Raw genomic sequence first — 144,179 nt, 5'->3', positions numbered from 1 at the left:
ACATCATTGTTTCAATGTTTATTGTTATTCCTAAAGCAAGTAAGTAAGATAGGAAAGATGGTATTACTGATACCGTATGCTGTTTACATCATTGTCTCAATGTTTATTGTTATTCCTAAAGCAAGTAAGTAAGATAGGAAAGATGGTAGTACTGGTACCGTATGGTGTTTACATCATTGTCTCAATGTTTATTGTTATTCCTAAAGCCAGTAAGTAAGATAGGAAATATGCTAGTACTGATACCGTATGCTGTTTACGTCATTGTCTCAATGTTTATTGTTATTCCTAAAGCAAGTAAGTAAGATAGGAAAGATGGTAGTACTGATACCGTATGGTGTTTACGTCATTGTCTCAATGTTTATTGTTATTCCTAAAGCAAGTAAGTAAGATAGGAAAGATGGTAGTACTGGTACCGTATGGTGTTAACGTCATTGTCTTAATGTTTATTGTTATTCCTAAAGCAAGTAAGTAAGATAGGAAAGATGGTAGTACTGATACCGTATGGTGTTTACATCATTGTTTCAATGTTTATTGTTATTCCTAAAGCAAGTAAGTAAGATAGGAAAGATGGTAGTACTGATACCGTATGCTGTTTACATCATTGTCTCAATGTTTATTGTTATTCCTAAAGCAAGTAAGTAAGATAGGAAAGATGGTAGTACTGGTACCGTATGGTGTTTACATCATTGTCTCAATGTTTATTGTTATTCCTAAAGCCAGTAAGTAAGATAGGAAATATGCTAGTACTGATACCGTATGCTGTTTACGTCATTGTCTCAATGTTTATTGTTATTCCTAAAGCAAGTAAGTAAGATAGGAAAGATGGTAGAACTGATACCGTATGGTGTTTACATCATTGTCTCAATGTTTATTGTTATTTCTAAAGCAAGTAAGTAAGATAGGACAGATGGTAGTACTGATACCGTATGGTGTTTACATCATTGTCTCAATGTTTATTATTATTCCTAAAGCAAGTAAGTAAGATAGGAAAGATGGTAGTACTGATACCGTATGGTGTTAACGTCATTGTCTCAATGTTTATTGTTATTCCTAAAGCAAGTAAGTAAGATAGGAAAGATGGTAGTACTGATACCGTATGCTCTTTACGTCATTGTCTCCATGTTTATTGTTATTCCTAAAGCAAGTTAGTAAGATAGGAAAGATGGTAGTACTGATACCGTATGGTGTTTACGTCATTGTCTCAATGTTTATTGTTATTCCTAAAGCAAGTAAGTGAGATAGGAAAGATGGTAGTACTGATACCGTATGCTGTTTACGTCATTGTCTCAATGTTTATTGTTATTCCTAAAGCAAGTAAGTAAGATAGGAAAGATGGTAGTACTGATACCGTATGGTGTTTACGTCATTGTCTCAATGTTTATTGTTATTCCTAAAGCAAGTAAGTAAGATAGGAAAGATGGTAGTACTGATACCGTATGGTGTTTACGTCATTGTCTCAATGTTTATTGTTATTCCTAAAGCAAGTTAGTAAGATAGGAAAGATGGTAGTACTGATACCGTATGCTGTTTACGTCATTGTCTCAATGTTTATTGTTATTCCTAAAGCAAGTAAGTAAGATAGGAAAGATGGTAGTACTGATACCGTATGCTGTTTACGTCATTGTCTCAATGTTTATTGTTATTCCTACAGCAAGTAAGTAAGATAGGAAAGATGGTAGTACTGATACCGTATGGTGTTTACGTCATTGTCTCAATGTTTATTGTTATTCCTAAAGCAAGTATGTAAGATAGGAAAGATGGTAGTACTGATACCGTATGGTGTTTACGTCATTGTCTCAATGTTTATTGTTATTCCTAAAGCAAGTAAGTAAGATAGGAAAGATGGTAGTACTGATACGGTATGGTATTTACATCATTGTCTCAATGTTTATTGTTATTCCTAAAGCAAGTAAGTAAGATAGGAAAGATGGTAGTACTGGTACCGTATGGTGTTTACGTCATTGTCTTAATGTTTATTGTTATTCCTAAAGCAAGTAAGTAAGATAGGAAAGATGGTAGAACTGATACCGTATGGTGTTTACATCATTGTCTCAATGTTTATTGTTATTCCTAAAGCAAGTAAGTAAGATAGGAAAGATGGTAGTACTGATACCGTATGGTGTTTACATCATTGTCTCAATGTTTATTGTTATTCCTAAAGCAAGTAAGTAAGATAGGAAAGATGGTAGTACTGATACCGTATGGTGTTTACGTCATTGTCTCAATGTTTATTGTTATTCCTAAAGCAAGTAAGTAAGATAGGAAAGATGGTAGTACTGATACCGTATACTCTTTACGTCATTGTCTCCATGTTTATTGTTATTCCTAAAGCAAGTAAGTAAGATAGGAAAGATGGTAGTACTGATACCGTATGGTGTTTACGTCATTGTCTCAATGTTTATTGTTATTCCTAAAGCAAGTAAGTAAGATAGGAAAGATGGTAGTACTGATACCGTATGCTGTTTACATCATTGTCTCAATGTTTATTGTTATTCCTAAAGCAAGTAAGTAAGATAGGAAAGATGGTAGTACTGATACCGTATGGTGTTAACGTCATTGTCTTACTGTTTATTGTTATTCCTAAAGCAAGTAAGTAAGATAGGAAAGATGGTAGTACTGATACCGTATGCTCTTTACGTCATTGTCTCAATGTTTATTGTTATTCCTAAAGCAAGTAAGTAAGATAGGAAAGATGGTAGTACTGATACCGTATGGTGTTAACGTCATTGTCTTACTGTTTATTGTTATTCCTAAAGCAAGTAAGTAAGATAGGAAAGATGGTAGTACTGATACCGTATGCTGTTTACATCCTTGTCTCAATGTTTATTGTTATTCCTAAAGCAAGTAAGTAAGATAGGAAAGATGGTAGTACTGGTACCGTATGGTGTTAACGTCATTGTCTTAATGTTTATTGTTATTCCTAAAGCAAGTAAGTAAGATAGGAAAGATGGTAGTACTGATACCGTATGGTGTTTACATCATTGTCTCAATGTTTATTGTTATTCCTAAAGCAAGTAAGTAAGATAGGAAAGATGGTAGTACTGATACCGTATGCTGTTTACATCATTGTCTCAATGTTTATTGTTATTCCTAAAGCAAGTAAGTAAGATAGGAAAGATGGTAGTACTGGTACCGTATGGTGTTTACATCATTGTCTCAATGTTTATTGTTATTCCTAAAGCCAGTAAGTAAGATAGGAAAGATGCTAGTACTGATACCGTATGCTGTTTACGTCATTGTCTCAATGTTTATTGTTATTCCTAAAGCAAGTAAGTAAGATAGGAAAGATGGTAGAACTGATACCGTATGGTGTTTACATCATTGCCTCAATGTTTATTGTTATTTCTAAAGCAAGTAAGTAAGATAGGAAAGATGGTAGTACTGATACCATATGGTGTTTACATCATTGTCTCAATGTTTATTGTTATTCCTAAAGCAAGTAAGTAAGATAGGAAAGATGGTAGTACTGATACCGTATGGTGTTTACGTCATTGTCTCAATGTTTATTGTTATTCCTAAAGCAAGTAAGTAAGATAGGAAAGATGGTAGTACTGATACCGTATGCTCTTTACGTCATTGTCTCCATGTTTATTGTTATTCCTAAAGCAAGTTAGTAAGATAGGAAAGATGGTAGTACTGATACCGTATGGTGTTTACGTCATTGTCTCAATGTTTATTGTTATTCCTAAAGCAAGTAAGTGAGATAGGAAAGATGGTAGTACTGATACCGTATGGTGTTTACATCATTGTCTCAATGTTTATTGTTATTCCTAAAGCAAGTAAGTGAGATAGGAAAGATGGTAGTACTGATACCGTATGCTGTTTACATCATTGTCTCAATGTTTATTGTTATTCCTAAAGCAAGTAAGTGAGATAGGAAAGATGGTAGTACTGATACCGTATGCTGTTTACGTCATTGTCTCAATGTTTATTGTTATTCCTAAAGCAAGTAAGTAAGATAGGAAAGATGGTAGTACTGATACCGTATGGTGTTTACGTCATTGTCTCAATGTTTATTGTTATTCCTAAAGCAAGTAAGTAAGATAGGAAAGATGGTAGTACTGATACCGTATGGTGTTTACGTCATTGTCTCAATGTTTATTGTTATTCCTAAAGCAAGTTAGTAAGATAGGAAAGATGGTAGTACTGATACCGTATGCTGTTTACGTCATTGTCTCAATGTTTATTGTTATTCCTAAAGCAAGTAAGTAAGATAGGAAAGATGGTAGTACTGATACCGTATGCTGTTTACGTCATTGTCTCAATGTTTATTGTTAATCCTACAGCAAGTAAGTAAGATAGGAAAGATGATAGTACTGATACCGTATGGTGTTTACGTCATTGTCTCAATGTTTATTGTTATTCCTAAAGCAAGTATGTAAGATAGGAAAGATGGTAGTACTGATACCGTATGGTGTTTACGTCATTGTCTCAATGTTTATTGTTATTCCTAAAGCAAGTAAGTAAGATAGGAAAGATGGTAGTACTGATACCGTATGGTATTTACATCATTGTCTCAATGTTTATTGTTATTCCTAAAGCAAGTAAGTAAGATAGGAAAGATGGTAGTACTGGTACCGTATGGTGTTTACGTCATTGTCTTAATGTTTATTGTTATTCCTAAAGCAAGTAAGTAAGATAGGAAAGATGGTAGTACTGATACCGTATGGTGTTTACATCATTGTCTCAATGTTTACTGTTATTCCTAAAGCAAGTAAGTAAGATAGGAAAGATGGTAGTACTGATACCGTATGCTGTTTACATCATTGTCTCAATGTTTATTGTTATTCCTAAAGCAAGTAAGTGAGATAGGAAAGATGGTAGTACTGATACCGTGTGCTGTTTACGTCATTGTCTCAATGTTTATTGTTATTCCTAAAGCAAGTAAGTAAGATAGGAAAGATGGTAGTACTGACATAGTATGCCTTTTACGTCATTGTCTCAATGTTTATTGTTATTCCTAAAGCAAGTAAGTAAGATAGGAAAGATGGCCATTATGATACTGTATGCTGTTTTCGTCATTGTCTCCATGTTTATTGTTATTCCTAAAGCAAGTAAGTAAGATAGGAAAGATGGTAGTACTGATACCGTATTCTGTTTACGTCATTGTCTCAATGTTTATTGTTATTCCTAAAGCAAGTAAGTAAGATAGGAAAGATGGTAGTACTGATACCGTATTCTGTTTACATCATTGTCTCCATGTTTATTGTTATTCCTAAAGCAAGTCTTGAGCTGGCATGTCAGTAACTGCTAGTAGTCCTTTGTTTATTATTGTACCATTGTCATATCGCTTAATTTGTTTGTTACCTATTCTGACATATGTTTCGGACTTCTATTTAACTGAATTTTAATGTACGTATTGCTATGTGTTTCTTTATATACATTGGCTAGAGGTATAGGGGGAGGATTGAGATCTCTCATGTTTAACCTCGCCGCATTTATGCGCCTGTTCCAAGTTAGGAGCCTCTGGCCTTTTCAGTCTTTTATGTGTTTTTAATTTTAGTTCATTTAAATGTTTTGGAGTTAAGTGTGAAGTCCATTTTCACTGAACTAGTACACACTTGTATTTAGGGGCTAGCTAAGGATCACCTCCAGGTTCGGGATTTGCTCGCTGCTTGGACGACCCAGTGGTGGCCTTCGGCTGTTGTCTGCTCTTTGGTCGGGTTATTGTCTCTTTGACACATTGCCCATTCCTATTCTTAATGTTAATTATCATTAGTGAGAGATGTTTAAATAATGGAGTTGTAGATGACAGATTTATAAGGTGTAAAACCACGTATAAGTTTCACAAGTACGCAATATTTCAGAGTAAAGACATGACTTGACTAACAAAAGCTGCGTTTTAAATAGCATAGCTCGTCGATTGGTCTAGTGCGATGGACACGATGCAGGTGGTGTTGCAACGATGCCTCTGATACAGGGGTTTGAATCTTGCTTAGGGAAGAACAACAATCAATGTTAATGGGCTATATTAGACAAGAAGAATTATAAAAAAAAAATCTTTTTTTTATGTTTTATACGAGAATAATCTTTATATTTTAATTAACAAATAAACTCATCATAAATACTTGGAATGAACTAACGAAACAATCTTTTTGTAAGTATAATTTATTTTTGGAATGGCTGGTTTATAAATGGATGTTATACTTTGTGTTAACAATTGAATTTATATTAATATACATGAATATTCATCAAGGTATTCTTCTTATTTAATCACAGAAAATTGGTTTATGCGACATAAATGGCACCAGTGGGCCAGTCTTCTTGATGCCGACCAAGATGGAATAATCAGTTTTGATGACATGAAGAAAACCAACAACACGCTCGAACAGTTACGACTGGCCGTTGGCGATAGGAGGACTGCTTTAAATGCAGATGCGCAGGACAAATGGTGGGATGATCATATTTTCAAAAGAGGAGCTAACAAACACATCTCTGTTGAAGACTATGTCGCTTATCTGGAGGGAATTTATAATCCATGTGATATGGGGAACAAAATGCGCCCAGTTATCACCGGCTTTTTTAATTTCTTCTCTACTCCAGACTTCCGGAAGAAGAATTGCATTCTGGCGGAAGAAGATTTTATCAAGTTTTGGACAATTCTGAAGAATGTGGATAAAGTTCATTGCAGGAATGTATATATTAGACATTTTTTGAATCCTACGACGATGGAAAGTTTCCTTGGAGATTTTGTTGCCTTGGTTTCCAGTAATGATTTCTTTGATGAAAACACTATTAGAGTCCACACGGTATTAAAACCCCCACGATCATCACCGTGTGATACTATTTGTCACCCTTCATGTTGTGGTGTCTGAATAAGAAACAAACAGCATCAGACCATGGAAGTAATATTTAAAAGGAATAACATCGAGTAATTAGCATGTATTAACGGCCTGTAGAGCCCTGTACTAAAGTTATATGATTTTATCCAATTATAGTCTCAGCGGTAAGACCCCTTTGGTTACTTACTATCTGTGATACCGCGGTTGTAAAATGGCATCTGCAATTTCTTATCAGTCACGTGATTTTATCGAGTCCGGAAATTTTAAAGTACCTGTGTGAAATCCGAGGTTTATTAATAAGAAGGTGGCGCTGTATCATATAAAACCTCTGCCTTCAGATGAAGTCGTATGATGTAAAAAAACTTGAAAAACGGGCGAGAATTGTTCAAACTACAGCAGTTTAACATGGAAAATTGTATTTGATTTAGCATATTTTTGCTTTTTACCGTTTGTTTTAAACTGTCCTAAAAGTATTTTCCGGTTAAAAGCGGATCCCGAGTTAAACAGATAAATACCGATGAATCGATCAGGTTTCACATGATGTTTAACAAAATAATGTAGGCAAATGTAGGCATAGATGTTTTTACTGTTGAAATGTGCAAAGTTAATCGAGATTGAATAAAAGAATATTTACTTTCAAGTATTCTAAATTTATGTATATGTCATAAATGTTATTGATTGCATTATTGAAACTGGACAACTAAAATGGGGATAATATTTTCGTAAATATATATTATTGTGGAATGCTTGTATTAATATAATAAGCTATACAGCAAAAATTATAACAACCCGACGAAATGGGCTTGAATCTATCTGTCTTACGTTAAATTCCTTTTTACACAAATAAGTTTATGTATCAAGAACTTAAATTGAAGGATAGAACCGTTTAGAATTGTGAATATTTTATTTGACTATATAAATACACGAAGGATTTAGATTTTTCGTATTTAATAAAGGGGGTCCAAACGTATTTTTTTTACAATCATCTTCTTAACTTACGGAAATGTTTTTTTTAACTGTCTGTAAATATTAAAATTGAAATGACACAATCTTGTTCTCCAATATCGTATGTGATAGCTGTCGGTTTAAACTATTATGATCAAACTAACCAAAAATAGGGAAAAATTGGATTAAATAAAAATTGAACGAATGACTCTTTTCGGCAGCGTACATCAACGGAATGTAACGAATGGACTATTGGGTTACTTCGCACGTATAAACGACAAAACATGTCTGTTCGTAGTTCTCCGTGAACACGAAAATAACCGATAAGTGTCAGTGATTTGATCGATCACATGCGGAGAATCAACTTCCATGCCAGATATTGAACCAATTAACAAGTTATTGAAAGATGGGCGGTAACACAGATGAAACCTTTGAAGTGACGACATGTTATTCCTTTCAATATTACTTCCATGATCAGACTCTATATTGTTATTGTCAGATGTTTTAACAACGTTTGAATGTTTTACCTACTACTAATGGGTTGATGTAAAACAGATCATAAAAATCTGATGACTGTAATAACCATGATAACGTTTATATCAATCGTGTGTAAAAATCAAAATTCTAGTATGCACCAAGTATGTCTCTGTAGCGCAAACAATGCGTCTGAGTGTATTAAACAGTTGTGAAGATATAAATGTACACGCTATGTGAAGAATATCAAAGACCTTTATCTGAGTAAGAACAACTGCAGATCTGTATTTGTACGAGCGGTGTATGCCTATATCAATGTTGTTCTGTTGTAGATTGATTAAATAGAAATTGTGTAGATACATGTAGGTATGAATAGAAGTGATGTACTAGTATATCTGAAATATCTGAACGGAGTACGATAGGTGTCATAGAATCGCTACTAATCAGTTTGATTCACATGATGTTATAACTGATCATAATACATTAATTTTTTTGTTTATTTTAAATTTATATTTGATATAAGATAAAGTATAATGTCAACCTGTGTGAAAAAAAGAAGTAAAATAAAATGTATATTTTTCATTTTTTCGAACATTTAGAACATCAGCATGCATGATAACAATCAACAAACCATTAATTTAGACACATCACAATCACAAATTTGCACTTATTTGAAATCAATAATAGAATATGAGAAGCATTTACACTGAAACAGAAATGTGAACTGGTAAATTCCTGTTCGTATATAAGATTTGCATGTACAAAATTTATGTTGTTCGGGAATTAACTTGACATTTTTTTCTAATGCACAATTTTTTTTAAAAGATTTACTCACAGTCCTACCTCATTGTAATAATTTTAAATCAAACGAATCTATAACTACCTGTTACCTCGATATTGAGAGTATGTGTTTGTGATAAAAACTATAGAAGCATTTTTTAAAGTGTATTTTAGTTTTCTTACATTTTTGCTTTATATTAGATGCATGTATGTATCTTTTTATGTCCTTTATACATTTAATTTTACAATGGTTTGTATACTTTGTTTTAAATATCTATATTTAAACAAAAATCATTTTAACTGATAAAATAACTTGATATTGAATTTTTTTATTTAGGACAGGCAGATATGTGTTAACCTACTGTAACAGTGTGTAATCTGGGAGCTGTCTGCATTTAGACAGAACAGGCAAATGTTGAATTATTATATTATACATTCATATAACTTTCATTGATGGGCCGACAAAGCCACACGGACAGATGTTTTTTGTTTTGTTTTTATTTTGTATCAAAACGTTTTTAAAATAGACCGTGTTTCTAGACATTAGCTTTCTATTTTACATTTAGAGCTAGACTAACGCCCCAAATATGTGACTTTGTAGTACTGTTAGTTAATTGGTTAGATAAAATATGTAATAAAGTATGACACATTCAGTATTATTCAGACAAATCCTAGCAGTATTAAATTCCGTTTCCATTTCCCCTTTAAGTCACCTACAATTACTGTTAACGTTCATGGATATTAAAATTTAATGATAGATAAAGTTTAGCTTTTGTTTCTTTGTAAAAATCAGCATGACATCAATTTATAACCCTAAATCGATTTTTATTTTCATAATAATATATACAAGCCTGTCACATTAAACAAACCCTTCAAACACATCCTTAACGTGTCTCATATATACATAGAAATATTAATTTTTATGATATTCCAATGAAGTTACTAAAATTTTAATATTTTTATAGAATTATTTGTATGTAGCACTTCGTGAAATCGCAATATCTAATCTTGCATTATTGTCCTTTTGCAGTAATAAATGGGTGCACAAATGTCTAAATTTAAGAACTAATAGGGTTTTGTGTCAGGTTTAAACTTTTGCTTTATTTATAACTATTGAATTCCAATAGCAAATAACATACACTTTGAGATTATTATGTTGTTAAGTTTGTGTTGTTATTTGATAAATTACTAAATACAGATGATTTCTACACTGCACTGTTATATTATTAGTCATAATTCACTTTAAACTAAAGGAAATAAAGTGAAATAAGAAAAAGCACGAATTTTTTAAGCAAATGGCAACATCAAAAGCAATGACACCATCAAAAGCTCAAACACATCAAACGAATGGATAACAACTGCCATATTCCTGACTTGGTATACATGCCTTTTTCTTATGTAAACATATTGCAACCAAATTAAAACAAGAAACAAGCAACAAATTTAAATAAAAAAACATGTAATGCAGTTAGGGGCCTATGTGGACGACTGGTGTGAGTAGTCAAACTACTGTATCATCGGTCTGCCAACACAGATGTTGCGAGTATGTTGTTGACTCCAAACCTTATTACTAGAAGACAATACTTTTGAACAACAGAACCCGGATTTGCACTCGAGTGATCTGCAAGGATAGTTTTTCCTCGAAAAGTGGCATCCCTAGTGTTGCTTATGATTTTCTATGACATATATTCCATAACTGTTAAAAAATACTATAAATTAAGGAATGTATCTCCCTCATGCAAAGCTCTGATTCCTTTCACGGATTTGGCTATTCTTTTTTTTGGAACTTTTGAATAATAGCTGTACATCTTTTATATAAGCTTTGGATTTTACATATTTTGGCCACGAGCATCACTAAAGAGACCTTATTTGTCGAAATGCGCATCTGGTGCAGAAAAATTGGTACCGTTAATGTTATTATTTAAACAAAACCATTTTTGTATTCGTAAAACGTTGGAGGAGATGACATACGCTTTACAACTTTATGCAATATATTCTGTTTGAGCAGTAACACTCTGTCAAGAAAATCATGACAGGAAACACAACTTATATATATTGGAATATTAGTAAGTAATTACACATTATTCACAGTCGGCATATAATTAAATATCGACTTTCATATAAAAAGCATGCAGCTTCATGCAAATACAAACTTAATATACAGTTAACTCTCGTTGCCTCGAACTCGGTTGACTCGAAATTTCGGATGAGTCGAAGTTTTCACGTGGTCCCGAACTTTATTCCATACAAAAGTGTGTAATTCGACTCCTGATGAGTCGAAATTGGATGAGTCGAAATTTCGGTTGAGTCGAACTAAATCTACGGTCCCAAGGTTAACAAAAGCATACAAAATTCATTTTTTTATCTCGAACTAATACACATATGTCAAAACATGACCTCCGGGATTTAAATGGATTGAAGAGCTAATCTGACAATACACGTGTAATTAAATTTCCGGTCATTGACCACTGTATTGATTTATGACATGCTATTTCCATGAGTGTTTACCTGAGATTATCTTTTATAGAATTTTGATAAATAATTAGTGATACATTGTTAATGTTCATGAAAAAGTATTTAAAATGTTTACAAAACAATTAATTTGTGATTTACACTAATGAGCTTGGGTGTGTATAAAGTGAGGATTATGGCTTCCGTTGATGATCACCTAAAAACTACTCAAACGGCGTCTTTGATCTTGTTATATTTTCTTTTGAAAAGAAAGAGTGAGATAAAACAAAATGAATAGAAATCAAAATTTTCTTAAATCTTTTGTATCCGAGAATAAACAATTTTGTCAGCTATAACTGACCTGAATAACGAAAGTATCGATTGGAATTTACACTCTTGGAAAAGCCATAGGATTTTTTTTTAATTGAGACAATCGAATAAGTAAAAATAATGTCATTATAATAATAAAAGACTGTGACATACAAATACATCGATCTGATACTAGAATATCGATCCCCTTGCCACATTCACACGGATTTATTTTAGCTTTACCAAGCTAAGCAAGAGTTGTGTCCCTTAGATTGTCGAACTTCCGGTGTTCGTTTGAGTCGAACTACGTGTATCTCGAAATTTTTCTCTGGTCCGGCTGACTTCGACATAACGAGAGTCGACTGTATTTAAAAAACAACATTCAAATATAATGAAAGCATATAAACAACTGGGATATACATGTATGCATATGGATAGACACAGAAATGGTATAAGTGCCAATGAGACAACTCTCCTTCCAAGTCACATTTTATAAAAGTAAAATCATTATAAGCTAAAGTACGGTCTTCAACACGGAGCCTTGGCTCACACTGAACAGCAAGCTATAAAGGGCCCCAAAAATAACGAATGTAAAACAATTCAAACGGAAAAATCTACGGTACAGGTGTAGGAAGTGTGATGCATATACAGTTTAAAAGGAGAAAGTAAATAATTGTGATGTTCACAATACGAAGAAGTGAAATCCATATGGAAGGGATGCTAAAATATTGCTAAAGGGAATATAAAGCCGAAAATAGGAAAGTTAAATCAACACACATCAGGACCAAGGCATACATGTTGTTGTGATTTCCAATGTATGAGGTCCAAAGGTCCTGAATATATAAACTACAGAACCTATGGTATTAGTTCTTCATCATATTCTAACAGTATTGTTTACTATACAAATATATCAAAGAATCAGCACATCACCATTTACTTCAAAGAAAACGGTGTTTGCATAATATTTGAAATAGTGTCGCTGTTCAAATTCACAAAAAAACAGACTTCAAAATAAGTAATGCAATCAACCTTCTGTATCACTTACTCGTATCACAAACCGCTGACTTTGATGTGTACCATTCGGTATTTTTTTTAAGGTCTAGCTTAGCGCCTGACAGTGACATACCTGTAATCTGATTGTCTGATGCTAGTGAAATATCTGCCGCACGTCTTCATAGGCGAATCCGAGGGGGGTGGGTAAGGGGCCCGCCCCCCTTTCGTGGTAAAAATTTGGTTGATTATATAGGAAATCACCGAAGCATGACTGGAGTGGGCCCCCTTTGTAATCAGTCAGCGCCACCCCCTTTAGGAAAAGTTCTGGATCCGCTACTGGTCTTACATCCTGTTGACCATCATTTTACTCTACATGAGTGCATTCTAAGTGTATTCATTACTCTTGTTCAACAGGCGAAATAATATGAACGATCGGTAGTTTCTTCAGCTTCATTGTTCTTCTCGCTGTGTTTCATCAAGTGGCTTTTCATGTATGATTCTATCACTGTTCAAATATCAATCTAAGTTGACAATACAACGGGGTTCAGACTCGTTTTCTGATGTACTATCAGAATCACGAGTTTTTTTCTGGTTTGTTCTGTCTCCTGAATGAGTGTTTAATTTCCTCACTTGACTTTGAAGTGGTTTGTCCTTTCCGTAGATGAATCCAATGGGTAAAAGTAAATTTTGGTGTAACGTTAGTGTTCTTCCTGTTCTATCACCCCGTATATAGTATGAGCTGGTATAAATGTGTCTGGCTATTTGGTGAATATATATGACTTTTCTTCCCATTTGTCACCCAATTCATGCTTCTGGCGCTAATACAAAATATCAATCCTGATATCTATGATGAGTTTATTTATTTGCTATCATATGCAATGATCCAAATTTAAACTTGATCTCCAATACTAATGATACCTCCTCGAACCTTGGTTTTATACAACTTTTTTGCTTGTATATGGTCTTTTTTATTTTTTCCCCGGCAAGTTGGCATACTTGTGATAAGCGCTCCTTCTATTCCTAAATGTAATTTGTTGAAATGTCAATGTCATACTTCTTCAATCCAAAACCAAGTCTCGGACTTCGCCCAAACGTCAATAAATAAGGTGACTGACCAGTGTATTAATGTTTTTTATCCGTTATATGCATATACCAAGGTTTAATGTACGGAAGAGTAATCAGTCTGGTTACGTTTTTGAATTGCTTGTTCATAAATTTTGAAGTGATTAAAAAATGTTTCAATGGCCAAATAAAGTACAAAGTTGAAGAGCATTGAGGACCGCAAATTCCTTAAAGTTTTGCCAAATACAGCAAAGGTAATCTATTCCTGAGTTAGAAAAGCCTTGGTATTTTAAAAATTCAAAGTTTTGTTAACAGTTAATTTATAATTATGAACATATCAATGATAACTCAAGTCAACACAGAAAGGCTGATTATTGGGCTGGTGATACACTTGGGGAAATAAATCTTCACCAGCAGTGGCATCGACCCGAACCATTCGTTATGAATTTTCCTCACATTTCGGCATTTTTTAGATTCGTTTTTTACTTTTTAGAATAGGTTGATTGTCTATTTTGTGTAGATTTTCTTCGTAGAATTTCCCCAAAATGATGATAATGTCGATGCATATGCAACAATTCTTTAATTTCACAACGTTTATATTTCTTCCATAAGTCTTTGCTGCTTAATTTGCTATAAATTCCAAAAGTAAAGACGGTTTTACCAATAATGACTTAAATGTCCTACAGTGAACACAGTTATTTTCTTGTGTCCTTCTTTGGTCGACGAATATATGTTATCAGCGTTTTCATCATTTGGTATATCCTCATAGTGACTGATTGAAGTTCGCAAACTATTGATAGAGGTTGAATGTCTATCGTATTCGGTGTTACATTTGCTTTCTTTATTGGCGACTATGTTGAAAAAAATCTATATCATAGAACTTGAGATAAGCGGATCCAGCAAATAAAATTAAACATGCCTCATATCTTTACTTACATCTAGAAATTGAAAATAATGATCGGTTGACACACAACTTTTCGACTAAAGAAATGATTTCACATGTGATATTTAGGTTAATGTCGTATTCCTGATGTTGCGTAGGTTAATATCGTTCTAGATATAGATAGGCTACACTAGTAGCATGATTTCAGTCTGAAACGGTCATTTTGGACTGATCGTATCTTAATTGACTGGATTTACCGCTAGAGGAAAACGGCAAGATTTGTCAGATCGTTAAGTCTCCATTCGGATCGATAGTCTCATTAGGTAAATTAGTCCGTTAAGGCATGTCAAGATATTTAAGACTGTATCTTCTAGCGAGCTGTTTAGATCCGTTAAGACCGTGTCAGACCAAAACAGACCATGGATACACACTGACGTCAAGATGTTGTCAGACCTTGTCCTGTCGTGTTCAGATTTTAATAATTTGGACACAAAACGAGTGAAACTTTTTCATTATTTATCAGGGGTTGCTCCCCTTTCAAGAATAAAATAAAACTGTGAAAGAAGACGATTTTTGTTAACTGAAAGACTACCACGTCCCCTTAATCATGTTATTTAAATAAAACAAATATTCAATTTGAATTCTAACTTCTTCCTATTTAATTATTTAACATTGTTTTATAATTATATAAATAAAACAAAAGTAGCTCAAAGTCATACTGCTGCACAAATCGCCGCGAATTGACTAACAGAATCAACAGATTGCCGAAATGATGATTGCTGTTGTTGGACAGTTGGCCTGTAGTTACCCTTATATCTTGTGGATTGTCAGTTACCAGTTGCTTTTGGTGGTTGACTACTACCTCGTCTAATTCCTCTATCAATACCTCTATATCTTCTGTTGTATTTAGGTGTCTATTTTGTATTTTGAGGTGTGGTAAGTATCAGATGATCGAATGAAATCATACCGTTGTGGCATACTGTGATTTTCTGTACAATAGCGGATGTAGATGTTCCTTGTTTAATCTTAGTTTTTAGTGTGTGTCGCTCTTTTAAAACTGTTGTTATCGATTTTAAAAAATGCATGCTTTTAAAGGTGAATTTTGAACAGATATATCATGTTAAGGAGGGGTATTTGCGAAAAATAGCAGTAGAGAGAATGTTTAATTTTGCAAACCGTAAGGCGAGGGAAATTCATTCTCAAGACTGGCATTTTTCGAAAATACCCCTCAAGAACATGCTATATCTGTTTAATAACACCGAATGTTAAGTTTTAACAAATCGGATTGATGATCGTCACGTTACTAGCGTCCAGTCGGATCGGATAGAGTATTTTTGGCAAATACTACTGTTATAGAAGGTAAAAAAGGCATATCCTTTTGGCAAATACCCCGGCGGCGTTAAGAAATGAACGAAATTCATTTAATAACAGTAAATTGGTGAAAAATACACTGGCTATCAACCAATCAAAATCCAGGATTCTTACATAAGGTGTCATTAAATCATATAGTTTATCTTGTCTTAACCATATTTGAGAAGCAAACTAGTCAGAAAATTATGTCACAAGACCGTATATTAAAAAAATACCGGCGTAGGTGAATGCCTTATATAATGTTCACGAGTTATATCTGACCTGGAACTAATAATTCCAATTCATACATGTAAGTCCCAGATCTAACTGTATAAAAAAAAACAATTATGTTCGAATATGCCAAATATCAAGCTTTAATAAATCAGTGAAAGAGCGAATCGCATTATCAATTTTTAAATTGTAAAACTATGTCATGTTAGTCATTAATAAAAAAAAAATCAACATTTAGAATTCTGTCAAGGTGGTTAAAATACATCTTTCGACCATACATGTATCGTCAGTTATATATTGATAGCAGTTATATTTAATTCGTAAAAACATAATTATTTGGTTTTAAAATCAGTTAATCACACGCATTATAAAAATACATGGATTAAATTTACGTTAAGATGTGTCAAAAGTATTATACATATGTTTATTAAATATGCGTGTAAGATGCATCCCCCCTTATAATATAAAGATAAGATGTTGTATGATTGCAAAAGAGACAACTATCAACCAAATGACATAGAAAATAACAACTACAGCCTGATTGAATAGTATGAATACATACAACATCATTAATGCATTATCCAATTCACAAAAAGGTAATCCAGACTCATGCGCAGACAAGAGACAGTCAGAATGGCTCTTTAAACCCAGGAACTAAGCAAAAATGTATTATTTAGAATAATTATAGAGAATGATCTTCCGGTAAGTTAATTGATACAACAACAAAAAACACAGTTATTTCCTTATTTATTCTACGGATGATTGAACTTATAATAGATCTGATTTGTAAACATGTAAAAAATTTTAAAAATGTTAAAAAAATGTACCTCCGTATCTCCAATAATAACTATTTCTTCTCAAAGAAGTCCAGATATAATTAAAGATACGGCGTTGCATTCACTATTATCATGTGACATTGTGTAAAACGTTATCGAAGGTACCAGGGTTTTAAAGCTAGCTGATCACCAAAATACGCAAGTTTAAAATTAATTTTCTTTTTTCCTGTAATTTCGTTTATGAAAAGTGGAAATAGTCATATGCAAACGATACTTTTCATATCCTGTACATTTTTAACACTTTGAAGTTTGGCTATTCTCCGACTATTTATATTCGAGCTCCAATGATGAATTTTGTAGCCAGGTATAGATTATATCACAATAAGAGTCTAATATCATTGATGATATATTAAGTGTTACTTTTGTTATGAAGATATATATTACATTTACAATTGATTGTCTGCATTGGTGATTGTTGGCTTGTTTTTTTTTATTTTAAATTTTATGCACGTTCCGAACAAACAAAAATGGTAGGTCCTGTTATAGGGACCAATCGGATTGAGGGCGGTAAATTTGGACGACCACTTAAACTTGGAAAGGGAAAGAAATTCCGCCTTGTAACATGCCACCTAAAGGCCACCCTAAGAGTTGTTGCAAAGGTTTAACGTTCAATGAACGTGGTATTCTCTATTAACAACAGAGAGAACGGATTAACTGTCCCCGTTCTGACTGCATGTGGCTGCTTATTCATACACCCCGCACAATCTGACGGATGCCCCACTTTGACAAGTGTTTTATTGAATTTGGAAGAAGACAAAAAGTGACCATATTAAATATCCCAGTCACCTATCGTTTTTTGTGTGTGTTGTTTTACCTTGATAAATAATTCACGAAATAGTCGGGAAATAAATGCTGATAAAGTTGGAATAAAAATTATGTTTTGCTGAAAGATACCCGCTGTTATGATAAATTTTCGTTAAAAGCGGTTTAGTTTATCGCAAGGGTTACTAATGAACTAACACTTTTTTTCTATCTTACAAACACCAGTTGATGTAATGAATTTGCCCTCACACTTTATTATAAAACTTTACGTGTATGGTGTGTAGTCGAGTCGTATACTCGATTTATTGATTGTTGCTCGCACGCATAACGTCCGATTACTGAAAGGTTAACAAAACAATTGTTTATAGTTCCTCCACAAATGGCTTAGATAAAACAACATTGAAGACACAGTTATAGGGGGCTGGAATTTCTCGATACATTGAAGACCTGTTGGTGACCTTCTGCTGCTGTCTGCTCTATGGTCGGGTTGTTTTCTCTTTGGCACATTCTCCATTTCCATTCTCAATTATATATATATGTATATACAACTCGTCTAAACACCAACCCAACAATGTTAGATCTCTAAATTTGCTTTCGCAAAATTTTGTTCTTCCCTTGCCGGGATTCGAACCCATGCATGCTACTGAGATATCATGACACCAAATCGCCTGCACTGTATCCGGTGCGCTAGACAACACGACCACATTGGCTTCAAAATAAAGTTATCGTTGGCCGGGTGTTACCTTTCCTCGTCAGTTTTAATCTTGCGTCCTAATACAGTATATGATACAGTGCAGGCGATTTGGTGTCACGATATCTCAGTAGCATGGGTTCGAATCCCGGCGAGAGAAGAACAAAAATTTTCGAAAGCAAATTTACAAATCTAACATTGTTGGGTTGATGTTTAGACGAGTTGTATATACATAATGTACATAGCCATGTATCACCATCATTGCTGGTGATCCGATGGATTTATCCATCGTTTGATATATATAGTAGCATGGGTTCGAATCCCGGCGAGGGAAGAACCAAAAATTTGCGAAAGCAAATTTACAGATCTAACATTGTTGGGTTGATGTTTAGACGAGTTGTATATACATTATGTACACAGCCATGTATCACGATCATTGATGGCGATCCGATGGATACATCTGTTGTAGAGTTGTCACTGACTCTGACGTACTTATAAATATAATTATTTTCTGTGACTGCATATTACATTAATTTATAGGATCCTTTACTATAGATAATTTAGCTGATCTGTAACAATAACATCTACATGCCTTATATATCATGTACTGTAGTACGCCGCTAGATTAAAACTGACGAGGAAAGGTAACACACGACCAACGAAAGCTCTTTTTATGAGAGCCCAGGTGGTCGTGTGGTCTAGCGGGACGGCTGCAGTGCAGGCGATTTGGTGTCACGATATCACAGTAGCATGGGTTCGAATCCCGGCGAGGGAAGAACCAAAAATTTGCGAAAGCAAATTTACAGATCTAACATTGTTGGGTTGATGTTTAGACGAGTTGTATATATATATATATATATATACACACGTATAAAAATTGTGGTTTGAACGTAGTTTCCAATTTGGATTTGTATTATATATATATTCATTAAATAAAATAATAAAATAAGTAAAAAGTCAACAGTTCCACTTTATCGATTTCATCCTTCCATTGGGACTCTTCAGGATAACTGATGTAGTGTCGTTATAAGAGAGAAGACGTTATTTAAGTCAAAATATGTTTTATTGGCGAAGTAAGACCATGGCTTCTGTCGGTTACCAACCCACAAACAAAGGGTCTTTGGGCAACCGTAAATTAGATGCAAATAAAATAGATAAATAAAATTCAAAATTAAAATAAAAATTAAAATGAAATGAAATTTTGAAAATAATAGGATGCTGAATTGAGCCCTGGCAACAGATGTCCAAAATCAACATTAGAAACTACGTTTGAGGTGGAAATGAAGATTACATGGGTTAATGTTCTGAATTAAATAATAATACAGTGATAAATCAAGTTCATCGGTACTGGTGCAGCCTATAAAGTCCGACCTAGTAATTAACTCTGCTAAAAGACTGTCATAACATTATTTATCGGTACACTATGACTGTTAATCCGTTATCACTCGTCAGATGGACGTCGTACTGTGGTTAATTGTGTTTATAGACTGGCGAAGAGTTGTAAATCCAGAAGCCGTGACAGAAGTGCTATGTTGAATTTAAAAACAATTAGAAATCTGTAAAATAAGACATAAAACAGCAGTATCGAAAAAAACTAAAAGAGGAGGGATGGGGGGGGGGGGGTTTACATTAATTATGCGTACAATAAACTCAACAATCTGACCTTAGATATATTCAGTTCTTTAGTAAAAAGTTAACAGTTCCACGTGCACTTTATCGATTTCATCCTTCCATTGGGACTCTTCAGGATAACTGATGTAGTGTCGTTATATGCGACGTCGTTAAGGAGGTTTCGTTCCGCCATTGTTCGTTATTAAAAGTTCTCTGGATTTAATTTCGATCGGAACGTTGTTATGAAATAACGTTCCATCTCTTTTCTATATGCTTCATCCCGTCTACATTTAAAAATAGGCATTATTTGAAAATGCTTTTTACCACAAGTGTCAAGATTGGAGAATTTCTGTATTGTGGGTGTTTTATTTGTTCTTTGTGAACTCGCACCCGTTTACAGAGGCTATTCACGGTCTGTCCAATATAATTTTCGTGACAACCAGGACATGTGACACAGTAAATAAGATTTGTTGTCTTACAAGTCATAATGGCGTTCACATGAAATGTTTTGCCATCTTTAAATGATTTCATTTTACCCGTTTCTAAATATTTTGTATCTTGACCGCAAACACCGCATCTTGAATCTCCGCAAGACTTTATTTCAAAGTCACTAACCTTCGGTTCGAACCAAGCTCTGGTTAAGTGTTTCCTTAAGTTTTTAGGTTGTCTTCGGCTGTAGATTAAGTTTCCTTCGGTATCAATTTTTTCATAGTTTCACTTTCGTGTAGAACAAGGAGGTTTGATTTAATTGTATTAAAAACGTTTGGTATATTCGGGTCATGTGTACTAACAAACGGTATTTTCTTTAAGTTTTCATCCATGTCTTTCACTTTCGGGGTTCGTAATTCTTGAAGTGTCAATAGTTTAGATTTTCGAATTCCACTTTCGATTAGACCCTCTGGGTATAACTGTTGTGTCAAATAGCCTTTTAATTCCTTCAAACGTACTTCTCGGATGTTATGGTCAGATACTATAGCACAAATCCGCCTGGCCATACAGTAAGGTATATTTCGTTTTGTATGGAACGGATGACACGAATGAAAATTTAAGTATTGATGGGTGTCTGTGGATTTATAATAAATATCCGTTGTTATATGTCTGCCTGATTTTAAGATGAAGATATCCAAAAATGGTAGTTGTGTGTCACTGGTTTCCATGGTAAATTTAATCGACGGATGTAAGGAGTTGATTAGATCTTTAAATTTATATAAATCTTTTTCTGATCTGCTCCAAAATGTTGTGCAGTCATCTACATATCGTTTCCAAAATTGAATGACATAATCACAGAAATTTTGATCGAATTGGACAGATATTTGTCGATAAATCTGTTGCTCTAAGTATCCCATCACTAAATTTGCGTATGTAGGGGCAACTTTAGTTCCCATGGCTGTACCTTTGATTTGTCTGTATTTGTTTCCGTCGAAATAAAATGTATTTTCTTCCAGAACTATTTTGTTAGCCTCTAGTATGAAGTTTGTTTCAAATCTACTGTCAATTTCAGCCCGTTTTTCTTCGGTCCAGTATTTTACGGCAGTAAGACCTAGATCATGGGGAATATTTGTGTTATAGACTGTAACATCAAAGCTTGTTAATAGTGTTTCTTCCGGAACTATGGCAGGAATGTGATTTAAAAATTCCATATCATCTTTGATATACCTTGAAATTTACGGACATAGATGTTTGATAACAAGGTCGATAAAATGACTTAGTCTTTGAGTTAATGATTCCGGTCCGGCTATAATTGGTCTTAATTTCAAATAAGCGGGACGGAATGTTTCAACGTAAATATTGTTTTGATCGCGAACAGTATTTTGTATTTGTGGACTTTTATGTACTTTTGAAGTCCATAAAAATCTCTCTCTTTCGGGTCAAAGTCACACAAGGTTAGACATTGGTCGTAGTCTTTTATCAGTTTCTTTAATCTCTTTTTAGTTGCTTTATCCGGGTTATTTGTTATTTGTTTGTAGTATTCCTCGTCATTAAGCTGTTCCAAAACTTTTTCTTTATAAAAGTCGGTATCCATAATGATGATGGCTCCTCCTTTATCTGCTTCTTTAATGATAATGGAGTCGTCATCTTTAAGACTTTTTAACGCATCCTGTTCATTTCGGGTTAAATTCTGTTTACATTTACGTGTACGGACGGGAAATTTTGTTATTGTCTCAATGTAAGTATCTAAATAATCATCTTTCCCCGGTCTTGGGGTGTACGATGAATTGTTTCTTACAAGAGATTTATCATGGTCCTTTTTATTTCCGAATTCTTCTTTTAAACGGAGGCGTCTAGAGAAATTGTTGATATCAGCTTCAAATATGGAACATATGAGTATGGAACGGGAGCAAATTTAAAACCTTTTATTAACAAATACATTTCATTTTCGTTTAATGTTCTTTGTGAGAGGTTTATAATTTTTGGGTCTAGCGTCAGTTCGGATGTTGGGTTGCATTTGGAATCGGGTGGGGTGGTTGCAAGTTTTGGACTCTCTCTAAAAAAGGCTGTCGCGCACCTCTTCCTCGACCACTGCTGTTTCCACCATGTTTGGTGATGCCCCCACCTCTACCATCGCGATTAGAGTTATCTATTCTTCCACGACCTCGTCCACGTCTTCCTCCGCGTCCTCTGCCTCTATTATTTACAACTTTCCATTCGTCATTATTTTGTTGAAAATTTTCTGGGGACGGATTGCGGCTTTGCGTGTTCGATCTCTTTGACGATTTATTCCTGAATGCGGTGTTGTCAATTTTCGTAAGAGTTGATTTAGAAGCAACGGCGGCATATGTTCCAGTATTTGTATTCTGTTAAACATTTGGTTGATTAGAGTTGTATTGATATTTACATTATTCATGTGTATATCGTTGTTTCCCTTTGTTCTAGCTGGTCGTTGTGGTTTTAGTTTCATTATTGATTCATTGCCATAATTATTTTCGTAATTATCGAAATGTTCTTGATGTTTCTGCCACACAGCTTTGGATTTCTCTTCTTCACATTTTGTATCCTGTGTCCACATTTCGTAAAGTTTTGCTTCAATATTGCCTTTACATTTTTCGGATATCTCAGCTAATACTGTTGCGTCTATTGACAGATTTTCTTCAAATCGGTGTTTTCTGGTTTGAAGCAGTGATATCACCGTAGCTAGACATTGAAGGGCTAGTTGTCCACGGATTACCGTTTCTTCACAGTGTTCTCCTTAAATTTTTCGTAAAAGAAATTTTTCCGGTAGAATCGGGTTTTCCATTGTTTGTCACTTTAAGTATATTTCTGCGTTTTTATCACACCTCAACGCATTGTAGTACGCAATTTTTCTCTCATTCAAAGATTTTTTCCACATATCATTGATGAGATCTCTTTGCCGTGCTGCTTCAATATTAATTTGAATATCGTTCATTTCTTGTAAAAAAGGAAATGGTTGTTGAAGTTGAGTGATATTTGTTAATGTATTGTTCACAGAATCTCCAGATTTTTCTAGGTAATTTTCAAATGGCTTACCTTGATTCTTCAGTGAGTTTCCCATTTCCATTACTACTCACGTAAGCGTATCGAACTTTGTAAGCATCGATGTTAATTTTCCGGATATTTCCGATAACAGTTTATCTGTATTTTCTGATCCTCCTTTTAGTTATATATATATACAACTCGTCTAAACATCAACCCAACAATGTTAGATCTGTAAATTTGCTTTCGCAAATTTGTTGTTCTTCCCTCGCCGGGAATCGAACCCATGCTACTGAGATATCGTGACACCAAATCGCCTGCACTGTAGCCGTCCCGCTAGACCACATGACCACCTGGGCTTCATTAAAATGAAGCTTTCGTTGGCCGGGATTACATTTCCACGTCAGTTTTAATCTAGCGTCGTGCTACGGTACATGATATGTAATGCATGGAGATGTTATTTATACAGACCAGCTAAATTATCTATAGTAAAGGATCCTACAAATTAATGTAAGTCACAGACACAGAAAATAATTATAATTATAAGTACGTCTGAGCCAGTGACAACTCTACAACAGATTTATCCATCGGATCACCAGCAGTGATGATGATACATGGCTGTGTACATTATGTTTATACAACTCGTCTAAACATCAACCCAACAATGTTAGATCTGTAAATTTGCTTTCGGAAATTGTTTGTTATTCCCTCGCCGGGATCCGAACCCACGCTACTGATATATGTGACACATAATACATATATATATAGTAAATGACTTATGGAGAGGAATATAACTATTGCTATTTATTCATGATCTAATTATTATTATTACGAAAGGGGTTTTTTGCAGAAATGAAATATAGTGATAATCAGTGAACAGTGATCACTTATTTTTAATATATTTTCATGAATGCAGTTATATCTAGCCGGAGTCTGACATATGGAATTAACTGACCCATATATATTGTATTAGATCACTAGCACACTTGCTTCGCTCTCATCCCATATGGAATAAACTGACCCTATATATGTATACATAAACCGTGTAAGGTCCCAATATATACTTAGCACACTATGTAACTAATAAGACTAAAAAGTTGTATTTCTCTTTTTTATTTATTTAACTGTTTATTTCATACGGATGAATTATAATAAACGTTCAATTTCGAAAGACAATACATCTGATAATTTTTACCCATTCCCTGACGAATAGATGCGTTATAACTGCGTAAACAGTATTATTTATTACAACCATTATTTAAAAAAGTGACAGCAGATACGGTACATTGAAGTATATTTATGTAACAAGTACAAAATGATCGCTAAAGCTATTGGCATAAATATGAATAAAACAAAAGTACTTTCACATGGTTTTATATATCCGTTTCTACATTATTAGATTTGCCGGAAGGACAGCGACGTGTGAAAGATAGGTTACAAGGTTATTTTTCAATATATGCATTGCATCTTTCCTTACTTCGGGGGCCACACAAGAAAATAAATACAACTGAACTCGCCATGATATATAATAAACGATGATGACAACGCTAACACATGAATCTTAAATGTATGCACAAAACAGTCTGTTTTAAAGTCCCTATATATGACATAATGTTGAGGTTTGACGTTCGAAACGCAGTTTTTTAGGACAAATAATAGACAACCTCTGAACAAATAAACACAGGTGAAAAAAAGAATACAGGAAATGGCAAGTGAAAGCATATTTTAGCGATATATATGTAAGTTCCTATTATTTCCTAGAAATAGATTCTTTTCTTACATCCATTACCCTCGTTGTCTAACCTGTTATGATCAAATAAGAATGTATTATAAATGTAACTTGTATCAGATAAAAATACATGCACTTATGGGTTCTTTAATTAAAACCTATTTCAATGTTAAATCAAAATACGAACACGTTTAGTATTAAGGAATGTAATGAGTTTGCTCTGACCATCATTTCAGTAACTGCATATATGGAAGAAGACAGACTAGCGTAATGAGTACATTAGTTTCGATGGTTTTGATTTTTCTGCACATAAAAGGTAAATAATTATAAATCACAAATCAACCTTACATTAAAACATATAATATGTGAAGCACTTTTCTGTGAATTTGTTAAAATACGATAGAACAATTCTGTTTTGGCTGGAGAGGAAAGGTAATAAGGGATAAGTTGCACACGTGATCTGTAATGAACGAACTTTTTCGCTCTGTGATTTTCTGCGATTTTTGCTATTTATATGGATTTTTTTGTACTTGGACTAATTGTTTTTCTATAACTGTGAATTACCACAAAACTGTTTCATATTTCTACTTGCATGATTTTGATTTTGTCAATATTTTACAAAACTGGACATAACATAACCCAAACACTATTCATACACTAAGTCCGCATGTAGATAAAATATAAAACCGTTTTCAAAACTGTTTGCAAAAGGTGTGATAAATAATCCAATCAAGCAATCATGAGCTCTGTTTTAACTTACCTCGAGGTCACGATCAAAGGTTACAGATATTGAAAGTGACCTACAGGCAAAGTACTTGGACATTATTAGAACATTCTGTCACTATATTTCAAATGCTCTGAACAACGAAAGACAACGTTTAAAAGCTGAAAGAAAACGTGACATAAACAAAATACCAAATCCGATCACGGAAACGATTCAGTTTGAGCTTTCAGATTCCTTTGACAAGCTTAGATCAACACACCAAAAACACCCACCGCCTGTCATCAGCAGCCAGAAACATCAGCTGACACAAGTATGGAGGAATTACCTGATGATAATATAACAATGCAGAAACAAGTGTTCAATTCAAATAGCGAGCAACACCAGGCTATTAATGATATAGAAATCAATGAAGCGGAAGTTCTGATTCAAGCAAAAACGACAATAACCATCGATAACTCTAAAGCAACAACACAGAAACGAAAAACAGCAAAACACAAGAATGAGATCCATGAAAATATGTGCATATGTCAACAACCGCATGCAGGTGATATGATTCAGTGTAATTGGTGTCAAGAATGATATCACAATAAATGTTTGTCAATAAAGAAAGATGATAATGTTGCTGTCTGGATCTGTGTACAATGCCGCACTTTACAACTATCATCCATTATACTGAACAACACTGATTTAGTTAATGATATATCTTTCAAGACCGATCAAATTCTATCCTTACAAGCAGAAAATAGTCGACTGCGTGATCTTGTCAATAAAGCAAAGTCACCATCAACTAGCCCTTATTGCTCGACCTGTACAAGTGATTCCGACAGTGATGACGATGACAGCGTCTGTGATATAAGCAGAAGATCAAACAACACTATATTTAAGCGTGCATCTGTGCAATCTTCCGAAAAACTGAAACGAAGTGGTACCTTGCTTATGGGAAGTTCAATTATTCGCAGCATTAATCAAGATCGTTTTGTCCTTGACATTGATTCAAAATGTGTTAGAGGTGGAAAGATAAACGACATAACAGCCGAATTGCTGAGATTCTCGAAAGACACCCGACTAGAAAACGTCATTCTACTAGTCGATAGCAATGGCTGTCTTTCAACCCCGATGTATTTTATGAGGATTACATGACACTGGCATTAAAGGCAAATTTGGCAAGCGAGAATGTAGTAGAAATTCGGAAACATTAGTAGAACAAACAGCATTCTACAAAAAATGCCAATGATGAAACTTTACACTATAAAGAAAATGACGATAAATTCCGTCTATCGAATGGCTCTATAAATGATAATATGTATGAGTTTACTTGGACATTACAGGCTCCTATAAGTTGGCCGAAAACCTAAACATAAAATTATTGGAACCAAAGTTTGATCATCGTGCTCTGAAAGAAGTAACCGATGAATTATACTACTTTCAGCGAATGTCTAACAATCGTTTACACTTCAACGGACGACAGGCGGACAGTCATTCTTATGAGAAGTCGTTCAACGCTTGTAATAGTGATATAAAGCGCCCATACCGTAGGAACCCGGGAAGACAACGCAACCGTTACCATATGGACCGAAGGCAAGATAAACAATATCATAGTCTAGACAATCGATCGTTTTCTTTGTATGGTGATTATAATAGGTCTGATGGTCAAACATCAAATAACTATGGAAAAACAAACGACACTCATGATAATATTTTCTGTTGGTATTGTGGCGAATCTAACCATACTACTTCTGTATGTAGGCATGGTTCTCATGATGCTTGTCATAATTGTAATGCATAATAGCAAAATGAAAGACAAGAATACAGAAATTATCATAGAACATTAACACATTGACGAGCTGTTAAAGTACTGAGCCAAGTCACATAGATTCCACCGAAAGAACATACTACACAGTAAAAGTTATATTCGTAAAGACAAAAATAGAAGAATACTTAACACGTTATTAAGATGATAAACAACGTCAGTACCTGGAATCTATACCTTAATACCATCGTGTATTATTTTTGAAGTAAATACAGAATATTTAGCAACATAGCCTTGGTAACTTCCGATGAACTTTGGTTTTAGAAAAATGACGAGCGAGACATACCCCTGGTTCATTAACTGTCTGATCAGACACTGGTAACATTTTACAAAGTATTGAGTACAAAAATGTAGTTGCTGCGTGCTCTTGAATACCGAATAAGTTGGGAAATGTATATCCCATATACAGGGGAAGTTGGTATTGCTACTAAAGTAGATAATTTCAAATTTAAAATCGTCTCGTTTGTCATCTGGTACTGAGATGATCGTGTATTTCAATTTTGAGGTATAGGTCTAAAAATGTGGCGGAGGAAGCCGTGTCTGTTGTGTCTGTTCTTGGAGGATATATTAATGGAATCCAATCAAAAACGTTTGGAATGTTCATGAAAAGAACATCATCAATATATGTGAAATTAAATGCCCTGGTATCTTTTATCTTCTTGGTTTTGACCAGTGTCTGAAGGATCTCAGATTCATAGATCCACAGTTCGTTCCCATGAAAATGTAAAAAAACACTATTCTTCTCTTTGAGTAACTGTCAACAAACATAGTATTTTCACTGTTAAAAATCAAATAGTATGAACAAAGGGTTGACGACTTACTTTTATATATGCTTTCAAGATCATAATCACCGAGGTTTAAATGGTTTAGATATAGGAAGATGTGGTGTGAGTGCCAATGAGACAACTCTCCATCCAAATAACAATTTATAAATGTAAACCATTATAGGTAAATGTACGGCCTTCAACACGGAGCCTTGCCTCACACCGAACAACATGCTATAAAGGACCCAAAAATTCCTAGTGTAAAACCATTCAAACGGGAAAACCAACGGTCCAATGCATGTTTTAACAACACAAATTCACCGACTATTCTATATGAAAGTGATATTCATGGATCACTCTTAACGAGAAGATCAATAGATAACATTACAATTACTTCGAATCTAATCTCCAACCATCAGAAATAATACATTTCAAATTTGAAAAATGCATTTGAGAAGTCAGTGAACGTTATTTAATCTTAAAACATTTATAGGTAATTTTGTAGATTCCATTAATTTTGGGGAATTTTATGCATATAAATACAAATTGAGTTTAAATAACAGAAATAGAGATATCCGGCCAGTTTCCTGGCGCCTATAGTGCAACAAAGTATGTTGAATAGTTAAATAAGTACTACTCAAGTTAATCCTAACAATGACAGTTCACAGGTAATGGAATGTGATTTGAACGGCACGAAGATTTCGTTAAGTAAAGAATGGCTATCTGTTTCATATCCATATTTTGCACTTAATGTAATATTGTATCACATGTACTAGTTTATGATATCTAGAAACGAAACTTTAATGAAATATTCAGTTGAATTGAACAAAAAATTTCGTAAAATATCTTTTTTACTTCTTATTTATTTTATTTCACATTGACAGAAATTGATTTGTGTAATTCCGATATATGCATTACTTGGAATTACTCCCAAAATCATCTAACACTGATATGCACAATTGAAAAAATGCATCTCCGAGTCTTCTTTGACGATCCAAATGGAAATACACAAGCTGACTGTCTACCACCATACACTAACCAATGTGAAGCCTACTATAAGAATGGAAGCATCAGTATTAATAAAACGACCAAAAAAGTCTATTTTACAATGAAAGGAGTCATAGACCATAGTTTAAATGGTTATTGGGGATGTCGTCATGGTATGAGACGAGAGACAGCGGAGACGTATATTTCAATTGGAGACATTAAAGGTATACCATGCTACTTGTCAAATTTATCATTGCTAGATCATTTGAGGGGTTACTCTTAAGTAAACTAATGTAAACTGTATTTGACAACCCTGCAGTCAATATAATGCGTAAGGGTAGAGAATCGCAAGATATAAATAACTTTTTAGTCAGCGGCATACTCTATACAAACACAACCCACTTAGTGGTCAACAATAGATAGCAGCCTCACAGTTATATATAAATATTGCACATCAAGTATTTAAAAAAAATTACCAGGGATAACTTACAAAACAAATACAAAAAAAAACCAAAAACAAGACAAACAACATTCTACAAAGCACAACGTAAAAAAATAAGGACTTGATGAAGAATCCGTCAATGAAGTTTATAGTTTAATGAACGTTTGAATGTTGTTTCATCTACCCATATTCGCCATAATCCTTTGTTAGAACATATGTACATGTATAATAGATCATTAATAATAAATCACTAATGCTTTTGGTATTTGTGTCGAATTCGACCCGGAATTTGTTAATTATTGACCAAATTAGATAAACGATATGCAAAAGGGACTCGAATGATATAATCAACTCAATTGTCCTATTATATCTACACTTGTCATTTCCTGGCCTTTTATCAAACCTTTTTTTTTTTTGCATTCTCTCCTTGATAAATTTGGTTATTTCGAAACATTTTGTTGATTTAACTTAAATCGTATCGTATCGTCATATGAAGCTACGAGACTGAAGAATAAAACGGATATGTAATATCATTAATATCAAAAGCCTACTATGTTATTCTTTTTGAAAAAGCTATTGAAACGCGACAATAAATTGTTGATATATATATATATATATATATAGTTTGATTTATCAAACTATAAGTTTGTTTAAATTCTGTAGGAAACCAGAATGAACAAAGTCGAAGTACGCCAAAAATAGGATCAACAGGTTCGTATAGTCAGGTATTTCAATAGAACATTAGTAAGTTTAGGAATGTAGAGTTTATCATGTTTAATGTAACTCCGCCTTTTTCAAACACAAAATTCCATTCAGGCAATCTTTTATATCTATCATTTGGCAATCTGATATATTTAATAATACAAAAGATACAGCGAGTATGTACATTGTTTGGTGTATTCATGAACCTTTTCGTGTATGTTCTTTGAAAAGATATATTTTTGTTATTATGTCATATAACGTGTTGAAATCAGGACATAAAAGAGGGAAAAAGATACCAGAGGGACAGTCACACTCATAAATCGAAAATAAAATGACAATGCCATGGCTAAAAATAAAAAAAAAGACAAACATACATTGACCTATAATGGTTTTTTTTTTAATTGTTATTTGGATGGAGAGTTGTCTCATTGGCACTCACACCACATCTTCCTATATCTATATACAAACAACAGTACACATGACACAACATAGAAAACTAAAGAATAAACAACACGAACCCCACCAAAAACTAGGGGTGATCTGAGGTGCTCCGGAAGGGTAAGTAGATAAGCTGCAAAATACACATATTATGATATTTAACGACATTGTGTTGAAGTTATATATTTGAATAGACTTAAACTGTCAGTGTCTATTTTTTATTCCCACATACTGACATGTAATTATACCTTCTCTCAAAATCCGACTTATTACTATCAACTCATGTTTGAACGTGCAGAATGCGTGCATGTTATTATCACTAGAACACAACCGCGAAATCGCAAGCATTTAGGGCTTGTTTGAAAGTACGTAAACTGTTGTAGGATGAATTTTTGTAAAACATTTTATGTCTGGAGAATTTCAGAAGAGGTATCAAAAGGTACATGGAGACATGACACTTATTTTAAGCCCTCTCCCTTTTTCCAAAGTCCGTTATATTTTTGTTTTCTGTTAAGTTCTTTGATTTTCGCATACTATGAACAAACGTACTGTGGATTTATTATTATTCGTTGGATACCAATTTTCGTGGATTTCGTCGCTATGGATACACCACGAAATATAATTTTCAACGAATGACAAATTTTAGAACGGCTTGTATGCATCGGCAAAACCACGAAATCAAATATCCTCGAAAATATAAGTTTTCTTCAATCCACGACAATGGACTGAAACAGTACCCGGACGTCTTTTTTTCGCTTTTCTCCCAAAATAACCAAAACTGAATAATCATTAGAATGGATGAGAAATGCGACTATGCTTGGTAACTTCATGACTCAGGGGCATGATGATTAATTTATTGTGGAAGAACGAGAACCAACACACAAAATGAGGTCTTCTAGTACACACTCGCGAAATCGCAGGCATTTAGTGTGTTGGTGAAAGTATTTTTAAAAACTGTTTTAGGATGAATTTTTATATTTTATAATTTATATGAATATTTTATGACTAGCTAATTTCAGGAAAGGTGTCAAAAGCCTTTGCCTGTGAGTGCCGATTTGACAGGACAATTTTGTTTAAGCCCTTTCTCTCGTGTTCCAATTTCCGTTATTGCTTGTTTTTGATAGACTATGAACATACATATACTAAAAATAAAAAGTATTTGCTATTTACTATCCCTTCCTAGTCTACTCTCAACAGCAGTCACTGATATAGTATATAGAGACTCTTTATATAATACACCAACGACCGCCGAGGATAGTAAATTTGGTATTGATAGTAAATAGCAAAAACATTTATTTATAGTAAATGTATGCACTTAGTATAGTGTGAATATAATTGTCCTGCCCCAAGTACTTTTGAAAATTACGTGCTATTTTAAAACAGTTATAAACCGAAGTCTTCTTTATGACTTAAAAGTCCGTCCGATGACGGAAACAATATCCGGACGTATTTGTTTTTTCGGTTTTCTCCCAAAATAACTCAAAACTGAATAATGATAAGAATGCATGACAAATGCGATTATGCATGGTACCTTTAGGGCACATGCATGATGATTTATTTATTTCGGAAAAAAGAGAAGCGACACGCAAACTGGAGTCTTCTCGTTTAATAGTATAGATACATCGACATGACAAATGCGACTATGCATGGTACCTATAGGACACATGCATGATAATTAATTTATTGCGGAAAGAAGAAAAGCGACACGCAAACTGAAGTCTTCTCGTTTAATAGTATAGATACATCGACATGATCAAATTTATTTAATATTTGTTGAATTTTTCTGTGTGCCTTACTCTATTTACTCGTTACTTCGGGTTTTGGGAAATACAGTTATGGTACACACTACACTTATTGTAAACTTTTATGTCGAAGAGCTAGAACACTTAGGATGACAAATACATGAAAATTCATCTGTTGGAATTTGATGCGACTTTCATACAGTTGAGAGGTTTAGTGCTATAAAACCAGATTCAATTCACCATTTTCTACGTAAGAAATTGCCTGTACCAAGTCAGTAATATGACAGTTGTTGTCCATTCGTTTGATGTGTTTTATATTTTGATTATGCCTTTTGATTAGGGACTTTCTGTTTTGAATTTTCCTGGGAATTCTGTATTTTTGTGATTTTACTTATTAATATATGAATTGAACAAGTATTGGATAAATGAATTTAAATAATGAAAAATAATCATGCGTTGCGTTTTTAAAGTCCGTCAGAATATATGACTGAACTTACTTTTTTAATCAAAGGCAAGAAATGGGAACAAATATAGCTTCTAGCTCAAAATAATATTTTGTTTTTTGTAATTGAGTTCTTTCCACGTGTTTTACTTTTCCGCTATGGTACCATATTATGTAACTGGATATCCTGAATTTATCATGCTGTGACAAATTGTCATTAGATGGATGAAAGACACGTCTCTAAATTATTGAAATCTATCATTTTGCATTTAGACTCATATAAAAATATAATTAAGAGACATCACATTGGGCTATCGTCATAAGGGTTCATCTAATATACTTAAAGTCTTAAGGTTGTCTCTATATATATAACAGAATTATAATTCTTGTCATACAAGAGAAAAAAATTGGTTAGCTATCTAACCAGGTTAAACCAACATTTTTTTCGGACAGTGCCTGTTCCAAGTCAGGAATATGGTATTTGTTTGTCATTTGTTGCGTTGGTTGATTTAGCTAAACAATTAATTGTGTTTCATGGATTTCTTTCTTATTGTTATAACCTTGGATTTCAATTTTTCATTATTGCTATCACACATGTATTGATTATAAATAAAACGAACAATTGAAATCAAACAAGGAAATTCCTGCCAAACAAAACCCATGATACTTCCTGTATTGTAAATCAATTTATATATGTTGTAAATGAATATAAATATGACAAACATGCACTTATACAATAATACCATCGATATATGTCAATAAGATACAATAATATCACTGTATTAATTTATAAAAGGTTATTTGTTTGCAATTGTTTGAATTTGACTGGCCGTTCCTCAAAAATGTTTCTGTCAGAGAACACCACTGATGTGTTGTAATTGTTTCCTTTTTCGTAATTGCAACATCACCGAATGGTACTCATCATTATGTGTAATACGACAGTTGCCGAGGTGGACCAGGATCTACTCATCCTTCCAGAGAACCTTAAATCACTACCAGGTTTTAGAGTGGTTCGTGTTGCTCAGTTTTTAATGTTCTAGTTAGTTAGTTTTTGTGAACTGTATTGTAGTTTCTCGTGTATCGTTTCTTTTTGTTTTGTCATGGTGTTATCCATATCAGATTTTGAACAATATCATATATTTTTATTCAGAAGAAATATTATACACATATTTTCTATCAAATTGTTTTCCATTCGATAAGTATTTAGTTCGTTGAAACTTGTATTTTTATGTATTATCCATTGCTATTTTCTCTGTTAACACAAATATCGGCAATTTGTACATTTTCTCTTGAACTTACTGCTTAATAATTTCAAGACTATGGACACGACTTAATACTCGAAAATCGTAGAGAATGCCATCAGGTTTCAGTGTACCAACGTCTTATGCTCAACGTCATTCGCGTCAATTCATCAATACAATACACGCGACTGCATTCATACAACCGAACAACCATTTAAACGTTGTGTACGCGTAGAAGTATTTTCTACTTACAATTTCTGTTTTCATATCCTCAACCAAAATAAAATTGAGAAAGGAATTGGGAATGTGTCAAAGCGACAACAACCCGACCATAGAGCAGACAACAGCCTGAGGCCAACAATGGGTCCTCAATGTAGCGAGAATTCCCGCACCCGTAGGTGTCCTTCAGCTGGCCCCTAAAATATACATTGGATGAGGAGTTGTCTCATTGGCACTAATACCACATCTTCCAATATCTTTTTAAGACAAACTGCCGATAAAAAGAATAATGACATATTATGTTTTGATACTATCAACAACTGGAATACATAATTAAAATTTAACTCTGGAGAGTGCATTTATACACGAGTTAAAGTGATGGAAGCTGTTTCTGTAATGATGTTTATCCTTCCTTTTCAAAAATTTGCAGAAAGTTATGTCCCTAATATGTGAATTCATCAGGCATAGTCTTCCTTTATCATGAGGCATCAAAGGAAAATTTGACGTCAAAATAAAATTTCGACTAATCTTTTGCCGAGGACAGACATTTCACTGGTGGGGAGAACATTTTGGAAATGTGAAGATAGTGAAAAAATAGTGAAAAGTTATTTCAATCTTTTTTCGCATTTAACAACATATATTGAAAAACACACACATGCATGATTCCTTGATTGTCCGAGTTTGGCTTTTATCATGATTCTTTTTGGATTTATCAACAGTTCCACATTTTCAATATGTTTTGGAATTGCCAATAATTTTACCAAACGACATGTCGAAATGCACATCTGGTGCAGTATCATTTGTACCTTTAATATCATCTATTAACTTTGTATGTCACAGGCCCTTTTCTGTGTTTGCCGGCTACCAGGAACGCTCATCCCAGAGTTTAAAATCCAGGGTTATTATGTAGATTCAACCGAACACGAATGACTCTATGGAAGACCACGCTGTCTCGGGAGTTAATTTCTATGTTGTGCATTTTATCGGGACATAGTGTTACAATTATAAGTGCAGAAATTGTATATAAAATGTACGAGCTCATATTTCAGCAAACCTTAGAGTAATTAAACCTAAAATATATCCTCTATTTCAATTAGGTCGTGATGCAATTACTTCTGCCTATGAAACTCAGACTTTATCCATGACCAAACAAACTACATCTCGCGATTTGACCACTGCAACGTTTTTAAAGAACATATCAACAGGTTTGTGTTAAGTTATATCTAGAGTAACATATTTAACTTATCGTATGTTTAAACCAAAGGATAAATGGTATGAAATATTATCAGATTTTGTGTTTCACATCAGAGCGCCGCACTTTATTCGTCGGCACAATTCTGAAATTACACGTTTGGGGTATTTACAACAAATCTTATCGTCCCTTCTATATGAAGAAACACATAAATTCAATTCAATTCAGTTCAATATTATATTTACTTCTCACCTAATGTATTATGTATTAAAATACACAAATGCAAAAGATACGCAATATAAAAGATACATTCTTTATACATAAGACAATCTGTACAGATTAATGAGAGACGATAATTATTTAAACAATATGTATGTATATTGACAAATATCAAACATAAAACGTAAAGTTATACAACATAAGTATTCCTTCAAAAATAAAACAAACATGTTTTGACAGTCTGTTATAACTATTTGAGAAAGTTCATCAATTTCAAGATAATAAGTAAGAAGAACTTGTCTATATAGTAAGATAAATATAAACAACACAATGTAAAACAACATGATATATATCTTCAACAGTGTTAAAACAATTAAAAAAAACCATCTCTTTAGGTGGTAATTTTTATATACCTTCCAGTTTCAAGTCTAATAAGGGCACTCCCCCCCCCCCCCCCCCCCCCATTTAAACATTATCAAAGGCACTTCCTTCAGTGAAAGGCACACAGTTTGCATATTACGTACGAAAGGCTGCGATGATATCCTCTTTCTGCTGTTATGTAGCTTATGAGGACTAGATATTCCACGGTGATTAGTTTGATTGTGCTTTTTGTCAAATATTACCGCCCGAACTAATCTTGTTACAGACGAAATGTAAACAACGTATTATATTCTATATACGGAAACCACAACAACAAATAATCTTAACAACAGATCAAATTGAATTTAACAATTATACACTCCAATTATTTTGTTTATATTTAATCGAAATTAAATCTAAATCATAGCAAGGGTTGTTTAAACGAAAGTGTATCTTCTCGGCTATAGAGAAACACTCTAGAGAGAGGTGTAACATACAAAATGTGGCAAATTCAAATCAATAACATTTATTTTTCGTAAAAGAAGAAATATGATCAGGGTATCGTAATGCTTTAATATGATACATTCAAACTACAATGTAGAGTCTAGTAAATTAATGAATTCAAAGATGAAAGAAATCAGTTATGATCTTTATATATTTATAATAACAGAAATGATGCAAGTTTTATCAACGATGGATACAAAGTCGACAATAGATTTTATGCAAGATGTAACAGAAGAAAATCGTGAATTGAAGAGTATGTAGTGTTATTATGTTTCTATTTTATCTTGTTAAGAATTGAATTAAGTATAAATTTGTATGTTTTTGTATCATGTGTATTTGCAAAAAATATTAGTTACCTAGTATGCTAGTGACCTAATACGGTATATATGGGGTCAGTAAATTCCATAAGGAATTTACTGACCCCGTATATACCGTATTACGTCACTAGCACTATATGTAACGAATTTATCTTACCGACAATCTTAACGTGTAAAATTCAGACTAGTGTCCTATTAAAATGAGCAAGTCTTCAATACAGTTAGCATTAACAAGATTACGAAACTACTTCCTTTGATCCTACAAAAACAGATGCAAACAATGACAATTGTTAGCTTATATATAGATTGATACGTGTTTTATAAATTTATTTCACTTTATCATCACTTTCTTCGTCTGTTGAAACCTTTAAGAGATTTTTTCTCAGTACTGTCTTGATTTTTTACAGGGACGTTTCACCACTACTACTAACTACTACTAACCGTGTATAAAATAAGCCCCGCCTCGTTAATACCTTATATGGAATATAAAGGGACGTAACTTCACTACTAACCGTGTATGAATAAAGCCCCGCCTTCCAATTAACCTCATATTAAATATACACGGCGAGGACGCTTTTAACCAATTATATTCCTAGAAATGTATAGGATGTAAGATAATGTATAATATCTGGTTAATCTGTACAGAAAAGACAACAAAAGTCATCACATATCGTCTGTCGTGTTTTTGAAGGTCTTATTTTGGTCATAAAAATGTATGGATGTTCGACTAAGTTATACGGGAAAAAAATGAGTTACCTTTGTTTTAACTTTAGAAATGGTGTTATGGCATCATATGAAATACCTTTCGGTTTTGCCTTTTGGTGCAGTAAGTGGCCAGTCATATAAGGACTGCAAATTCTTACTTAATTTGGAAAAATAACTGTATTAAAGTTTCATGGAGATTAAAATTTTCAACTTTGCACTTGTTTGGTTTTATAATTATTTTGATATGAGCGTCACTGATAAGTCTTATGTAGACGAAACGCGCGTCTGGCATGCTAAATTATAATCCTGGTACCTTTGATAACTATTTCAAGTTTTTTCTTCTAATATTGATATGTAAAGTCAATGAATCAAAAGCACAGACTATTTTTTAAAGTATAATTCAATATCGACACAAGTGGAGGATATATAAAAGGGCGTCTAAAACTATAATCAAATAAAAAATGACAACACTGTTAGCTAGACAGTCCTTCAAAAAGAACACAGACAACCTCCGGTGAATCACCATCAATCCTAACATAAAACGAGATGAACACAGGTTATCTGTACGGGTAAGCAGGTGCTGTTATTCTGGCTGATTATACATTTGGATGAGCCAATTCTAGTCATGAGGTTTCATGCAGTAACTGGTCGGAAAATGTCTTCTGTCTTAAAATACAATGTGTAAACATATGTAAACAAGTCTAAATTGAAAACAACGTTCTAAACTATGATTGCGTTGAATATAAACCGCAATTTTTATACGTGTGCATGTAACACATTTAGTTGTAGAGGGTTCTAAATACAGTATTAACATTTTCTTAAAGACTAAAAAGTGAAAAAATATATTTTAACAAAACGCCTTTGACTAGCAGGTCGAACAACTGATGTTCTTAAACCCTTTCGACTGCTATGGACGATTTCCAAATAAATAGATCACAAGGTGCAACAAAATATATATAGATGTCTATATTAATTTACTATCAAGTAGAAAACAATACACGCGCGGCAAAGATGGTAAACCACAACATGAGATGCTAAATATTTTACACCATATCTGGATTTCGACAAATAATGACTCTTCAGTGATGTTTGGGATCGAAAAAAGTGTTTGGAAGGCCATAGAATTTACCTAAATTTAGGATAGACTCTTGATAGTATGAACGGATTATATAAACCAAAGAAAAAATATAACACAAGCCTACACGATTTTGATTGCGTTAGATATAAACCTGTGTATGTAACAAATTTCGTTGTAGAGGGGTCTAAATACAGCACAAACAACATTTTCCAAAAGACTTTAAAATGTCAAAGCATATACTTTAACAAAACGCTTGGATTGCAGGTCGAACAACTGATGTTCTTAAACATATATATAAGAACGGTGTCATATCAACAGACCTCTACTGTAAACCCACAGATAAACATCAATACCTTTCTCCCCAAAGCTGTCACCCCAAACACTGTACAAAAAGTATCCCGTACAGTCAAGCTCTCAGAGTCAAGCGGATTTGCTCCTCTGAGGAGGTTGTCACCAAACGGTTACAGGAACTTCGCGGATTTTTGACAAAACGAGGTTATAAGAAATTGGACATAGATAAGGGGTTTGCGCGCGCTAACAATAACCTTTGACGTTTGATCCGCGCCAATTGGCAAACTATTGCCAAACACCCTAAATTATCCAAGATCTTTCCCAATCCTCCTGTCTTAGCTTTTCGGAGACCAGCAAGTCTGAAAGACTTATTTGTTAGAGCTGACGTCTCCTCAAATAAAAGCTGTTCAATTGCAGGATGGTGCAAGTCATGTGGTAACAGACGTTGCCTGACTTGTCAACAAATACTGAATACTCAAACATTCACTTGCCCCTCGACTGGGTCTGTGTACACTATATATTGCAATGTAACTTGCAAAACCCAGAATGTTGTATACATCCTTCAGTGTCGATGTGGCATGCAGTATGTTGGCGAGACAGAGCAGCCATTTAACAAACGCATGAATGGTCATCGAAGTGACTACACTTGCAAGCCCGACCTACCCGTAAGTCGTCATTTGAGATCACCTGGACACACACAAGCTGATCTCAAAAACCTTACCATCACAATCATAGACCACAACGAGGGTTGGTCGAAGGTCGACAGAGTCGCTCGGGAAAGATTTTGGATAAGAAAGTTACGGACAGTTTCCCCAGAGGGCATAAATGAAAAAACATAGAGAGTCCCTCATTTTCCTGTGACCACCTGTTTCAAACAACGCCGGATTTAGTACTGGCTTTACAGTTCGAAATTATTTTTAAAAATAACAGTTTAAATTACAGGTTTCCATTGATTCGGGATGATGAATAAGTACGTTGCCACGTTCAATTATTTTACCTCATTATATAAAACTAATTTTTTCAATCATTATTAGACTGCTATTCGTTTGGGAGGCTTAAATATGCAGTTTCTTTTGTAATTGCCCTACCGTTGTCTAATTTATACCATCCTGGATCGGTTAGGACATTTTTGATCTTTTTGTTTCAGGACTGCTCTCAATGCAGTTATAACATCTCAACTGTCACAACCTTTGGAAATCTAGAGTTGTGCCAGTTCACTACGAAAATAACTATTTTCATTTTTGATATCTTTGTAATCTTTGCGCCGTGTTTGGAAATTTTAAAATTGTATCAGCGTCTGTGGTGTTCGCTCAAATTGTATAAATTCAAGATTTAGAAAAAGTATCTCAGTTTGAATATATTGACATGATTTATTTGACATCGTGCTATTATTGAAGAAGGATATCTGTTATCCGAAATATCTAATATTTGTATATTTTATAGTTATTTAATGGTGATGTTGTACCCTTTTTAGCGTGTTATATATTATATTTTGTAGTGTACAGAACAATATTACATGATCCATCGCCCTGTAAGATTGATCGTTGACTATTTATTCAGTCATTTTATATATATAAACGTTTTGACATTAAAAAAACTGTTCCTAGATGGAGAATAGATAAGAAACAACATTAGCACTAAAATTGAAAAAAATACATAATCAACATTAACAATTAATGAAAAAGCCACATGAACTCCTCTAAAACCAAACAAAAAAGGATTGAATGCATATGCTGCAACAGGGTAGGATTTTTTTCATATATGGTTTCCTTTGTGTTCTTTTTTGCTAGTAGAAATTCGCTGATAAGCCCCAATCTGTGATGCTACCATCGCAAAATAGCCTATTTCGTAGGAACCTTTAGTTTAAAATCTCCGGATTTTATGTGAAACAATTCTTTATCAACGAAATCATGACAGGAAATTTAAACCCTGTAACATACTAACATTGTATCTTCATGCAACTGGAACGTTTTAGTTTCATTCAATACGAGAAAGATCTGAGGTATGTATGAAAATTTCAAAAATTGACGAACGTAATCTCTTTTGTCGTAACATATAGTTAAGGAAAGTAAAAATTATACAGAAAAATAAAATCATGTGTAGAAATAATTTTAATAATTAATTTTAGAGTTCATATCAAGAAATGCAGGCAGTTTTTCATACTGAAATATTCGAAACACATTATTTAGTTAACCATCTGTTTTGTTTTTTTCAGATTTTTTTATGATGGCTACAAAATACGGACCTCTAATGGGTGGCATTGCCATTGCTTTGTTATTTGTTTCATGTAACTTCTGGATAAGTCGCCGATGCAGAAAAGAAACTTTAAAACTCCCAAGAATAAATCCAACTTCTTTACAGGAAATTCAGAAAAATGAACATACTTTATCTATTGAATTGCACGAAATTGACTCGGACAATTCAGACTATGAAATAATCAATGAAGATGAAATGCTTCCTTGTCCGTTCGTAGCAGCTTCATTTGAACGTTTGTCAAGTTCTAGTAGAAAACAACAGACTCCAAAACGGACAAGCAAAAGTGATTCTCAAACGTCATCTGAAAGGTCTTATCTTGACGTGATTGACGATGAAACATATCTAAATCCATATCAGTCCATAAACGTGACTGTCGATTCAAATGATATTCACACTTATTGTATAATGACAGAGAAGTGTAAGTATGGTATTCCGTCCCGTTCAATACCATCTGACTTTAAAAATGAAACGAATCAACTTTGTTGTCTTGAACAACAAGAAGCCGACTTAAATTACCAATCCCCTATATCTTGTATGAGTGTGGTAGATTATACAGACAACACCAGACAGTGTGACAACTCAGATACTGTTTCAGTAACATCATTTTACTATAAGCATTCTCTTGACAATATTACACTCACATGTGATAATGATCTTCCCTACAATGCAAATGTATTAAAAAAATCAAATTGTATGAGCACACTTTTATAAATACCTTTTACTTAATTATGTGTAAATAAACGACAAAATAAGAACACGTTTTTTTTTTGAACCACCATCAATATACTAATATGTTGTCATTTTGAAGGCGCATGGTTCTTTTTATATATAAAAAAAATAAGGTGAAATTTAATGTTAAACATTCGATACCAGTGAAGTTACAAACATCCTGAACATCGGTCTGAATCATTTCATGTAGGTGAGTATTGACACATTCAGGATTACCTGCACTGGTGGTGGTGAGTGGAAGTGCGTTCGAGTTGTCCCTTGTTGTTTTTGGATAGAACGATTCTTTCCTCATTTCTGTTCTACATGTTTTTATTTTTTTATTTTTTATTGATCTTTTTGGTGTTCAAACTACAGTGCATACATACATTTTTACAATACATAAGTGAATAACATGATTATTTTATGGCATTGTTATACTATTGATATTTTACGAATAAGACATGGTAAAAATTTAAAGTAAATGATGTGAATACTCAGTATATGATACCTCTTAAGGATACTTTGGAATACATTAAATATATATGATCATATCAAAAATAAATTTAATTAAATAACTTCCATAAATCCCCCCTCATCTGTCGACAAATGACTCGCGTTTGTCTTTAGAAAGATATAGATATTCTAATATCTCCAGCCTTCTTTTCAAAAATTTAAGAAACGCTTGCACAAATATTAACAGTTTGTCTACTTGTGTGTCATTAGCACACTTGATGTAATACGTTTCCTGTAGAATACAATAATTCAAAACTACATGTATGTTATCAGAATTCAATACACCGAAAATTACACTGTCTTTATTCAAAAAATATTTTTACTCCAAAAACTAAATACCACCAATTAGAAAATTCTCTCCAAAATTGTTTTATTTCTGTTTCATTCAAAAAAATTATTCTCAATGGTTTCTTTTTCTTTACAACTGGCACATTCATTAGTTAATGAAAGTTTATATTTTTCAAGAAGATAATTATGTGAGACTTTTATATTGGAAAGCTTGTAGTTTGCTTTTTATAGTACATTTAAAAGCTAGTGAATAAATATTTTTCCACTTTTCGTCACTAATTTCTATATTAAAACTTTCTTCCCACCTTTTTTGTGAAATAGGAGAAACACTTCCACGATCGATAAAAAGTGAATATACATCTTTAGCGAATAATTTACTGAAAGGCATTTTTTTATTCTGATGCTCAAAAACGAATCCAAATGAGTTGCTGTTAGGGGTCGTGTGTTGTTGTAAAAACAAATCTTTCCAGCCAAGATCTGTAAAAAATACTCGTTCTGTCAACTTTGATAAACGGATTGAACCAAATAATTTTTTTTCTAACATGAAATGCATTTAACGGGAAGAATATACCCTTGAAACGTTTCCAGGCAGATAACACTTCTATATACAAAAGAGGTGCTTTTAAATTTAAAAAACTCAAATTCACATCTGCTCATAAATAAATCCTCTAAATCAAAAAGGGAGAAAAAAAGCCTTTGAAACATGCTTCCATTTGGAGTCATGTTATGACAAAAATCTTTTTACCCACATAATAACAAATGATAATAGCTGTACTTCAAAATTTGGGGTTTTCAATTCCCCCCCCCCCCCCTTCGCTAGGAGACTTTTGAATAACTTCCGATTTAACTTTCGGAGAACCACCATTCCATAAAAAAAACTATTAATGTCACATTGTATTTTAATTACATAAACTCTTGGTACATGTGTAGATGAAATGACACAAATTAGCTTCGATATTGCAAGTGATTTAAGAATTACGATTTAACCGACTAAGGAAAGGTTTCTGATCCTCTACATTTTAATTATTAATTCCATTTTGTGTATGCATGTATCTAAATTAGAACAAACCATTTCTTCAAAAGCGTTAAATGTTAAACCTAAGGTTTTAAAACCATCTGTCCACTTAATAGGAAGGGAACCTTCTTTGTTCAATTTATTTCTTCCGATCCATGTTGCTTCGGTTTTAGAAAAAATGACTTTTAACCCTGAACACTTCTCAAAATCATTAAACGAATCTAATAAAATTTACGCAGAAAATACATCTTTCAAAAAACAAGTGTTATCATCAGCTAACTGTGAAATTTTTATTTCATTATCCCCAATTTTTATACCAGATATCTGATTGTTCTTACGAATATTTATTGCCATCAGTTCAACGGCCAAAATAAATTAAAAAAAAAGGAGACAAAGGACACCCTTGTCGAATACCTCTCTCAATTTTTAATGGACTAGAACTAAATCCATTATTTACGACAAGACTAGATATATTTGAGTATAAAGTTGAGACCCATTTCCGGAGCTTGCTACCAAACTTAAAACAAACCAATGCTTTTTGAATACATTTCCATTCTAGCGTATCAAACGCCTTTTCGAAATAGACTAGTAATATTAGCCCTGGATAATTCTTTAAAGCAGTAAACAATATAATATCAGCAATGAGTCGTAGATTTTCACCAATGTATCTACCAGCCACATATCCCGTCTGGTCCGGATCTATAAGTTTCGGAAGAAATAATTTCATTCTTTCCGCAATAACTTTGGCTAATAATTTGTAATCAAAATTCAAGAGAGAAAGAGGACGCCAGTTCGACAAGAGTGTTCTATCTTTATCTTTCTTTGGAATGAGAGTCAGTATACCCCGTTTTTTGGTCTATTGAGAGTGTTCCGGTCTCGAAGGAATATTCATAGCTTTCTAAAACATATTTTTTTATATCAATCCAGAAAAATTTGTAAAACTCAGCAGTAAGCCCGTCTGTTCCAGGGCTTTTATTATTTTTAAATGTATTTAAAACTTTAACGCACTCAGATTCTGAAATATCTGCATCGCATATATCCTTTTCCAGATCTGTAAGCTTGGGAATAAAATTTAAATCAAAAAAGTTAGAATATTCTGAACATTTATCAGGGTCTTCTTTTGATGAGTACAGCTTTTCGTAGAAATTTCTCTCTTCGTTTAGAATTTTTTCTTGAGACAAAATTTCAATGTCGTTTACAACTAATTTGTTAATACATTTATTTTTATTAATTGCGTTTTTCTAATGATAAGAAATATTTGAATTTCTTTCATTGCCTTTGCAGTGCTCGGCGTGTGATCTTATAATACCCCCCCCCCCCTTTTGTTTGATTGTTTACTATTTGCTCTAAATCGTCTTTAACACTTTCTAATTCAATCAAAAGTGTATTTATATCTTTATCTAAATATGTACGAGAGAGAGTTTCATGAATTTCGTCTTGTCGTTATTTTAAATTGGACTCTCCTTCCCGCAATTTCGTGTTTTTATATTAGGAATATTTGACGGTTGCGCCTCTTATTTCACTTGTCATGGTATCCCATTTCAAGTTTTTATTTTCTAAGTTGTGATATTTTTTATCACAATCTGATAAAAGTTATTTTCGTCTGTCAATAAACCCGAGTTGAATTTCCAGAAACCGGGACCTCTCTCACTAAAGTTTTCGCCTGAAAGTGTCAATTTGATAATACTATGATCAGATTTTATAGACGGGACAATGGATGTTTTGGTAACACCGCTTGACAAAAAATTCGATATCAACCAAAAATCTAAGCGACATTGTATAAGTGGGGTTCTTTGACGCCAAGTATATAATCTCGAATTAACATTTTTTGTCCTCCAAATTCTCAAATTCTTCTATAAAATCTTCTAATTTACTCGTATATTTGACAGGTGTGTTATATTTTGAACCACCCATTTTGTCTAAAGATTGATTTAGCATCGTATTAAAATCTCCACCAAAAACAAGATTTTGATCTAACTTTTCATTTAATAAAATCTTTAAATTTTCAATATATTCAATTTGTTCATTTTCAAAATTTTTGGTCGGCGCATAATAATTTTCAAAAACAATCAATGTTATCAATTTCAACCGTTAGAATCAGGTAACTTCCGTTTTCATCTGCAATATTTTCCTTTAATATATAATATGTTTAGCTGTTAAACAAAATAGCAACACCTTTAGAGTTCGTTTCCCCGTGCGAAAAATAAATATCTCCACCCCATTCCCTTGTCCATATAGTTTCATATGATTCAATACTGTGTGTTTCTTGCAAGAAAATTATGTCGCTTTGAAATTTTTTCAACCAAAGAAATATGGATTTTCGTTTAAAACCGTTTCCAAAGCCATTTACATTAAGAGAAGTTAAATTGATACAATAATTAGCAATTGTCTAGTTTTGGCTTTACAGTCTTATTAATTTCATATGTAATACACTTTACGTAGTTGAACATTATATAACTAAGTAGAAAAAAAATACCGAAAAACATATCAAATAAATGTATACAATACAATACAATACAAAAAGAGAGAATTATCTCTGTTCGGTCTGCACATGTTGGAAATTGGAAACCGTTGCTGTTTAAGTAATGGGATATTCTGTCTGATTGAATGAGCATGTCTTCTGTATTAACATTATCTCCCGTTTGCAAGTCTTACTGCTTTTCTCCTGTATTCAATGTTTCCCATTGGAGTACGGGAAGCATGTAACTAACAGATGCGATGTTGAGATATCTGTAAATGTGCCATTCTCAACCGGTGTTTGTTGTTTTTCTTGAAAGGGTCATATACTGTGCTTGCATACTCTAAGGTTGGTCTGACAAGGGATTGTCTATGCAGTTTCTTTTGTAGTGGTGTTGTTGATGTTGAGATTTCGTTTCAGAAATGCAAAGGGCTTGTTTGTTTCTGATGTTTCCGTTCCATTTCAAGTCTGAGCTATTTTACAGATTCGATGGTGTGGCCATCACTACAAAAGTAAAAAAAGTCTGAAAAAAACAGTTTTTGTCTGAATTTGCATGAATTATTACTCGACATTTTTAATTTGTCTGAATAATTTTTAAAAATTCTTGACATAATATGAATTTGTCTTATAAGGTTCTTGATTTTTCTTGACAAGTGTCTTGACAGTATGAACATTGTCTTAAAATTTCTCGACACTTCCTGTATCATATGATAAGAGTCTGGATTAGTCTCGACCAATTCTTGACTGTCTTAAATTTGTCTCGATCTGTCTTGACATATTCTTGACATTCTAAACCATGTCTGAATATGTCTCGACACATTCTTGACAGTCTTAAATATGTCTTGACACTATCTCAACAGTATAAATTTAGCCTGAACAGACTTATTCTGCTCTGTTTATGACATTCTATTGCTGTTATATACTCCTTTTCATCATGGCTAAACTAAACTTTGAAGAATCCAGGATTAATTTGGTACATGAAACCCTTTTGGTTCAACTAAGTTTGATAACCCCAAGGATTTGTATAACCCTGAATAATCCGCCGTGTAGTTAAACTTTGATTTATTTTTATTAAACATTTAATAAATTGTTTTCACTTTGGAATATAAGTCGAAGTTACTGACAAACAGCATTGAGATTTTTGCCGTTCGCAAATCGCAAAACTGCCAGTCAAATTTGCTTTACTATAAAATAGGTGACTTGAGGCAGTTTTAAAAACTGACCATGTGTCTTTTTTGGACCCAACAATTCATCTTTTAGGTTTGTGTGGCTAAAAAAAAGAGGGAGGGTGGGGTGTTGTATAGTTCAAAAATTTGTTTTAATCTTCATTCTAAAACCTTATTCATTTTTTAGGACAACCCAAAAACATTTTTTATTCAACGACTTTGAGTGTTGAATTTTATAATTTTTTATCAAAAATAAATGTTTGTGAAAAGAAAAAAAATCTTTATATCTATATTATGCATGTCTGTTTGAGATTCATTTCATAAGACCAATGATTTCTATAGAAATCATTGATGGGACCCATTATGAATACATTTTTTTTTATTATTCCTGGAGTAGATAATAATTTTCTTTTATTCTTTGGGAATTATTCAATTTTTTATGTTAAAATAATTAACTTCATAATTTTGATGAAGAAAATCCATTTTAATTCATTTTTTTTTTCATCAAAAGGATGATTTTCATGATTTTCATCTATCAACAAACTTTTAAAATTGTAGTGACATGTTCGGTCAACTGATAAGTTTTATGGCTGATTTCAGGTAAAGCATTATTTTTTTTTGGACAGTTGCGTGTACTCTGGGGTGTGGAATACCTTTATTTTATGGGAACATCCTGTCCGTGTGTAATACTTAATATATATTCCAACTATACAAATCCTTGTATAAACCACAATTTGGTACAATACTTATTTACCAGATTAACATTGAATATCATGAACATAGAATGAAATGTGTCTACTAGACAGTATGATCGGTTTTAATCATTTCATTTATAAGATTTAGGAATTAAAATTTGTAATTTAAAAACCCACATTTGTTTAAATTGTTTTATATCAACACACCCACATTTAAATTATTTTATACATTAGATTCCATAGCCATATTTGCATTTGTAAAAATATTTATATACCAAAATTTTCAATTATTTTACTTGCCCAACTTTTATTTTTGTTGTAAGAAGTGTTATATAAAGAGAAATAAAGATTAAAGTTATATCATATTGGTCATTATTTGTAAAACTGTCAAGTAAATTTAAGACACAATTCAAAATGTTCAGAATATGTCAAGCCATACTGAGAAAAAATAAGAATGTCGAGAATATGTCGAGAAATTTCAAGACAGTATTCAAATGTCAAGAATTTGTCAAGAAATTTTAAGACCAATCATATTAAGAATGTCAAGAATATGTCGAGTAAATTTCATACAAATTTGATATAAATGAGAATTTGTCAAGAAAAATTAAGACACAAGTCATACTTTCGGAGAATGTCGAGAAAAAGTTCATGCAAATTAAGACAAAAACTGGTCTTTTCAGACTTTTTGAATTTTGTAGTGCATGCAGTGTGTACTCTCTAAAAATGGATTTGCCTTTTCTTGTTATTGTTAATACATTGCATTAATCGGGATGAAAGACCATTTTCTATTTTGTTTCCCTGTTGCTAGTATTTTGAGTCCTCTTGTAAATTCAATATGATATTGTCATTGAAATATGTATGTAAGACATGTAGAGCACACCCCAAACCAATATAAAGTTATAAAAGAAAAATAAATACAAGTATCATACAAAAGTAGTTTTACATTCATAAACAAACACGCAACATTATGACCCATATTTTTGGCATATACACGAATTACCATGAATAAGAAGTTACACACCCGGTTTCCTCGAACTTAATAGATCTTAATTTGCTGCACCTTTTAGCTTTTTAAAGTCTATTTTTATTGATAATGATATTCAAGAAAATAACTTAAAACTGCAAAATTTCTTTAAAATCAGCATTTCAGTGGCAATAACCTTAACAAAAATACCCGATTAGACTGATAACTTCAGATCAGGTAGATAGATAGTTACCAAAGGTGCCAGGATTATAATTTAGAACGCCCGACGCACGTTTCGTCTACACAAGACTCATCAGTGACGCTCATATCTATATATTTATAAAGCCAAACAAGTACAAAGTTAAAGAGCATTGAGGATCCTAAATTCCAAAAAGTTTTGTCAAATACGTCAAAGGTAATCTATGCCTGGCATAAGAAAATCCTTAGACCTTGACCTAATGAATACTTTTACTTCTCATTTGATTTCCTCTAAATGCTTTAGTTTTTGAGATAAAAGCCAAAAACTGCATGGTACTCCTTTGATTTATTTTTAGCCATGCCATCCATTTTTGTTTTAAAAAAAACGTTATTCTACATAAACCAAGGATTATACAGCTTTATTGTGGTTAGAATTGGTTCAGTATTTTCAGAGGAGAAGATGCTTGAAATATTTTTCACCGGACGGACGACGACGACGACGACGACGAACGCCAAGTGATGACAAAAGATTATATTTCTTTCGGAAAGGTAAGTTAAATGGATTGTCTATTACGTTTCCGTTAGTTTGATATCGCACAACTATTACTTCTCCACTCTAGAAACACATTAAAGTAAAAGCTGACAAACATTAAAACAGGAACAGTTCATGAGAAGGATAACAACACATTGCCAGCTGCCACATACCAACATCAATCCAATCTTGTGATGAACAAAGCATATCGTCTACATTAAACTCATAAATTTGACAGACATCGGACATAAACTAAAGATGCTGACATTATACATGAAGAAATGATTAATATATTCTAATTAATTTAGATCAGTTTCAGATAAACCACCAAATTAAATGGTGAAACAATTACTTTTGGTATGCGGGTGTATAAACATTCGCAAGTCTCATTTCCATGGAGAATAAATCAACTAGCCTTATTATCATGGCCTATTATTCTTAGAATAAAATAGAATCACAAAAGTAATGAACTCCGAGAAAACGAAATGTCCCTAATCAAATGGCAAAATCAAATGCTCAAACACATCAAACGAATGGATAACAACTGTCATATTCTTGACTTGGTACAGGCATTTTCTAATGTAGAAAAAAGTGGATTAAACACGGTTTTAAAGCTTATTAATCCCCGCACTTGTACGAGCGCCGTATTAAATTCCATCATATTGACAAAGATGTTTGAACAAACCAAACAGACAGACAGAATGCGGTTCTTAATAGTTATAGACAATACTTTAATTTGTTATCAAAACTCTGACAGATAGGTATACAAGAGGATATTGTGTACTAGTATACATATACAAACTGTATAATCGATACAGTTACATTACATAAAGACAAAAACCATTAATCGAGTGTGAGAAAACAAATACGGGTTACAAACAAACATTACAAGAAAACAACGGAACAACAGAAACACATCAACTATTACAAGAGAAAAACGGAACAACAGAAGCACTGAAGTGCTAAAATAACAAACACAACATACATTAAAAATTACTTTTTGATAACAACTGCCATATTCCCGACTTGGTACAGGACATTTAAAGAAAATATGGTCGGTTAAACCTTGTTTTTATCCTAAGCCAAACAATCCGCGTATACGGAACTGTTAATAAATGAAGCTAAATGACAACTCTACTTATATACAGTACACCCATACATAGGAACACTCAGCACAATGAAACGCATAAATAAATAGCATTGGGCTTTAAATACTCATACAATAAGACTAAGTATTGCCCAGCCTATAAATAATTTCTATAACTTTATTGTTTATATTAATTTGAGTTGCATTAATTATTGATGCAGCGTTCACAGGTACCGATCATGTCTCCCGTTTGAGATTAAGACAGAACATTTCACAAAATGCATTCAGAGAAATTGTGAATTCGAATAACGTAATCCGTTTACGTTTTCTCATAGCGAAAACTGTATCATTGTTTTTGTCGGTATCATTTCAATATTTGAGTAACTAAACGCTCGGTAACCTTATTTTGAAAACTAAGTTAACTTATAGAGTAAAACATTGTTGTTTAAATATGCATTGAATGTTGAATAATAAAACCTAATTAAATTAATTGATTTCAACGACACAAAACGAAACAAGACACATATATTTTTAAAGTTTAATTTTATGTTCATACATATAATATATATCCAAATATGTATATGACTCTATATAGAGTTATGAGATATCAATGAAAAGCACGCAATCATACAAAAAAGCCTTAACACATGTACAAATATTAAGCATATGGGACAGATTATGGCAGTATAAAATTAATTGCACTTCGCCTTTATCTCAGTACATACTCTATGCTATACACAGTTTTTTCAAACATAAGATACAAGTTTTCACCGTCAGAAATACTTTATGATATCAACATTAGCGGACTAGTATAATAATTAAGTCTACATGTGTCACGAAAATCTACATACACTGGACACGGCAATAATGCATCTAAGTAAATACATACTATTTTAATATACATATGTATCTTCATATTTTTCTGAATTGATACTTAAAAAAATTATGTTTGTATTTAGAAGAAATATATTAAAATACTAATGTTGTTGTTTTTTAAAGTTGTTTCTGTATGTATAGCACACCGAAGGATATTATGATTTAGCAAATGGAGAGCGGGTCGTAAACCCTGGCCGTCGCAAATCCCATAAAATAAAATTGAGGTTAATAACGAAATAGAAGGTACACTTTAGCATTTATGTTCAAACGTTCTGAATTGAACCGTAGTGTGTAACTATGTGAATTTTACTTAAAGAAATTTTTATAAATAAAAAATGGCAGTGCACAAATAAATAATTACAAAACGTTCAGGAGGAGTTGCTGACACCAAATGGTTGTCTCTCTCAACCACACAAACAATGGTAAAGTCCTTAAATAATTCTATTGAGGGGTTAAGTGAAAAAAAAACCGCTACCTTTCAAAAGTGTACTATATAATGCTGATATTTTTCAGCACATATCATTCCAAAGTAAACATTAGAACATCATTTAAATAAAGAAAACATATAAAAGGCGAACAAATGCATTTTGTGATTCTGATTCTAAGCGAGCTACGCGTCATTATTTCAATAAGTATTTGAGCAGTTGTAGATACCCAAATGAAAGGAGTAGGTTCAGTAAGACCCCTTTTTGGCCCCAAAATAAAGCAGTTTTACAAAATTGTTTAAATGTAAACTTATAGTTATTTTTTGGAAAGTATAATGCCTCTGCTTCATAAATATGGGTTGTTTTTGTCATTACGGTTAACATATATCGGGTACTTGCATCAGTAAATCATGCTAAATTACTGAAATCTTCAAAATTTCAGCATTTTAGTTAAATTTAAGACGGTTTCCGTCATAAATGAAAGTGGCCGCATTCGTTTTCATTCTTTATATTGAAATGTAAGTTGTGTTTAATGATAATACATAACATATATAAAGGTCGAGGATGAACACGGATGCGGCCCCTTTCATTTTTGACAAAAACCATCTGAAAAGTGACAGTTTTTGGCATATTTGATAGATTTTTCATATTTAAGCTAGAATCGGAGCATTTTTAATGAGTGAATCAGTTTAAATCTTTCACAAAAAATAATTGAATCAATTGAAATAGACATTTAAGTGTTTAAAAAAAGTCCAACATCTTTCGTCAGATGAACTTGAAATTTGAGGCCAAAACCGGCCCTTACCGGACCTACTCCTTTATTAATAACGAAAAAATTAATGTATAGAAAGACGTGTGTCAATTTCTGCAGTATAATTGGAGATATCTTGACTATACACAGCGAACCTTTATTGAAAAACGGAAATCAAACATATTTTTACTTAATTTGGCAATGAACTAAGATTTTTCATAACCATACAGAAACAACTCCTGTATTAAAGAGACACAATAGGTGCCGTCATGAATAACTACAAACCTTTGATAAACTGTATTTCCGAAACGTACATATATGTTGTTTTCGGTGCTTTGTATTATTTGGTTACTGTCTAACGTACTTGTTAGTTCAATTACACAATCATCTAGCTGATCTGTGAATCGTCAATCATGTCTAAGGAGGAAACATTTAATTTTACAAAGGAGATCGTTCTAAAACATGTCTAGTTGATTGGAAGATAGGTTCTTTGTACAATATGTTGCTCTCTTTAATCATGAACGACTCTTTTGTCGCCTTATTCAATGCATGCTCAGTGAGTGCTGTTTGTTTGGTTTTCTTTTAATGCATCTCATGTTAGTAGAAATATGCGGTGAAAGTCATAGGTTAAGTTGCTGCAGACAAAGCATTACATGTAGACCGGCGGAAAAATGTAAAGCGACGTTTACTCGCGTTCACTGCATGTTAACACCGCATTAACTCTGCGTAAACTTGGAAATTTCAGTAGACATAAAAAGTAAACGAGCGTATACTTTCGCGTTTATCTACGCGTTCACGTGAAAATGGCAATTCTTATACTTTCGTAATGAATAATGGGCGTGTTAATTCTGCGTTAATGTTACAAAATTCGCGTCTTCTATTTTTGTAAAAAGTAAACGCACGTTTTCTGTTTGTAGTAAACGCCCGTTAACGCAGATTGTCATCGATTCTTAGTTCCACTGAACTAACACATTACATGTTTGGTGTCATTAAAAAGACCAACTGTCATTCTCCATTGTCATATTGACGATTATAGTTAATGATACTACGCCTCTTTGAATAATTGACAATTAATCATACTAATATTAGAATACAAAATGTATATTCATCCTGGAACTGTAACACATAATAGACTTTCAGTTTACATTCGTGAGAGTTTAAGAAGATCTGGCAAGTACATTACTAAAGTTATAGATGAGTTGATAGATAAGATAATGTTCAAGTTTCTAGAAAGGGTTTAACTGCATTGTTTGAGTAGATAGCATATGTGTCCATGTAACTTTTGACAAGAGAATACTAGTATATAACATCCATTATCAAAAGTTATTGGAACAGATTTTTTTGCGATTAATAAAAACTAAATCTACGTAAGTAAACGCCCGTTGACTACTGATTAAACTGACACAGAGTTAACTCGCGTTTACTCGTGTAGAAATTTCCATTTTGACCGTGTTAACGTTATTATAGTAAACACGCTCTTACTAGTAAACGCGAAATTGGAAGTTAACAAACGAAACATGTGTATCTGGCGTTAACGTGCGTTTACTTTATGTAATACTTGGTCTGCAACCAACTATATCTATACATATATATAGATAAGTACGTCTGAGTCAGTGACAACTCTACAACAGATGTATTCATCGGATCGCCATCAATGATGGTGATACATGGCTGTGTACATAATGTATATACAACTCGTCTAAACATCAAACCAACAATGTTAGATCTGTAAATTTGCTTTCGCAAATTTTTGGTTCTTCCCTCGCCGGGATTCGAACCCATGCTACTGTGATATCGTGACACTAAATTGCCTGCACTGCAGCCGTCCCGCTAGACCACACGACCACCTGGGCTCTCAAAAAAAGAGCTTTCGCTGGCCGTGTGTTACCTTTCCACGTCAGTTTTAATCTAGCGGCGTACTGCAGTACATGATATATAAGGCATGAAGATGTAATTGTTACAGATCAGCTAAATTATCTATAGTAAAGGATCCTACAAATGAATGTAAGATACAGTCACTTATAGATATAATTATTTTCTGTGACTGTGTCTAAACATCAATCCAACAATGTTAGATCTGTAAATTTGATGTTTAGCCGAGTTGTATATACATAATGTACACAGCCGTGTATCACCATCATTGCTGGTGATCCCATGGATAAATCTGTTGTAGAGTCGTCACTGACTCAGACGTATATATATATATAAAATTGCAGTTTTTATCCAACGCAATCATAGGTTTGAACGTAGTTTTCTATTTAGACTTATATATATATATATAACATAAGTCTCGTCAGCAGTTTGTCATAGTTTTTATTTGCTTTTGTTTTCTTTTGAACTTTGTTTTTTGTGTGTGAGAGTGTTGATGGCATACATTTGATAATCTCAATTATATCGATATACACAGTATTAAGTCGTCACAATACAAAACAAAGACACTTTTATTTCTTGGGTGTTAAACGCTGTGGGTTATCATCATGATGTCTTTATGTAAATTGAACGTTTTTCTTCATGTCTCATTGACGTCACCTGACATTACTGAATAGGTAGTATCTGAATTTTAAATAAATTCAAGTAATCATAGCATTATCATTTTTACAATTGTTTCAACGTACAAATGAAGTACACGAACAACATACGAAAATCATTCTTCTGCTTAAAAACTACTACATGTACATTAAAAATTGTCCCTAACTTAAAATAATGTAGTGCACCGACAAATAAGCAAAGCAGTCCCAATCAATCAACAAAGCAATTTGCATTTCTGTATCTTCTTTCTTTTGAGTTTCCATCACTATTGTTGTCATTTTCATGACTTCTACAAAAAAGGAAACAAAAAAAAAACGATTATGTTATTGTTTGTTTAACGGTTTTAATTTTAAATGCAAATAATAATTCCATTACGTGCCTTGATTGACTAAATATTATTAACATATAATTTTAATCTGGAACTTTACTTAGAGATCTATAATTCATATCTTTTTTTCAATTCATATCTTATAATCAGGTTTAGTCTTGGTTATTTAAGTTTTAAGTTTAAAAAAAATTAATGTGTTGATATGTGTGCTAAAAAGCGAAATATAAAAAGCTATTGATTTGTAAGTTGTAATTGGCATTGAACTAGATTTCATTTACTTGGAGTACTCCATTTCAAGCGATTTGTGTCTGTTGTGTTTTATGATATTTGTTTTCATTTACATCAATTGTCACAGATTTTTACATAATGTTCTAATTTTGTGCGGTTACGCCAGTGTGCTTCATCTTGCCTGCTACAAATAGGCAAAGGCGTCGAACAAGTAGAATCAACATAAAAGTTGTCCAACGGAACAAGTATACTCTCGGTTATACACGTGAAAAAAAACCATGATAGAAAACAGATACGACTTTCAGGATTTACAAGTGCCTAAAACATGAACAACTTTTGTTGATCATACGAAATTTGAATTCATTTTTGAACCAAGAGAATATTAGTAAGACGGATGGAAATTAACAACAAAATATGCTGACAGCTTTAATATCAAATAGATAAATCCATAGAGGTCCGTTGTAATAAGAGCGATACCCAAAGCGTTTTACAAGACGTATTGATAGTTTCCATAAGAGACGGATTCAAGTAAAATTCAAATTCACTGTTGCAGTAGAACTTTTACAAGTTTATTCCGATAACCTTTGTGAATACAATGGTATACAGACAATAATAGAAACAAAGTTACCCTCTGTCACAACACTGGTGAAACATAAGGTTTACATAGAAATATGTAAATATGTACCGGATTGTCTTTAAAATAAAAAGTTTGATAGCAAAGTAATATTTTGACGAAATAATGTTCCCTTTTCACATTTGAATAGTGAACAAATTCTTTTAGAATCTATGGTGGGTTCCAAATTTATGGCAGATCCCTTATCTATCTTGGTTGATCCTGTCATTTTCACTAACAATAAAAACAAAACAGTTTGATTGAAAAGAACTAAACAGTTTGACCGTTTACCTTATATTTATTTGAGCGTCAATGAATTTGTTTTGACTCACGAAGAGTACCAATTGGGATATAAAAAATAACAAAAAACAATAAGTGCATAAACAAAATTTTGAAAAAAAAGAAGAAAAAACAAATCATACCAAAGTCACAGGAAAAACTCATTAAAATCAATAGACACGGCAACACAAGGAACACAGAGGAGGAAAGTCAATCAAGTAGCGGAAACAAACACTAAAAATAAACACTGAAAAACCCTGTCAAAAAGGCATGTTGAGTTGCGTGATATTGCCTTTATTTACCGCATACTCGAATTCTACAATATAATTTAATTGATGGATTATGGACCTGGACAACTGGCATTTCCATTACTTCTATATATAACATAATCGCCACCGTAAGCCGTGGAGTGGTTATTATGTTTAGCCTTTCCGCAGAAAATACGGAATATCAAAATCTGCCATAGATTTAAAGAAATTAAATTTCTGCCATTGATTTATGATTTGTTCGTTGTTTTTGATGTCATATTTACTATAGATTTTAAATTTGATTTAGATCTTAAACCAACCATAGATTCGAGTCTTATATATATAAGACATTATTATTTGGTTTAAGGGGATAGGTGAGGATCCGTATATTTATAAGACAATATATTTTAGTTTTTGAAATATTTGAGGGCCAGCATTGATACGAAAAGCAACATTACAAATAATAATTTCTTTACTAAAATTTTTCCAATTTGAAATCGAGGGGGGGGGGCAGAGGTTGAGGATAAAGAAAAAATATGATGATTTGGTCATGATTGATCAATTCATAACTCATGATTGTTTAAGATATAAGATAATTATTATGATACCATGTACAATCATTTGATGTAATTCCATAAAAATACTATTTGTTTATGGTACATGTCCCACAGATTTAAGTAAGTATCTAGAGGAAGCCAACACGAAGAAAAGAAAAGTCAAATAATCAATCACAAATATTTATTTGTACAAATGTAATACACACACATTAAAAATTTGAAATTGAAGAAATGTTTGGGTGTTTACTCACGACAGTATGACTTATGCAGACGTCTCCATTTCCACCAGTATCGTCTGTTCATTTTCTACAAAATAATTTGCACTAAATTGGTAATTTAAGGAAATTTTGCAGTTATTTGGTTATGATCTTTAATATTATTATAGATAAAGATAAACTTAAACAACAAAAAAGATCAGCAACGTAATATTTACAAATACGTTAATATGACCAAAAAGTTCAACTGATCCCTTAGCAGTTGTTGCCATTTAACTACAATTTTTCACAAATTGTTTAATCATGCAGAAATTAGCAACAAGAATGAGAAAGTGAGTTTTTTTATTTGGTTGCGGTCTCATTCACGTTTTCTTCATATGTCATTGTTTCAAACATCATTATTACTAAAATCTAAATGCTGAAGAAATATTCAAGATAAGCACATATATAATAGTGTAAGAGGAAAGGTAACTGGAGTTTGATAGTTAAAACAATTAATGTACTGAAAAAGATTATTATAAAATTCTGATTCTTAAGAATTTGATTTTCTGACAACTCATTGATTACCTTATCTAGCTAAAAAGGTTGAGGATTTGTAAAATATAAAATGTAAACTATTTTAAAGAGAAAATGGTCTGCAACTAAAGAGCTATGAATGCATATGTTGTACTTTTATTATTAAAACCGTTTGGTTTTTTTTTCAGATAACAGTCGAACATCTCCAGATTAAATCAGTAGTCTGTGGTCTCGCATGAGACAACTGCTTCAACTAAATTCAAAGCTGATATCAACATTCGTCGCTGCACTTTGTAATTGAGGTTTTGTCAAATTTCTGTGAATCCGTGTCGCAGTGCCGTTCCTATTATTCCGATTGTCATGTTTCCCCTTTTTAACACATCTAATATATATAATCACACTGTTACTGAGCAATATAGGAACTAATCGATTATAATTTCCATGGTTTACATTACTAATGTTTGGCTGAAACACCAAATACATGTTAAATGATAACGTACAAAAGTTAAAAATGATCATCAGCTTACTTAAGGGTTTCTTTGTGAATGCAATAGGAAGCCATCTATTGGTAAAGGGTTCTACTTACCCGCCCCAGGACTAGCAGATGTTGATGTTCCATTGTCGTCCTCTTTATCTGTAATAACACAGTTTTGTCTTTAAACTTAACGTTTAATTTTTACCAAAAAATATATGAGTCAAGATCTCTATAACATTGAACACGAATTACTCTATGTAATGTAGCTAAGATTTATGTTCGCTTAGCAGTTAATTTAAGTGTTACAGTTACCCAGGATCCGTTGGTTGAAGATTTATTTAAATTGATATTGACAAAGTATCTGAACATTGCAAATATCCTTTAAATTAGTCTTTCCTCACTTAAGATTATAGTGTTTAATTAACGTATTGTGTACATTAAAAGAAACCTTGTAGATTTAATGTACAAAAATGTATACAAAATGTGCGTTGCTGCTGGATGTTAAAATTATATTAATGGCATTATAAAATCACTTAAACCTTAAGGCATGGAAATGAAATTTCGAATTATAAGAAATAAGCCCGAATCAGATGTTTCGTACATTTTAAGAAGCATGAATAACTAAGGAATAGTTTGGAAAGAAGGATTAGCTTTACAGATCTTAACAAAGTATACAATTTGGTTCTTAACGTGTCAATCAGTTGTGCTTCCATTTGATATATTATCGCAAAAGGCATTTTTTTGTGTCCAGTTCTAGAAGCTTTGCGTTTTGTATTCATCCTTTTATTATAAGTCGGACTATGAAGTGTTTAAGTGCAAACTGTATATTGACTTTTGATTTTTATTTGACATGGAAACAAAGGTATCGACATTTAACATTTTAATCTAGTGTGTTATTGGGTGTTGTATACATGTACAAGTACAGCTGTGAAACTTACCTCCTTTACTCAAAAACAAAATGGTGATAAATATTCCAAATATAATGCCAAGACCAATGAACACCCATTGTGCTTAAATAAAACATTAAACATGTTAATTAATATATACCACTCAATGAAACATATCATTAAACACTATCTTATAGTCAGAAACAATTTTATGTGTTTTGTGTAAAAGTGGCAATATTAACGAGTATACGTAAAAAGGTTATTATGCTTCAACGATTATGTCAATTAATTATTATTTGTATAAAACAACATCATTAATTATCTGTCCACCACAATATTATATTCATGGTTATAAATAATTATGTGTCTGTGTATGATCGCATCTCTAGGTGATACTGACGGGGACAGGAAACAATATGCCACCGGCAGCTGATTTTATTTAGTTTAGTATAGTTAGGCTTGTGGTCTAGAATAAAACAATGTTAAATCAGCAAATTTTCACATGCACATTGTTGTTCTACTCTCGCTGGGATTCAACCTCATGCTATTAGGTTATCGTGACAACACCGCCTGCACATGATATAAAAGGCATGAATATGAAATTGATTGTATATTAGCTAAATTATGTATAATAAAGTGACGATGCACTGACAGAAATAATTATACAACTCTAAGACAGATCCATCGATTGGACCAATAGTGAAGGTGATACACGACTGAAAACAAATATTATATTCATAATTACTCTAAATATATGCACAACAATGATAAATCTGCAAATGTGCAGAAGCAAATGTGTATTCTCCCCTCGCATTTGAACTCATGCTTTTCAGATATTGAACGCTCTAAACGGCACTAACAACTAAGTTTCAGTGGCTTAGTGTTATCTTTTCACGTCTTTAAAATCAAGCGTTGTAACACAATACATGATTTATTAGTCAAGTAGATTGGAATGATTTTAGATTAGGTAAATTAGGAATCGTAAAGGACTGTAGTCTAAGAAATATTCATATGTTAAATACATCTAAACAAGTGCAAACCCTATACATATATACATAAAACATAGGAGATCATTCTTAAAAACTAATTACCAATATGTATGCACGATGCTTATAAACTAGCTCAATATCAGGTAGATGAAGAGCATTATAGAAAAGATAAGGTAAAAATGATATTGATTGATGGATTAATTGTTGGTGTTTAACACCATTTCTTAGTGCCACTTTTGGGTTATGTCGTGGCTGTTAGTTTGTATAGGTGACGAAAGCCGGATTGCCATAAACCACCGACCTTCAATAGGAATACTGACAATCATAGTCAATCAAGATTGAAGTCTGGTGCACCCGATGAGGAGGATATAGTACACCTTCAAGTAGAAAAGGATGGTAAATAACGACATTTTATGATAAGCTTTAATGACAAAGCAAATAAAAATAGTCGTTATGAGAAGTACATAAGCACCACAGTTATTTAAAAAAGCAAATATTATTATATGATATGATACTTACACGTACACTTTTTGTCGTCAAGCAAACTAATAAGAATCGAAAATCCCAAGAACACTGCTATAGAAATGGTAAAACAGGTACTCTTACATACTACAATGCCATACAGTGAAAAAATCGTAAATTAGTTAACAAAAACTAAGATAACAGTAACATATAGAAATCATTAAACTGAAAAACTTATAATCTTTAAAATATTAAGCCTTATTAATTGATATTTCAAGAGATAGTCAACAGTCCATTATGTACGGTTATAAAATCTAATCACCTATTGGAGAAGATTTATCTTGAATTTATTCGAAAAAACAAAATAGAATTTGAAATTTACTTTCAAATATACTAAAGACATCCTTTTACAGAATGCCTCAAGTCGAATGAAACGACGACAGTGTTAAACCAAGTACTTGAATATTGGTCCTAGTTGTGTCTTCCATTAACATGCTGCACTTAGAAGAAAGAGCAAAAATAGGACTGCTAGAATAATGTCTTTATGGAAATTCGATTGCCGTTTGGTGGTTGTCTCTTACTATATTGTTTATTTGTTAACATATTTGTTTGTTAAATATATATATATAGCGGTTGAAATTATAACACAATATTGACTGCTGTAACCCTTTTATTGACATTTTTACCTATTATGTCTTATAATTTTGTTCACATATCGTTGACAATACAATGGACTTATATGCGACTGTCATATAAGTTGGAGGTTTAGCTAGCTATAAAACCTGGTTCAATCACCAAGTTTTAAAAAAAAGTCTATACAAAGTCATAAATATAACAGTTGATATCCATTCGTCTGAAGTGCTTGACCTTTTGATTTTATCATTTGCCTAGCGACTTTTCGTTTAAAATTGCCATCGGGTTTCGGTTTTTTGTTTCATATTTTTTTTTAACTTGGCGAACTAGCACCTTTAATCAGGTTCAGCACATTGATCTAGAACAATTCAGATCTAATATTCATTTCACATCAATATATATCCATGATACGAAGGCATTTCGTTTAAGTGGGATCGCAACCGTTAATCGATCATCAGCATCTTACAAAAATACATTAGAAATTTCGACATGAACTTAGGATAACAAATTGCGAAAAAGAGCTTGTGTCTTTGAATTGACACGAGACAACAGCACAAATATGGCTATTAAAAAGACATGAAGTGTTAAAACTTAAAAAAAACTTGCATCCTTCGTTTACTGTTAAAAATAAAATAATAGAAATACCGAACTTCAAGGAAAATTCAGAAAAGAAAGTTCCTTATTAAATGGGAAATTCAAATGCTCGTACACATCAAACAAATGGATAACAACTGCCATATTCCTTATATGATATGGACATTTCCTTATATGTGGAAAATGATAGATTAAATGGTTAATGAAATGGAATATAGGTTGCACGTGGATGAAATATCAACCTAAAATATGAAAAACACGCTTAATCAATTGTGTCCGTCCGAAGCGATTTTCTTGATAACTTTCCTTCGGAATGGTAAAAGACAAGAATTTGAAAGCTGGATGTAAATATACACACATATTAGGACCTTAACGACAACAGGAACCGAAAAGTAACAACCAAATATGTCTGAAGTCAATTTCTCTGCGAACGTTTGAACCTTGGTTAGTTCATTGAAAAGTTTTTAAACGTAAACATTGTCTAGTTGAATTGAATCTTAAATAGTTGAAATGTTTTTTTGAACCGAAAGAAATTTAAACTATTCCTTATCAACATATAAGTAAAGCTTTTAAATCTTAACAAATAATGAAAGGGAAAGTAAGTAAGATTTGTTCGATATCTAAACAGGAGGGTTGAGATCTCACAAACATGTTTAACCCCGCCGCATTTTTGCATCTGTCCCAAGTCAGGAGCCTCTGGCCTTTGTTAGTCTTGTATTATTTTAATTTTAGTTTCTTGTGTACAATTTGGAAATTAGTATGGCGTTCATTATCACTGAACTAGTATATATTTGTTTAGGGGCCAGCTGTGGGACGCCTCCGGGTGCGGGGATTTTTCGCTACATTGAAGACCTGTTGGTGACCTTCTGCTGTTGTTTTTTTCTATGGTCGAGTTGTTGTCTCTTTGGCACATTCCCCATTTCCATTCTCAATTTTATTATCATCATGTTGAGAAGGAATCCGATAGAGTTTTACAAATTTGAATAGAAAATAGATAAGTTAGGCCCTTAACCTATTATTGTAAAAATCAAAATATATTGGAAGGATACCTTGTAAATCTAAACATCAGTAACCAATTTTGTTATATTTGGGCTTACCTTAAAAACATATACAAAATTTATCAACATGTTCTTAAGAAATCACTGACTTAATAATTTACCAGAAATACATATATTACTTTCATTAAAATTTAAAAAAAATTGACAACAGATACGACCAATTTGTGAAATTTAAACACCGTACGATTGTGTCAAAGTAACATCATCATTCCAAAACAAGAACAATAGGGAACAAAAAATAGTCCCAATTATAGTACATTTTAGTATGGAGATTCCCTTATGAAACTGAAATTTTTAAATCTCGGAAAGGACAGTTATTACCGTTTACATTTTATTTATCCAAAGTAAGTTCCTTTGGATAAATGTCGGCAGTAGATGTGTAAAATTCTTGGTGATTTAGTTAATAAATATCAATATAACGGTAATTGTTGATTCATAACAGTATAAAGCAAGTGTGCTATTCAAAGGGCACAGTAAGTTTCCATAGGAATACCAACAACCTGTCGATAAACTTTGTTGCCGAAACGTTCATTTTTATAATAAAGAGACAATTAACAGCTTCAATTGTGTGGAAGTGTAGTGCAAAGAATTTAGAATTAAAAACTGACAACACAATCAAAAGGACTATCAAAGCACGTGATGTATCGCAAACATCCCAATAAAATTTTACACTCCAATCACAATTAATTCCCCTACTTTCATATATTTTCTAACAAACATTTATGATAAGTAATTTGATAGAAATTGAAGAACTAATTACAAGCACTAAAATATTAGGTGGATAACACTTACTAGAGGCCGAGATGAAACAATATTTTACGTTTTAGTTGTGTAATCAATGTAACCAATATATAGTTGTGAATTTCAAATGTTCAGAAGAGACAGCAAGCTGTGATATGTTTATAAAATATTTGACTCTCTGTGGAGCACACTTATTTGAATGCAGATAAATTTATATAAACAAGCGTGTAGTATTTACGGCATATCGCCGTCACATTGCTTTCTTCTTTGGCGGCCGGTAGTAGCACACAACGCGTTGAAATGTCTTAAAGTTTATTTCATATTCTATGTACTCTTTTATTTATTTCTGGATTGTATTCTTAATGTGATCTGAAATAAAAATCAAGTGTTTTTTTTATCAGATTTTTCTTGTTTCAATACGAGAAAGGAGCGTTTTTTGTGACCTGATGACACTGTTTCGAACCTATTTTAACCTCTAGCTCTTGGAGGATATTAAGGTCCCCGTACTAACATGGCAATTTGAATCATTATTTTCGACGGTTACTAGTAACAGTTTTGTAGTTAAAGGAGTATTATTTTCTGCATTGATGTCTGATATTAGTGGCGTATAATCAGGGGTCGGTTTTAAGCTTTTTTTGTAATGGCCAGCCGAACCAGTGGACCTTAAAATCTACTGGTGCGGATCCAAATGTACTGGTCATGCAAAAATTTCATCATTCATTTGACAAACACTTATATAAATGATAGATGTTTACTTTTTGTTTGCTTTCCTTTTAATATGTTATACAAAAAAAAGTCTTGATCCTGATTTTTATATAGGCTCTAATAATTTCAATGAATTTCTTTATCAAAATTAGATTGAGGACAGGACAGAATAAATGGTCAATATTGTCTTCCACATCATTACAATCCTCACAAGGACCATAGGGTGCACGACTGGGTGGTCTGGAGCGCTTTCTAGAAATGTTCCACATTTCTATAGTCGGGACCGGGGCAAACGATGCTATATCGTCAGTGTGAAACATTTATTTAACTATTCGCGATCTTTTGCCACGGATTTATCATATTTACGTTTCCTTTTGTTAATTTCATCTACGTTTCCGATTTTCACTTTAAATGTCAGCTTATACTAGTTGTTTCTGTCCGACGGTTAAAATCTTCCCACAAATTTCCACATTGTGTGTTGTTGTGAAGGGCGCGCGCTCTAGGTATTAATTAATTTGATCAATTTTTATACGTAATACGCACTGTAGAGTGTAATTGAATTTACTGTTAAATTCTATTGTTAACAAATCGAGATTGCGATGCAATCAATGATTTTTATTGACAAATTTTTGACAAAATATACTTGCCCGACGCTAATTCTTATGGTTTCGTACACGAAACAGGAATCTTAGCTAACCAACTTTCCTAATTGTTTGGCTAAATTTTAAAATTTCGTAACTGTAGTGGTACATATCAATACTTGACAATCAAAAGGTCATTGTACAGTTACCTGAAACTAATCTTCCGCCTAGTAGTTTTGTAATACAGCTACAACAATTTGATTTCTCGAATAGAAGATCTAAAAGAATAAATAAAATACAATCGTGTTATACCTCGATTACAAAACAGGTCTCGTATAATGCGATAAGGTTTTTTGTTGATTGCACAATAATAAAACAACTCAAGTAAAAACATGCATTATATGAAAACTTGGTTATAAACAAAGACTATATTTTATTTGTTAATTTTCCCCTTTTGTACGTTTTTATTTCCTTTTACCCCTCTTACGGTGTGTGTATTTCCCATCTTGTTCGCTAGGTATTCATGTTTCTGTAGTAGAGTTTCATATTAAAAGGCATGTAGTTTATGTAAACGTGTGAACTATTAAGTCCGGTATTTCGTTACCACAAAAATCTTTCATCAAAGTGCATACAAAAGTTTGGTTTGGAAGTTTGGCTGAATATTATTAATTAAGACATATTATTACATTCTTTAAAAGTGTCATACCACCAATTAAAAAGCCCTATCTGTTGAACCAAATTTTGCAATTTTCACAGCTTTCTAAATATTTTACCTTAAGTTTAACTTCATAGAAATCAGGTATATCCTGAATCGTACATGTATCAGCTTTCTTCGTGTCAATTTTTCAACAGATGTTTAAAATCATATAAAAAAGAAAAGGTCTTCCGAATAGAGGTACCACTAAAAATAACCCCTAGTTTTCTTGAAATCTTAAATTAGTATACTATGGAGTGCAGTAATCTTCAATTTTGAATGCAAACTCATAGACAAGTAAATTTTAGCTCAAAATGATGTGAATTTATTTTTCTTTTACCCAAATTTTCATTTCTGCCAATTTGTTGGTTAGTTTAAGTAAACAATGACATCAAATGCACTATTTTTTGTCCGAGTAGGCCTACTTTCACATACGTTCTAAATTGGAGGGCGTAATTGGTGGTGTGACACCTAAAGAGACCAAAAAATGATTCGGAATCTTTTGTTTTGCTTGATTCTTATTCCTTAGTCAATTTGTAGTAAAAACAGCCTATCTGAGCATAATGCGACTTATATTAAAAGTTTCACAGCTTAATTTAAACTGACTGTAATGTATGACTTTGATAGAAAATACTTGAAAATTTTATTGTGGGCTACAGGAACATAAACTTTTTATATCAAGAGCAGTTTTTCCTGATTTTTCCTTGTTTATTCTACTACTTTAAAGACTTTCCACAATTTTTGCAATGAATTCAGTAAAAAATCCAAGGTATTGAAATGTCAAGGAATATTGACCCCCCCTTTTTTCATCTGGTGTCAGTAAAGTTCTACAAATTGATCAAAAGTGCAGTCATGGTCATTTAACTGTTTTTATTTACATCAGTTAATAAAATTTAAGATATAAAAAATTCATTTGGAATAATAATTGGTATTTTTGTGAGTTTCTGCAGTGTTTACATTAGGCTATGCTATTTGCCAAGTACATAGTATGACGCAATGATATAAGGAGTAAAATCAATTAATTGCATTAAATCTGCATGACAAAGTTTGTATGGGGTAGTAAACAACCTATGTTTCTATGTTTAACATCAAAGAAACAACTTTCTGTGCATTTATAACAATTTTGGACATTTTTTATATAAAAGCATATTGTCAGGGAAGGAAAAGCTAAAAATAGCACAAACTCAAGTTTTAGGCTCTGAATTTGCAATATGTGACATTTTGCCCCCAAAAAGATTGAAATGTGGCTTCTATTATTTCAAATGATCAGCTAAGACACAAAAAAAAACTGTTTTCTGATTTTGACGTTTCACCGCATTCCGCTAAAAGGTGTCATACCACCAATTAAAAGTCCCTATCTGTTGAAGCAAATTTTGCAATTTTCAAAGCTTTCGAAATATTTTACCTTAAATAACTTCATAGAAACTAGGTAAATCCTGAATTGTACATGTATCAGCTTTCTACATGAAAATTTTCAACAGATGTTTAAATCATATAAAAAAGTAAAGGTCTTTCGAAAAGAGGTACCACTATAAATAACCCCTGGTTTTCTGAAATCTTAAATTAGTATACTATGGAGTGCAGTAATCCTCCATCTTGAATGCAAACTTATAAACAAGTGAATTTAAGCTCAAAATGGTCTTAATACATTTCTCTTTCACCAAAAGTTTCATGTCTACCAATTTGTTTGTGAGTTTAAGTAAACAATGAAATCAAATGCACTATGTTTTTGTCCGAGTAGGCCTACTTTCACTTTTTGGTGGTGTGACACCTGTAGCTAATTCTGATGATGATGCAGATTAAAAATCATGTAAATTAAAATAAGAATCATGTAAAAGACTTGCGTAAACTATTTTATCTTTTGAATAAAATTATTTCAAAAGGAAGACCTACGAAATGTTTTTAAAAGAAAGTGTGCCAAATTGCCCCCTACCCCCCCCCCCCCCTTTTTACCCCATTTGCTCCATCGGGCTCGGCCTAGGGTGTACCTGATTAAGCTAGCATTGGTAATTCAATGAATTTCACCTTGTAAAAACAAAATTTAGCTGGCTGATTGATTGAAAACGAATTAGACAAAATGAATAACTAGTGTCCAAGTTTGAAATTGGACAAAAAGAGCGTCTACAATAAAGTTATTTTGAATGTTATGGAAATCTATATTTCAAGGCCTTTAGCACTTTACGCGTCTTTTTATACCAATATGATAACTTATATGTTTTCAACAGACTCAAGGCATTGTGTTTCCACCAACACCTGACCCTATTAGCACAACAATATGTCTCTGCACGACGTTTTGCCTAAGGATTTCGTATTTTTTTCATTTTCACGTGACTTTTGGAAATATACCAGGTAACCAAAAAATTACGAATTATCTTCAAAATTAATGTTTTGTATTATTTTACCAATTATCTTTCATTTTAGCCCAACATGGCATGTGTATGACCATTGATGCGAATGCAGTATTCATTTAAACTTTGGTAGTGTCTTTTCGATGAGTAAAGGTCTAAGCTGCCTTATTCTCTATGTAGATGTCCCGAGTTGAGTCGCTTGAGGTTAGTGGTAGTTGTCATACTTTTAATTCATATATTGTTTTGTTTATAATTAGGCCGTTGTTTTTCGTGTATTGGCTTATTTGTATCTTTAAATACAAGGCCGCACGCAGTCCTAGATTTACTAGCATAATTATACTTCATAAGCAATTTGATGGATAGTTGTCTCATTTGCAATCATACCACGTCTCCTTTTTTCAATGTAGATAATAACTTATTTAGATAGTGTTTATGTAAATTGTTAAAGTGTTACACATACTAAACCTATTAATCAGTGACTTAAAACAGGTAACCACACACAATCTGTGAAAACCTTTAAGTTATCAACCGACAAGTGGTACGTCAAAGAATTGTTAAAATTGCAATATCAATAAAACATTCATGTTTTGTTCATGTTTTTCTCCAGAACACTGTCTAGTGCGAAACGTTGTTCAGCAGTAAAAAAAATATACAGACCTCATTTATTATTTAAAAAAAAAATCTAAAAATGTAAATAAGAAAAGGTCGAATGGTTTATATCTATATATATTTTTATATATCTAAGTTTGGACGTTGTTTTCAATTCAGACTTGAATATCTATATATGTTTTCAGTCTTAAAGCTTGTAGCACCAAACTTGCTGGTGATCCGATGGATAAAATCTGTCCCAGAGTTGTCACTAGTTATGAAGTACTTCTAATATAATTATTTTTGTGACTGTATCCTGCATTAATGTGTAAGATCCTTAACGATAGGTAACTCAGCTGATCTGAAAAAAATCTATCTTCATACCTTATATATCATGCACTGTGTTACGCCGCTAGATAGAAAACTGGCGAGGAAAGGTAACAACCGGTCACTGAAAGCTTTGTTATTGTAGAGCCTAGTTGTTTTAGTGTTCTAGCGTATCAAACATAGTGTTAGGTGAGTTAGTGCCCCACTATATCAGTAGTATGAGATCAAATCCCGGCGAGGGAAGAAATAAAATTTTCTTTCGCAAATTTACAGATCCAACATTGTTGAGCTAATGTTTAGACAAACCATATATACAGTCTGTATTTTCAGCCTTGTATCACCATCAATGCTGGTGACCCGATGGATAAAATCTATCGCAGAGTTGTCAATGGTTCAGACGTTCTTATAATAGAATTATTTATGTGACTGCATCGTGCATTAATTTGTAAGATCCCTAACGATCGCCATTTAGCTGATGTGTAAAAATTCCATCTTTATGACTTATTTTACCATGTACTGTGTTACCACGCTAGATCAAAACTGACTAGCAAAGGTAGCACCCGGGCACTGAAAGCTTCGTTAAAGTAGAGCTTAGTTGGTTGAGTGTTCTAACACGACAGGCAGAACGCAAGGTGATTTAGTGCCACGATATCTCAGTAGCATGAGTTCGAATCCCGGCAAAGGGAAGAACAAATATTTGCTATCGCAAGTTTACAGATCTGACATTGTTGGGCTGATGTTTAGACGAGTTATATATATAGAAGTCTAAATTGAAAACAACGTCAAAACTATGATCGTTGTATAAAAACCGCAAATTTAATACGAGTGCATGCAAAACAAATTTCTTGGTAAATGAGTCTAAATACAGCAAAAACGACATTCACCGAAAGACCCAAAAAAAAAGAAGAAAAAAAAAACTATTTTAACAAAACGCTATCGGCTCTCATAAAATGTACTGTTCTTATATCTAAATGTATAACCAATTTCTATTTAAAAAAGAATTACAGTAAAATCGTTTAGCTGTTATATATTTGTACCAGCAATCATCTGTGAACATCTGTGACCCATCAACAGACGAAAATAACTAATCTTCTAACATATTTGTTTTTTTACTCGCCGGGATTCGAAATCATGCTACTGAGATATCGTGGCGCCAAATCGCCGTGCACTTTGCAAAACGCACTACACCACTCGATCACCTAATTTCTACAAGCTTTCGGTGGCCGTGTGTTACATTTTACCTCACCTCGTCACTTACGTTTTGTAACAAATGTAAAATAAGAATTTGTGGTATAGTTTTTGAAAAGGACGACAATTATTTGCGTGCACAGTTTATTTAAAGGTGCAACACAAATGTATCGATTTCGTTTGCTTTTAGACTTGTTTGTTTGACTAATATTTGTGTCTGTAAGATGTATTCATGCAAAATTATATATAAAAATATCAAAAATCATACCATCTAATAAAACTGGACTGTATTTTACGCATGACAATATAACAAGACTTAAGGAAACTGACACCAGTAAGGTGATTACTGTATACAACAGTGTGGTCTTTAAACAGTCAAAATCTACAATGAAATATTAAGTCATTTCTATGAAGGTATATCTTTTAATCTTCTCTATCATACATGAAATATCTTCATTTTTTTCACATGTCGCAGTCATATTTTGATTTCAAAACAAAACCCTGTTGGGACCTATTGCTTTATAGTTCTCCTTGGTTTTATTAATGACATGTATATCGAAACTTATAATGTTTCAAAGAGGATAGTCGAACGATTCCAATATTTATCAGAAGAAAAATAAGCTGTTCATTAATTGTAAGAAGTAGTATATGAGCTTCATGCATGGGAATCTAATTCAAAGTTTGTACGCTAACGGAAAATATTTGAATGAATTGGTTTCAAAAACTACAAATTGTCTATCCTCTCGGTCGTAATGATAACATCATGGGAATAGTTAATATATCAAAAACGATTATGTTAATATTGGGTATTGTTTCTACAACTGTTCGTAAAAACCGTTAACATGGGCGTTGAATAAATAGCAAGACAATTTCATCCTAACAGTACATTTATTTCAAACCTCATTACTATTTGACAACGGCAGACATTATCTGTTAACCAAGATCTGTTCCTTACCTCTAAATCAATCAGATAAAAAATTTGAAGAACGCAACACAATAATATATTGCAGCTGTAAGTGAGATATCACCCTAACTACAATTGTACATATTATTTTTAACTGTTTCCCAAAATTGCAGATTATAAAAACATTCCATTTAAATCAAGTATGCGAGTATGTTAATAAAGATTTTGTGTTTGCCAATATTGCCTTTATTTGTAATGGTAATTCTTTTAAAGAACAAATTCCTGACTATTGTTTTATAAAACTGAACTTCTTCTTATTTGCCATGTTTCCAAATATGACGTAAAATTGAAGTAATTCTAAATACACTTATGCCCAATTTCCCTTGTTTTAATAGGAGACCTTAACATGATTCATGACCGTGAGTTAAACTCATTTCACGGTAAAGAACCTAAATATCGCCACCTTAATTATTAATTGGAACGAATGGCATACAATCATAAAGGAATCACTTCGCACTTACTGCTCGAAAAAAAAAGAAAGAACATGTTACTGGGGTTAAGCAAAGCAAAAACACGAAGTCATCAACATTTAATCTGACTCCCTTTTCACTGTGTATAAACCACACCGGTAAAATTTGTTCGGACTCGATGGTATCTCACATCCGGCACAATGACGGAACATTAATAGACAGAAGAAAGCTAGGTTTCTCCTTGTTTTCTCATTTTGTTTATGATATCGGAGAATATATATACATATACAACTATTTTCTATTGTGATATGCAATATTTTCTACAACCGTTCTATATTAACGGAGAAATACGTAAAAATGCACGTCAAAATGACGAATTGAGTGAACCTTGCCTTGAAATTTTTTAATTTCTCGTTAAACTGTTCTATTGTACGGAAATAAAGGTACAAGAAGATAGATACTGACACGGAGATTGCAAAACTAATGTTTATGAACATCTCAATACTTGTGTTTCTGAGTATGGAACGAAAGAAATGGGTCATGTCAAAATGGAACTGGCCGGTTTCGTCAATGTTTACCACCCGGTTTTGTCATAGATTTCACAATGCATAACCCGGTTTGGTCAAATAAAAAAAAATCATAATCGCATTGCATTATAATTGATAATTTAACTTCAGTGTTAAAAAGGAGTTTTGTGACTGGGTCGTTGGAAAACAAGTTCTTTCACAGGACAACGGCTTATTATTTATATGATTAGTCTCAGATTCAAATAAATAATAAGCAAACACTAGAATTCCTACTCTGATAGAACACAAATAATTTTAATTTTACTTTGCATTAAAAAAAATTTAACAGCAGAATACATATAAATGAAGGTGATAACGCAAATTGAGGTTAAAGCTCTCAAATATGCTTTTTTATATGAATTATGGAAAATTTGTTTACACTTGAAATTAGAGTTATTCTTTACGGTCTTAAAAAATCGAAACACACAATAATATGTGATTTTCTCGTACAATAGGATGGACACCTTTATAAGTAATCTAATCATTTTATGTATGTTATCTTTTCTAGGATCGTTAAAAGTAAATCTTCTTAAGGATAAACGTTGATGATAAGACAAATGTATATATGCATGCATAATCGACATGCAAAATGAATGTTTATAGGAAGAAAAGGATTACAACTACTATGCATCAAAGGTGGGGTAGGTGTGGGGGGGGGTGCAATGTATACGTCTTCTAGATTCGCCACTTATCTTATTAAGTGTATACCGAATTAAAATATTGTAAGAAATAAGAAAACAGGGACACCCGCGAAATCGGATTATGTGAGTTTGATTATGTTTATTATAAACATTCTCATTGATATTTTTAAACAAGCGACACTAAGTGATTCGAATTCATAGCGTTTTGAACTATTTGTATAAAGCTGCATATGTCAAAAGTTAGATGGTTTGACTGTAACATATACAAGTATGGAACACAGATCTAACGAATTATTTTCCTATTTGCCATATGTCCATGTCCTTGCCCTTGCCCTCATTTATATATTATTTTTCCTTCAGCCACAGACCTTCACCATAAATTGAATTGTCAGTGCGTACACTTAAATATAAATAATATGTCTTATTTTTTTATTGAAAAAAAAACGCCATTGAAGTTGTTTGCTATGTCCGATCTGGTTCGTGAAATTTGACATTTTCTGTTGTTACACATTTTTTTCTAAATTCAAGAACGGTGTAATTTTGTTTGGAATTCTTGATTGTTTTTAGCTCACTTGACCCAATAGGAAACGTTTGTTTTTTCATCACTTGGCACCGGTCGACTGGTCGTTCATTATCTTTCATTACAATTTTTTACATAAATGTTCACATCTAAAATTACTAGGCTGCATTTAACAAACCTTATTTAAAATCATATGTCTTTTTTAATTATAATTAGGGTATCTAGTTTTGAAAAGTTTACTGTGACACCGCTTGTCAACCAAGATGGCCTTCATGGCTAAGAAATAAACAAAGGGGGGCATGCAAGTGCATGATGTCAATTATTTAAAAACAGCCGTAGACATAAACAATTCGAAAGGGCCAGATGATTATCTTCAAAATCTTGAGCTCTACCATTTGTCCATCAACTATAAAATTCTCACATTAGTTCTTAAAGGAGTTATTGCATTGCCCTTAAATGACAAATTTGAAGTTCTTTTTATCAATTTCTATCTATTATTTTCAAACATATATGTAAAAGTCATATAGCAAAAATGACTTAGGAAGTCAAGAAGATATACAAATAAATCGACTTGGCCGATATCCTAATAAAACTTATTGACCTTTAATTAAGAGTTTTTTTTCTCATTTTATTGCGTTTTTACACACCCGTCACAATTTTGATAGGACGTATTATTGTATACATCCGTCCGTCCGTCCGTCTGTCCTTCCTTCCATCCGTCCGTTCCACCATCTATCTGTCATTCGGTCCGTCCGTCCGTCTATCTATCCGTCTATCCTTCCGTCCAGCGTAAACATGTCGCACCGTTACTTGAGAACAGCTTATCTAGTTTTCATGAAACTTAACAAAGTTATTTCTTGAAATGGTCAAACGATCTGTAAACCTTTTAATGAAAATCAAATGAAATCTTTTTGAGTTACAGAACTTTGGATGTAAAACAGGTGTGTTTTTTTAACATGTCGCGCCATATCTCAAAACGATTTATCATTATTGCATCAAACTTTACACACTTCTTAGTAATTTAAATCTTAACTTCTGCATACTTTTTGGTGATGTTTTAAATTTTGTTTAATAAGCGTTATTTAGTTTTTTTTTGTAAAAAAAAAAAAGAGGGGGTAACATATTGCGATGTATCTCAAAACCTATATAAAAAAATATCATAATGTTAATGTTAAAAAAATAATTAGATATCAGTGTTAGCTATTGAGTATTTATATTCCATTTAAAATTAGTTTGAAAATCAGTGAAATAATGGATACGCCTTTCATTAGGAAAATGTGTAGTACTATAAATACCTATGTAAACATGGTAAATAAACGTAAACACGCCAAGTTTACTTTATAATAAATATATATTTAAATTCTTTCGAAAGACAATGTTCAGATCCGTGTTAACGTTGCTTTTCATAAATTGTCGGTTTTAAAGGAATATAAAAAACCGGGTGATATATATAGACGAAACCGGGTGATTGTGTAGTAAACAACAATGACGAAACCGGGTTATTTTTTTTTTACATGAACCATTTCTTTCGATCCATACTCACAAATACAAGTATTGAGATGTTCATAAAAACAAGTTTTGCAATCTCCGTGTCAGTATCTATCTTCTCGTACCTTTCTTTCCGTACAATGTGAACAATTTGACGAGGAATTAAACATTTCGAGGCAAGGTTCACTCAATTCGTCATTTTGATGCGCATTTTTACTTATTTCTCAGTTAATATAGAACGGTTGTCGAAAATATTGCATATCACAATAGAAAATAGTTGTATATGTATATATATTCTTCAATATCATAAAAAAAATAAGAAAATAAGGAGAAACTTAGCTTTCTTCTGTCTATTAATGTTCCGTCATTGTGCCGGATGTTAGATACCATCGAGTCCGAACAAATTTTACCGGTGTGGTTTAGACACAGTGCTTTTAAAGGAATGCCATCTGTACCAAACATAAACTTTTAGTTCGACTTTACAAGCAGAACCAAATACAATAAAAGTTTATATTATGTACTAGCTTCCAAAACTCCACAAAAAGCCTTCCAAATATAGATCTATTCGTTTTCAAGTCATTTGTTCACTATTAAATTGTATATTTTACTTACTGGTTAACTTGGTAGTTAGTTGTTCTAAAAAGGCTTTTAAAATTAGTAGAGTTTATTACGTTTGAAGTTTCAAAAGATCGTTGGAAGTACTTGATAAATTTCATGTCTAAATTGCATTGATGATTTCTAATCTATTGAAAGTTTTGATTGTTCTACCCTCTATACCACTTTGCCTTCAAATCGCAGGAAAAAAATTGCACGCCTCATAAAATGGACATTTAAAAAGTCAGAATGCACAAATATATGTTCAAAATGATTTAGATAGTTAATTAGTAACAAAAATCGTAAGAATATTTTTAATTTAACCTGCCTAGATATGATAACTGCCCTTTAATTCTTATTATATAACGTTTAATTTGTGTTCACCTTGGAAATAACGTAAAACGCCAAATTATGGGAAACCATTTAAAAACTCTTTTAGATATTCGGAGGATTTATTGGCTCTTATTAATGAAAGTATGTACTCTTTAAAGATTTATTATAGGGAGACGGATTTATAAAAGTTTTTCCAAACTTGTTTCCGAATCCCATATTTGAACTTTATGTAACATTGTAATATTTGTCTTGACATTTTTCATTAATAAATACTGTTTAAACTAAAGATTTATCCTGCTGAACTGATTTAAATAAAGATAATACTAGCAATGAACACTATCCTTTTCTGATTCTTGATGTCTATTTCTAAAACGGGAAGCTTAATTCCAAAAGTTATGATTAAAGGGATGATTTGTTCGTTTCATATTGTTCATTGTCCATTTTTATCTGGTGATGTTTCATCGTCACAATCTCATTATGTTCATACATCTCAACGTGTTCGATTCGCTCGCGTTTGTAACAACGTAATTAATTTTCGCGAAAGACATCTCTGTAATAATACAAAAAAGTACAAGGGTTTTCAATATCACAAACAAGTCAAAACATATACTAAATTTTATAAATATAATCGATACAAGGACACCATTTGTAAATATAAATAAACATGCAGACATCTTATACGTTCGCATCGAATCCTTTATGGTTATATCCTATCCAAAGCACAAGCTAAGAATGACAATATAAATCTCACAGGCTATCCAAACCTTTAAATATATTTATTTAATAGGGACGTTGTAACAATACTACTGTAAGAGCATTTAAGATATCATATGTTGGTACTAGTATAGATTAACTCACATGGTCTTTTTATCGACAACAACACATTTATTCTAAAACCAGTTGTTGGCATGATACAGATTTTGTTCTTCTCTTATATTTTATGAAGGTATGATACTAAACCCCTCACTGGAATGATTGTACTTAATTGTTATATGATGAAGACATAATCCTTCAATCAGTTTAATTGAGGTCTGGTACCGACATGACAGTTATTGCTAGTAGTCCCTTGATAATTTATGTATCGTTGTCATTTTGATTAGATCCTATTGTTACCTATTCTGATATTGGAATCGAATTTCTTTTATACTGAGTTTTACCGTGTGTGTTGTTGTTTGCTCATTTATTCTACATTGGCGAGATGTATAGGAGAGGGTTGAGATTTCATAAAACATGTTTAGGCCGCCTTTTTGTACCTGTCTCCAGTCAAGAGCCTCTGGATTTTGTTAGTCTTGCAATTCATTTTTACTTTAGTTTACTAGTATTTATATGTTTTGTAGTAAATTTTCATTGAACTATAATTCCACATTTTGTTTTTGGCCAGATGAATATCACCTCAGGGCGTGTGGGGTCCCGCAGTGTAGAATACCTTCTTGCTTTTTTGTCGGGTTGTGTCTCTTTAACACATTTCCCACATCCATTCTCAATTTTATTGATCTTGATTTTGAACAATATGTACCCATATACTTACTTGATTCCTTGAATTTGCAAGTTGCATTAGTGTATCCAGTTATGAAGCTGTTTGTATTGTTCTCTGAAAATATACAATTTATTCATTGTTTAAAATAAGTGCAAATTTGTCCAGTTTTAATCTACAAATCCATCTTCATGCCTTATTTATCCTGTAATGTTTTACAACAGTAGATTCTACTGACAGGAAAGGTACCACTAGGCCACCGAAAGCTGAATTGTTAGTTTAGTCTAGTTAATATATGAACGGCCTAGAGCGCTTGCAACAGTGCATACGGTCTTGTCGAGATATCCCAGTAGCATGAGGTCGAAGGAAAGAACAAACACTTGCTTCCGTCCATTTGCGGATTTAATATTGTTTTGCAAATAGCTGGTGTACTTATATAATATGGGTTTTCAGTCGTATATAACCTTTCACAGATATTTAAGCTAAGCTGTAAGCAATTATTTCTTAATGCTCACTATGTCTAGACTCTCCTGACGAAGAAAGGTAACACTTGCCCACCGAACGCTAATAAATATGTAGTTCAGTCTATGTGGATGATTGGTCTTGAGAACTAGACAGAATGCAGGCGGTGATATCTGAATAGCATTAATTCTAATCCCGGCGAGGATAGAACAATAATTTGCTTCCATAGATTATTATTCATATGATAAGTTTTGTACTTACTTTTAATATTAATATTAGTATTATTATTATTATGGTTGAGATCTAGAGTATAATAGAAACCATTTGTGTGCATACTACTACCAGTAGATATTAATGACTGGTGGGAACATAGTTAGACAATGCACGACACAAACGATAAAAGACAAATTACAAACAAAAGAATGTACTTGTGTTCAAACTAAAACAAAATGTACATATTTTCTAAAGAAAATTTAAGTATTAAGCAAATACCTTTGAAGACAGTAACCTCAACTCTAGCTACGTCTCTCCGAGTTCCATGTCTACATGTCCAATTCCCATTAATATGACGATCAATTTTGCCTTTAACAATGTATATTGTTTCGTTTGTCTTTCGATTCTGGATTATTGTTCCATTTTGGTAATATGGTTCACAGTTACTGGATGATGTTGGTGGTAAACAGTCTGCTTGTATGTTACCAAACTGGTCTCCAATAAGAACTCGCAAATGCAAATCGTTAATTTTACAATTAAGAGTCAGCTCATTCATATTTACTTTCCATGTAAAACACAAATAAGAATTGCACGGACTGGTTTCTAACGAAGAATAAAAAAAGAACATGTTATGCCAAAATTAATACATGGTAAAAACTTACAATAAAACAGCAAAATTAGTGACTCAATTAAGACATGTGTCATGTTTTATGAAAATGACAAACATTTTCGACACAGCGTCAATATTTCACAATAGGGGATAAGGCACTTTCAGTTGATATTCCAATCACACCATATTTATTATTTTAAATCTAAGCACTACAGTTGTTGAAGGTTGCACTTTGTAAATACATCTGTTCCTCAAATCACGCATCTTTTGGGGAGAAATAGAATATTCATAGATTACGTACTGGTTCCCAGTTATGTTCTTTATGTTTTATCTCATAGAGATATAACATGGGGATGTACATGTAACCAGTAAATATACATATGCATATTGATAATACATCAATTGAAATGCTTGCTAATCCTTCTCCCAAGGTAGGGGAAATTAAGAAATTTAGTGTTTTTTGATTTTCTGCTTTATATATGCACTGTCTCTAATACATTTTAATCTGAAAATGACTAATCAGAACTGACTGCAATGAAAACAGATGTGAAAAATTGCAAGGTTTGTATGACATTCAATATCAATACACAACCATACAAATGAAAACTGCTTTTCATTCATTCATAACGATTTCATATTTTTAGTTAACAAAAATGTAATTTTATTTGAATTGTTTACATTTGTTTCTATGGCCTTTAAAAGTTTCAAGTAGGTGTATAATTAAACATTTGATGTATAGTTTATACTTGTTTATTATAATATCCTAGTATGCAGCATGGAGATGATTGTAACCGTTACTCTAAACGAAAAACTAAACAAAAAACTTTCGGAAAGTGCAAAAACTTCTGTATCCTTCAGATGTATATTCATAAATTAACTGAAAAGAATCCTCGAAAATATCACTTATCGATATTTTTAGGCATTAATTTGTCACCTTGCACCCTTCAACAAAATTTTGGGTAACAATATTAACACTAACAACAAGCAATAATCTATAATAAAGTGAAAGTAAAGTTAATGCGTATTAAGATAATGTTTTGACCTGAGCACGTATAAAACTACAATATGTTTTTAATATTTTTTTAATTAAGATTTAGGCATATCAACATTTTTTTTTCATGAAAATTATTTTTGAAAAAAGGTGCGAAATTTGTACATAGCCATATAGACGGGAGGATTGGATTGAGTAGCCAAAAACAAGGTTCAACCGTAAATGTCCTGTACCACGTTAGGAAAATAGCAGTTGCAAATAGTCGATTTTTATGCATGTTGGCGTTTGTATCGTAGCAGTTCGGTGATTCTTTTGTTCAGTTTCGCTGTTATAATTGATGTGTTTTACCCCGGTTTTGCTTTGCTACTTGGATCTGTTTACGCTTAATCGATTAATGAAATTATAACAGTAATCTATTGCTGTCTGTATACAGCGTTCATACAATTAGTTTTAATTACCAAATTTTGAATTTTAGCACAATTCCAAGGTAAGTAACTTTTACCGTAACCTCGCTCCAATATTAACCCCCCAAAAATATTTTATTAACCTTTTAGTAAACATTGAATTATAACTTCAAAACCTAAATATTTAACGATTTCTTGTATTTGCCCAATATAAAAAAAAATCAAGGCATTAATTAAATAATACAGACATAGAGGAAAAAAGTTAAAGCTGCGAATGATATATTGTTTTATATTACTTTCCACAGATAATAGTCATAATATCTTACTGCTATATCTAAACATTGTCATGGAAATCATTGCGACGATAAACTTTTCCACAATCGTCATTCCTGTAAAAACTCTTCTTCAGTTTCTAAAAAGAAAAGAAACATAGTTTACAGCTACTAGTTATCTATGCTATAAATGTGAATGAAAACATTTTCAAGTATAATCGAACTGCTTGATATTGTCCTTGAACAGCCCGTGTAAGAAACACTTCTTCTGTGAAACGAACACAGGGTACTTATGTAGATATTGAACTTATATAGTATTTGAATAAATTGGCCAAACAAAACCTGACAGAACTGTCAGCACAGCAGTTGTCATCTCAATAAACTAATTATAGTTAAATACAATTTTATACATAAAGTAAACGATTGGTGTACATACATTGTTCCATTGTTGTTTTTATCATCAACTGTCTCTAAGATACAGGTTTCCGATTTTATTAAAAGATAACTGCAAACGTTAGCTTTCTCTTCTATTGAGGAAGAAATGTTCTAGTATAGATGTTATGTTATTTTTTTTTTTATTTATTTTTTTTGGTTTTGGTTTTATACAGCAACACTATTGTTCATGCTGTCAACAATTTCTCAACTGGTACAGCTATCTCGTCGAAGAACACCGTTGCATTGAAACCAGAATTTCAGGAATTATTCAGGTAGATAATAAACTCATCATAGATACCAGGACTAAATTTTGTATATACGCAAATTGCTTATAATTAGGTGTTTACAAAAATGTAAACATAACCCTAATAGTTACCCGATTCCGTTGTCGTCAAGTTTTTATATCATCATGCGATATCATCGGCATTTCATAGCTCACGTGAGAGAGCTATATAGGTAAGCTTAATAAACTATTCTGTCTTTCAGTGCGTTACAGGATACTTAAAATGATGGTTATTTTAATCAATTTCAGAATATTTTGTATACTAGTATTTTCTACATTAACTAGAACACACCCGCGAAATCGCGGGCATATGCAGCTTGAAGACTGTTGTAGGATGTTTTTTGTAAAAGATATTATGTATGGAGAATTTCATAAAAGGTATCAAAAGCTTAAAAACACCCGATCCAGACCCCCCGAAAAAGGTTCTGCATACTTCTAATCTCTACCTTACTTTCATTTTTGCCAAATCACTATTTTGCCTTTCAACAATAAATTGTTATGCCCCATTTATGGGCATTATGTTTTCTAGTCTGTACATCCGTTCGAACGTTCGTTCGTCCGTCCGTGTCTGTCCCGCTTCAGGTTAAAGTTTTTGGTCGAGGTAGTTTTAGATGAAGTTGAGCATGTTTAAATATATATGCAAGTGGTATGACCCCTTAAATAGTAAAAATTTCAAAGAAAACAGTAGACAGAATCAGGGCCGATTTTCTATACTAACATGCTAACATACTAACATAGAAAGTCCCTGACAGAATACAGACAGTCTCTATAAATTAAAGTAGTATAACCGTAGTTTACATGTAGATAAACGCGAAAAATAATTGTCTACGGAGGTATAATAGTTGTGGTTCTTGCGATCTAAACACCATGATATGAAACGCGAAAAATAATTGTCCTCTCTAAGGAGATATAATAGTTGTGATTCTTGCGATGTAAACACCATGATATTGAGAACGCTCTGAATGGCTTATTTTTTTTCCATTTTTGTTATCCATCATACGATTGGTTGTACTTGTGTCAAATGTTTTACTTATTTTAATATATATACAACTGGTATGACCCCTTAAATAGTAAACATTTTAAAAAAAACAGTAGACAGAATACAGAGAGTCTCTATATATTAAAGTAGTATAATCGTAGTTTACATGTAGATAAACGCGAAAAATAATTGTCCTCTATATATAAGGAGGTATAATAGTTGTGGTTCTTGCTATCTAAACACCATGATATAGAGAACGCTCTGATTGGCTAATTTATTTTTCATTTTTGTTATCTATCATACGATTGGTTGTATTTGTGCATCTTTAAAACCGGAAGTCTTATCTATGTCTAAAAGTCAGTCCGATGACGGAATCATATTCGGACTCCTTTTTTGTCTTTTTTCTCCCAAAATAACTCAATCTGAATAATCATAAGAATGGATGACAAATGCGACTATGCATGTTACCTATAGGACACAGAGGCATGATGATTGATTTATTGTGGAAGGAAGAGAAACGACACCCAAAATGAGGTCTTCTCGTTTAAAAGTATAGATATACAGGAACGTCTGTATTTGTTTGAAAGATTCATTCTGATATTGTAACGGAAAAAACTGTGATCTTTGTGTTCTTGTTATGTACACAGTACACACATCGTTCTTGATTATATAAACTATGCAATGCTCATGTACATATATATAAGAATATGAGGTATGAGTGCTAATGAGACAACTCTCAATCCAAATCACAATTTGTAAAAGAAAACCATCATAGGTCAAAGTACGGTCATCAACACGGTGCCTTGGCTCACACCGAGGAGCAAGCTACAAAGGCCTCCAAACGTCAAATGGAAAACCAACCGTCAAATCTATCTAAAAAACGTGAAATGAGAAACACGTATTAACCCCATCAACAAACGGCAACTTCTGAAAATCAGATCATGATTAAGAAATACGCAACTTAAAATGAATTATTAATTAATACAGTCCTACATCTGAGCCAAAGAAACTGCATCAAATATTGGATTCAAAATCAGATTATCAGTAACACCACTTGGAAAACACAAGACGTTCAAATAAATTTGTAACTTCAATTATAAGTTGATAAATATCACATGTTTTGTCTTGTTTTCTTGTTGTTAGGTAGGAATTTTTGCATGAAGGAATAATAGTATATAATAAACATGGGTATATATATATATATATATATATATACATGTAATACAAATTAAAATTTGTAGGACGACTAATACATATTTCAATCCATTTTTAATAATGATGGAAATATAACATCACAAAAAAGAAATGCGTCCATCTACTTTTTTGATATTCTATTTTCATAATTAGTTGAAATGAACATATTTAAATCAATTTTGTTGTTCCTGAACCCCTCCACAGCCCTGTAGTGTTGAAACATCATTGTGTATTAGCATTTCTCTTGTTCATAAACTCAGCTTTTTGTTTTAAACATATGTTTGTTAAGTTAAACTGTCTGTTCCCTTGTCAGCAGGTCCGAGAACACAATTAATTCGTAGTGCATTTCTTTTAGAACATAAATGAAAATTAAAAAAATCCCACCTGCGCTTTCTCAATGAAATTTTTACAGTGTGTTGTACTACTTTTGGGACAAATTATATCAAAATTATAGAAAACTTCATCGCCTCTAACTCAAAATATGGACAATTTTGTGTTTAGGGTGCCTTGAAATCTTTTGACAGCTTCCGAAGTGCTAATTTTTAACCTTTTTCAGCTGGACAAAATCACTACTTTCCTGTAAAATTCTGGACCCAAATTTTTTTACAGTGTAATTTCACCCCCCTACTTACAATTTGAGGCATTAAACATGGAGAAATAAATTTGGAGAGGATATAAAAATTATTGGCAAGTAACCCACTGTTAACACTAGGGACTATATTCGTGAACAACGAAAATCAAGGGACGACAATTGTGGTCTCGGACCTAATAGGATAGAAAGAGTTGACAAATCTTAAAAAAACTTGGTATGACCAAAGCTTAATAAATTATAACACTGCTTGCAAAGTTTCATAACAATAGGATATATATTATAGACAATATGTTAAATTCTATACTCATCTTTGCGTGTTAAATTTTGACGTTAAAATTGAATAATTTCAACTATCAACATTTTGGGCTTTGAAAATTAAAATATTGCAAAAAAATGCTGTTTAAATGCCCTAATATATCATTTATTATGTACTAAAAGCAATAGAGTACTCATTTGATTTATCAGACTTAGCATAATTATTCAAAAGTCAAATTTATATCAGCCTGGGCCTAAAAATTGAGGTTTTTCAATGAAAGGGGGCCTTACATGAAGATGTAATATTTTCCAGCAATTTTAAATTTGTGAAGCTTTTTGGTTATAAATAATCCTTACATATGTATTGAATGTACTTTTAATGGAAAGAAAAGTCACAAATAACATATCATATTAGTTTAAAAGGGTCTTAAGCCAAGTAAGACTGGAAAAAAATAAGGGTCAATTTAGGCCGTGCCACATATTTACATTAAAACATGCATATTGAGGCTATAAGAAATAAAAAAAATGTGTCTTTTTTAGCATTTCTGTACTAATGTGACATGATACAACAAATCTGAGCACAAAAAGGCTCTTGCAATTAACTTTTTTTACAGACAGTATGGTCTGATACAAAGATTTTTGCCTTTTTAATGAAAAACTTGAATGCAATTTTAGTCTCAACAGGCTTATATTTAAACCACTTGCTATCCTACAGAAGAAAAGAAAGATATTATGTGAGATGGAACAGGTACAATAGACATTGTAAAGTGCTTTTGATACAAATTTAGTGAGGTCTTTATTGTGGACTTCAAATTTTATGTACCAAGAACCCCACTTTTGACTTCATCCAAACAGGGCGTTAGACAAGGGTCATTTATACAACACATTTTGTACATATTGTCTGAGATAATCTCCTTTTCTGTAGATTCTGAGTTCATAAACAAGTACAAGAACTAGATAAAGGCATAGACACACAAGTATTGACACATGAAAACCTGTCAGATAGAAAGTCAGGATGCTATGTATGCATCAATATTAAAAAAGCCTTAAAATGCCTATTTTGACCATAAAATGCCAAAATTGGTCATTTTTGCAGAAATTCTATAAAATAAAAGTTTAAATCCTTTAGTTTCATGCTATTTGACAAATTGAAACCACCAAATCATTTAGGGAAGTTGCCAAAGTACAGATTCTATATTTACAGACTTCACCTCTTAGGTCCGAGAACACAATTAATTCGTAGTGCATTTCTTTTAGAACATAAATGAAAATTAAAAAAATCCCACCTGCGCTTTCTCAATGAAATTTTTACAGTGTGTTGTACTACTTTTGGGACAAATTATATCAAAATTATAGAAAACTTCATCGCCTCTAACTCAAAATATGGACAATTTTGTGTTTAGGGTGCCTTGAAATCTTTTGACAGCTTCCGAAGTGCTAATTTTTAACCTTTTTCAGCTGGACCAAATCACTACTTTCCTGTAAAATTCTGGACCCAAATTTTTTTACAGTGTAATTTCACCCCCCTACTTACAATTTGAGGCATTAAACATGGAGAAATAAATTTGGAGAGGATATAAAAATTATTGGCAAGTAACCCACTGTTAACACTAGGGACTATATTCGTGAACAACGAAAATCAAGGGACGACAATTGTGGTCTCGGACCAGCATGAGATGAAAAAATTAAAGCTCAAGCTTACTCTTTAAATATTGCGAGAAGACCCTGAAGGGCTTAAATGCAAGGCTGTAATACACAAATATAATACTACTAACGTATCATATTATTCAAATATACCTTATTATATTCTGATATAACTTTTCTTTCAGCTTTCAAATATTTGTTTTTGTAAGATTAGCACATTTTCCATCTCTGTTTTGAATACAGAAAATACATTAACATTCTATGTTCAGAAAGATAATGTTTTTGGTTAATTGAAAACATAATCACTATTAGAAATAAATTGATATCGTATAGCAATGTATATCATTTATTCTGTAACACCTAATTAAATTTCTAACAGTTTGAATAAGTCTTCCCAAAACTTATCAAAACGTGGCATGTGATAAAAAAAGGTTTCTTATCTTTGGAATATTACACAGATTTCAGTCTGAGTTAGGACAAATTTCTCATTGTTAGAATAAAACTTTGTTTTAAAGAATAAAAGTTCCATCTGAATATTTTTTATTTATTTTCGTTGCCAAATTATGAACAAATTTTGATATATTTTGAGCTTTATTCTCTATGTTTTCGAAATTTAGAACTCTTTTCCTTTTGTAAAAGCCAATTGGTATTTCATTATCTTGTTCTAATTTTGTAAATTTAACTTGTTTCGTTTAACTAAAATATATAATTTTAGTTTCAGTATCAGTAACAGTGTATGGTTGTTTAACATCTTCAACTACAATATAGTCAATCAATTACACTCCATTGAAGATTTAATTGCCATAAATAGTCTATTAAGTGATACGACCTGGAAAGACAACATAAACAAAAACAATATGTTTGAGCAGTTAAATACATTAATTGTCTCTCTTTTTTAACCATTGCTGAGAACAGTTTTACTGTTTTATAACATAGCATGCATGAAGAGTACTAGATCTAAATATATCATGCGATGTCTGTCCTATTTCGAAACAAGAGTGTTAACAATTATTGTTCCGTACATTTTTTTTTTAAACAAATTGCTTTGATTTGAAGATAACATATATGTGGTGTGATTACAATGCTTTCCACTTTCGTTTCAGTAAATTTAAAAAAAAACGTAACAGGATAATGAATGTCATTGTTGTCTTTGTATAACATTGCGTGGGTATCTGAATTAGTTTTTTGTTCTTCTGTATGTTAATCAAGTCTGGCCAGTTGTGACAATCAGGTGTACATTCCATCAAATACATTTTTCACAGTTTCAAGTCTTATCTTACATGTAAAAATTGTTTATCTTCACATTCCTTCGCTACGTTTAACAATGATTTTTCTTTAGGAATGTTATAGAGCTCTGTTCAATGTCCTTGATTTTAGGATGGCTTAAGTTTGTGTTTACTTTTAAAACCGAAATAGAAAATACTCATTTTTATGCCTCATTTATTTGCAGATTTATTTTAGTACTCGCCTTATTTGATTTTGATAATTACAATCATATTTTGTCAAGATTCTCATTGTTTTCAACAATACATACACTTACGATGATATAAAAAGTTTATAACAGTAAACTTTAATGAAAACAACATCACTTTTTTCGTGTTGGTATGGTGTTTGACACCCACAGGATGTATAGTTCAACAGGTATCATATTAGTTAAATTTGGTGGACTGCGAAGACTTGTTATGAACTATAATGAGGCTGAATTTCAAGATACAAAAGACAAAGCTCCACCGCCTCATTTTGAGTAATTGTTCATGCACAGTCATCTCAGTACCATAATCTATGACAAAGGACTATTTCAGCAAAATACCAACTTTACTTAAGCTTGTATATGGGATATGCATTTCTCAATTCATTCGGTATTCAAGAGCTCGTAGCTTCTACTCAAACTTTGTAAACTGTCACCAATATCTGAGTACAAAGTTAAAGAACCAGGGATATGTCAAAGAACGTCTCGTCCTTTTTCCCCTCGGAGTACAGTATTCTTATCTGTTATTACTTAAAGAAAATTCGCATAGACAAAAACAAAATTCATCTTACAAATTAAATTTCTTTAATTTCATTTTCAGATTAATTGGTAATTACCTGCAAATTATATCCCCAGGTTTAATCCATCATTTTCTGTATTGAGAAAATCAGGAATATGACAGTTGTTATCCATTCGTTTGATGTGTTTGAGCTTTTGATTTTGCCATTTTCATAGGGACTTTCCGTTTAGAATTTTCCTCACAGATCGGTATTTTTGTTTTGTCACTTTTGCATATTTCCGTGAGTGTTTAAATCATATATATTACATTAACGTTAGGATTAAGAACAACATTGAAAAGGAAGGTCTGATCTGTTCCTCGATATTGATACGGATGTATGATTCAACTATCAAATTGTTCAACTTCCTATTTCTCAGATTTTACACATTATCTGTCCCATCCTGTGACGTTATCTCGAACACCTCATTATAATGTTTAGTTACCTGACATTCTTATTAATATAAACAAACAAACACTGCGGAGTTTTGGTGACAGCTGAAAGGAGCGACACGTCATGTGGTATCCACGCTTTTACAGTGCTTTACCGACATACCCTTCGTTGCTCTTCTATTAATTTTACTAGATCCCTACGATTTTATTAAACACCCGATTTGTATTTTCTTTATTGATTTTTGATATTTTAACATCGACTAATTTTCTGTGCCTAATATGTATGATAAGAGTTTTTATTTTTGCAAAGTGATGACAGTATACAACACTTTCAAAATAATGTTTCCGTTGGTTTATATAGTCAATCATTTGATGTTGTCAAATCTGAAGAATTCTCTTTTATATACTTACTCCGTGAGACAAGAGGTTTGGCATGCAACAACACCAGGTTCAATCCACCATTTTTTTCTTTAGAAATGTCCTATACCAAGTCAGGAATATGGCCATTGTTATATTATAATTCGTTTCTGTGTGTGTTACATTTTAACGTTGTGTTTCCGTTGTGTCGTTTGTTTTCTCTTGTGTTTGAGTGTGAATTCACATTACTGTAATACGTGTCACAGTATTTTTCTATCCCAAATTCGTGTATTTTGTTTTGATGTTATATTTGCTATTCTCATCGGATTTTGTCTAATGCTTAGTCTGTTTCTGTGTGTGTTACATTTTTATGTTGTGTCCTTGTTCTCTTATATCTTAAGCGTTTCCCTCAGTTTTAGTTTGTTACCCCGATTTTGTTTTCTGTCCATGGATTTTTTTGGAGTTTTGAACAGCGGTTGCCTTTATTTACCCCGGAGTTCGGTATTCTTGTTAAATTGTTAATACTTTTTTTCCAAACATTTTATCTTTATTGTAGAGTAACAAATATAGACACTTGTGACCCTACTTGGAAGTCTTTATTAAATCAACATAGGCAAATTTGACTACTATTTTCCATTATACACAACGTGTGCGTTTGAAAGAGGTTTGGGCAATGGCTGTACAAGAAAATATTAGTTATAAACATTATCGTCTAATTTGAAATTAGCGTTGGATGTATTAAAATTTACGGTACTAAGGAGTATGATAACGTAGGCTTACCATTGGTTCTAACAATCAAACATTGTAATACCATGAATAAAAATCAATAGTTACGATCTTAGGTGTGTAAACGTAGATACAATTTTTCAGCTGTTCGTTTGAACTATGTATTATTGTCTATTGGATTCAAGCTGAACTGCCTGTGTTTATGCATTTTCTACGTTTTTCAGGAAAAAAAAAGTATTTGGTCCTTATGGCCAATGTAGTTTTGAGCGACTTTTTTTGAAATCTAGGCAAGTGATAGGCACACTTTTAAAACCTTTGTTAGAGTGCACAATGAACACATCATAATGACATCCAAAATAATTGTTTTATTGCGTGCCTGATTAACATTGTATTTTGAAGATGTCCTCATTTATTTTTAGTTTGTATCCCTAAAATTAAATACTACATAATTTGAGGGCCAATATGGATCCTTCACGAACCTTCTTTTCTTACTGCACCAGCTTGTTGAAAAAAAATTGACCTAACTTATCCGGTTAAGGAATGAAAACAAGTTCACGTTGCAAAGTTATGTTACATGACCAATCATACTTAAGAACCAAATGGGGTCAAAGTTTAGCATTTCTACATTACAACTAATTTTCAGGTAGCTTTGAAAAAATCAGTATTATAATCTAACGTGAGTCACATTTTATGTATTAAAAAGGTCTGTTTGTTTGATATTTTTTTATTTCGATATATTTGACAATGTCACTTTCAGTTACTATGATGTGGTGTAGAGGTGGTATCCAACTTCTGTTCAAATGCATTAAAATAAAAAAAATCATGAAATAGATATGTGTTACTGCAAAAGGTTTAGAGAAAAGGATCATCACAATAGTTTGCTTCAGTATTTTGTAGATTGCATTCCATACCGTGACTTTTGACATATGAGTTTTGTACAACAAATAACAAGGGACAAAACGGGTTTCCCATACAGTGTTGCTTAGAGAGTCATATGAGCCCTAGGTCTCACGTGCAAAATTGCAAGATCGGTATCTCATCGACAAAGTTTGGAGAGTAATGCAAAATCTGTGAGACTATTAATTATCAAGCAAAGCTACCGTTTATTTGAACAAACTGTAGGTTGGAAATGAATAAATTCACCTTCATTTTTAATAACGTCTGATATGTTGACGTTGTAACTAGAATCGATACATCTGTGTTGATTGTGTGAAAAGACAGGAGGTGATTATGTGAATTTTTATTGCAAAATACACAAAACAACTATACATTAAGGTAAACATATAAAAATTGTACAATTGTTTATTCTATTTTCATTCATCAATAGATTATTACATGACTTTTTCCATATCGGCATTAGTTTAAACTATAGTCTAAATAAGGCCCTTCGGCTTAAGCCCATGGTCCGATATGGTAGTTTCGTGCTAATACTATATGTTCAGCCGATATTGAAAACACTATAATATGTATGGAGACATGGAAGGCCAAAAAATAGTTTAACTGGCTTGTTGCTCTTTGGACTCTGTTAAAATCCTTTCCCTGTGTGGTTTTGTGTTATCGTCCATGTACAAGGGTCTTGACAATATTGACGCAAGTGGGGGATTATTAAAATGAGGGACTATAATGTTTTAAGGCACCAAATCTCTGTATGTCCGTCCGTTTATATTACCCTGCAGAATATCCATACCAAGCTTATAACGGTATAAGAAGCAAACCCGTACTGGAATACCAACAGCACTGAATGCAGTCCTTGTGCAAACATTGTTTTTGTCGTAGGCCGTTTTTTTCCCCGCAAAACTCGTGTCATGGCGTCTACTGGCAGTAAAAGAAACTGACTCCCATCTGACCAATTCAATGAGGGTTTTGTCAGCTTCTTATGTTCAAGCATAGATATTCATTATCCCATTGAAACTTAACGGTATAGTTCCTGCCTGTAAGTACAGGTCTCTATATACCACCACTTGCTCTTTGGTTGCCTCTATGAAGTCGACGGACCAATATACGAACCCTAACACGACCACCTGGAGAAACAGCATATTTGTAAACGCACAGATAACCTTTGATAAAAGGTTGCTTGACTTCTTTATCGGAGTTCAATGTTTTTGGTCGTAATGAATTTTCTTAGTGTATATTAAAGGTAATACAAACCACCAAACATTAATATTTTTTTCGCAATAGTTAACAAAAATATTGCTAGTTATATTTCGGTGGTGCTTAACTTTTGGCGGACTGTATATAATTAAAACATTTAGTAAATAATGTACATATTCAATCAGCAGTTTAATACGGATATTGCTCCCAGAAAATCCCAGCTCACAAATTATTTTTCGTATAAGATTTTAAAGAACGTTTCCACACCTATACAGATTTTTTATAAAAATGCAAAACACGTTGTTATTGACACATGACACACGAATTAAAAGAAGACTCCAATATCGTCGATGCTTTTTATTAATCTATGTTAAGGGAAGTCGTTAATAATAGTTCAATGTGTTGTCCATTTGTCTTTTTGTCTTCCTGCTGAACATTGTTTAAGTTAGAGTTCCTGTTAAAGTACTAGATAAGTTCATACAAGAGAGATAATTTATTCTATCAATCGCTCAAACTTAAAAAAAAAAAGAGGGACGAAAGATACCAGAGGAACAGTCAAACTCATGAATTTGAGAACAAACTGACAACGCTATGGCTAAAAATGAAAAAGACAAACAGACAAACAATAGTTTACATGACACAACACAGAAAAGAAAGAATGAACAACACAAACTCCACCAAAAACGAGGGGTGCCCCGAAAGGATAAGCAGATCCTGCTCCACATGTGGCACCCGTCGTGTTGCTTCTGTGATAACAAATCCGGTAAATATTCTTAATTCGGTAGGTCACATTCATGAAAGGAAAACTGGTTGTAATTACGTCGTAAGGAACATATCCGATATCATTTGTAAAACGGTTATTCCATAACAGTCAACCAACTTGTGATGACGTCCGTAAAATTAACGAAGTGATGATTTCAACTTCATGATTTTGAACTCTTGACTTAATAGCTTCCTTGTGAGCAACAACCTTCTATTAAGAAAATCATGATAGGAAATGCAAGCACGGGAATACCATATCAATTGAAAGATATATACCCCGTATGCAGGTGCTGCTTGAATGTTGCTACTTAAAAATGGAAAGTTCACAATTGGAAAGCTGAAATCATCTCTTGTGTCGTAAAGTTTTGTTTTCAACCGACTCTCATTGTCAATTTCTAGATGTAAGTCAAGAAATGAGGCCGACTTAACTGTATATGTTGTATCCTTTATCTCTAGTTCAATGGGATAGATGCGTTCAACATAGCCACCAAATTTTAAATAATTCAGTGAAAGAACATCATCTATATAGCGGAACGTAGAGTTAAAGGATATTGCTAACTTCTTATCTTTCTTCCATACAAATTACTTTATGAAGTCAGCCTCATAATAATAAAGAAACAAATCGTCAAGACGAGGGCACAATTCGTTCCAATTGGAATGCCGATAGTCTGTTGAAAAACACGTAACAAATATTTTGTCAATCAAGAAAAAAACAAGCATCTCGATAATGTCAGTTTCAGAGAATTTTTTGTTTGAGTCAAGTGATCCTTTACAAAGTAAGATTTATCCCTTCCTAAGACAACATACTTGTATATACGTTGGCCATTCATTTTTATGAAACAAAGCAATACCAACTCTTTCAATGTTTTAAGTATTCACATCTGATTCACGCCACATCTAGAATAGGCAGTTTCACAATAACTTTGAAGCCCGCATTTGATTGCTTATAAATTAGATGTTAATATTTTAGAAAGAAGTTTCGTGGAGCACTTGGAAGACCGAGCAATATACCGTTGTTTGTAAGGACACTCATGCAGTTTAGTTATCCAATACAGTGATGAAAGATCCAGTGCATCATCTTTGGTTGAAATTCAACGGAACATACAACAGACCTATAATTATCCAGGATTTTCTCTTTGGTAAGTGTCGTGAGGATATATGTTGAGTTTCCATGTGAATTGCCAATATCTAATTCGTTTATCAAGCAGTTTTACACACTAAAACGATGTTGTTATGGGCTTTATCTGCGGGGACAACAACATATTTGTTATGAAGGTGGGACAAGTGTTTTGCAACATAAGGGTCTTTAGAGATTGACCTGGCATTGGCATTGATAGACTCATTCCGTTTCGCAATTCTGATTTGTATCAACGACCTCATCCATTCGGAAATGGTGTCTACGTCTTCCTTCGCGCGCTTAGCTCATTGTCTGGCATAATCCTTGACTGAATCCATCAAAATTTTAAAGTTGCATTTCCAATTGATGGATTAAGGCTCACGATATTTTGGACCTTTCGATAACACATTTTGTAGGGAAGTGTTATTTACAATGTTGAGGTCAGCGGTAATAACGTGGGCAGTCGGATTTTATTGGAATTGGAAACTAGTACAAGTGCAATCAGGAGGTTTAGACTTGAAGTCGTCAATATTGAGATCCTGCAAAACTGTCATTCACGTAAATTCCTTTATCAATACAGATGGTCGTAATGTATACGTCGTCACCATTTATTAAAATGTTCATGATAAGGAATTTTAAACCATGAACATTATTAAAATGATTCAAATGTGTTCATTAGATACCAATTTAATCAATAATGTACTTTAAAATATTTTTTTCATGAAAACTTAACGTTCAAATTCGTGTTGAAACACATTTCTATAGTGGTAATTTTTATCGAAAGCCATAAACTTTAGAAGTAAATGCATATCAATAGTATTGCTGTTCAATTTGAATTGGAGAAGTTATCATCAAATAAAAAGGATGTTATATTCGTCATAATAACACATTCTTTGTTCCACACTTTTTTTTAATTTAGTTTGTGCTAAATTTAATTTAGCTCATGCTTAACATAATTAAGCATATGCTTAAAAAAAATTATCTTATTCTTAAAATAACTAAGATTATGCTTAAATTAATCACGCTTATGGTAAAATGATTTAAGCTTATGCTTAAATGAATTTGGTTTATGCTTAAATTAATTAAGCTAATGCTGAATTGCAACTTAGTATATAATGATTGTGTTTTGCAACAAAAAGCTCGCTTTCCTAACTAGTTGGTTAGACTGTTGCTACGTGCGGTCCTTGCTAATACCAAACATATCTCAACTTAATTGAAAATCAGATAATTGTCGATGATGTTTTACTGACCATCATTCTAAGATTCTATTTTTGACTACTTGTAATGGAAATTTGAATATTGAATACGTATACGTTACGGAATAGTAATGTTTTAAATTATCAAAGATCCATTGTGAATGTTGACATTTTTCATTAGGAAACTATCATTTTATTTTGAGGGAGGGGGGCTAGGACCTCAATTCTGTAAAACGAAAGGGCAAATTTCAAAACTGGAGAAAATAAAAAGAGCAGGATATTCTCTAAATATAAAACGGCGTGGGACAGCGTTTAGATAAAACTTTCTACCCCCTACCATTGTTTAGTCAAATTGTCGCTCCCTTATGTAACGGGTGCATTATTAAGGGATATTTTCATTAAATTCAGCAATTTAGTAAATACTTTATTGAATTAAGGATATTCTTAAATGAATTTAGCCTATGCTTAAAGTTATTTAAGCATATGCTGAAATATGTTAAGCATATACTGAAATATGTTAAGCATATGCTTAAATGAGCTAAGCATATGCTTATATGAGCTAAGCATTTGGTGAAATAAATTAATTAGACAATTGTTACATTGATTCTGCACCAACAGTTTTGACTTCAGGGTTACGTAACTTTTTATTCTTCATGGCATGACCCACTTTTTTCTCGATCAAATCACAATTTCACATTAGAGTATACATGATATGAACATGATTTCTTTTTCTACGTAGCATTTTTTATATTCTTATTTTGAAAGATCAGCATGTAAGCCTATGCAGCAGTCAATTACAAGACTGCAACCTAAAGCTATATAAGGCGTAACGAAATCAATGAATCAAACTTGAATTGAATGTCCCGTATCAGCCCATGGAGTCACACATCATTTTTTTTAATACATCTTGCATTGATGTGTAAAACTATCAACAGGGCGAAGTCATCAGTATTAAAAATACTGATTTACTCGTATTACGGTTTATTTGCTCATATCAGTTAATAATGTTTGTCATTATTTCCTTAATATCGTTTTAAAGATCCGTCGAAACGAAAGACTAGCTTTGTTTGTATTGTATATGAAAAATATCAAGGAAAGAGTTATGTATGCACTGTTCAAAATTAAACGTTCCATACCTTCATCCCCTGATCTGTTGATCCTGACAACGCATCTAACCAGGAAAATTATCGTCATTGACTCATATTAATCCGAATGTGATCGTAACCATTGCCTGAAAGTATTTTACAAATATTTAGCAATAATAAATTTCGATCTATGGTGTATCGATAGTAACGTGCTGGATAAAGCTTCTTTTACAACCTTCCGTAAATATTCCCGCAAGGGTATTAATCAATATCAATCAACTTACCGAAATGGGTACAACCGATACTTGTTAAGGTCCTGTACTTTTAACTATGTTAATAAAGTGATTATTCTATTCCGATTGTCGAACCTTAAAATAACAGGCCATAATAACTATGATCTTGTATTGAACGGTTATATTATTTAAACAGTGCACAAGTCTGACAAGTCTATACAAATCATTTCAATCGATAATTAAATCAATGTGTATCGTAAAAAAGCATACATTTAAATTTTAACAAAACTAAACACAAATAAAACACATAAGTGTCATTATATAAAGCTACCTGTAGGTAAACTTACATTGTAACTGTTATCAGGTATGTGCATAAGATCTTCCTGTTCACAAACCCTCAGGTATAAAGTTCATACTGAAATGCGCATGTACAAAAAGAAAGTTGATAGGATTATACTTCCCAGTAGCCGCTTTAAAAAGTACTATTTACAATTATCAATAGATTCAAAATTAGTTAGTACAGCTAGAAACTAGGGTAAGTTTTAAAGAATAAATATTTATTAGTAATTGCAAATATATTCTATCTCATCTATGTTGAACAGTAATGATGATTTATTCATATTTATAACAACTCCAGATTCTTTTGGAAATTTTAGACAATATTTGACTGTTCATGTCATGCCCATTTGTCTTGACGCCGTCAAATATAATTGAAACTACATGTGTACTATGAGGGGGCATGTATCGAACTTGACTACTAATAAGGGTCTAGCAAGGTCTGAATTGAAATACTATCTGATTAGTCAGCAAAACTTAAAAGCAAGAGAGTGTAACAAGAGGGTATGCTATAACAGATTTCAAGAATCCTAAATCTTATAACCTAGACTCTTATACTTTTACTTTTTTTATTTTCATAAATTGTTATTTGGATAGAGAGATTTCTCATTGGCACTCATGCCACATCTTTCTATATCTGTAGACACTTATGAATTTTTTCTGAGCAATGACGAGAACAATATTTCATAAACAGAAGCACGAATTAACATGTTGTGTTAAGGACCTGAATTTCAAAAAATCTTATCGTATCTGTCCAAAGGGAGGAGTCTTATATGTATTGTCATAGTTGGTTTCTATTATTGTTTTTTTAAAGTCTTACATGTATGCATAATGTCTCCATTTATCTCGTTCGATTCTTTCTGGTTAAGTAATATAACTCCCATGTATAATTGACTATACGATAAACGTGTTCCTCCGTGTGAAAGATGATCGTATGTTGACTCATATTTGCGTACATCCTCGTTATTTGGACTCTCATAGATGATACATGGCTGATCATACTTAATAGTGCTTTCTGATAGTTAATAATATACATGTATTTATTAAAACTATAAAATACTCGAAATTCCATTAATGTCATAGTGATGTAGCTAAAGCAATTGTTCAAGATACCGAAAACATCTTTTAAAGATTTTAGAAATGAAAGGCAATTTTGATACAACTATGCCAATACTTAGGTTTTAAAAACAAAATTCTCAATACTTGATCCAATCCATTTTAGGCCTGCAGGCGAGGTTATCTTATTTTGAATGGCCAATGACTCTGGCATGACAAACCAGAAAATATTAAAAGTCAAAATAAAAAAAATATATATATTCAAACAACAATATTGAATGTGTTAGAATTTCATTCAGGGTTACTTTACATAGTCCGTAACATGAATAAAAACGTGTATGCAATGTGACGGTCCAAGTCCAACCATCCTTGAATGACCTATTGCATTTTTTTGTAATCAGACCGGTCGTATTGTTCAGCTATTTCAAAACCAAATAAAGTGTTCAGTGTCCAATTAAACAATCCAAGCAACATAAAGTTACAGCTTTCCAAATGTGAACTTTCCATTTCTTATATAGCAACATTCCAGCAACGCCTGCATTCGGAGTATATATCTCCCAATTGATATGAAATTCCCTGCCGTACATTTCTTATCATGCTTTCCTTTATACATGGTTGCTGCTCACAATGAAGCTATTAAACAAAGAGTTCCATATGATAAGTTGAAATCATCCCTTCGTAAACTTTACGGATGTCACCACGAGTTGGTTGACCGTTATGGAAGAACCATTTCACAGATATTATTGGATATGTTCCTGATGTCGTAACTACACTTTTACCACGAATGTGACTTACCGCATTACACTATTTACTGGGTTTGTGACAACATGTGCAATACGACGGGTGCCACATATGGAGCAGGATCTGCTTCATTTCCTGAGCATCTGCGATCAACCCAAGTTTTTGGTAGGGATCGTGTTGTTTGCTCTTTAGTTTTCTATATTGTGTCCTTTTAACTTTTATTTGTCTTTTGTCTTTTTATTTTTTAGCCATGCATGGCGTTGTCAGTTTATTTTCTATTTATGAATTTGATTTCTTTTGCCCCTCTTTTAAACAACATAACCAATACCAGTTTAAATATTAAAGGTAGTTTCCCTCTGTTAATCCTCTTGTTGTGTTTAAATTTTATGTTAAATTAGTTTAAACAAATTTAAGTTATCGTGAGTAATATTGACATACGGACAAACATTGGTATATCCAAATGAAACGTCGTTGGGCCTATTAAAGTTATTTAATTGTATATTGTATACTGCCAAAAACAAAAACAATTCAAAATATGCAATCAACCAATTCAGATCAGTAATGATCACATATTTACTACACCATTGTGAAAAAAAGTTTTGCACAGAAAATGACTAGGGACGATTAAACTCACCCCTTTAGTGCACAAGTGAAAACAAAAAATTTCGTCAGCAATGAAACAAAACAGCTCGAAGTTAGTTGAGTAATTTAACATTGGTTTAAAATTTGATGGTTAAGTCGTGCAAAATATAAAAATTGTAAAAATGTGCGGTTATCGGCTTCTTTGTTAGACATAGAAAGACCATACATATCTGTATCCTATAAATATAAATGTGTTTCATTTTATAGTTGTGTAAAAAGGTGTGGAATTACATCACTTAAAATTAATTGTTGAACTACCTTTGTGAAGATTTAAAAGGATATAGGGTATACGTGCATTATTTGAATAGGTAATCTGATATTGTCATTTAGATAAGTTTCAAGAGTTCAAATGTGCAAGTCCTAAAATAAATCCTATTCAACGTTTGTCTACGCATAAAGTCTAATACCGACCAATATCATTTGATTTGTTTAAATTTGTTTGCATTGATATACATTTAATGTCTTTGACAAATTTTATGATTTACGAGGACAAATGACAAATGCATTGTAGAATGATTTTTTATATGTTCCTGGTGGATGAAAAAAATAATAACTGTATTTTGTCTGTAACAAACATTGCAATATCTTGACAAGTGGATGTTACACAAAGAAACTTCTATTTAATGATATACTGAATATTTCGTGTAACAGTTTAACTGCTAAAAGGCATTTTAAATCGAAGAAAAGAATTTCCAGATTATTTTCGTTTCTTCAATATTGTTTTGGAACACTTGACATAAATATGTATATTATATACAAGAGTATCAGTGAGTTCAAACACAGGAATTATACTTTTGAAATTCGTTTTCATATACAATTTTGGTCTAAAAACTAAGAGGGTTCGCGGATGTAAATCATTTTTTTTTTTTTTTTAAATATAGGATTTCGCTATTATTTTCTTTAAATGAACTTTATCATATACTTAATAGAAAAATCAAATAAAAAATGGGGTTAACGTTTATTTTAGCTCACAATCTGCCTTCGAAAGAAGCATGCATTTTTGTTAAGGTATTTTTTTGTTGAACTAATAGGAGAAATATAGATAATATCTAAAGAACTAAATTACAGAAATCGCTCAAATTTTACATTTCTTAACTTTAAGTAGAGCTAATTTGAAAATAATGTAGGTTACCGATGTGTTGAAAAAGTCACATTTTTGCACAAAAGGGAGATAGTTTTGAACTTTTTCAATAATATAAACATTTCTAAAAGTCGTCTGGGGCCAAAAAAAACAAATTTTGTTTTGTTGATGTTTGTAACATATTAAAAAGTAACAACTAATTGTGTAATAAATAAAATTAGTAATTAAAAAAAATAATTTGTGGGGGAGGGGAAATGTTTGTATCCTCGAGTCTCCTTAAACATACATTTTTAACAAGGCCGATATTTTTTATCTTGCTCATTGTTGAAAGCCATATTGTGACCTACAATTGTTTTAATCTCTGTGTCATTTGCTCTCTTGTGGAAAGTTGTCTCATTGGCAATCAAACCACATCTTCTTTTTTTATATCATCAAACAAAATTAAAATGCATATCTTCTTATTGTTGTGTATTAGCGTCTCGTTTAACGATATATTTTATCAAATGGTGTGTTAAAAATGAAAAAAAACACTTTATCAATTGTATGTGTCTAAAGTACCTTTATCAAGAATGTTCAAAGTAATTTTTAGAGTCAGATGAACCAATCGACACAAATCAAGAGCAATAAGACCCAAAGTAATACCCAGATTCGGCAATGGTAAACTTTTCCCGTAGGAGTTGGATTTTTAGTTTCTTTATTAATTTTAAATTTATCTTAATAGATACAAGGTCTAATGAACCAACTTTCTCCACAATCAGTGTTTTAGTGACGTATTTACTTAAAACGTGCCTTCCATTTTTTATCATTCTTAAGATCACTTTACGGACATTTTTAAAACTAATATTTCAACTACCTTAGGAAAATTGACCTGAGATGGGGTTTACTATTTTTTATGTATTTGTTTTGTCATATAGCTTCTTAACTGTTTAAATTATACATTACCAGCTTTGAAAATTCGACTTTAAGCGTTCCTGAAATAGATAAATCAAGAAATGCGTTTAAGATAAATGAAATTATTTAACGTATTGTACTTATTTTTTGAAAAGCAAAAAGACATAAAAAAAAATATTCCATGTACAAGTAACTTGAGAAAATAGCAAGGTGCTCTCGACAAAAATAAATGATGGATTTTATGTTTCTTAATTGTAAATAATACAGTTTGAACAGGTTCCTGGGTAAAGTCATTTTTTTATTTTTTTACGTACATTTCAAAACAAATAATTCCTTGAAATATATAAATACATCCCAAAGAATATTTGTTTGTAGGAAAGAAGTTTAGATATAATACTATATGATGCGACTGTCATACATTTGAACAAGTGAGAGGTTTTTCAATATCATAATGGAATTTAATGCGACTGGCATACAAGAGAGAGGTTTGGCTACCTATAAAACCAGGTTCCATTTAAGATTTTCTACATAAGAAAATTTCTGTTCCAAGTCAGGAATAGGACAGTTGTTATCCATTCATATGATGTGTTTGAGGTTTTGATTTTGCCATTTGATTTGGGACCCTTCTTTTTGAATTTTCCTCGGAGTGTAGTATTTTTGTAATTTTTACCTTTTAAAGTCTTAAACTGATTAAACATTACTTTGACATAGAGGTAGGTTCATATATAATCTGTTTCAAAAAGGTTGTTATGTTATCTACTATGAGAACAGACAAATTTATCCTTATAGGGAAATTTCAGGGCATGGCAGTTCCTAGATATATAAAAGTTATATAAAGTCTATAAAAAGTAATATACAAAACAAACAAAATTCCGAGGACAATTCAAAAAGGAAAGTCCCTAATCAAATGGCAAAATCGAATAATAAAACACACCCAACGAAGGGCCAATAACTGTCATTTTCCTGACTTGGTACAGGAATTCTCAAATGTAGAAAATGGTAGATTAAAAACAAATGAAAACTTACCTGGATTTTGAAGTCGATTTTGTCCAGTGTGCAGAAGATAGCAAATTAAACCAACACACGAGTATTACGGTCCACTCAGCTTTTGTTTTGGACAGATGTCTATTGTCCATCTATTGTCTATTTAAATCAACACCACTCACAACATGTATTATATGAGGGGAGCTTCTCAAACTTCTTTCCTGACTAAGTTCATTTTAGCAACTTCTGCAGGAACAAAAAAATGTCAAAATCTAATAAAGCTATTTATATTCTGAAACTTAAAATACATTTTAATTTTATTATTCAAGGTCCAGTCATATTGTAAAACTTTTCAAGATGCACAGGTTTTTCTGTAATAAGGGTAAAATTTGTGGTATAAATTCGATCATATTTGCGAAAAGGATATGATTATCCTTAATGGTCTTTTGTAAATTAAACTGTTAGTATCAGTAAACAGTACTATAAATTTATTCACATTTTTTTTTTAAATATGCATATTTGATAATGACTATATGTTGTTAAATTCTAGTTGTTCTTTTATTAAACTCTGAATTAAAATACTTGGTTAATTCTGGAATTATTGTCATTTTTGAACGGACAAGATGAAGGCCTATTTAGGAATATTAGAAAAGAAATAGATAAAGCTTGATTTTGTTTTACAGAATTTTATTTTTCAAAGGCATTTGTTTGGTGTAATATTAAAACGCACCAAATAAAACACTTTTGTGAAAGTAATACACGAGCCTAAATTGTGTTGTCAAAATAATTTTTAAAATGCATCTACCAGGCAGTAATGCACTGCACTAAGTAACTATTACATTGGGGCATAATTCTTATTTTTATGTTCAAGCGATATTCACTATGCCATGATTAATCAGACTGATTTACACCAATTACAAACCAATCTGAACAATACAGCACTTTATAAACTTAGAATACCAAGATTTGATTTGATCAAGTTACATTGATAGAGTAAACATGGTAAAAAAATGAAATAGCGTAAACATGTCATCCATTGAATAATCATTTAAACACAACCTGTTTATGTATTTGCATGCAAATTATAGGGTTTATCAATTGTGAGTTGAGATTTGACTGTATTTTCATACAACAGTCAACAGTTGTTTTTATATGTATTTGTTATGTTTTCATGGTTATTACTTGTACTTTATATTATTCGTCTCTTTTTTGTGGTTGTCCACTCATATTTTTTTTTATAATAGTTTAACGTTATCGAAAACATAACGTTACAATCTATAATCTGACATTAGAACACTCAGAAAATGAAAATTACTTTCAATTTAAAATAGCATCCGATTTTACTGTAGTTATATTTGGTAAACAGGTAAAACGCATTTGCATATCAATCGAATACTCACAACAGAAAAAGATAACGGCATATCAATAATCCTTTCAAAACAAATATTTTGGAAACATTTCCTTGAATAAAAAGCACTAATTAGTTTATATTCCATATTTATGCACTGCACGTGTTATCTACCTTCTTTGTAAACAAAGATACTAGTATAGAAAATCATTCAGGCGAAAACATGATTTATATCCGGATCAATGAAAATTTGTGTACTAACATAATTAACCATAATAGATGTTCTATACTAATGTTAACGAGGCCGGGATAAGGTACCGGTATTTGATGTATATATTAACAAATGTAAATATGTTAATAAAACTTAGTTTTAATGAAAAAAAAAAAAAAAAAAAAAAAAAAAGAATAATCATTTAAACACAAACGTAAACGTATCAAAATATATCTGTTCTTTAACATCTCTAATTGAACATCAGAATAGTATAGACGTCTTTGAATATACATATGGCATTTTTATAATATTTATTAAAGTGAAGAGCACAACATATGACTTATATTCCGTTTGTCTGACACTCAATGTTGTATTATTGGAGTTACATCGAAGCCTTTTGAATGCATCGGAGAAAACTTTTATTGTTGATGCCTTTTGCTTTAGAGAAATCAATGTCGTATTGATTTCATAAGCCAATACTTACAAAACCGTTTTCTTTCTTTGTCAAATGGATTCTGCTCGTTTTTAGTACAACTCTCTGGCAGTTATCAGATCTTTTCCTGAAATGTTCTATTCCAAGTTTAAAATACTTATATCCACATATTCTTGCAAGTCCCCAAGACAAGGTGATGTGTTTTGTTGTTTTTTTTTATTTTATGTTATCCTCAATCTAAATTTTATTGCAAAACGTGTGTTTTTGCAATGATAGGATTAATTGAACACTTCTCTTGCTTTTTATTTAAATATATAGATATAGGAAGATGTGGTATGAATGCCAATGAGATATTTCTGAATCCAAGTCACAATTATTATAAAAGTAATCCATTATAAGTCAAAGTACGGTCTGCAATACGGAATCGTCGCTCCCATCGCACAACCAACTATAAAGGGACCATACAAATTACTCTTGCAAAACCATTTAAACGTGAAAACCAACATTCTAATCCATATAAATAATATGAACCACATCAACAAACGACAACTACTGAACATCAGATTCCTAACTTAGGACAGGTGCAAATAATTACAGCGGGTTTAAACGTTTTAATGGTACCAAACTATCATCCTCACCTGAAGCAATAGTTAAACATCACAACATAGAAAGACACGCTATAAAATATCAATTGAAATGGCTTTACTAAATCAAAAGACATATTAAGGTAGATAGGGTGTCTTCCTCTATCTTGGATTTTGAAACACTAGAAAACAAGGTTTAGATCTTTGATAAAATGTGCAAATTTTGACAGTAGTAGGTAATGCATGTGTAAGAATTTTCATTTTAATTTAAAAAATGCCATATTTATGGTTGTATTTTACAAAAAAAACGAATACTTCTGTTTGATTCAACTTTTTTCCAACTTTGCCAAATAAGGGGAGGCAACTCAAATACAAGGACAGATAATTCAGATAGTGTTACTTCTACAATAGAATGTGTTAGTAATTTACCCATTTTATTATGTAGCAAGAAAACGAGGTTGGTGACCCCGTATTTTCTTTTTCTTATCTGAAAGCATAATATTGGAGCTATAACCTCATATTATATCTCAAAATTCTATGATGTAGTTTTCGTTTTATGGCGGAAAATTGGGTTTTCCATACATAATCTATACAAAATTTGACAATTTTGCACAACCTGTAATGTGAAAATAGGTCCCGTGACCCATTCTTATTATTTATGTTTTAAACAAGCAGGATATAAACTACATTTTGGCAAATTATTAAAAAAATCTATGGATTATTATTTACACACCCCGTCTACCTTAACAAAAGTGAACATACACTGAAAAAATAAATTTGATATATTATACAATGTAAATACAAACCAATAAAATAATGAATAATATAAGTCATCGTACTGTACCGCTGTTTAATAATAAACAATTTCAGAAAAAAAATACAATTAACTTAAACAAAAATCCGCCATTTGCAAAAATATTATACAAAGGTAAATGAAAATAATTTTGTGGTTAGAGGTATATAAAAAAGAAGATGTGGTATGATTGCCAATGAGACAACTATCCACAAAAGACCAAAATGACACAGACATTAACAGCTATAGGTCACCGTACGGCCTTCAACAATGAGCACAGCCCATACCGCATAGTCAGCTATAAAAGGCCCCGACAAGACAATGTAAAACAATTCAAACGATAAAACTAACGGCCTTATTTATGTAAAAAAAATGAACGAAAAACAAATATGTAACACATAAACAAACGACAACCATTGAATTTACAGGCTCCTGACTTGGGACAGACACATACATAAGTAATGTGGCGGGGTTAAACATGTTAGCGGGATCCCAACCCTCCCCCTAACCTGGGACAGTGGTATAACAGTACAACATAAGAACGAACTATAAAAATCAGTTGAAAAAGGCTTAACTAATCAGATGGACAAAAATACAAGTGGACGAGGCCGGGTAGACTATAACAGATGAAGGAAATATTTTACAAAATAAATACTTTTGATGTTCATAGTTGGAAGTGAACTCTTAAGTAATACCAAACACTTATCAAAGCTGGTATATAGATCAGATATAACCCTAAATAAGTAAACATCAAATAACAAAAACCATTACCAGTAGCATCAACAAGTCAAATTAACAAGAAAGTAAGATAGGAGAGTACTCACAGTTACTGACAGCTAGTTAAAAGCCAAAAACAATGACTATTATAAAAAAAAATCTTGCATCAGAGACTATGGAAATGTATGATATATGTATAAATATTATGGATTTTCGAAAATCATTTTGAAAATAATTTAGAACTAAATCAAGAGGGCCTTGATGCGCCTATTTTAGTTTCAACTACTCTCAAAGCAGTGTGTATGTGGGTTTTTTTAACAGCATAGTAATATTTATAAAAGCTTGCTTGTCACACATTTCACCAAGAGTTCAAGCTTGATTTACCCCGTTACAAACCACTGATTATCCAGGGAAATAAACAACTGATCCAACTAATTAACTTATAAATATATAATATAGAAAAATGTATAATTGTCATATACAGTGAATAATTAATGCTATATTTCTTTATAATTGACAATTAAATTGGACATCTTGATTTATATGTATATGTGACTACTCTTTTATTAAATTCATTTTCAAAAATACAAAAGACATCAATATTTTGTGTTTTCTGCTCGGATATACAATATGACTTATAAATAGAAAAACTTAGTAGTATTATATTAGATAATTCAAAAAATAATATCTACTATCTATATCAAAATATAAGATGATGCAATTTAATAGCAAAATCTGTTTTAACTCATTTAAAGAGGTCATTGACTTTTTACCAAAATATAGTCAAATACGTACAATTCCGTAAATAATAAGCATAATTGTCTTCTTGGTTTAAAAAATTACACTTATCTGTCTTTGTCACTTTCCATTGTTTCTAAGTTGAAACAATATTCCTATCTAAATATTTTTAATTTATTATCAAAATAAATTGGTACAATGAATTCATATTAAAAGTTTCTTGCATTTGTAGGATTCTACGCCACCTGTTATCCCTATCGAGGGCTCTAGTTTTATACTATTCAACGAGTTATATAACATTTGAATAATGTAGTCTCGGTATCATTTTTCAATATGATTTTTTTTTTCTGAAAATTATCTGCAGTTTTGACAGAATTTTCTTTTTGAAAAACTTGAATCCATTCTTCTGAGATATATTATTTCAATTTGTGAAATTCAGCGATCCAGTTTATTTTGTACTTTAATTTGTTAAGAATGTAAATTTCCGATAACGACATTTTATCTTCTTTCTATTGGATCATTGGTAATCCAGTTCTGAAATAAAATTGTTTTTTAGCAAATTTTATCAATTAATTTCCCCATATTACTTGCCTTGTAATATAAACAAATGTGTCTGGTTGTTTTTGATTTTCCAGCCCCAACCCCACCCCCACCCCTGGCCAGTCATATTCCAAGACTTTATTTCTTATTTATAAAACGCAGGAATATCTATCACTAAAATTCATGTAAATATTGAGCAAATTATGTTTGAAACATTCAAAATCAATTCTTTGTATGTACCAACCAACATCTTGCCACATAAAAAACATTGTGATAGAAAAACTACTTCTTACATCATAGTTAGTTATATTATTCATTAACATCAGTTTAAAATCTTAATCATCCCAGTTCTTTTTGTCGTTGCTAAGGAAAACAAATGTCCTTAGCAACCAAGGAAAAAATTACTTTAACATAACCAAACTTCCATTACGAACAGATCAGTTTTATTGCGGAGTCCTTTAAATAGCTTATCATAAAAAATAATGAATATGTTTTATAAAAATATGTTTATCAAAATAGATTATATACGGTGATTAGGTATTCAATTAATCATTAATGAAAAATATCTCCGGGTAAACTTTTTTTTAATAACTGGCGGATAATTGAAATTGGGTCCTACTAGGGGTTTAAAACTGTTCATGTAGGCCAATTTCACATATCTTTCCCAGTATAACACTTTCCACTATATAAAACAACTTATATGTTATGGAGATGTTGGTGTTTGTTAAAAAAATTTATTCAATCGACTAACCTATGGTTGACACTGAAAAACTATATTGACAATCTGCCAAAAAAGGGGGGGTGGGGTGTCACATTGATTTTTGCACACAAAATAGTAACATGAAGGGCGCTATAATCAATGAGTTTTGAAAGAATATCATAGGAAATTTCTGATAGTATTTCACTTCCCTTGTCTATATTTATTAAATAGATATTTATTTTCTTCAGGTAATTGGAAGTGGGATTGTTCTACATGTATTATATGTAATAAAAATTTTGTAAGTAAAGGTTACAAATGACTTTTGAATTGGATGCATTTATCTGTTTATGCCCCTGAATTGTCGCTCTCATCAATCGTTCTGAACATGCATGAAAAGTTTGACACTGGACGTTAAGCACTTAACTATCAATCTGAACAAAATCCAGATGAAAAGAATTAACTTTGGAGTAGCGTATAAAGGAGTAGGTTCAGTAAGACCCCTTTTTGGCCCCAAAATATAGCAGTTTTACAAAATTGTTAAAATGTAATCTTTAAGCTATTTTTCTGAAAGTAGAATGCTTCTGCTACATAAATATGGGTTGTTTTTGACAATACAATGCGCATGTATCGAGTACTAGCATCATTAAGTCATGCTAAATTACTGAAATCATCAAAATTTTAGCATTTTAGTTAAATTTTAGACGGTTTCCGTCTCAAATGAAAGTGGCCGCATTAGTGTTCATTCATAATATTGAAATGTAAATTGTATTTGATGATAATACATAATATATATAAAGGTTGAGGATGAACACGGATGCGGCCACTTTCATTTTTGACAAAAACCATCTGAAAAAAGACGTTGTTTGGCATATTTGATAGATTTTTCATATTTAAGCTAGAATCGGAGCGTTTTTAATGACTAAATCAGTCAAAATCTTTGACATGAACTAATCGAATCAGTTGAAATATACACTAAAGTGTTTAAAAAGTGTCTATAATCTTTCGTTTGATGTACTTGAAATTTGAGGCCAAAATCGGCCCTTACCGGACCTACTCCTTTGGATACATAAATTTCATATACATGTATTGATGAAATAGTAGTTTACTTAAAATAAGTTTGAAATTTAAATCATCACATTTGAAAAAACAAATGTATTGTGATCTACCAACAGTCTTTAAAAGTAATTGTCCAAGTTTGAAGCAGAAATGATCGGTGTCTAAAAAACATGCTGAATCAGAATCTATAATTGTAAGGAAACCGTACATTATATACATTTTGAATGGTAAAATTAAAAGACAATGATTCATATTAAAGAACGACTACATATTTTCTTAACATACATTGTCTTTCCGTGTTTCATCTGTAAAAACTTTTCATTTTCGATGCGCTGTTGAGTCAAAAGTCTTTGTCTACAATTCCTGGAGATAGCTAAAAAATAATTGGTCAAATGAATGTGTTACAAATTAAATGTTCTTTGATCGATATCTTTCAAATTACAGTAAAATACAAGATCAAGGAAACCAATTTCTTGATTAACATGGTTAAAATAGGCAACAAATAATTTGCTTTTTATCGGAAACAACATTTTTGTACACTTCAGTTATGATTTTACTTTTGTTTGGCATTAAGACCAGTATTAGAGTGTGCATTATATAATGTCATGTGCACATCATTAAAGGTAAACTGACATCATTTGGTTATCAAACTGTTGTTAAAATAAACCCTAGGGGTAACCGTAGAGCCAAGTGAGACAGACCAAGTAATCTAAAATAGAACCTTGTTGGCACTTCTTCTTCTTCTTTGGTATGTATTATCCACCACTATATTGGTGCACCCCATAAATGGGTAAATGTTCATTAATGATATGTATCGTCACATTAAAGGGATTATCTTATCAATACTATTTACATAGAAATTCAATATAAACATTTGGGTTAAGAGCCTTAGAATATGTACACCCTTGATGTCTCTGAGTTTAAAGTCAATGTTCTGAGTTTATAATCACTAATCTGAGTTTATTATCACAGTTCTAAGTTTGAAAATCAATGTTCAGAGTTTATGATCAATGATCTTCCACAATGTAGGGAGAAGCACATTTTTCGTGAGCAATCCTCTATTTTAGTGAGAGTCTTTTCACTACATGATAATATTTTCTGTTTTATCAAAACACTAGGGTCAAGAATCAACTGTGTTAATAGACCAAAATCTCCAACCAGACTATTCCATGAGCACGTATTTGGATTACTTATGCTGTTTATTATCACTTCCAATTCTTCTATATATGATTTTCTGTATTTAAATAGAGCGTTGCATTTTAAAATGAAATGAACTATATCCTCATCTTCATATTGACACAGTGGACAAACAGAGCTAACTTCATGTTGGTTAAATTTACTTGTGTTGGACTGTAGAACGTAAGTTCCTGTAATTAGACGAGCTTTTATACCACCACGGCGGACATCTTTAATATTGCTTTCAATTGAAGACCAAAGTTTATGAACAGTTCCAATTTTCAAACTTGACAGATCGCAGTACGACAGGGTAGATTTATTTTGACAATCAAGTAGTAATTTTTGAGTCCAGAATTTATCAATTGCTAGTTTCACATTCTTTTTCCATAATAATTTACACGGTGGATTAATAACCATTTTAGCCGCACTTGGAAGATCATATTGCACTATAAGTTTATCTATGTAGGTAAACCAACTGTCTGAAGTTTCTGATTTTGTTGAAATCTGTCATTCCATAATTGAAATTTGGCATTCCATAATTGTAGATACATAATTAGTTGAAATAATGGGAGATAATCAGCGAGTTTAAATTAATCAATATGATATTAAGTTAACAATTATATTACGGTAATGATTCTTTTATAACTGAATTTGATTGATTTTAATTACGTTGATATAACGGTAAACAATGATATTAACCCAGTTTGAATTTGAGGAAACATATTTGGAAAATTTGTAAAGTGATACTTGGTCTGTCTTGTTTTAATGTTCATTTACCTTTCTACTTGGTGACTGTGACAATCCCGGCTAAAATCTGCATTTCCAAACTCTAAGACTCCTTCCATTGTTATTTCCACAGTGTTAAGGAAAAGGGTGCACTCATGTAGAAGTAGAGACCCTCGTGTAATGTATCCATTCGAACCGCTCGGTGCTGTACCAGTACCCTCACATCGAGTAGAGGACACCCCTAGTTCTATGGGGCAATTACAGAACATTTCATTTAGGGAGGATGAAGACAATATATATATACCGAAACTTGTTTTACATGCACGCGTATAAAAATTGCGGTTTTTATCCAACGCAATCATAGGTTTGAACGTAGTTTTCAATTTAGACTCGTTTATAGTTTTTCGTTTGGGCTTGTATCATATTTTCCCTCCGGTTTATATGATCCGTTCATCCTATATTCACTCTTAAAATTCAAGAGTCTATCTAAAAATGAGGGTACTTTTTATATGGCCTTCCAAATACCGTTTCGATCCCTAACATCATTGAAGAGACATTTATTGTCGAAATCCGGATCTGATGTACTAAAAAAATATTGACACCTTGTTTGTGGCATAAAATCGTGGCCACAAGTAAATTTTTTTCTGTTTAGTATTAAATTAATATTAAAATCCACTTTGTTACATCTTGTGATCAATTTTATTAAGCAATCGCCAATGGCAGTCAGCAGGGTTAAAGATTACTAAGATATGCCAAATGAAAGTAGTTATTTTCGTTGTGAACTGGCACAACTCTAGATTTCCAAAGGTTGTGACAGTTGAGATGTTATAACTGCATTGAGGGCAGTCCTCAAACAAAAAGATCAAAAATGTCCTAACCGATCCAGGATGGTATAAATTAGACAACGGTAGGGCAATTACAACAGAAACTACATATTTAAGCCTCCCAAACGAATAGCAGTCTAATAATGATTGAAAAAATAAGTTTTATATAATGAGGTAAAATAATTGAACGTGGCAACGTACTTATACATCATCCCGAATCAATGGAAACCTGTAATTCAAACTGTTATTTTTAAAAATAATTTCGAACTGTAAAGCCAGTACTAAATCCGGCGTTGTTTGAAACAGGTGGTCACAGCAAAATGAAGGACTCGTTCTATGTTTTTTTCATTTATGCCCTCTGGGGAAACTGTCCGTAACTTTCTTATCCAAAATTTTTTCCGAGCGACTCTGTCGACCTTCGACCAACCCTCGTTGTGGTCTATGATTGTGATGGTAAGGTTTTTGAGATCAGCTTGTGTGTGTCCAGGTGATCTCAAATGACGACTTACGGGTAGGTCGGGCTTGCAAGTGTAGTCACTTCGATGACCATTCATGCGTTTCTTAAATGGCTGCTCTGTCTCGCCAACATACTGCATGCCACATCGACACTGAAGGAGGTATACAACATTCTGGGTTTTGCAAGTTACATTGCAATATATAGTGTACACAGACCCAGTCGAGTGGCAAGTGAATGTTTGAGTATTCAGTATTTGTTGACAAATCAGGCAACGTCTGTTACCACATGACTTGCACCATCCTGCAATTGAACAGCTTTTATTTGAGGAGACGTCAGCTCTAACAAATAAGTCTTTCAGACTTGCTGGTCTCCGAAAAGCTAAGACAGGAGGATTGGGAAAGATCTTGGATAATTTAGGGTGTTTGGCAATAGTTTGCCAATTGGCACGGATCAAACGTGAAAGGTTATTAAAGGCTGGATTGTATGTAAGAACAAACGGGAATGGAACACTCGTAGTGAAAAAAATCCTCCTACTGAGTGCCTTGTTACACTTCTGAAACTAGTACTGGAGAATAACAACTTCTCTTTCAATGAAAAACACTATCTCCAGATAGACGGTACTAGTATGGGCACAAAAATGGCCCCGTCATATGCCAACATATTTATGGGCCAACTTGAAAAACGCCTCTTGGCTAGTGCTCCATATCAGCCCTTATCATGGTTCCGATTCATTGACGATATTGATTTCAAATGGACAGATTCACAAGAACATCTAAATGAATTTCTAGAACACTGCAACTCTTTCCACCATTCAATAAAATTTACATATGAATCATCTATGGAGAAGATAAACTTCCTCGATACTACGAGTTACATCAAGAACGGAACCATTATAACGGACCTCCATACCAAACAAACGGACAAACATCAATTCCTTTCTCCTAAAAGTTGCCATCCTAAACACTGCTCCCGTGGTATCCCATTCAGCCAGGCATTGCGAATCAAGAGAATATGCTCTACTGAAAATACGAAAAATGCTAGACTTGGACAACTTCGTAAACATCTAGTAGTTCGAGGATACAATAACAACATCATTGATAGCGCTTTCGAAAGAGCAAACAAAACTAGTCGCCAAGAACTTCTTGAGTACAAAGATAAGAATAAAGCAGCTAACAGAACACCCCTTGTACTCACTTACCATCCTGATTTTAAAAAATGTGTCATCCATTGTTCAAAAGCATTGGAAAATTATAGAGAATGATTTAAATCTAAAAAAAGTATTTTCTTCACCACCAGTCATAGCCTTCCGAAGACCTAAAAACATCCGTGACAAATTAGTGACATCTGTATTAGCAAAGCAGCCTAATCCATCGCCCGGTTGCTACAAACAATGTGGTCGAAGGAATTGTTTGTGTTGTAAAGCTGCCAATACAAGCAGTTCTTTCATCAGTTCCGTTACTAAACAAAATTATACCATCTACTCTAATTCCAACTGTAAAACGGAGAACTCAATTTATATATTAACATGTGACACTTGTGGCATTCAGTATGTGGGAGAAACAATGGACAAATTTAATATTCGGCTCAATAACCATTGTTCATCGTACAAAACCAACAAAAACTGTCCTCTCACAAGACATCTTCGTTCAACGAAACATCCTTTTGCGACTGTCATTAAAGTGAGAGGGTTAGCGCTATAGAACAAGGTTTAATCCACCATTTTCTACATTTGAAAATGCCTGTACCAAGTCAGGAATATGACAGTTTTTGTCCATTCGTTTTTTATGCGTTTTGTTATTTGATTTTGCCATGTGATTATGGACTTTCCCAATTGATCTTCCTCTAAGTTCAGTATTTTTGTGATTTTACTTTTTGATAATGTCACTTTCCAAATTATAGAAGTCAACACCGAATGGGACAAGGAGAAGAGAAAACTTTTGAATCCACCAACTTCACACTTTAGAACCTGATGGTCTTAACGAAAAAGACGAAAAAAGATACAGGAAAGATAAAGAATAATTTAAAACAAAGCATCGTCCTTTTTATCCCGTAATATTGGCCAATGGACGTTGCTAACTTCAACTACCAATTATGTATTTTTAAGGTAGCTAAATCCAAGTGCAACATGTACATTGATCTGCAAAATTTTCTTATTTTCAAAGCAGCTAAATGCAAAAGGTCATAGACATTGAGCTGCAAAATTTTCTTATTTTAAAGGCAGTTCAGTACAACATAGACGTTGAGCTAGACCACACGACCACCTGGGCTCTCAATAAAAGAGCTTTCGGTGGGCATGTGTTACCTTTCCACGTCAGTTTTAATCTAGCGGCGTACTACAGTACATGATATATAAGGCATGAAGATGTTATTGTTACAGATCAGCTAAATTATCTATAGTAAAGGATCCTACAAATTAATGTAAGATACAGTCACAGAAAATAATTATATTCATAAGTACGTCTGAGTCAGTGGCAACCCTACAACAGATGTATCCATCGGATCGCCATCAATGATGGTGATACATGGCTGTGTACATAATGTATATACAACTCGTCTAAACATCAACCCAACAATGTTAGATCTGTATATATAATAATATACCAAAATTATGTCAGGAAATTGTTTTAAAAATGGACAAGCAACATTCATAATTCATTATGACTCATTCTGGGGAATATTTCAATGATAATTGTTGTAAAACTGTCAAACAAGGAATACTGATCTAGAAATAGTATAATCAAATTGTCTGCTGGAATGTTATTGCTGCTACTGTTTTATATCCACATATTCTTGCTACTGTTTTTTTTTTATTTCATAACTAAAACGAAGATTTTCAAAAAGGGAAATACCTCTTCTTCTTTTTTAAATTACATCCAGATTAGATTGAGCATAGCATTAAAACTAGATATTAAAAAATGATAAACTTCAAACCGATTCTTGTGTTAAATCAGGATAACCTTATGTACCAAAAAACATTGTTTGTCCTGGAATTTATCAGTTAGCAGTTTAAATGGTTGATATTTTCTCTGATACGCATGAAAAAAAAAACACAAAGTTATGCTTTATCTCATTTTTTTTCATAAAATACACTGTTAGCCATTTCACCTAACTACACTAAAATTAATATATGATGTTACATTGTTTCCATGGCAATCAGACTATACAGATTTTTTTATTGTTCCTTTTTTAAGTGTCATTGTTAATTTGGACCATTTAAACTTTTAAAAAAGTAATCGATAAAAACAATTGGCCATAGTCTATTTTAACACTGTATTGATGTTAAGCATTTAAATGGTATAATCTTCAACGTCGCAAGTTTAACATTTACCCATCCTTTTAAGAAGTTGGTGTTAGTACCAGCTGAAACGTCAGTCCACAATGCGATGAATGTATGACGTAAATACTACACTCAGGTGTGGCGCTCCACAGAGAGTTATATTGTAATGAATGGTGTGTTTTCTTCGGTTGTGGTGTGTAAACCGGATTTTTTTTTCTCATTCGATTCTTGACTTTTGAACACCGATATACATGTACTGCTGTTGCCTTTATCACTCATTACCACATCTCAATTTATGGCCTCTTCTGTACAGTTGGAGGCACTTACTATCTATTTGTCACATACACTACACAAACAAAATTATAAGGTAAACTCATCATAGATACCAGGATAACATTTTGTATTTATGCCAGACGCGTGTTTCGTCTACAAAAGATTCATCAGTGACGCTCGAATCCAAAAAAGTTAAAAAGGTCAAATAAAGTAAATAAATATGACCATATCAATGATAATATCGGTCATAGCCTAAAGTAACATCTCTACAACTTATTTTTCGATGTTTTTAAATTGTTCATTAACTTCAAGTAACGGATCCGGCCTTATCATTTACTGTTGTATTCAATAATGTTAAAGAAAAATCAAAAATATTCTTTGGATGTTTCAGTTACGACACTTGCTTTTGATGGTCCTTTTGATTCCGTTTACAGTTTTGACTTAGTAAAGACCGTCCAAACCAATTTATTTGAAAAGTTAAACAACAAAACGATGTTATCAGGTTGTTATTGCCTATCGTCTTGTTGATAGGGGATGTTGCTTGTAAGGATGTTGTTGTATCTAGAAGTGATAGAGCTGAAGTAACTCCGTAATATGTTTAATTCATTACTTTTGGTTTGAAAAACGTATCATGTTCTTTTATAAACTTTTATAAAATATAGGTAGTTATTCCCACCATTGTTTTATTAAGCTATGTATTCATGATTTTCTTTTTTGCTATTTCGTTTGTCTATAGAGTGTCTTCATGCAATGTTTTCCTTTGTTGACAAAGTTGTTTGATTAAGATAATAACATAATGTTGACTGCTGTACTTTAAATGATTCATACTATATTACAACAGGTATTAAACAGCTCAAATAAACGATGAGATTGCGAACACTATTAATATGGTTGACTGTGTTTTCTGTGCAAGGTATGTTATCTTACTTGATTACACACACATACACATTATGTGTATACAGATTAATACGAATGATATCTCAACCGGTTTTTTTTTCTCATACATATGTTCTACACGTGACTTTGCAGTTTTTTCTTGAGTTAAAATGTGCAATGATTATAATAATATATGGAAACTAACCGAAATTGAAACGCACAAATAAAAATCAGAGTAGATGCATCAGCTACGTATTATTGAACTTTATGCAATTTCACTCAAACAAAACTAGATCTGCTTATATTATATTTAGCTGTAAGACAACACTCATTGTTGTGCTACAGACAATATCCTCGATATTGATATAATTTTGATGTACAGACTGCATCAGTTTATGATCAATCTGTTTTCTGACACGATTGAATGTTGAAAGGAGATATACTACGACCCTTTGTATTAGAAAGACCAATAATACGATAGTTAGAGTGTACAGATTTACGAAAAAAAATCTCCATCTACAACGGTACTGAAAGTGTCAGTATAATTAAATCGTCTCCATTTTGCTAAAGTGTTTCCTGAAAATCACATAGCACAATCACATTTGGCAGATGTAGCATTTTACCAATGCGCGTGGAAACATGCCATAACGTTGGTGAACAGATACACCAGAGACAGTTTCGATTATGTTACAACAAGAGCTCGAAGATGAAGTTCATTTTCTGATAGTAGTTACTACAAGAACTGAGCACGGATCTTTAACAAAATATCTCGGGATTACATTTATTTTAAATATTCCTTAGTATGAACAGTAACTTGAACTTCAAAATTCATTTTATGTTTTTCTCGACAATCTGCCAAATATTTATGCAAATCTTTAACAAAGCTAAGATTAAGCCCCGCCAATAACAATTACAGGTAACTGTACTTATTTATGGATCATTTGTTCGTGTTAATTTCATTAAAGCGGCATATAAAGGTTCAATGGGCGGGTTTGTTTATTGCTCTCAAATACATTCATTGTAATACAATAACACCCATGTCACTATAATAAACATATTTTACTTACAAATGCGTCCCCTCAATTTCTCTCGCCTAAACGGGTTCTACAATAAATATTTTTCAAATATGTTATTTTAATTCAAAATGCATTAGAACTATTAGCTCTTTAATCAAGTTGTGTTTATTATGCAACATGTACTTTCGTCTACAGATTATATTGTTAATAGTTTAATTTTCATTTCCCATCCTCCTTTTATAAAATAATGGAAGCGAGCGATTGCATTTATCAAATTTTAAATGTGGATACAAGCATTTTGTTTTAGGAAGGGATTCCTTTAAAACTGTTAAAACAATTTATCAAAGAACAATCAACATTCCTATGGGAACCAACTGTGCTCCGCTTCTTTTAAACTTGTTCATTTATCCATATAAGGCAAGCTTCATACTTCACCTTCCCTAGGAGGATGACAAGTGGAATGCATTATCCTATTATTTCACGTTAAGCTATAGATGTAATACCACCATTGATTTTCCCCTATTAGTCTTTGTTAAATTGGCACTTTTAAAAAAAATTGTACAGTATTTACCTTTATTTCAACCAAAGAAATACTTTGCATGTATAAAGTTTAATCCTTTCCAGTGCTACAGTGAAAATTTCACACTACATGTCATTGCATATAAGAGAGTAAATATCACCGGAAGTAAACAAACCAATTTTTACACTGTTATTTACTGGTTACCTGCTTTGGTAACTATGTAACCTTAACTTTCCAAAATATTTTATAAGACCATCAAATCAAAAAGGAATGATGCTTTCAGACACCCAACATACATGTTTATGACTCAGAAAAATTTAAGTGCATTGAAATGCAGGGTTCATTTTCTACAACTGTCAAATTTCAGGGAATATTTTTTTAGACCTACTTTCGTATACAACTGGATGTGACGTACCATGATTTGGTGGTATTACACCTATATACTAGATGTTCTTCTCTCCAATTGTGTGGAAACTGTCAATCGCTCCCTAATTGATATAAATAAAATATATCTGGCAAAGAAATCAAACATGTATTGTCATAACTAATCCCGATAATCACACTGCTGAAGCGTACAAGAACACAACACAAACGTTTAGGCAACCAGTAGGAACATTCCGATATGTGTTAGATAACTTGGTAGGAAATAACATGAGTACGGCAATATCTCAGTACCAGAATATATGACAAACAAGTCGATTTTAATTTGGATCAATATACCAACTTCATCTGCATAATTATTCAAGTAATGCAGCTGCTACTTACACTGTAAAACGTAACCAGTGTCTGAGCAGAAAATTGATTAACCAGGGGGTATGTTAAAGAACGTTTCCTTCTTTTTTCTAAAAAAAATCATTCGGTAGATACCGAAAAAATGGTGATAAATATTCCGTATCAATTTCACAAATAATACATGATGGTTTGACGTATAAATTATAGGTACTGACTTGTTTATCGTCTAAATATTATGTTGTGAACCAAATACGAGAATTTCAGTAAAATCGATAATCACGAATTTTACATATAATGGCCCTTAAAAGAAAATTAGCATAAAATATTTTTTCTGTATCCGAGTAAGTGTTAAGCCAGGAGGAGGAGGAGAAGGAAGATTATCATTAATATTGTTGTTTTATAGAATTAAGCATGGAGAATGATTGCATGTTGTGGGAAATTAATGGAAATGATCTTACATTTTCCTGTAAAACCAGTAATTTTGTAACACCAGTGACTTTAGTTAATAACCGCGGAAAAGAAATTGCTAAATGTAACTTTCAGCAATTTAATAATGAAAGCATTAGGTCCTCGCAACGAGAAAATAGTCACACAGTTAGTGTGGAATATCAAAAGAAAGAAGTCAGATTTACAATACACGAATTCAGGTCAAAGAATGTCGATGGTACATGGTCATGTGTGCAGGGAAACACCAAATCACAGAGCCATGTGTCAAAATCAAAAGGTAAACAAAACTTTATAATCAAATAAGTAATTTGAAGGTTTTATTAAAAGTAAGTTTGCAGATTCTACAACATCATATCTATGTAAGATCGAACAAACTTTATCATTTGGTGTTCATTTTTCTTATATTTCAATACGTTTTAATTCTTTGGCTTTCGCTTCCAAATTCTAAGAGGAAAACATCTATTTTTTGTCATTCCGTTTACACAAGTGACGAAAAGTATAAAATTGTTTGATTAAACAAAAAAAACAAAGAAAATAATCATACGATTTTAAAAAAAGGGACCGGTGTGTAAATAATGACAATGTGTCAGAGTTAATGATTGTTGTTGGGCATGAATCACTAAATATACGAGTCTTGCATATAAAAAATATGTCCCAATCAGAAAAATGATATAATTGGTGAATTTACAGAACAGACATATATTATTGAAACCGCTATAAGATGAAGAACACGTGTTTAAAACAAAAATAAGCACCTTCACATTAATTAAATTAGTAACGAATATAGTGTGATAAAAAAATCACGACAAAAAGAAAATTAGGTAAACAGATATATAAGCAGCACAGAGAAGTACTAGTATTTCATTACATCAGAGACCATGACGAAATCACATCTCTTTTTATATAAAATCTAAATCTAGTATGTTATTGCAACTTCCGGTCTCTAAACCGGTCTCAAATCGATGTCGAATGGTAAGTCATGTTCTAATATCGGTTTTTAATGTGACATCTTGTCGGAGTATCGTGTAAAAAGATATAAGAAGATGTGGTATAAGTGCCAATGAGACAATTCTTAATCTAAGTCACAATTTGTAAAACTAAGTCATAATGGGTTAAAGTACAGTATTTTTAACACGGAAACTAATTAAGGAAAACAAATGTTGTACAAGTTTGAGATTTTTTTCAAAGCAGTGGACTGATTCGCTCTATCCTCATTTAAGATAATATGTGCGAATGTGGTTGTTGTTAAGGTATTGGAATTGTGGTATTTTTAGATATTAGTTTATATAAAATGGATTCACGTTAAGGGTGTGCGTTATACACACATTCTTTTATAAATTTGTTCACTCTGCTTATTAAAAAATAAAACAATTACAAATAGGCAAGAATATGCCTCTCTGGAGGAATGCCTAGATTGGCAGAAGTTATAGAATATAGAAAATACATTTTATAGAAACATTGTTTTGCAAACCAAATCGTGCATATTGCAGATTAATAAAGCAAGCAAACCATTATTAATAATTGATGCCCTAATATTGAGTTTTAGTTTGATCGAAACTGAAACACACATTATGAGTTTTCCGGCATTTGATATTTTATTTTGAGCGAGAACATTCTGTTATTCTTTATCCGATTTAGACAAAAAGCTGTTGATGTATCTCAGTCGCATTATAAGCTTTGGATTTCAAATATTTTGGCCACGAGCATCACTGAAGAGACATGTATTGTCGAAATGCGCATCTGGTGCAACACAATTGGTACCGTTGATTTTATAAGGCACCCAATCATAATCAATATGTGATAAGTAATTATTCCAAGACGGCGTGTAAATCGACTGAAACTAATAACTCTGCATCTTGAAGTGTAGCAAATATATCTCAATACTCTACAAATCATTGTGACTCTTATAACTAAAACAACGTAATAATGATCAGAAGGTGACATAAGAGATTTTCAATAAAATGACTTTACTCGACACAACCGACCTAACTCAACGTATTTCGTCCTATTGCATTGAAGCATGACGGAGGGGAGATACACTGCATGTATATTTTGCTCTTAGAACAGGCATTGTTTCCTGGAATATACTTTAAGGAAGAATCAACCCCAATTAATGTTTTAATCTTTAAATATTTTTCATTAAACTTTGAATGATTTTATTGACACATTTATTATAATGGAATAAGAAAGTTAACAACTTGTAATCAAATACAACCATCATTTCTTCTCATTTTACTTGACCCATATCTTAGTTCTTCTTTAATTATGAATTTTGAAAACTACCAAGAAGAAATTAAGCATGAAAAAATTAAGATAATGAATTCCGAAGCGAGAAGGTTTCCTTTTTTTGGTTTTTACAATTTTTAACGTTTAAAGCAGATTCCAACACACCCGAAAGTAAAAGGTGTACTCGACTATTTTTTTTTTTTTTTTTTTTTTTTTCTATAATTTAATTGAAAATAATTTGATGTGGGCAGACATTCATGATAATGATATATTTATCAAATAGTAGTTTTTCGTCTTTACCTATACAATGTACGCGACGAGGAACTTGTCCATTTATACCTAAACGTGCATTCGAGGATACAGCGTAATACTCCCATTCAATCGCTTAATAATTTTGAAAATCTCATGTTTTCCACAATATCTATACAAGTTTTTAGCGTATAATCGTCCAAATTTGTTTCGCGTTGCTCCACTCGTCTGTATAAATTCAATTATCGGGAACTACACCCTATTTCAAATATCTTCGATCCGGCCATAAGTCACAAATTGTATTGCACACAAAATTAAATGATTGTCGTTCGACCTAGATAAATAAAACTATTTTAAAAACAACAATGTCTGATCATTATGCATCTCGCATGAAACTTAAAAGCTTTATGCTATATACTTAATTTTTGGCGTGATTTAGTAACTCATTGAACACAGAAAAATGTGATACTGACGTGTTAGCTAATGAAATTATGACCGTTCTCCTTCCATGAATGGGACAGCAACGCATTCGATTATTTTTTTTTTTTGCGTTTGTATTTATATGAAAAGTACGTCGGAATATCTGAAACTTGCTCTATTTCCCTTCCAAAGCATCTATCACACCGGTTGCTCATTATTTAGTTCTATATTTTGTGTTCTGTATATTGTTGTTTGTCTTTTACTTATTTCACCATGGCTATGCCAGTTTTTGTTATCCACATATTGGTTTATATATCCCTCTGGTGTTTTCTGTCTCTCTTTTGTTATAAATATGTTGCAAAATTCTTAATGTTCCGATTACTAAAATGAAAATACTACTATCAATATGTAACTGTAAATCATTCTCTACTTATTTTGTAGAAATATTTTATGACACAAATGTTTTTATGAAAGGAGAAATTTACACAATTAATCATACGAAAAGGGTTTCCTTGCAATGTTCAACCTGTAGAGAGTCACGAGGAAAAAACGCAGAGTTTCTAATAAACAAACGTTCATATGTAAGCATAGCCTTTGATCCTGATAAAGGGAAGTGCACATATAAGGACAGAGAGTGCCACCAAGATATATGTTCCTGTTCATCAGCCGGAAATGTGTTTAACGCTACATTTTCGTTTGATCCAGCAAATACAACTACTTATTCATGTGATATACAGTTTGAAGATAAAGCAACATCAATGATATTCTCAATAACAGCAAACCTTTTATTAAAAGGAAAAGGTTTGTGCTGTTCAATTTTCATTTTTTTTCATATAAATTGGTTTTAAGAAAGTAAATAACTTAAGTTTTGAAGGACTCAACATTATATTCATTTTTTTACAATCACTATGATTATAATAAGGGTAAATGAACTTTTTGATATTTTGAATTTTAGATTTGACGATCCTTAATATTTTGTCATACAAAACTTTGTGTGTGAGATTTCTTTTTTGAACATTTGACAAAACAGGTATCATACTCATTTATATGTATTCATATATATTCAATTTGTAATTAAATGTGACACGTTTACAAATGTTAAAAGGGATTTTGTTAAGTTGGTCTCAGTATTTTATTATACATATGTTTTAGATTTCCAGGTGATGCGCCAAGACAGACGTATAAACAAACCTGGAAATAAAGTTTTTGACAGAGATGTTATTTCGACTACTAAAAGAAATCTTAGAACGGGTAATACAACAAAACATTATTACAGATAATAGTGGATAAATTTGCAATTGGTCTGTTCAGATAAAAAGAATTTATCAACCCATTTTCAACAAAATATTTTACATAGAAAATGTGCAGTTCGGCTTAGTTTTAATAACCATTACCGTCTGCAAGGAACTACCGAGAGATTAAATCTATTACACTGCTTTTGACTTGTTTTAACAAAAACTGTTATCAGATGGAATAGTAATAATGAATCAAAATTAGTAACATGCCATTTTAGGAAACGATAAATAAGCAAAATAGATCTTCGCAATGAATGTTTGAGATCTAAATAAACTCATCATAGATACCAGGATTTAATTTTTTTTATATATACGCCAGACGCGCGTGTCGTCTACAAAAGACTCATCAGTGACGCTCAAATCTAAAAATGTTTAAAAGGCCAAATAAGGTACGAAGTTGAAGAGCATTAATGTATTTTCATCACAAGCTTAAAGATTAACAAATTGATATAATTAACCTGATATGTAGCTGCATTTTGCTATACAGTTAGGTTCCTTTCAATCATTTGACTCCGTTCGTTTTATATATTTATATTGTTAAATCATACCTTGGTTTCAAATGTTTGGGTTTGAGATTACCTGATGACGGTAAACTCATTCGACCACAAAAACAGTATTATTTTCATTATCAGTACATACATGAAATTTAGTACACATACAGAAAAACAACAGCAGAAGTTATTATTTTATTATACATCAGTAACATCAGACAAAATTGTCCTAGACAAAAGAAAGGACCAAAATATCGTCCTTCGTCTACAATGAATTGGAAACAGTGTCGGTAGGGCACAGAGAATACTCTTTTTTCGTTTTGGTTATGGTGTTGGTATGGCGTAAATACTACACAGACCTTTTAAGAAATAACATTTTAAATTCATCTACATTCAATTCCATGCGCCTCTAAAAGAGGCATATAGTAAAAATTAGAATATAACAACAATAATGTGCTCCATGGAAAATTCAAAACGTAAAGTCCCTAATCAATTGGCAAAATCAAATGATAAAACACATCAAACGAATGGACAACTGTCATATTTCTGACTTGGTACAGGCATTCTCAAATGTAAAAAATGGTGGATGGAACCAGGTTTTATAGCAACAAACCTCTCAATTGTAGGGCAGCCGCATTAATTTCCGTTATATTGACAATGATGCGTGAACAAAATGTCATTAATAGGGGTACAAAAACAACACGGACTTCACCGAAAACTAGGGTTGATTTCAGGTGCTAGCAGATTCTGTTCCAAATGGGGCACGCGTCGTGTTGCTCATGTTGTTATAAAGCCGGTAAATAGTCTAATTCGGTAGGTCACATTCGTAAAAAGGGAAGGGGATTGTAGTTACGACACACTAACATATTCGATATCATTGGTATAACGTATATTCCATAACGGTCAACCAACTCGTGATGGCGTCCGTAATATTTACGAAGTGATGATTACAAGTTCATCATTCAGTTTTCTTGTTTTTTTTAAAATAAACATACATTGAGTAACTAAATCGAGGTTTAAGGCCCCTTTTGCTTATTTGACGACCCTTCAGTGTATTCTTTACCTAATCTACAGACACAAAAATTAACATATCGTTTCATGTCGGTCTCTATAAAGTGTTCTTGTTCTATAACTAATTGTTCAATGCCTTTTACTAGTTCCCACTATAAAAGACCTCATCATTCACTTTTGTAATAAAATATATGAATTAATTACTTTTGGAGTGAAAATAAATGTTTGGATGTTTAAGATACATTACAAGCCTTTGGTGGTCCTTTAGATTCTGTTGACAAAATTGACTTTTCATCTCTTTGAGCTACACTTTTGCACAATCTTATCAAACAAAAGTTTTCCTATTTCATTAAATGGTCGTTTAGTAAATCTACTAGATATACTTACTGGAGGTGTGATTGAGTAATTGAAACTGTTGATTTTCTCCTGGATGATATTTATGTACGTTTCGGCAACAGACTGAGAAAGTTTATTGGGAGATTGTTGGTATTGTTATAGGAATGTGCATGATGTTCATATGATGAAATCATAATCTTTCAGTCAGTTTAATTGAAGTCTGGAGCTGGCATGTCAGTTAACTGCTAGTAGTCTGTTGTTATTAATGTATAATTGTCATTTTGTTTATTATCTTTGGTTACATCTTCTGACATCAGACTCGGACTTCTCTTGAACTGAATTTTGATGTGCGAATTGTTATGCGTTTACTTTTCTACATTGGCTAGAGGTATAGGGGGAGGGTTGAGATCTCACAAACATGTTTAACCCGGCCGCAATTTTGCGCCTGTCCCAAGTCAGGAGCCTCTGGCCTTAGTTAGTCTTGTATTATTTTAATTTTAGTTTCTTTTGTACAATTTGGAAATTAGTATGGCGTTCATTTTCACTGCACTTGTATATATTTGTTAAGGTGCCAGCTGAAGGACGCCTCTGGGTGCGGGAATTTCTCGCTACATTAAAGACCTGTTGGTGAACTTCTGCTGTTGTTTTTTTCTATGGTCCGGTTGTTGTCTCTTTGGCACATTCCCCATTTCCATTCTCAATTTTATTATAGGAACTTATTGCGCCTTCAAATACCATATTTGTTTTTGTACTGTTATGAATCAAGGTTTATTACCAAAATCAGTTAAAACCCGTCTAAATTGCATTTAATTGCTAAATTCAACAACCAACAACACTTTTATCTTGTTATCTTGATAATATATGTTTTTGTGAAATAAACAATCATTTTTTTAAGTTATCTTCGAAATTAACACAAACGAACTTTAAAGAAATCAAAAGTTAAGGCTATTAACTGTCCTCTCTAGATTTAAATATTTCAATATTTCTATGATGAGTTTATTTACTGGTTCAAGATTTTGTTGCCAAATATCAGTAAAAACCTTTACTTAATTCGTCCATAGATATACAGACTTGCTTTAGAAGTTTGCTTATAACTTTATCTCAAATGGGAAAGTACATCCTCATTTTTACGGAGATTTTGTTACCGTGCCCGGATTTTTTTTTTGTTGGTTTGAATACATGTTTTGTCTTCAGTAAATTAAAAGTAAATTATGTATTGTTATAAACATATGCACTGTAATGAATAATCTATCTTTCGAATTCTGAATTTTGGCATTGCACAAGGTCGTGTTTTTTCCGACTGTTTATGACGTCTTAACAAAAGTCATTAAATCCATTGGATGTACGACGTGTACTGATCGAGATTTCAGTCTTGTGTGCATGATTTATTAGTACTTGTTATTGGCTTTAAATGAGTTGTAAGAAACTGCGAGTACTCTAAGATCTTTACTGTTTGTGTATATTTGATAATGAGATGTGCAAGTACCCTACCACGTGTTCTCTATATTTTTTTTAGAATGTATTTCTATTTGAATCCATATGATGAGTTTACCCTTTTTTAACTAAATTTTATGTTTCGATGTTATGTTGTATTTTTACACGCCTGACACATGGTACTAGGAAGGGTTGGGAACGACTTAACATCATTAAACCTGCCACATTCTGTATGTATGTGCCTGACCTAATATATAGTTATCAAAGGTACCTGGCTTATAATTTGATACATCAAACATGCGTTTTGTCTACATAAGACTTATAAGTGATGTTCAATTCAAAATAGTTAGAAAAGACAATCAAGTATAAAATTGCAGAGCAATGAGGAACCGTAATTCCAAAAGAGTGTGCCAATAACGGCCATGTTAATATTTGCCCAATAGATAAGAAAATCCTAAGTATTTTAAATAATTCATAATTTTGACCACTATTAATTTATAACAATTACAATATAATTGATATTAATATCAACACCGAAGTGCTGACTACTGGGCTGGTGATACCCTTGCGAAAGAACGCCTATCATAAGTCAGTAGTCTGTAATTTAGTGGTTATCGTTTAGTTCTGTATTACAGATTGTTTTCGTTTTTTATACATTAAATATGCCGTTAGTTTCCTAGTTTGAATTGTTTTACGGGTTCTTATATAGCTGATTATGCGGGATGGGCTTAAAACTCAGTATGCAGTTAATACCAATTTTGTTGACTATTATGGTCTTGTTAGTGCAATCCCAGATATCTGGAAGATAAAACAATTTCAGATCACGGTAGATTACCTATTATTGAAATTGATATTGTAGAAAAACTCAAAATTGATAAATTAAAAAGAAACATGTAAATATTTTTTATCATTTATTTCTAGAAAATATTAAACAAAATCCTTTAAGATCACAACACAAATGGTCTGATGATTAATGTGTTAAGATTAATGATTGGGGGGAAATCTACTCGATGGCATTTCGAGCAACAAAAATCACTAAACTTCAGAATTTTCAATTTAAGTTATTACATAGAATTGTATACACACACTCTGTTCTTTATAAATGTGGCTTAATAGAAACAGAAATGTGCACTTTTTGCACTGAAACCAAAGAAAGCTTATTGCATATGTTTTGGGGAATGTATATACAGTTAAAATATTTGGATAGCATTTCAAGATTTGTTATTAAAATGTAGATTAAGCTTTCTATTAGCCTTGAATATTATAGAAACAAAAATGTTATTTTTGGTATTGGGACATTTTCGACCCATATAATGTAGTACAACATTTAATGTTGACTTTAAAATTTTATATTTATAGCTGTAAAAAATCAGGAGAAAAACCTTCTGTGAAAGGTAGTAATGCATATTTAAAATACAGTATAACAATATAACAACATACAGTAAATTTCTTATCGCCTACACAAAAAGAATATATAGATAAAAAAAAATGGTTGCCATTACAATCTGTCCTTGGGGATTTTAATATTTTATAACTGGTACGAAAATTATAGTTATAGTTTGTTTATATCTTGCTATTTAGAGTTGTCAGTTAATAATATAATAATACTTATATCTTTTATATCATACTTAAATCTGTACAAATGTGTAATCCTGCTTGATTGTTTTCTGTCTTTATGTCAAAAATTATGATAATGATGCTGCTATGATGATGTATTTTAAACGAATAAGGACATTTATAGATATACATAGTGAAAAAAAGTTTCGAGGTATTGTAAACAAATGACCTAAAGTTAAAGAAAAAATAATCGTATGTTTAACACACATGTAAGCCTAACCAGGACATAGGCAGGCTAACGCCTGTTCCTTAACCAAAGTAAGTTACCGTTTGTCTGTGGTTGACGAATACATTTACCCCTATCCATCCAACCTCTTTTTCCAGTGTCAATTTAAATTCACAGCAGTTAATCCCAGAATCTATGCAATTAAAGGAATCGTTAGTTTGTGCTAGTCGTGAAATGCAGGGCCTAGGCGTGAAGCAAATCAAAAACTATAAATCAGCCATTTATTCTTTCAGTCAGTTTATTCATTAAAAACTTGATATACATACCTTCAAGTCGATTTCGTTTACCTCTACATCATTATTTTATTATTCGACAGAAAACGATAAAATAACAAAAATAATCAAAACACTGTGTGCTTGCTACATGTAATCTGTGGTTGGAAGACCATTTTATTCCTGGATTGAATCTTGATATTGGTCTACATTTATTGTAAATTTTTATGAGAATTTTTAACATATATCTCTAGATTTTATGTACGACATGACACATCCAATGCATATATATATTCATATACAACCGTAACAAAATTTGTAGCAATATTTTCAGAAGGTTCATAAAACTCAGAAGAATTTCCAGGAATGTACAAATTCATAAAATGATCTGGATTTTTTAAAATTTTAATTTCAAAGCATGGGTTTTACATAACCTATGTTCGAAATTAATTGCTGGAAACTCTTCTATCGTTTTATATTTGCTATATTTTAAATAAAACACCTACACTGTAAGTTAATACTATCTAAATGTTGTCATGTATATTCTGCAATGGTATAAAGTCTTTATTTGTTCATTATTTAGACCCTGAATCTGTAAACGCAACGGTTACACCAACTAAAGTTGACGAGAATATTCCTTATGTCAGCAAAGGTATGTCTTAATATCTTTTGATCCGCATTTGTTAGTTTGATTTTAAGCAGACTACATATATTCAATTTTATTAATAATTTATTCGAATATAAAAGTATTTTTTATAACGGTTACACCAACTAAAGTTGACGAGAATATTCAATATGTCAGCATGGGTATGTCTTAATATCTTTTGATCCGTATTTTTTAGTTTGAGTTTAAACAGGCTACATACATTCAATTTTATTGATAATTAATAAGAATATAAAAGTATTTTTTATAACGGTTACACCAACTAAAGTTGACGAGAATATTCTGTATGTCAGCATGGGTATGTCTTAATATCTTTTGATCCGTCTTATTTAGTTTGATTTTAAGCAGATTACATACATTCAATTGTATTGATAATTACTACCAATATAAAAGTATTTTTTTAAGGAAAGCAAATTCTGTCAATTAATTCGGTTGCTATATATGCGTTTCTATTCAAATACTAGTATTTGGTTCCACCATATAAAAGACAAGATGCGGTTTGATTGCTAATGAGAAAACTCTCCACAAGAGACTTTAAATGACATAGAAATTAATAAATGTAGGTCAATATACGGCCTTTAACGATGAGCAAAGCCTATACAGCATAGTTAGTTCTGAAAGGCCCAGAAATGGCTATGTGAAACAATTCAAACGAGAAAAATGACAACCTATTTTTTGTAACAAAGAACGAAAAAAATATATATAACATATTAACAAACGACAACCACTGAATCACAGTCTCCTGACTTGGGCCAGGCACATGCATACAGTACATTATCAATTATTTACCTTTATCAGAGTGATATAGTGTATATGATGCAAATAACATACGTTTTTGCTCTAATTCTATGGAAATTTATCTCTTTCCAAACCCATTGTATAAAAAAGTTTAATCATCATGTTTTTGCCAGTGATCTCAAAAGATCATATGATGATTTTAAGGGTCATAACCTTTTTAGCTAACTGTATGAATCAACATATGCTAACAGGTGTTAATGAAGTTGACAAGTTCGTGAAATGTTGAAGGCACTGGAAGGAGACTTTCGTTTAACAAAAAAAGTAAATTTATTTTTTAATCATTAGAGAAACAGATCCTGACATGGTAACTCGTGTCTCGATAGTTAAATTATAAATTTTAAATTCCTCGCCGAGGCTCGGACTTTAAAATTGATAATTTAACTATCTCGATTGGATAAATCCGATAACCCACTGGTATCAATGTAAGAATATATATTTAAACATATTTTTTTACAAAAACTCCTCATATATTGATTATTTTGATCTATTTCAGGAAATGAGATTATATGGATTTGTGTTGCGATATTTGTAACTATCATAATAAGTATATCGGTAGCACTGGGATATTGTCGTCATCAAAAGAAAAAAGAAAAAGGCAAGTGTTACACTCATCTTAGAAAAAAAGTAAAGTCTACAAAAATACTAAACTCCGGGGAAATTCAAAAAGGGAAGTCCCTAATCTATATATTTATATTTGTTTGTGTGTGTTTGGTTGTGTGGATTTTCGTTGTTATATTTAGCTTGATTTGTGTCTGTTTTTTTCGACTGTGGTTATCAAAATGTGTTTAATAGATTTGAGAAAAGCATGGAGAGATGCATTCTTATCACAAACGTATCTTATAATATTCATTCGTATCAGTATATGATAAAATGGTTTTTGGTTTTTGGATTAAGACTCCCTACACTACAAAGAGAATTTCGGATTAAATGCATAAAGTGATGGAAACAAACAAAAAGGCGGCATATGCTCTACACATCTTTACTTAACGTTTTTTTTTTTACTCAGATTGCATTCAGAACATATTTAACCTAAATGATATTAGATATTCGTAAGACGTTTCCATGAAACAAATCATTTTAGATAAAATAATCTTTAAACAATAAACTAGATTTTATAAGTTAAAACAAATCCCGGCTTAAAGCGGTCACATCGATTGTGTTAACATATAGGAAGAACGTTAGTGTGTTAATCGTATAAACTTAAGCAAACCATTGATGATTACTAATGAGACACATTTACGAAAGATTCCAGTTAAACTCATGAATCGAAAATAAACTCACAACACCATGGCAAAAAATGAAAAAGACAAACAGACAAACAATAGTACACATGACACAACATAGCAAACTAAAGTATAAGCAAAACGAACCCCAAAGGAGACTACTGGCAACCGACTTTTTTTCGCCATTCATTCATTTCTCATTTAGGTTATCACTAGCACTGATCGTGGCAAATCGATTTTGCGAATTTCAAATTTGTTTCGTGTAGTTTAATAAGGAAAGATCCATGTTTTACATATTAGCGACGATTAATATAAGCGATATTTTTTAACTCGCAAAAGTCGCAGAAATTAGTTGGTTTACAGTATATGAGATTAATGCAAGCAACTACATCTCACACTATGAGCAACACCCATACCGTACAGTGAGCTATAAAAACTTAAAACAACACGCTAGTATAAGCCAAATATTTGAAAGCCAAGAATGTATAAAACCGCATCAGTTGAATGAGGATCGGTTGAAATAAAAATGTACGACGTAAGATATCATTTCGGCTTCTCAATTGTGAGACTTTCCAATACTATGTAGCAGGATTCTAGCAGCGCCTGCTTACAGAGTATATATTTACAAATTGATACGATATGGCATGACTTCTGTCATTGTGGGTTGCTGCTCACAAGGATGCTTTTAAAGCAAGAGATCCATATGACGAAGTTGGAAGGATCCCTTTGTTAATTGTGTTGAGTTGATTGACCGTTGTTTTGTCGTCCTCTTTTCACAAATTTGACCTACATAATTCGACTTCTTAACAGATTTACACCAACATGAGCATCACGCCTTTAGTCTGTTGTTTACTTTAATGTTTTTTTGTGTACAATTATTTGTCTGTTGGTCTTTTTCTTTGAATTTTCGAATAATTAACTCATTAGATAACAAGCTTGTCATTTGGTTAGGTAGACTCGCGTTTCGTCTATACAATTCTTATAAATGTCAATCAAATCAAAACTGCATGAATGTCAAATCAATACGTAGCCCAGGAAAATGGTAAACCAACTACTCTAACACTTGTGTTTCAAATGTTTTATATGTTTTAGAGCATTTAATTTATAACGAAAAAGTTACACATCAATGATATTAAATTAAATCTGAATTTGTGATATCGTATTGGACGGGAACATTCACCAGCAATATCAAAATAATATCCAATTCATCAAAACAACATGGCTTTTAAATTGGTAAGCGATGCTAAAAGGTTGGAAGGCAAAATCAAATTTATGTTGAAAAGTATGAAAACACAAGAATCTCCAGTTTTTGTTTTAAATACGAATCATCCAGAGGAGGTTGGAGTTAAAAGCCTTACTGCTTTGAACGATTAAAACATTAATCAAGATAAGTTGTTATTAGTTATTTTCATTTAATCACGTGTGGTTCGTTTGTTATAAGTTCTTCATTTGTCAATATTCGATTAAGACGTCCAACTTTCAAACTTTCTTCTGAATTACCTTTTGTGAAACAATGAAAATAGGCGACCATGTCTGATGACGTCACATAGATAGATCTCATCTTTTGTGTACCTCATTCGAAAAAGGGATTAACTATGTCTGTATATCGTCTATAAATCATTAGAGAAACAGATTCCACCACCAAATATTGTATGAAACAATATGTATTCATTCGAGACAGTTAAAATTTCAAATTCAAAACGCGAGGTCTTCGCAGTTTTTCATGTATCTTATAAAAGCCCCATACATGTCAAATTGTAACAGGCACACTAGAGACCTTATGTATGTATAAAACAATAAACGAAAGCAAATATGGTGTGTTCATTGCTATCGTTTGGGAAACATATTCTTTACAATGGAACTTAACACATTCATCTTTTGTTAAGACATTTTTTTTACCTTACGTAGATGTGTGTATAATGTATTATGATGCATCATTTTTAAATCAACAAAAGATATGATTAGCAAAGTTTAACAAATTTCTCCAGAATGCGCTATCTAAAGATTGTATACATGCTCTGCATTTCGAAAAATTAGAAGAAATGGCAACTTAAAAAAAACACGATAAAAGACAAATCACAGCACATAACAAAATAGAAAACTAAAGACCGATCAACTCTCAAAAAAGCATTGACCCATTTAAAACTATTTATGTGGCATTGTTGGTCTGGCATAATAGAAAGTTAATCATCAGGCTAAATTTTAAAATTATGGAAAGGTTGAAAACATTTGTTATCCACTGGAATATCAATGCAAGTACAATGTATTCAATGACATGTATGCTAACATGAGGGTTAATATATAACAGAACACCACCAAAACATCCTTACGGGATATCAAAGTTCTTTGCAAGACGTATTTTCATTTTCATTTTATATATTTTGTATAAACTCTGTTTCATCTTAAAACAAAAGCACGTCGAAAATCAATATAATTCAGAATGGAAATTGGAAATGTGTCCAAAATACCACAGCCCGACCAAAGAGCAGAATACAGCAGAAGGCCACCTATGTGCACTACTTCAGTGAAAATGGCATCATGCTCAACTCCATCAGGAACGCTCAAAGCCATTTGTCAAGGAAACAAATAAAGCCATTTAGTACGGAAGGGATTTTGTGATGAAGACATTATATCTCAATTAGTTTAATTGAAGTCTTCAGCTGGCCCCAAAACAAATATATACTAGTTCAGTGTTAATGGACGTCATTCTAAACTCAGAATTATAAACAAAAAACTAAAATTAAAAATCATACAAGACTAACGAAGGACAGAGGCTCCTGACTTGAGACAGGCGCATAAATGCGGCGGGGTCAGACTAAATGAGTTTATTTCTGATGCCAAAACCCTTTTAAAAGTATTAACGTTAAAATTAATTTAAATGACATACAAGAATCAAATCAAATTACATAGTTCAAGTCCAGATTATAGTTTGTTATGTTTTCCTACAATCTTACAGGGTGACTTCAGTGGCCTCCTAAAACAGGGATGCAGGACATTACCTTAAACGAATTATCAAAATAATTACATTTTTGAAACTATTTTATGTTTTTTTATACCATAGATAAAATACCGCAGAAACTGATACGTAATCAATAGATCTTATCTATATTAAACTGGCACGTGATTGTACACATACTAATGCCATACAAATTATTGTGTTTTGTTATGTTAATGTTTATCAAATCTTTTAAATAAAAACATTGCCTATAATGCTTCATAACTACTCTGCGTTCGACACTTTTTCCAATACTTGATAACTTTTAAAAAAAAAATGTTAAACGAAACAAAAAGGTAATAAAATACAATTATTAGAATAAAACAGAAAAGTTTTAAGAAAAACTTATAGAATTACACTATGAATATTCGTAACAATAATTTGAACAGTTTTTCCTCTGTGGACACTACTGCCAAATGTAAGTATTGGCTTTTGTTTGGTCGATCATTTATCAAAACTGCAGATTTCTGAATTAACTAACTTTTAACTAACCTGGAAGATGACAATGCTCTTAGCCCATTTATGACCTTTCCTTACATAACCATAGTTTCAAATCACAATCCAATTCCGATCAGCTCACCAGAAGCTTCTTCCGTTCAGAAATAATTTCTTAATTTATTCATTATAGATCAAAGAAATGAGCAACAAGAAGAAAATAACGATTCCGTAGTAGATTTAGGTATCTTAATATTTTTATACTTTGAATAATGTATAGCTTCACACAACTTTTATAGACACATTTGCATTGCTACAAAATGTGTTAACCTATTGAAGTCGATTAGTTAGCATTATGTGTTTGCCGCCTCAATTCAAACTTCAACACATTGAAAATGATGATAAACAAAAACCCGAAGGAATGGTAGAAATAAGGAAACAGATAATTTGAAAAGTTGAAAAAGTTACTTCAAAAGGCTAAATGAAAAAATAATTGTACAGTTAAAATCTATACTAGATATAAGAATGTGTGGTTCGAGTGTCAATGAGTCAATTCTTCATCCAGTTCACAGTTTGTAAAAGTAAACCATTATAGGTCAAAGTACGTTTTTTAACACGGATCCTTAGCTCACACCGAACAGCAATCTTTAAAGGGCTATAAAAATGGTTAATGTAAAACCATTCAAACGGAAAAACCAAAGATCTATTCTTTATAATAAAAAAACGAGAAACGAAAACAATTATGAACCACGTCAACAAACGACAATTTCTGAAAATACTAGTTTCCATTTATTGGTTGGTCTAAAAAATTAAATTCGAATCAATGAACTAATCAAGATATAAAGGTTAATAATTTGTTATGTGGAAACTGTGAACTCCTTTAAACAGTATACGGTCTAAAGTTTAAGTGGACAGTGCGTATCAAGGTGTTTTATGTTCTTCCTGTAATATAACCCGTTGTGTTTTTCAATAAGAAAATTAACTCTGTAAAATTACAGTTAGATATGGGCATCAAATGTACATCTTTCTGTGAGAGAACAATGTTAAAACTGTCTATATCTTGCCACTGCTAACTCCGATTATAGCAGTGATAATGACCCAGTGCTTGTGAAATATCAAATATACCAGATTTATATATTTGATAGAGGGACACGCTGGTTTCTGTTAATAAAGATTACTAATCAGTGGTGCTCCGCCAGTCATAGATAAGGCATGCAAAACCAATTAAAGATTTAAGTAAAGCGAGACTGTCATTTTTGCATTGAATTGATAGCTCGAGTGGGAATAATATCATATGGACAAATATTTGTTCACATGATAATGCTTTGTTCCATAGCATACATGTATATAAACTTATCATAGATACCAGGACTAAATTTTGTATATACACCAGACGCGCGTTTCGTCTAAAAAAGACTCATCAGTGACGCTCGAATCCAAAAAAGTTAAAAAGGCCAAATAAAGTACAAAGTTGAATCACACCGCATTCACGGTCCTCACTCGACTAACCGTGAGATTGATCGGTTAATCTATATTGAATATGCGGCTATATCGGCGGTTGGTCTGTTAATCGGGTTGGCTAAAGTCTGTAAATCAGGTGTTATCGAGCAAATCATTGCAAGTTCGATATGTTTGATTGTATAACTTTTTAAATATATTTTTATCATAAAAATTATTCATGTCTGACAAAAAAAATCAATGTACTGAATCCAGTGGTGTAATTAATTTTTTTTTCTAGCTTCGATAAGCAGTCTATAAAATGAAAAGGCGGGTTGCTCATCAATAAATTTATACACATTTTACACACACAAAAATACAATGGTTGACTTGCATGCAATATTTTGAACATTGAAAAGGACAGTTATTATATTTGTTAACTATATTAATATCATTGTGTGAACAATCTACACGAAAATCTGTATTCTGGTGACATTAATCAATTTTTATTAAAAGCCTGATCTTTTAATGGGTTGGATGTATAAAACCCGGTCTGTTAATTGGTATGTTAAGAGTTATGAATGGCAATAAAAGTGTAACTGGATTGCTATATGGGGTGTTATTGAAACAAATGGGTAGGCTTAAGACGAGTGGCTAATATATACGGAAACAACGCATGAGCAATGAAACATAAATTTAGACAATGGAAATTGACAATTGATAAAATTTGTTTGAAAAAGTTTAATATTTAAATAATATTAATTTCATCGAAGAATGGTCGCATATATCATGTGGATTCTGTTTCGTTGTTATGAATGACACCAATCTGTCATCTGCATTGGTAACAAGTATATAAACCAGAGATAAACGTCACTGAAACACAGTTTTGGAGGTCAAACTGTGTTGTGCAAGAATATATAAAAAAATTTAGGATGCTATGAAGAACAAAGACGCTAAATTCATTCAAGTATGGACATCACAGAATGGCAACTAATTACATAACAATTAATTATGTAATAATTATGTCATAATGAAATTATCACAATGTGAACGATTAATCCTTCTTCTTTCTTTTGGTACCTCATTTATAAAATTTAAAGAAAGATGAGTGGAATTACATCAGTTTAACGATGTCTGATTGGGGATGAAAAATCTTTGTATTGTGCTACCTAAAACTAGTAATTTGAATAAAATAAAATAATCAGATTACATAGTTAGATGACCGATGTAAAATAACAAGTAAGTTTAAATATTGCATAAAGAATGAAGAGATGTTTCCTGCAAATGCTGTAATAATCTTCGATTTTATGTTTATCTTTCAGAACTCGGAAATCAGCAACCAGAAGAAGAAAGACATTTGTTGGAAGATTCAGGCATGTTTATTCTTTTTATGCTCAGAAATAGATTCCAATATATTGTTAAAGAACAAGTATTAAATTTATAAAAGTTTTGCGTCTTTTTTTTTTTTTTTTTTTTTTAATTTGATTGCCGTTTCATTCAATTTTTCTTCATATGTTATTGCTTCAATTCAAACGTTATTATTACCAAAATCAAAAAGCTGAAAAATATTTTAAATACGCACAAATATAATATTGTAAGAGGAAAGGAAACAGGAGTTTGCTAGTTACAAAAAAAATGATTGAACTGTTAAAGATTAAATATAATTCTGAATCTTAAGGTTGGTATTGAAATGTCGTATAAATTAACTGATAACCTAATCTAGCTAAAAAGGTTAACGATTTGTGGTATATAAAATGTGAACTATTTTAGAGAGCATATGGTCTGAAGCTAAAGAGATATGAACGCATACGTTATACTTCCATTCATAAAATCGGTTGTTTTCCTCAAGAAGATCACCAACACTGCAAATTACATATAAATATAGACAGCTACATTCACAAAATAGTCGAACAAGTCCAGATTGAAGCAGGAGTCTGTGTTCTCGCACAAGATAACTGCTTCATTCAAATTAAAAGCTGATATACTCACAAAGGACAAAAAAATAGCGTCAAGCTCGAAATAGAAATCAAAAGTTTTGATTGAGGACTAGCATTCAAACAGAAAATAAAACCCAATAGTGGAAGTATATTAACGGTAAAAATTGTACTATACCAGACGCACCGGTCCTCTTAATTTAAAAAAAGGTACTATCAGCATTTGAATAATGCATGGAATAACTATAATTTGCTTGGCATTAACCGACAAATAATCTGTTTACGAATGGCGTAAAAAGTTACCATAATTAAACAAGAGTTGTCGAACGAGTACGTTGACGTTCAAACTACATGGATCAGGTCCTTTCTGATCATTTCTCATATTTATGAATTCGAAAATCTAGGTCTAATAAAAGTAGCTTTCTAATTCAAATATTTAATTGTATGTTCGATTGTTTTAACTTAGCTACTCACTGTAATGATACATTTTAAACACTTTTTTCACAGTTCCAGTTTGTTTGATTACTACTTATACATCGATGACAAACGACGATAGACTTTATTTGGGTAAGAGGCTTAGTATCTTGCATTATTCATGGGACGTTTGTCTTTCGTTTTTAACGGTAACATTTGAAAAATAACATTTGTATGACATTTGTTTTAATTTTAATATGTTTTCTTAAATACTTACAGCATATACAGGGTGACTTCGGTTCACTTTTATAAACGATGATGAAGGACATAACCTTTAAATAATTATCAAGATTATTATATAGTTGAAACCATTATAGGTTTTGAATTACATGAATAAGATACCGCAAACACCGATACCTAATCAATAGATCATCCGACATTAAATTGTCACGTGATTGTACTGATGCTATCGCCATACATTATATTGTGTTTTGAAAATTTCATCATACCAAAGCGACATCAGTAAACTTTGAACGTTTAACTTTTATCAATATCTATATTGCTCCGTAACAGTGTGGTTATATATATATCAGATGTATCATGAAAAGGGAAACATCAAAATCGGAATAAGAAGAACGGTACTGAGACACGGGTTCCAAGAGAATTGACAAAACAACCATTACAAAGTGCAGCGACGACTGTTGGGAAAAAAACACTTAGTTAACGACTTTCAATTACCTTTATACCTCAGGGAATGTTCACGTTAATATTTCTATCAATTATTTAACCTTTAAACAAAATTTGCGTTAATAACAAGTGTGGTCGTAATGAGGTTAAATACGACCCTAGCTGACTTAACCCAATTTTCCCAGAAAACTGTTTCGGTAGACTAATATAATAATCAACCCTTTTCTAAACACGATTTCTAAAGTATATTCGTTAAGAGGATAACTCTTTAATTTCATACATCCTAATAAAGACATTTTAATAAGTGTTACATTCAAAGCACAGAGCATTTGGAAATAATTTTGAATAAAACTGTTTTTCACTTATAGTCGCCGTCAGCTGAAATTCGTAGGGGTTATCGGTAAAAATAATCTAAACTATCAATCGCGTTCACTCGAGATATAGTTTTTCACATTCAATTCATAAATCGTCAAAAGAAAAACCACTTCTGACCTACCTTTTTAGTGATCGCACTGTAATAATCCTGACCTTAACATTTTCCAAGACGATTTTGAATGGTGGAGTCTGCTTAAGTTATCAAAACTACTGAAACTTTCTTACGTATCAATACTTTGAACAAAAGGAGGACATGCTGGCACCCTAAATTTATGTGGAAATTTTTTTTTTATATTGTGTTTAAATATTTCTGTCATTTGTTTTATACATTGAATCCTGACATTAATACTACTGAATTATTATGCATTTATGCAGATATATAGATTTACATGATAAAGTGCAAATGTGTCAGTTAAGGTTGATGCAGTCAAAGAATTTTGCTATAAAAGTCTACCTGAGGTATCAAAACTACTGAAATTTGGTTACGTATCAATATATAGAATAAAAGGAGGACATCCTGGCACCCTAAATTTATGCGAACAAAAATTTGTAGTTATTGTGTTTCAATGTTGCTGTCATCTGTATTATACATTGAATCCTGACATTAAAAATTTACTATGCGGCAATATAGATTTACAAAATAAAGTGCATTTATGGTCAGTTTTAGTTGATGCGGTCAATAGTTGTGTTGAAGAAGTCAGTCTAAGGTATAAAAAAAACTACTGAAATTTTGTTGCATAGAAATATATTGAATAAAAGGAGGACATGCTGGCTCCCGAAATGTATGCGTACAAATATTTGTAGTAATTCTGTTTCAATATTGCTATCAACTGTATTATACATTCAATCCTGACATACAAATATGGCTGATTTACTATGTGGGTATATAGATTTCCATAATGAAGTGCAAATATGGTCAGTTTTGGTTGATGAGGTCAAATTATTTTATTGTACATGTCAGCTTGAAGTATCAAAACTACTGAAATTTTGTTACGTATCAATATATTGAATAAAGGGAGAACATGCTGACACCCTTATTTAATCAGACACAATTTTGTAGTTATTGTACTCAAATATTGCTGTCAATTGTATTATACATTTAATACTGACATTAGTTTTAAAATATGGCTGATTTACTATGCTGCTATATAGATTAACAATATTAAGCGCAAATATGGTCAGTTTTGGTTGATGCAATCAAATAATGTTACTATACATATCAGCCTGAGGTATCAAAACTTCTGAAATTTTGTTACGTATAAATATTTTAAACAAAGGGAGGCACCCTTAATTTATGCAGACATAACTTTGTGGTCAATATATTCCAATATTGCTGTAATTTGTACATTTAATCCTGACATTAGAAACATGGCTGATTTTCTATACTGCTATAAAGATTTACAATAATAAGTGCAAATATGGTCAGTTAAAGTTGATGCGGTCAAATAATTTGGTACAGAAGTCAGTCTGAAGTATCAAAACTACTTAAATTTTGTTGGGAAACATTATTTTGAATAAAAGCGAAGAAAATTTTGTAGGCAATTTGTTTCAATATTGCTGTCATTTGTTTTATACAGTACATCCTGACTTAAACATTACTGAATTAGTATGCAGATATATAGATTTACATGAATAAGTGCAAATATGGTCAGTTTAGGTTGATGCAGTCAAATAATTTGTTGTACGAGTCAGGCTGAGGTATCAAAACTTTTATTTTACGTATCAATACGCGCGGTTATATTTCGCTGTTAGAAGATATTTAATAAAAAAAAATATTAATATAATTGCATACGATTGAACGTAGTATATTTTCATGATGTATATAGGTGTCGTACCTATCGTGTGGTCAGTTTGCCGCCGAACGGGGGTTTCGGTCATTCAGCACATCAGCGCCAAAGCGATTGGTCCTCTTTTTAACAGGTCGAAAACTTTAGATTTCCTGACGTCAGAATATATTTACATACTAATTTCCTAAATAGATCGTAAACATAACCTTGAAAAAAACTGACCAATCGACTCAATGAACTACAATGCATTGTGGGCTACTACGTGTTTACTATTACTCTAAAACACGTGGAATAGATGGGAAAACTGTCAAATTATATAGTGTCTGGGACTCTCAAAATACATGTTTTTGTTCTCCGAATATGTTTAATGTAAAATATATAACATAATCTTCAATTTGCATGCTCAGATTAGAAAAATATTGTTTTTTGACTTCACGATTCAACTTTCTTTTTTGCCTTGTAAAATGTAGTTGAACAGGTTATGGTCATTGTTATGCATTGTACCTGTGCATTAATTGCAAGTGAAACAGTGAAATTTCAAATCGAGTGACCACTGTCCAGTATAAAAATCATTTGAGCTCTTTTAAACCTGTCATTACGGTTTAAAGGAATAGATTACACGTTTATCTATATATCGATATATATATGCGATTGGACTTTTTGTATCTTGTATAAGTATAATGCTATTTCAAAAACAATGCTGCTTCGAAAAACACAAAGAACATGGCACTGAAATAATACGTAATTTCAAGCTTTTCCACGCTTATTTAATTAATTTATTAAAATTTAGGTAATCAGTCTGGACGGAATTGGTATATAGTTTTAGAAACACAACAACAAAGTTGCGTTGCGGAAAATGTCAATGGTTTTGTCCAATGGCTGAAGGATAATAATGACAATACTTTACTTTTCATTTGTAATCCAATGTTACCATGTTTAGAATCCATATGCATGTTCCGAAAAGGTGTGAGAGAGAATAATTGTGTTCTTATAGAAAGGGCTCGCAAGATATTTCGTCAAATTTGGTATGGGAGACACCACACAAAATACATGTTGATTGATAGTTTTGGACTTTGCGAAAGATTCCTCATGCCACCAGAAATTCTAAATTGTCTGAATAAACACGAGTCGTTTTCCCGTAGTGGTCAGATCGATGCTTATCAGGGTTAAGATTTCATTTTAGAGGAAAACAATCGGCACATTAAAACAATATCTCTGGTGAAGCTAACAGTATCAAATGGGAAACCGTAACGTAGAATTATGATACGCTGGAAATTTTGACGGGGAACATTAACTCTTTACTTGGAAGAATTGAACACATGAGGCAACCGAGACAAATACAGGAATTTAAATCCGAAAGGGACATATTTCGAGCAGAATTGAGAAAAACAAAATACCTATATCCAATAAATGAGAGGAACATCATAGGTTTAGACCCAATGCTACAATGTTCACAAAATATATCAAATGTCACGTCCTTGTCGTACAATAATATGGATAACATCATAAATAATTTTAAAAGATCGGCAAATATCCAAGTCCATTAAAAATTTCAAAAATACCAATATCTGCTTTAGAAGAAAACGAAATTTGCAAAGATGAAAACAAAACAAAACCACAGCTGCTGGCTTTGATTAATGAAAATATTGCTTTATTGCCCCCAGAACAAAGGGAACTGTTTGAATTAGAAAAAAAGGTAAAAAAAACTGAAATATGCCAAAAAAGCAATACTAATTGAATTTGTTAACATTGTCAGACAAGAATTAGGAAATGCCCTCAACAGTTTTGATGAAACTTGAGATCTGATATGTAATACATATTTTGTCAATTTCTAATTATAAAAATATCACACAGTGTTATGTATAGTAGATATCTCTTTTCAAGATAATGGAAAACTAATCTTTCTAAAAGGTGTTTAAAAAAAAAAAAAAACAAGGAGGTGTGGTATGATTGCAAATGAGACAACTATCAACTAAAGTTCAAATAAAGTGGGTGTTAGCACTTATATAGGCAACCCGAAGACATTCAATAATGAGAAAAACCCATACCATATAGTCAGTCATTAATAGGCCCGATTGATGATTACACGTGTTTAGTTATTTAAAGACAAACAAATGAATACATACCCGACCCCAATTCAAAAAATGTATAACATCAATTTTGTTTAAAGTTTAGAAATTTTAATATAATAGATAATAGACACACTCTAAGTTTTCC

At 32.2% G+C, this 144,179-nt stretch overlaps 3 protein-coding genes across 3 annotated transcripts in view; 2 read left to right on the top strand and 1 right to left on the bottom strand.

Moving 5' to 3' along the window:
- Window positions 1-56,063: 56,063 nt before the first annotated feature.
- Window positions 56,064-96,916, bottom strand: LOC139529949 (uncharacterized). Its single transcript, XM_071325949.1, has 12 exons — window positions 96,869-96,916; window positions 96,340-96,434; window positions 81,210-81,295; window positions 79,158-79,481; window positions 78,258-78,320; window positions 71,482-71,595; window positions 66,278-66,346; window positions 61,814-61,903; window positions 60,357-60,428; window positions 59,530-59,577; window positions 58,464-58,518; window positions 56,064-56,248 (listed from the first exon to the last, which is right to left on the bottom strand). The coding sequence occupies exons 3-11, from the start codon at window positions 81,268-81,270 to the stop codon at window positions 58,475-58,477; spliced, it is 885 nt and encodes a 294-aa protein (XP_071182050.1). The 5' UTR covers window positions 81,271-81,295; window positions 96,340-96,434; window positions 96,869-96,916; the 3' UTR covers window positions 56,064-56,248; window positions 58,464-58,474.
- A 20,029-nt stretch (window positions 96,917-116,945) lies between these two features.
- Window positions 116,946-123,886, top strand: LOC139482775 (uncharacterized). Its single transcript, XM_071266838.1, has 4 exons — window positions 116,946-117,018; window positions 119,653-119,973; window positions 123,033-123,392; window positions 123,744-123,886. The coding sequence occupies exons 1-4, from the start codon at window positions 116,970-116,972 to the stop codon at window positions 123,869-123,871; spliced, it is 858 nt and encodes a 285-aa protein (XP_071122939.1). The 5' UTR covers window positions 116,946-116,969; the 3' UTR covers window positions 123,872-123,886.
- A 15,323-nt stretch (window positions 123,887-139,209) lies between these two features.
- LOC139529948 (uncharacterized) overlaps window positions 139,210-144,179 on the top strand; it is a 21,209-nt gene continuing 16,239 nt past the window's right edge. Inside the window, exon 1 of the mRNA XM_071325948.1 lies at window positions 139,210-139,266. Coding sequence (XP_071182049.1) covers window positions 139,239-139,266 — 28 coding nt within the window. The 5' untranslated portion in view covers window positions 139,210-139,238. The remainder of the gene's footprint in view (window positions 139,267-144,179) is intronic.

The sequence above is a fragment of the Mytilus edulis genome, chromosome 7 (genome assembly GCF_963676685.1).
Source record: "Mytilus edulis chromosome 7, xbMytEdul2.2, whole genome shotgun sequence".
NCBI classification, from domain to species: domain Eukaryota; kingdom Metazoa; phylum Mollusca; class Bivalvia; order Mytilida; family Mytilidae; genus Mytilus; species Mytilus edulis.
This window is presented reverse-complemented; position numbering and strand designations above follow the sequence as displayed.

Coding starts and splice junctions, on each gene's coding strand:
- LOC139482775 (XM_071266838.1), top strand. CDS start 116,970: ATGAGATTGCGAACACTATTAATATGGTTGACTGTGTTTTCTGTGCAA. Junction 119,974..123,032: donor CCATGTGTCAAAATCAAAAG/GTAAACAAAACT, acceptor CTTATTTTGTAG/AAATATTTTATGACACAAAT. Junction 123,393..123,743: donor CCTTTTATTAAAAGGAAAAG/GTTTGTGCTGTT, acceptor CATATGTTTTAG/ATTTCCAGGTGATGCGCCAA.
- LOC139529949 (XM_071325949.1), bottom strand. CDS start 81,270: ATGACGATTGTGGAAAAGTTTATCGTCGCAATGATTTCCATGACAATG. Junction 71,596..78,257: donor TTGCAAATTCAAGGAATCAA/GTAAGTATATGG, acceptor ATTTCATTGTAG/ATTTTGACTGTTTAAAGACC. Junction 61,904..66,277: donor AGGCGGAAGATTAGTTTCAG/GTAACTGTACAA, acceptor ATGGCATTGTAG/TATGTAAGAGTACCTGTTTT.